This window comes from Anser brachyrhynchus (assembly GCF_964034855.1).
Source record: "Anser brachyrhynchus genome assembly, chromosome: 2".
In the NCBI taxonomy this organism is placed as follows: Eukaryota; Metazoa; Chordata; class Aves; order Anseriformes; family Anatidae; genus Anser; species Anser brachyrhynchus.
The window spans coordinates 134056320-134200498 of record NC_137695.1 but is presented as its reverse complement, the minus strand read 5'-3'; the positions used below and the strand labels follow the sequence as shown (position 1 = coordinate 134200498).

The 144179-nt window shown below is 36.3% G+C and overlaps 3 long non-coding RNA genes across 3 annotated transcripts in view; 1 reads left to right on the top strand and 2 right to left on the bottom strand.

Moving 5' to 3' along the window:
• Positions 1 to 63801: 63801 nt before the first annotated feature.
• Positions 63802 to 127805, top strand: LOC308190374. Its single transcript, XR_013947136.1, has 5 exons — positions 63802 to 64312; positions 73557 to 73658; positions 86339 to 86506; positions 124410 to 124486; positions 124583 to 127805. It is a non-coding gene; the product is annotated as an uncharacterized lncRNA (long non-coding RNA).
• A 133-nt stretch (positions 127806 to 127938) lies between these two features.
• LOC308190375 lies at positions 127939 to 136951 on the bottom strand. The gene is made up of 3 exons (XR_013947137.1): positions 134831 to 136951; positions 131636 to 131732; positions 127939 to 131147 (listed from the first exon to the last, which is right to left on the bottom strand). It is a non-coding gene; the product is annotated as an uncharacterized lncRNA (long non-coding RNA).
• A 4467-nt stretch (positions 136952 to 141418) lies between these two features.
• LOC308190370 overlaps positions 141419 to 144179 on the bottom strand; it is an 11224-nt gene continuing 8463 nt past the window's right edge. Inside the window, exon 5 of the long non-coding RNA XR_013947130.1 lies at positions 141419 to 143923. This is a non-coding gene — a long non-coding RNA (uncharacterized lncRNA). The remainder of the gene's footprint in view (positions 143924 to 144179) is intronic.

The following is a 144179-nucleotide window of genomic DNA, read 5'->3' as shown; positions in this document are numbered from 1 at the left end:
CAAATCAGCCAGTTTGACTAGAAAGCCAGGAAAATATGCTGAACAGCTGGTCTTTAAAGATTGCCCATAAAAACCACAGAATCAAGTGAATATTAAAGGTTTCTAAATATCATTTGCTTAACTCTGCTGAGCGTGTTTGCAAGGTTTTTCACAAAATGATATCGGTGAAAAACTGACCTGTTTGTATCAATGGTAGAAGTTTAAAGATTTCAGTAGCTAGAGTGTTAGCTAAGCATTAAAAATTATTCATATTCTTAATATATATATATAGTTCTACGATATTTTGTTGTTGTTGTTATCTTGCTATTTATTTTGCAGAATGAAATTATTTGCATTTTTTTGTTTGTTTGTTTGTTTTCTTTTCTATATTCCAGCATAAGTTATAGACAAAACCAGGATGTGAAGACCCAAATAAAACCAAGATGAAAAATAAGATTTAGAGTGGTTAAAAGAGGAACTTTCATGTCAATAACATAAATGAATATTTGAACACTACTTAACATATTTAATCTTTACCAAGGCTTCCTGGCCACCATCCTGTGAGATATCAACATTTTTACGTGCACTAGATTTTATTACATCTACGCAGTAGAGCTGATTTTATTCTCATTTTATGTCAGTGCAGTTTCACTGATTTCAGTAAGGATAGCAAGATAGACATAAGTGAAATGAGACCAGAAGTGAGTTTTGTGCTTCTTTTTCTAAAAGAAATTACTACTGTTCAACATAGTGTGTACTCCCTTGGGGAACTCCCTTATTTAGAATCTGGTTCCAGATTAAAATGAGGCAGACAATTATGGTCATTGGTGTAAAATGTTGATCATTATAATATTACAAACTAAACTTTGAAACATTTCTTTAAAAAATTGTTTGTGTGTGTGTGTGTGTGTGCGTGTGTGTGTCTTTGGGGTGGGGGGTATTTAAAGTAATCAGTTATGTCTAATTTCAAAGGATTTGGGTCATGTTTTCAGGGTTCTGCCTGTAAGCTTGAGACACATTTCTTACAACAGAGTTAAAGAACAACAGTATTGAAGTATCTGTGGGAATGTCATGAAGATTTGTGCCTCAGTTGTGTTCAACATGAAAATACATTCTTAAACTTGTAGCTTTTTCATAAACAGGAATTTCATAAAGTTTGTTTCAACATCTGAATTCTTGGATGGTCCCTGTACAGTGAATATAACACAAAGCCTCTGCTCAGGGAGAGCTAAATGATTTCATGGGAGACCAGGGAGAGGGAAGATCAAAGGATCTCCTGCTAGACACATTATTGCCTCCTCACCCACTGTTTCTCTTGTGCAATAGCAGTTATCTGAATTAGCAGGAGAAGACCAGACTACTATAACTCTGGAAAGCAGCTGCGGAGCCTTAAGGCTTGTTCACACATCCCTTTCTGACTGCAGCCATGCAGACAAAAAAAAAAAAAAAAAAAAAAAAACATTTTGTTCCAGCCTGCCTCCAGTTGCCTCTATTGCCTTTTTGCCAGCAGAGTTGCTTGTATGAATACTCCCTAATCACTTTCAGTCCCAAAAGAAATAGGCTAGTAAAGACCAACACTTTAAGCTTACCAACATCATTTGAATTGAAGCTTAGCAGGGAAGGTTTGGGTGAGTTGCTGACTTCCAGTGGTGGTAACCTATGTGTAAAGGGATAGTGGCAAAGAGCTGGTGGGGGAGTGAGAACAGAAACTTCAGCACACGGAGTAAAATGATGTGTCAACAGGCTTTGCTAAACAGGGATTTCTCTACTTCTTTGAAGTTTGCTTCACCACCAAGGCTCAGAGCTTGTCTCTATTTCTTCATTTATGTCTTGTGATTCACCATGGGTAAATAAATGCAGGGAGAAAGAAAAGTATTTTTTTTCACACGTTTTTAATTAAAGATTAGCCAAAACAAGTATTTAAGTATCTGGATCTGATGGAACTGTTCATCCTATGTATTGTTCATCCTATGGAAGTTTTCATCTGCTTTCACAGGAATGTTGTGTGGTTGTTTATTTATTTATTTATTTTGTGAAGACTTAATTTACTTCTTCCAAATCTTCTATAAGTATTCAGTGTTTAAATATCTAAGCAACATGAACTTAACTTTTGTGAGATTGCATATCGTAAAATTTTTCTGTTGATTTTATTGCAAAATATAATGGGAAGAATATATTTTGAAATGAAATAACAGGCATACAATAATCACAGTCCTTCAAAACCTGAAATAATCCACTTAGCACCACCAATTTATTAAAGTGGGATGGGTTTGAAAATAATTAGTATTCTTCAGACTCATCTGTGAATTCAGTTCCTTAATGCTTGTACCCTTTGATTGGAATTGAGTTCAGCAGTGAAGAAGCCTCGTCATTCATGAATAGCAGCTAGTACTATACTTTGCCCTTTCCCTCAAAAAGCCAATAATCTATCACATTTCTGTTTAGGAAGGTATAAAGGATTTATTCTGACTATTTTATGAGACAGTTGTCTCCGACTAATTTGTATAGACATTGGATTCTCTCACAGGACCAATGCACAGACAATCAATAATTAACTTTGTCAGGTGGCTAGCAGCCAGAACCAATTATGCTGCAATGCAGACATCTTCAGCCTCTTATAAAAAGGAAAGTTGCTATAATAATGGAAAGCTGAACAAAATAAATAGAAGAATTCTTTGCTAACATGATAAATAACCTATTCTCTATTCAACTGACTTTCACCTTCAGCAGTTTTTGTCTTGCTGATTGCAAATAATCAATACTCTGAAGTAAGATGAACAGGACTGAAATGCCTACAGTCTGTCTGATATGGTTTTCTGTAACACTGATTTTGTCATTAATTCCTTCCCTCCCCCCAGCTTTCCTTTAGCTTTCATTACCATCGCATGCATCAGCAGTGACACAGGCACTCTGATGTTAAGGTTAAAATTCCCCACAACTGGCAAAACAAAATTAATTGCTTTTGGCTACACAGGCTAACCCTACCCATGTCACTAATCACTCTGGTACAGACAAAACAACAAAGATCAACTGGGCTCATTATGAATTCTTTATTGCAATTAAAATAATTTCTGTACCAGAAGTATAATCTTGTCTGCCTGACTCATATGGCATGACTGTCATCTGAGCTGTCATGTGGGTTGCACCAAAGACTCAAGACATCAAAGCAGTGAGCTTCTACAGCTCAAGTAAATAGGACTTTAACTTATAATTACTGTAGTCTGGTGATTCTGGTACTGGCTGCGGAGTTCTTTGCTCAGGACATGAACATATGCACTCATTCTCACAGCCATATTTCCAGGGATTGGGTTAGATACATGTGAGATGGTATTAATATGTGGCTGGCTTAATCAGTTACACAACAAGGATGACACAGCTCGACCCAGAGCATCATATGAGCAGAGCTGTCTTCTGCTGCAGCAGGGCACTTTTTGTGTGTCTGAGTGTGTGTGTGTCTAGCAAAAATCCCACAAGCCACACCCATGCTACAGCTGCTACTTGTGTGTGTGTTTTCTCTCGAGATGAATCCATCCCTATCCTCTCAGAGCTGTCATGATCCAGCTCGTCTCAGACAACTATGGATGGACTGAGCTCATTTGCTTGTATTTTCTGTTCATTGATCTGTTCTTTGATATTTAAGTTTTAAATTATCACCGCGGTTGCAAATTATAAATGTTCAGACTTTTTCTTCCCACGGTATGATATTCATTGACAATGACTGATAGCTTTGCAGGAGCCACAAGTGGCCTTTTATATCCAACAGTGAAAAGTACTTTTAAAATGGAAACTTTAGAGATTTTTTGAATCATTGTCCAGTTTCATGGACACCCTGGATGATTGTCTAGTCTTTTACTTCAGCTTTTTTTTTTTCCCCCACTCTTTCTTTCCTGCTGTTACCTTCTGAATATCATCTATTCCAGTTTTCTGATGAGCATCAGCATCGTAATCTGTTTACTTCATTTCATTTGTCTATCAGAGTGGTTTATTTATGAGTGCAGGCTGTTCTAGATGTAGGGTGATTAATATTAATTTTGTCATCTGCTGCACTATGGCGTAGTCAAGTGATAACAATATTCATTTTAGCTTTTTGTTTTGGATATAAGTGTACATTACTTCATATATTATCACACACACATCTCCTTCCATATGTTAAAATTCAAACATAACCCATAATAATGAACAAAAAACAAACAAACAAAAAAAAAGAATAAATATCTGATAATGATGCAAATACCAAAAGCATTAGTGAGGAAAATTTATCAGGCTTCTAGAAAGCAAAAAAATAACAAAATTTTAAAAGTATAAATTTAGGCATACCAGGGAGTTTTATGCCTTCAGATAATAAGTAACAACAAGGCTCAATGGGACCTAATGGAAACGTAAAGAGAAATCACAGAAAGAGTACACAGAAAGAGAAAAGTTCAGTGTTGAACACAACAGCCAATACAGTATTAATCATGACTGTCCTTGTTTTCATATCAGTATGTACTTCTAACAAACATGAGAAGCTATGAGTAAATTAATTGAAATAATAACAACAACAACAACAACAACAACAACAATAATAATAATAATAATAATAATAATAATAATAATAATATATCCAGCACTTTAGTGTAGTTAAGATTCCATCTTTGGTGTAAATTTCACCTAAACCTTTCACCGGACTTCCTCACAGAATGACAAAGCCAATCACTGGCAATGGTATTGTATTGAGTACTGAGCAAAGCCAAAAATATACCACTTCTACTTTTATGAGCTGATGTACCTCTGCCCTAATGAGAAGGCAACTGATGTGGGTAAATATAGCACTACCCCACTTCAGGTGAGATTGTGATCCTGTGTATGTGCGCAAAGGTGAGGAAATGTTCCTCTGATCCCTGAGAAGCAGTCTTTCATGCACTATATTGCTCATAGCCTTTAAATCTTACAATACTAATGAAGCCAATAATAGGGTTAAAAGTAATGGAACAAAGAAAAAGCAGGCAAGCAGTTTAATCACATCCTGTATACGGATGAGTGTCTCATCTTGAGGTAAGTTTGTTTTCAGCATCCAGATGTGAGTTAAAGCTGTGAAAGACTTCAGGAACGACAAACATTCTCAGGCCAGGGATTCAAACACTGTTAACTGTGGTGCTGCATGCATCATCATAAATATGAAGAATTACTGCAAGATCAGGCACAATAAAACCTGTAAAGCTGCTCTCATTGAAGATCTTACCATATATTCCATGTTAAGAGTACAGTGTACAACAATACATTTTAATGATCAAATAAATTCCCAAACTACTTACATATTCTTGAGAGCTATTTACTGTATACTGGTACATGCTCATAATGTACTCTTGTAATAGGTCTGTTTTCAAATGAGGTTCTAATAGACACAGGCCTGTTTCATGTTATGCAAGACTGTTTTATCGTTGCGTGCTGAAAAATAATGCTCAATGAACAATACTTCCCTGAAAGAAGGTGAAACAGTATTCTGTAATTTGTTCTTTGGGAAAAATGCCAGAAAATTCTAAGGAATCTGAGGCCATGGAAGTAAACTACACACATTATACATTCAGAGTACCTCTATGAAATTTCTTTGATATTCACCTTACAACTTTCATTGTCAGAGTAAAAATTTAAGTCCTGCCTCACTCAAATTGTAATTCAATAAACAATGTTGTCTTGTGACATAGCACAATGACATGAAACCTTTGCAATACTATCGAAAGAAATTATAAGTCAACATCTTTTATGTTGCAGTAACATGCTTAGTAATGTGACAGATAGGAAAGTGAAAGGAATTTTACTGTGTAGTTCATAGCCAGCTTGATTTCAGCAGTACAGAACCAGACTTCTCATTTAAATTTTGTGTATGTATTTAAGATATGTAATTCATAGAGAGTAGATTAATCAGAGGTTCTTTTGTACCTAATGTTGAAGTAGTGGCCACAATGAAGTTTTGGCCACAGTGCCAAAAAGCAGAGATAAATTGTACATGGCACTCACTGAGTTAAGCATAATGGAAGAGAGTTAGTCTCCACTTTTATGGGTCAGAGTCACAATGGTATATTTCCAATTTGTAGGTATATTAGTTGAAAGAAAATTAGATTTCCTATTTCAGGCTAATGGTTTAGCTATATAATGTGCTCCACTTTAAGTAGCTCTGGTTCCAGTCCATCAATTCCTCCCATCTTATTAATATTTAAATTCAATAACTGTTTTAATACTATTGATTTGTGAACTTTCTATATTTTAAATTGACTCCCTTGTGAAGATTTAAATTACATCCTTTCCCTTCCCCATTCTCATTCCAGGCTAATACTTCCATGGGAACATATGAGAGAGGAAGTAGATCTATCTGATAAATCACCGAGATGTTTGTTGATGACATTCCTCTCAAGTACATGAATGAAATACAAAATAATTTCACATCATTATTTTTATACATTATTATCACTATAAAATATGTATGTTTGCAACTTCTTGATAGATGCAATTTGCTTCACCTGTTTAGGTATTTGAAAGGGAAGTTGGATAACAAAAAAAAGTCTGTGAAAAACCTGTCAATGGAATAGGGAGCCCAGTATTTCAAATACTTATCTTTAAGTCCTTCAACATTCTTAAAAGCTATATACTTCAAGAGAAATGTGATTACCCATACAGAATTCATGTTCCTTTAGGCTTATTTTGAGTTTTTAAATCTCTGAGATCTACTTACTCTTACTTCTTCAATTACATAAAATTAGATTTAGTAACAGGGAAGCCAAATCAGATTAAATAAATACCAATTAAGTTTTTATCTCACACTTAAGCTAAATCCTTCTGAAAATACAATATATATATGTGTGTATATATATATATTTCTGCTTTCTAAATACTTTACGTTTCACACAATAATTCCAGTAGTCCACGTCACATGATTAATATTTTTTTTTCCTGCAGAACAGGCATAATTTAACAACAAAAACAACAAAATGTTTTTACTTTGATTTTCATATACTGGTGGCCCAAGAAACAATTAATCAGATAGATTACAAATATGAAGTGGCTGCTCATGACAAATTTGTTTACATAGCTTGCAGAGAATGATATGCCATAGTTGTTTTTTTTTTCTTATTCCAAACAAAAGAATGACTTTTGTGTATACTATACAGAGAAAAAAAAAAAAAAAAGAATAAAAAAGGAAAAAAAAACAACAAAAAATCCGTACTTATTTAAAAAGATTATTAAAGTTGCAAAGTCAAGCGCACAAAAACTGGAAAATGCAATCTTGCTTTTTCCTCCTTGCACAGTCAACATATGCTACAGACCCTAATTCTATACTTACATTCTCTCTCTTTGTTGACTCATCTAATGCACCACTATGGCCTCATCTATAGCTGATAAGCAGAAGAAATCGTCATTCCAGTGCCTCCTGCCAGTGCATCGATACTACATTGAAGCACTCTAGATCTCAAACTGAAATTCTGCATCCACAGATTTTCATTAGAACTGTGAAAAGGCAGTCAAGCACAAAACCCTAACTGTTAACAACAATCAAATGAGTCTTCTCCTGCTAAGGATCTGTATGATGCACTTTGCTTCAGGGCCATACACAGGAAATTTTTGGGCTCATTTTTATGAAATATCTGCCTGTGTCTGTTTTTGAAGACAGTGAGAATGATAGCTCAAGTGGAGCATGGGAGAGTTCAGATGTCCTCTGGCTTGTGCAAGGAAATGACCTGAAAAGGACTGCAGGAGTCAGTCCGCTGAAACAATCCGGCTTGTGACTTTGATATGTAATAAAATCTAGGTCTCTGCGAGGGTAGGTGAAGTGTATGATATCCAGCAGCTATACAAACAGGGAAGATTTCTTGTTCCCACTGGCATTTTGTTAGGCCCTCCAGAAGGTCAAAGGTATCAAGCTGACCCGAGTCTGAAAGCCTGTTACATGTAAGTTTTCAAACTCTCTCAACTGCTGCTTGAAAGAGTCAAGTTACTTTTTTCTTCAGTGGCACAGTCACTTTCATCCTAATTGAGGCAGTGTGAGCGTTTGGTAAATTAAGAAGGCCTGTGCTGTTTAGACAGACTGCTCCAAGCACTTCAGTGAGACTGTGCTGAATTAGTTTTGGCTGGCTGTGGTTCTAAAAGAACATTCAGAGACAGAATCATTTTTTTAGCTCCAAGCTACAACGTATAATTTATGCTTTTAATTTCAAATTCTAAAATGTGGCAGGAGAGGTGGGGGCAAGCTGAAGCAAAGAGTATGTGTGTGTATTGGGGGGGGGGGGAGGGGGTAAGTACTTGTCAAAAAATCTAAATCAAGGATATTGATCTGGCATATATTGTGACTTTTTTACATTCTAAAGATGTAAATGTTTATAAAATGTCAGTTTTTCCTTCAGTTTAAGTGCAGGAGATAATTCAGTTCAGATTCAGCTTGTGTCTCATTTTGCTGCTGATGGATGAGTAAAAGGAGCATCTTTTTCAAAATACTACACATTCCAGATATTAAAATCACATAAATGACTTTCCATCCAAAGTCTTGTTTCCAGTAGTGACATAGGCCCAGGAATGAAATCCAGGCCTTACTGAAGTCAAATACAGAACTCCCAGTGGAAACTGTCTTGTTCCATGAGAAGTGGAAGAGATTCTAAAGGCAAGGCGCCTCACCTTTAGAGTCCTAGGGGTCAGAAAGCATTTCAGTTATATTTAACTCTTGCTGAAAGGAGGCAGATTCGGCCCTGTTTTCCAAACAAGCAAGGTGTATGATCTAAACTTTGGTTACATAGAAAGTTACTACAGTATAAATGGGAAGTAAGTAGATCTTATGCTATATTGTACCTTGCATCCAATGGATGGCTGCAAAAGGAAAGTTTCTGAAGAGAAGTCTTTTTGCATGGAATAAGTAGGTGAAGCCATCCACTCTGATAATCCTAAAATACAGATAAATAAACCTACAATACAGGATACCTCAGGATGCTTACATGCACTTATCATATTCCATGTATCTTCCACATTCCTTCTTGGGCAGTCTGAATCTCAAATAATTGTAAGAATAAAAAACTACTCATTAACTCCTAACCTTACACTTTTTATATATTAAAATCTAATTAGTCTTCCCCATAAAAGATTTAGAGTGCATAGGTTTTACAGCTGAGAGGGGACTGCAATGGAAAAAAAAAAAAAAAAAAAGAGTCTCAAAACATTACAGCAATGCTGGGATGAGCACAGGAATTTTTGGATTTCAGCATTAAATTGATCCATTAGACCATACTGCATCCTACCTTCTGTTCATGAATATTTCTTCTCCATCCTCTAGGAGGAATTAGAAACATAAATCTTCCATGCACTGATGAGAGAAAACTCGTTCTTTCATCTTAGTGTATACACATCTGGTACCTCCTATTCAAACAGATTGATTCTTACTTTAAAGACTCATTATATCCCATTATACAAGAAAGTGTTTTGAGCCTTGATTTATGTTTGTGTGTGCTAGAGCATATAACAAATACTATAAGGATATCGAATATTAACAGGAAACTTTCTGACATTTTTCCCTTTCAAAAAAAAGCATTTTCCAAATTTTTCTCATTACTTTTATTCTCTCTTAAAAATTCAGAATTAACCATTTCATGGTGAAGAGATATAATTTTATTATATGGGGTTAATATCCTCTTTGGCTAACAATATTAAGTATCTGATCTGATTGTTCCTACTGTCAATTCAACACCAGTTGTAGTTATTCTGTATCTCAACTATTTTTAATGCAGTAGTAAATAGTTACAAACTTCACAGAGTCAGATACATGGCACAATATTTTAACTTGAAAGTAATTTTCCCAAACTCTCAGATCTTTTTCTCTCAGTAGTTCTCATTCATACACACACACACACACACACATATATATTCTTTAAAATGTTTTTGAAAGCTGTCCTACATTCCTTGGCCTTTTTATTGGCCCATAGCTGGGCAAGAAATATAAAAACTGCTCCATAAGAAGTCTACTTCAAAGTATAAACTTCCCATCAACTTCTGTTGGCCTGAGATCAGACATTATGACCATGTTTTCAGGCTGAACACAGACAAGCAGAAGCCTGTGTTACCACTGCATTCCCCAATGTCAGTTGGGTGCCCAGACAAAATAACTTGCAAGATTGTCAGTGCTCAAGTTTGGTTCACTGGCCACAACCTAACAAGATGCTCAGACATGCTTTAATGCATTTAAAATGCTCCAGTGCCTACCTGTTTACTTAAAATTAACTATGTGCTTATATGCTCTCCTGGAATAAGGCTTATCTTTAGTAAGGCAGTGACTGTTTCTACCTTAGATATTTTTCCCTAGATTCTTCATTAAAGAGGGGGGTTGGGGGGGGGGGGGGGGGGGGGAGAGAGAAAGGAGGGGGGGAGCGGAAAACAACAAAGAGAGATTTAAATCACACAAATCACACACATTAAGCTCCTACTAATTTATCCGACTCTGCTTCTGAAGAAGCATCTCTCTGTTCCTCTGCAGAATATACATAGGAAGCCTTTATGGACTAGCCTATCAATGCTGATACCCTAAGTTTATATCTTTTGCCATAGTGTTCAATATCCTGTAAGATACCTGTTTTAGCAATCTAGCTGAAAAAACTGTATGGGTGTAGAGAGCAAAAAACAGCTTCATAAGCACTCTGAGCATTACATTTATGTGTGACTGTCTCCAGCTGTGGCTCTATTAGTTAATTTTCAGAGATCATGTGGCACTTGCCCGGTGTGTGTGTGGCCTTTATAATTCAAGCAGACTTCTGTTCCCTTTTTGCCTACACAGAGAAAAATGGTTAGTATTTTTTCCGAAGTGATGTGTTCTTAATATAGTTGTCATTACTTTAAATGCTTTCATAATAATTTTGCATTGTGTGGCAGGAAGCAGAAAGCAGGCCAGAAAAGAACACTGGATGAAAAGCAGATGAATGAAAGCTTCAGTGCTGCTTTTCAAAAGACAGAACAAAGCCTGTTTTTCTGAACAAGTTAAACCAGCATCTCAATTAATTTTACTATAAATTCTAGAAAAACAAAACAAAACACAAGATAACCACTGAAAAGAAAAATCTTCTTTATATTTTAATGTACCTGTGATGGCTAAGCCCATGTGTATGGGGAAGGAAATAGTGCTGTGCTACCAAGAACTGAGAATTCACGTCCGCAGAGTGGCACGTGCTGCTTGCACTGTTGGGCTGCTGGCATCCTGAAATGCCAGGGGCAAGGAAGCTGTTCCATGATGTATTTCCATCAGGAATAGAAGTTGTATTAAGGCAGTTTCTTCCTTATCCACTACTGCTTGTTTCCAACCTCTTTATCTATCTCTTGGTTGCACTGGTACAACTGTCTATGTTGGGTTGTGTCATGAGTCAAGAGTCATCTAACTTAGAAAGTGACATCCAAAAATACTTGGTTTAACTTAGGATATTTCAATGATCTGATTAACAACCCATCCTGCAGGTATGAAATGGGAGATGTGGAAATGCACAGCCTCTTGAATGGGAAGGAGGGCATCGGCAAGAACCTCTGAAGCCAGCTTCACTCCTGGGGAAAACATACTGAAAAGATACAGCCTTGGTGCAATGGACATTCACTGTCACTTAAATCTTCCCTGTTATGTACTGCAAGTATATGTCTACAGAAATAGCATCTTTACCAGGATTATCTAAAATATAATTAGATTATCAGTACATAACTAGCACTGTGGATTCATTTCCTTTAAAAAAATCCTTCCCCCCCAAAAAAAAATTAATTAAGAACTTAGCATATTTGAAGATGTACACGATCAAAAAAATCAAATTCCTATGTGTTTAGAGCAGCCAAAATTTTGAGGTTTCTTCCTAAAAGTGACAGTGGTAAGAAGACTGTTGTTAGGCAGCATAAACTACCGTTCTCACTTTCCTTTTCTTTTGTTTAGTGTCATGTTTTGCCTTGAAAACACAGAAACAATTCAGTTAATTAGATATTGGTATAATAACCATTTATTTTGATGTGTAATTTATGAAGCATTTAACAAAATTAAGTGTTGGATCCAATAAACAAAAACACATCTATGCCAATAATAATAATAATAATAATAATAATAATAAATATTGAAGTTTACTGTGTAAATATGAATGCTACAACAAAAAGCTGAAGAAACTCCTCAAGTATGTTTGCATTATGAAATGTATCAAATGGATAAGCTCGTAAAGGCAAGAGATAACCCAGAGATGGGAGATCTGCATATCTACATGTTCATCAGATATTTTATTTTTTCTTAAAATTCTATCATGCTTTTTTGTGTTTTCCTGAGGTACAAAATGAAAAATGCAATATCAGTCTTTAGCAGGATAATGGTAAACGAGAGAAGGTGGATTCAGGACTGAATTTTGACACAAATGTTATTGAATGAAAATGGGATTTAATTAGAAGGCACTACCCAAAAAATTGATTCTTAGAAGAAGAGTCAGAAGGCACAATTACATTGGAAGTATGCCCTCAACTTTGATAACTGAGGAAGGTGACCAGAGGAAGAACTGACTTATTCTGTAGGTATATCTTATTGCTGAATTTAATTTTTCTTTCTCGTAATTTTGATTTCAGTTTCATACTTAGTATTTATCATAAGGAAATAACGTGTACACCCATACTTGTAATTATTTTTTTCCTTAATTTAATCTGGTGAGAAAAGAAATTCCAAAATGAATTGACAGGTATTATATACCTTAATTCCCTAACAAACAGCAGTTTCATACGCATCAGTGTTCAAGCACCTTTTTCAGGCTTTGCCACCCAAAGGTGGTGTCATGACCCTTGGTTTCTTCCTCAATCAGCAAGAGTGAATAACGGGTATGTTGCTATCAGCTGGTCAGTAGGGAAGAAGCACCCTGACAAGTGCAAATGAGGGTTTCAAGGACAAACAAGAGGCACCAAGCCCCTTGTCTGGCTGCTGACAGTGCCCTGGGTAGTCTGCAGAATTTGGGCAGCACAGAGGGCATGGGCACTAATGGGGTCGCCATACAGTAACTGTCCGTTCTCACCCAGGGGGGTTTCCTGTAACCATATCATCTGCCCATCAGGCTTCTGTCAGAACCAAAGCTCATATTACTCTTTCTCAGAATGTTTGTAATCCTTTTGTTTTGTTTTTTTTTTTTTCTCTGTATAATTACTTAAAGTATAGTTGATTAGTCATGTAGTGACCTCTCCCTTAGAAAAATTCCTCAAACATGTAGGGGTATAGCATAGGATTGCAACGTATGCATGGGTGTTGAGCAAAGAGGACCAGATGGCTGATCCTAATTTGGATCCCCTCCTTGGACTCCATCCTAACTCAAACCCCTGTTCAAATTAACCATATTTCTTCTGTGGGAATTTTCTATCAGTCAGTTCAGAAACATTGCTTCTCTGTTTTCTTTTCAAAATGTGATTGTTGCTTGGCTGACAGAACACCTGAGCATACTTTCAGGCAAGAGGTATGTGTGTATACTTCTTACTGAATAGCTTTTTTTCAGCTGATTTCACCTCTTTCTGTTTATAAGCCATCTGTGAACAGATTATGAAAGTCTCGATGGCAGTTTTAACATTAAAGTACTGTAGCATTCCTTTTAGAGACCATTTCCATGGCTACTGATAATGCCACACTACTTTCTATCTTGTCAGAACCTGTCATGATCCATGCACCCAGCTCTCTAAACATCATGATGATTTGCAACCAATTTACTGAAAAGATCAAAATGTCTTCTAAAATAATCTCTGACACTGGAAAAATGCCATTTTCCTGAGAGGCAGCTTCATATTTATCAGGCTTTATAACACTCAGATATAATAGATTGTACATAAGGCTACAATAGCTCACAATCTTAAAATCAGGTGTGAGCATCCTAGAAAGGAGTAAGCGATTAAAGCCTCAATGAAATCTACATTGACAGAAACATGCTGGTGCTATAACCAGACTAACACACTTCATTCGAAAGAAAGGTGTGTAGTCTGCGGTGTTACACAGTTGCTGCTATTAGTTATTCCTGTGGTAATCTGGCATCAGTATATAATTACAGATTCAGCTATTAAAGGACCTATGCAATTTCCTGAGTAGTTGGTAGTATTTTTTTCTACTCAAGCCTACAAAAGACAACAATTATGTGTAATGGAATACATTTAATCTCTGACAACATCCGTAGGAGTTCAAGACAAAAAGGACTACTATAGTAAGAACATGTGAACAACTATATTGGTCTGGACCAACCATTCGTCTAGCTCAGTATCCTGTTTATGACAATGGTCAATAGCAAATGCTTGGACGAAGAACAAAAGTAAGAAAAAGGTCAAAGATGCAAGAGAAGGTTTTTTCCTCATATGCCCTTTTTGATTCCAGCAATCCAGAAAGAGGTCCTGTGCAGGAGGTTACAGCTCCTCTCTGCATGACATGCTAATCTGACATCCTGAGAAAGATCATTTTTTTGAAGCAGTGGTAAAAAAGCAGATATTATTACAGAAAAACAAACAAACAACAGGGGAAAAACAAACAAACAAACAAAACCACCTCAAGTCTGTTTTAAAGTTTCCAGCTCTGGAAAGCTGCCACTGGTTTTGTGATGCTAAATCACTAGTATTAGATGCTATCTACTAGCTGTTGTAGAAACCATATCCCTCAGCTGAATTAGTGTAGCTTCCATTTTCAGTCATTAAACTTTTGTATTACAGGCTGTGACACTGTGTTATTAAATATCAGATCCTTTTGCTAGTACATTTACATTGTGACTGAAATGCCACATTTTTTATTTAACAATTACTTGTTAAAGTGCAGCTCCTTGATTTTCTTATTATATGGCATTTATTTCTCTCTTTTAAATAATTTTGTGGTTGGACTCTCAGTATTGTAAACATCCTTGAAGTGAGGGCACCAGAACTGGACACAGTGTTCAAGAAGGCCTCAAGAAGCCAGTGTCTGCTCAGCACCTCTGTTCTCCAAGTGTTTTACATGTTTTAAAATCAGTGACTTCCACTTGGTCCTTTTAAATAAGTCTTGTCCTGAACTGAATGGTCCAATCAATTTGTATTACCTATCTGTGGTCTGCACAAGGCCATGCTTTCCAATACCTACATATTTTAACAGTATCAATTTTATTTATTCTACTTTGTCAGAGTTTAAAACACCGTGACAGGATATTTCTTAAAAATATTTAGTGCTGCAGTGCTTCAGTCCCTTTTGATGACCAAAGCCAACTGATAAAACCCCCAGATCCGTCTCCTATATTTGTCTCAAAAAAGACGGTATATCCCAGAGCAAGAATGGATTTATGGTCTGACTCATTCTGACCATAGTCATCTTCACGAACTGATCATTACTCAGATGATTCTCTGTACCTGCTTTCTACATTTTACCTTTGTTCTATGTAACAAAGATTCCCAATTCTCTTGAACTTCCTCTGCACTGCAAGACAATGTCTGATAGCTCTTCCAAAACTCTTAGATCAGACTATCAGCTTCTCGTAATTTTAAAGGTACTCAACACTTTTGGGTCTTTTTCAGATTTTTAAATTGTAATAAAAGTTGCATCATTACTATTTGCCAAAACCAAATAAACAAAAAACCACCACTCTATGTGGCCTTTTTCCCTGATAATATGTTAAATATTCACTCACCTTTACTTATTCTTTTGCTTTAATATTGTGTGTTCTACCTTTTTTCTACTGACTGGTCTAGTAACACTTATTCATGGCTCCTTCTTTTCTTTCAATTTTAAAATCATTTCATGTTTTCCTTGAGTTTGATGGACACATATCCTGTCCTTTTGCTTCCCTTCTCATTTTTTTTCCATTTATATTCAATTTTGTTTCATAACCACCCACATCAGCTTGCTTTCTTTTCCTCATTTCCCTTTAGAATTCAAAAACTTCATCAGCTGGGCAGGAGGCATGTTATAATTATTAATTATTTTTATCCTCTAAACAGGGTGACCACATGCAAACTGCCTGTTTGGAGTTGTTCTTGTCTATCATTAACATCCATTCTGTGTCAGAGAATAGTCAGGAAAAAAGCTGGTTGATGCAGGCCAAAACCACATCAGTGATTATTCTAGCCATTTAGTGGGTATGGACAACAGTGTTCCAATGCACAGAAAAGTTCCTCAGCATTGTTTAATTTACTAGTATAGACATAGTCAGACAGTACCATTTTTTAAGACAATATACCACCATCCTCCCTAAATACTTTGGAACAAGTGATTTCATGGCTCTAATCTTTCCAGAAAATGTCAATGATATCACATCAGTGAAAATTACTTAATAGTTAATTAATATCACAACATTCTCTGGCACAGGATTTCTATTTTTCACTTTCTGTGGTGATTTGATTCATTTTCTTCTCAATATTTGGATCTTATGATAAGAAATTTTATTATTTTTAACTTAACTTCCACTTTCTCCCCTTGGTGATAATTTAACACACCCTGAGCAGTTTTGCCAGGGAGACTGCTTTTCCTTTGACTGAGGTGGAGACCTCCCAGATTTCACAGCTGCTTCTTCTTGCTGAAACTGGTCTATTGCTCCAAAATCCTAAACTCTTAATTTTAGTTTTACCCAGCAGCTGACTTCCAGAATATTCATCTCATTTTCTGTTACTCAGAAGACTGGAGGGATCTTTTGATTGATTGTCCATTCCTTTTCTTCATTATGCTTCAGAATGCTTCAAAAAGTCAATAAACTCTTTTTGATGTCTCTCTTACCACCGAAGAACATTCTTTTTCCTCCCATTTATTTTAACACAGAAGTGTGTCTTTAGTCAGTTCAGGTGATCTCTATGAGCATGTCTCATGGACTGGACTGAGACGACATCTTAATTTGACCACTTGGCTTTGAATGATAGCCTTTGCAGTTTTTCTTTAGAAACTTCACTGATATTTAAATATTTTTCATCTTGATTCCAGAATTAGTGTTTCTTTAAGATGACTTTTTTTTTTTTTAATAAATTGTCTTTGCAATCTGAGCATGATGTTTGATATCTGTTTACAAACCAGGGTTTTGAGACTTCTATATGGATTATATTCTTAAATATATGTACTTCTGTGTTTTATGTGACTGTAAGGGATTAGGTATTATTTCAGGAAAGCTATATTTTTCCTCATATGAAGCAACAATAGTGGCTCAGTTTTTTAACAGTATTTAAAACTTTCTGGAGTTCATACATATTCCCTACAGATGGTCACCAACTTTCAGACTCTTTGGGGAAATATACCCTGTGACAAAGTTGCTACCTGATCCTTCCTGAAGCAAGGACACTTGTACACAAAGAAGAGCAAGAGAACACAGAAATCATTCTCAGTCTCTTGATATCACAAGAAAATCTACAAGTTTTTAGGGAATATATGAGCTAAAGAATTTTGGCATTGTGAGCCATGCAGCAATGGCATGGAAATTAGTTGCAGTCTAAAATATATTCAAGAAGCTGGATAAATACTCAGGTTATTATTTGTTGTTGAGTTTATTTCTACCCCCTGCTAGTAGTTCTTTAAACTGAAAACTGATGATGCAACAGAGGCAGGATTCCCAGGGACCGAGAGCCCCATAGACACAGCAGGTTTGAGCCTAGTTTCAGTACAAGCATAAAGCATACAACTTACAGTATAAGCATAAATAAGAAAAACTTGCATGAAATATCTTGCAGTCACTGCGGTTGTAATCCGTATCCAATCTAATCTGTCTAAAAGCTTTTCTGATTAGGGGGCATATTCATGTGAGAAGCCATAATTAAGAAGAGCAACAGGGGAACTATTACTGTCTGGCATATGAGATCCCTTGTGGATAGCAAAAGCATTAGCAAAACAATTTGGGGGCTTTTAGCTAAACACTCAGTGCTGTCACAGCAATGTTTTTCACCAGCAATCTATATACAATTCTATCAGCAGTAATATTAATGTCTAGTTTTTTCTTTTTCTTTTTTAAAAAATGTGTAGTAAGCAGTGCACAATTGTTTTACTTGTACTTAAACAGGACCGTTATTTGTAAACAGTGAATGCAGTATCTATATTATAATAATCTGACCACAATAACCAGGACCCTACAAAATATAGCGGTACCATCAAAAACAGAAGAATAGTAATGAGAAATGTCACAGCAAACGGGTGAAAAAAAATGAAAAAAAAACATATACAGGAAGAATTCGATTGAAGAGAGTACCAGATAAAAGGACAGGCCATCCACATATATCTGGCAACCACAACTCATCATTAAAAGTCAACTTTGATTTGAAAATGCCATTTGCAGTAATCTGAGAACCAGTTGTCAATTATGCTATTTATAGGGGAAAACTGTGGCAGCCTTACATTCACTGAGTAAGATGTCTCCTTCTCAGTTCAATGAGGTTAATGGCGAGGATTAAACTGAAGTTTAACATAAAGACAACAGTTCTGATACACTTGGCAACCCAGAATTCTGCAATATTTTTGCTTATCTTGTTTCTGACAAGGTACCCAAAAGAGCTTCTGCCCTTCCATATTCTGCCAAGGTCCTTTGTCTTGATTCAGTTATTCTTGGAAGAAGGAAGAAGGAGGGAGGAAGAGAGACAGAGAGACAGAGAGAGAGGCAGAAATAGCTTCCCTGATATGACCAGACACAGAACAATCAATTAAAGAAAGTTTCTTTTTCAATTTTAAAGGCTTTGATGTTCTTCTATGAGATTTTCCTATCTCCTACATTTATTACACAGAAAGCTCTCTAAATATCAGCATTTCCACAGGGAAGCACCAAAGTAATGTTCATCCATTTCTCCCGATCAGGAAATCTTGTGGTATTTTTCATCATCTGTCTCTAATATGTTCTTCAAACAAATAAGAGGAATCATCACTGTCCTCACCAAATATTGCAAGTCTTTCCTGATATCAATGAGCTTAAGATGACAAGAAGGAAGGAAGGAAGGAAGGAAGGAAGGAAGGAAGGAAGGAAGGAAGGAAGGAAGGAAGGAAGGAAGGAAGGAAGGAAGGAAGGAAGGAAGGAAGGAAGGAAGGAAGGAAGGAAGGAAGGAAAAAAAAGAAAGGAAGGAAGGAAGGAAGGAAGGAAGGAAGGAAGGAAGGAAGGAAGGAAGGAAGGAAGGAAGGAAGGAAAGAAAAGAAAGAAAGAAAGAAAGAAAGAAAGAAAGAAAGAAAGAAAGAAAGAAAGAAAGAAAGAGAAAGAAAGAAAGAAAGAAAGAAAGAAAGAAAGAAAGAAAGAAAGAAAGAAAGAAAGAAAGAAAGAAGGAAAGAAAAAGAAAGAAAGAAAGAAAGAAAGAAAGAAAGAAAGAAAGAAAGAAAGAAGAAAGAAAGAAAGAAAGAAAGAAAGAAAGAAGGAAGGAAGGAAGGAAGGAAGGAAGGAAGGAAGGAAGGAGGGAGGAGGAAAGAAAAGAAAGAAAGAAAGAAAGAAAGAAAGAAGAAAGAAAAGAAGAAAGGAAAGAAAGAAAGAAGAAAGGAAAGAAAGAAAGAAAGAAGAAAGAAAGAAAGAAAGAAAGAAAGAAGAAAGAAAGAAAGGAAAGAAGAAAGAAAGAAAGAAAGAAGAAAGAAAGAAGAAAGAAAGAAAGAAGAAAGAAGGAAAGAAGGAAGGAAGATGAAGGAAAGAAGAAGAAGAAGGAAGGAAGGAAGGAAGGAAGGAAGGAAAGAGGAAAGAGAAAGAAAGAAAGAAAGAAAGAAAGAAAGAAAGAAAGAAAGAAAGAAAGAAAGAAAGAAAGAAAGAAAGAAAGAAAGAAAGAAAGAAAGAAAGAAAAGAAAGAAGGAAAGAAAGAAGGAAAGAAGGAAAGAAGGAAGGGAAGATGGAAGGGAGGAAGGAAGGAAGGAAGGAAGGAAGGAAGGAAGGAAGGAAGGAAGGAAGGAAGAAAAGAAAGAAAGAAAAGACTAAGAGGTAAGCCAGTTAGGAAAACAAACAAACAAAAAGTTAATTCCCTCTGTAATATATGACTAAAATGTAAGAGAAAAGTATCTTACTGATAAATTGTGCATTAAGGAATCATATAATCATAGAATGGCTTGGGTTGGAAGGGACCTCAAAGATCATCTCGTTCCAAACCCCCTGCCATAGGCAGGCATGCCACCCACTAGATCAGGTTGCTCAGGGACTCATCTAACCTGGTCTTGAACACCTCCAAGAATGGGGCATCCACAACCTCTCTGGGCAACATGTGTCAGTGCCTCACCACCCTCTGAGTGAAGAATTTCCTCCTAACCTCTAATCTAAATCTCCCCTCTTTTAGTTTAAAACCATTCCCCCTCATCCTGTCAATATCTGATTTTTATTAGTCTCCTTCAAGTACTGAAGGGTTGCAATGAGGTCACCCCGGAGCCTTCTCTTCTGTAGGCTGAACAGCCCCAGCCTTAATATGAATAAACATACCATTCAGATTGCTGAAGTTGTTTCTCCCATGTTTTCTGTTGTCAAAGTGTATTGTTTCAAGCTAAAAAGTCATTGACACTTCAGTTAATAAGCCTCCTTGACATCTGATAGACTAATGTGGCAAGTTAATTTTTTAAAACCAGGGTTTATAGGTGAAAGAGACTGTGAAGCTGTGTTAGATCATGCAATAGTGAATCAGTAAAGACTGGAAAGGTGTATTCAAATATCTGGGGCCATTGGTACTCTATTTAGAGAGCAATGTCTAATCTATATCACCTAAATGATATAGTTATGTTGATCACAATATCATATTGCACGACTTCCTCATTGTTTGTCAGATAGCATTTTTAGACTTTTTGTAGACATGCTATTAAGAAGAAATCTAGAGATCTGATTAGGTTCACCTCATTTAGTTTTCTCTCAGTATTCAGAACATGGAGCTATTTACAGTAAAAGGGAATGATGTTTCCAGATCATGCACTTTGTTTGCAATTTCTCTGAGTATCATTTCCAAATGTCACATGTACAGGAGAAATAAAAATATACAAAGTTAGAGACTAGTATTTTTCTCTGCAGATCCTGTATTTAACTATCAACTTATATGGCTGGATCTCACTTGCCCTCAGAAAAGACATTTAATTGCTTAAGAAAAGTAGGACAAAAATAGTCTGGAAAAATTTTGAAAATTTTAATATTGTAATCTTTACAATAGAGAGAGGGAGGGAAGAAGTAGGAATGGTGGTAAACTGATAGGAAACCAACTATGCTTCTCTGTTACTCAACATTGGCTTTAATTAAAGCTGTTGGGTTGCAGTATTTCAATTTCTTTCCCTGGAAAAGGTACCTAAGAAACCTTCAAACAATTGAGAAACTCTGCCATGCTGATCAGCCTCAAGACATTTCCGGAGAGTACCTCTGTATTCATAAATAACCTTTCCAAGTTTTGTCAGGTACCAGGGAAGTCATGTGTTTCACTAAGAAGTCATCTGTTTCACTAGGCCATGTATTAAGCTTATTTACTGTCTTCATTCTACGTCTAAATCAGGCTCAATTCAGCTGAGCTTCCCAGCTGTAGACGAAGGTAAGTACTTTGACCATGTCCTGACTGCATATCGGCATAAGATTTGAGTAGAAATTATTCTTCTCTGTGCTTTGAATTTCAGCAGAACAACCTCAGCAATAAAAACAAGAAGGAGGGAGCACTAATGCCTCCAGTAACCTGGCACCCAAGGAGCCAGGGCTGTAAACTAGGTCTGCAGAGCTCAACAGCTCAGCAGTTTAGACAAAGCCAAGGAGGTGTAAATGGTATACACTTTTAAAGTCAGTTGAGCATAGAAAGAAAGTAAAAAGAAAGAGAAATGTAATTTTTACTTCTGTCTTTCACAGGTAATAATCAGAGGAAGCACTAAGATAATTTTGAAAAGTAGCTGAAAAAGAAAGCTGAGAGTATTTGTTGCAAAAATCTAAGCCAACAAGAAGTGCAAGTTTTAAGTCGAATATTCAGAAAAAAAATCAGCACGATTACCGATGAAATGAACAATTTGTTTTGTGAGTGACAATTTGGGAAATTTTTCTTAGTCAATTCATTCTTTGGAAAACATAGCTATTGTGAGGACTGGGCCTCAACAAAAACAGGGAGAAGAAAAAAAAAAAATAACACCTTACCCAAACAGCTAGTGAATGCTAAACAAACAAGCAAAAACTGCCATCCTTCCTCTGTAAAATTGGGAAACTTGAGCATGTGGAGGTGTGCAGAAGAAAAAACCAAACCAAACCAAAACAAAACAATACATTTTACTTATCTACTTTGTCATATAAGTGGCATTATACATTTTAGATTTCAGGAGTACAGTGATTTCTAAAATAATGCTATTTAATGAAGGTACAAAAGTGAACTATTTTTTTTGTACTTCCAGTGCAAGACAAACAGTTTAGAAGGTTTATTCTGCTTCATAATGATGAATTAAACACTCCAAGGGAGGATTTTAAAAGCTTAAATTTAATGCTTTAAAAAGCTGCATTCCCACAAGGTAGATACCATGTTTCTGTGTGCTGATTTGAAGTCAGGTGGGAGATCCTACCTAGCTCAGTCCCATCTCAGTTGGGAATTGGAGGTCAGCTAGAAAGCAGCTCTGTTCTGAAACTTGTTGGTTATTTTATAGGCTTTTCAGGTTTCTGGCTCATGTTTCTTTTATGCTCTATGCCCAAAGTTTCCTGTTAGAGCTGTGAATTGCAACAGTCAAACTTGACCTGTCCTTTCCTCCTTTCTCTTTTCCTGCCTCTTCCTCTAAAACTGCCTCATCTCCACCTCATTTCATAGTAATCACGTTTACCTGACATCTCAGCATTTCACAATCAGCCAGATCTTTGGAAAATCAACCTGGGAATTTTACTCAAATTTTACTTCAGGGGTATTGAAACAGGCAGATGCCAACATTCTGCACAAAGTCAGAAGACAGCAAAAAATCAAATCAGCAACATCAAATTTATTGCTCACTAGTCAGAATATTTTTTGTTAACACAGGCAATGGAAGGGAATCTGCAACTGAATTGTCCTCATACTTTTTGATGATACAACAAATCAATGGAGAAGATAACTAACCAGACTTTTATCTCTTCTACCATGAAGCGCAGCTAAAGCTGAGTGTGACTGGAACAGTACCTGTGAGAAGGCCTGTTAGTGGTGTATTTTATTTCAGTTTCTGCATGGCTTTGCTCACAAAATCTTCAAGGTTTGGGCAGGGCAGGTGTACGTAGAGCAATAGCTAGAGTAGACACTGCTGTGAGTGATGGTAATTTTGAACAGAAATTTTCCATCACCCCTGTTGGCAGCAGCACATCACAGAAAAGGCAAGAGCATTTTCACAACTGGAATTCTGTCACAGCACTGGTGAGCCTGGCTCACCAACCAATTTGCAAGGAACAGGCATGAACTCAAAGCTTTTGGAAGCAACATTAAAATGTCCTTTCTTCTCTGATAATCAAACCCTTCCTCCTTGTTCCCTCGTCCCGCACAAACCAACCATGAAAATATTTGCCCTAAGCTAGAACATTTGCCCTTAACTTTGGCACTTTAAGAACATTCATATATTCAAGTAAGAAGTCCAAACTCAATTTGTTTTATTAGAATTAAAATTAAATCTCACATTTCTTCGTCTTGCTATTGTGTTAAAGATTTTACTATGAAGGAAGGTAAGAAGGCTACACAACACAGTACACTGAAACCAATTTTTTTCCTCATGAGTGAAAAATAAAACAACTCGCTTTTTTTCCCTGGGGGGGAAAAAGAAAAAAGAAAAAAGTGAGCAGCAGGCCCACTGAAAAAATTGATTATTCAGTTTCTAGAGTTAAAGCACACAGAACAAAACAATAATAGCTTGTATGTGAGAAAACCTTCAGATTTACTGGAATTTAAAACAAAACAAACAAAGAACTAGTATCAAAATAAATTTCACTGTCAAACTTTTCAACTCAGGTTACTTATGCTAAGTTCCTAAAGGCCTGTTTAGGCAATTAAATTTACATGGCATGATTTCCAGTAGCTGTTGAGCATTCATAAATGTTAGTGAATTTAGGGAAAGCTGTAAGTGATGACTGCCTTTCAGAGTATCAACTAGGATATAGGATTTAGTAACTCCAACTCAGTATACCTGGTCTGAATAAACACAGCTTCATCTCAATTGTAGCCATTGGCAGTCACGCAGAACTCAGTCTTAGAGCCAGGATAGATAGTGCTCAGGGAAAATAAACATGCCAGAACCTGGACCTTGAAAGGTCAGGCTGATGTTTCAGTCCAAGGAGAAGATGTTGTTATAAACCATATACAGAGGTTTCTTTTTGCAAGCCTAACTCCTCCTTCTGCCAAGGCAGCTCCATACATGATCCAAAATAAAATATTTCCTTCTGCTTTCCACTTAATATGACATTTTAGCTAAAACCAAAAGTAGGACTTACAACTGGAGCTGCAGTTTTGTGGAAACACTTGCCCATAAATCACTGCAGAGAATTTCATTGTGGGGAAACAGATGAACTAAACATTTCTGTGCAGCTGTTTAGTTTAATTTGCCAGGTTTCAGGTATTATATCACTGCTTAAATTTTACTTCCAATACATTTCTGCTATCTCAAGTCTCAGCTATTTTTTCATGGTATTGCATTTTTACAGGAATTTTCAGAAAGTGTACTTGAACCTTGAATGATCTGAATCATCTTACTAGCTGTTAACAAGTGTAAATAAGGAATAATAAATCCTTAGTGCTGAAAAGTTGAGATACTTTTGGACTGCCATGTATTTAGATGGCCATGTGAGCATCAGTTTACAGATTCCCATTCAGATGCCCCATGTAGAGGTACATGGAAGTATAGAACTCGAGTCTGAAAGACCTCTTCAGGAGATTTTACACAGAGAAATGGCATATTGGTCTAGTGACAACCTCAGTACTTCCCTCATCTGATTAAAAATTCTCATTACGAAAAAAAAATAAGAGAATCACTTCTTGTTACAATTCATCAGGCTATTTGAATAAACTCTTTTACCACATTTCAAAGAAAACATTAAAAGATAAAGGAGATCTTTACTAAATGAAATCCACTTAAAGTCTGTCCAAATATGCCTTCCAAGGAAGCAAGAAGAGGAAGAGTACTTCCAATGAGTCACATTAATCACAGACACAAGGAAGGTTTTGGCTACCAGCATAAAAGAAAGAGAGATATAAAAGGAAAAGTGAAAAATGTATTTCAGAAGCAAATATACTATTTCAGAATGAGGGGTTATTTCAAAATGATGCTGGTGTTTACCTTGGAAGTTGTAGTAGGCCTCAGCTTACTGGGATGTGAGCAACTATAAAAGAACAGAGATGAAATCAATGTCACCAATGCATACATGAGGCAGAATAACAACTGGCTCTAAGTAATCTTGATCAAGACAAAAATCATCTGTAAGGAGAAATCTGAAGTAAATAACTAACAATCTGTTACAGGGAGGCTTGAGATGGAGTTCTGCTCTAGAGGGTTATCTACCAGGGTATACTGCACACTTGAATTTGTAACGTAAGCCACAAATTTACATTTCATAGGAAAGCCCCAATCCCATGAATTCTTTCAGGACCATGGTGAAGTCTTTATTGGATTAATACTTTTTCACTAGTTCACAGCAGGTACCATCATGGCTGCCACTGTGCTGCAGCCTCTTAGTATCCTCTTTGATTTTGCTTCACCTGGCATTTACAGGGAGAAGTAGAAAAAACTCCAGGCAGGTTGAGATCCACCTCAAGTGCCTGACATACCAGGGGCCTTCCAGTGACAGCCTCAAGCACAGCTCTTCTCAATATTAAATGTCCCAAGGGCTTACGGCATGCATCCATGGTTAGGATCAAATTATGTTGGCCATGAATTAACAGAGAGCAGCAATTTCTGAATACAGTGTAACCTTCAAGGTTATATCAGGATCTGTCACTGATTCTGGATCAGCTGAAAAAACAAGGCTGGGCCTGTACTATGAAATACTCAGTCCTTCTCTCTCACACACACACTTCATTCTTCTCAGCTTGCATTTGTTCCTCCATAATTGCTCAGTAGCAAACAACTTTTTTCTCAAGGGAAAAAAGGGAAGGAAAACTGAAGCTGCCTATAGTGGTCAACATAACATAAACCAGAAGGCTCTCTCACACTTCTAACACCCTTACCAATCTTGTCACTCCTCCCCTGACTGGGAAATGTAAACACAGGCTTGTTCTGGCCTGGCTCCTTCCCTCAAAGGTCAGACAACTAAAAGCAGAGTCTTCAGCTTTCTGCTTTTGATTCTGTGAGAAAAGCTCTCAAGAAACCAGGATCAGCTCCTCCAGAAGATCACTAAGAAACAAAAGCAAATATTATATGTCATTTTAGGATGCTGATTCCATGCTGCCATGTGGAGGAGTCCCAGCTATTATTCACAGCCTGAAAGGATCTGACAGCTTGAGAGTAGCTGGTAATGTGTCAATGAACCTATGCATGCTCCCACTGCTGGGTGCTGATCCTAGCTTGGATTTGACAAGTGTGGCAAAAATAAACTTCAGCTGCATGGATGTGCCAGCTGTTTTTCTATTTCCTTTTCGATAGATATTCTTAAGTTGAGAGGCCTCCTTTTTTATCATGTCATCCCAGTGAGTAATGAGGATGACTGATCCTGATATATCACTAGGAAAAGAAAAAAAGAAAAAAAAAAAAAGATAAATGCCTTTGTATAAGCTCAGCTTGTTGAGATGTTCTGCACTTTCATCTCAGACAAACATATGGTGATAGCTGCCTGTGCATCCATCATCTTTGGACTAATTCACTATGTGTTGCTGACAAGGAAGAGACTCCTCTTCCCAAGGGAGGTACCAGTGTAAGCTGTTGTGCGTTGGCTACCTCTTCAGTTATTCAAGGCTTCCAACATTACTTTACTCCTGTGTTCCCCAGTCTTCACTGATCCTCTTCTTAACTTTTTAAACACAGGTTAATCTCAGTACCATCTGATGGATTAAAATCATTGGATTTATTTATTTTTCGTTGACTCTGCTCTTCTTTAAACTCTAATAAGACATCACTTCTGTTTTTCCTTTCTTTGTGAATATCATTGCCTTCTCAGCCTTGTGTAGCAGGCTTTTAGACATATTCTTCCACTTAGCATAAAAATATTTCAACATTTAGCAACTGATAGAGAGAGATAAGGCTGTGAGGCACTAATTATGTAAAAAAGATGATGGTTTCATCTCAAATCCATTTACTTTCGAGTTGAGAAATCACATAAGAATAGGCCCCTCACATGATTATTTTTTTTTAAATGTCTGATAATCAAAAAAGGTATTAACACAATCAGATACTGTTAAAAGAGTTGGAAACCTAAATCCATATTTAGATTTTCTTTTTTTTTTTTTTTTTCAGTTTTGATTCTTGTGCAGAAAAGTCATTACTGTCTCTGGTACTGTTGGAAAATCTTGCAGTGATATTGCTGCACATAAAATGACTTTTTAGGAATTCAGTTATCTTATAATCGATGTCGGTATAAAGATTCAGACCAGCTGTAAAACTGAAAGTGAAATCCTAGTGGAGCTATTGCAGGTATTTTTAAAGAAATATAACGTAATTCAAAACATGTGTCAGTATGTTTTAAAGTAGGGAAATCCTTTGAAGATAGGCCACAAGTTATCATATAAAAATGCTTACTGTATTTTTAATATTCATGAATGAATCCCTTAAAACATGGTATTCTTCTTGATTTAGAAAGATATTATACTATGGAACTAAAAAAATATATATATATATATAAGACACCATTTTAAAATTTGTCCTGTGCAGTTAGATGTTGTAGCCTATGATTATAAATTTTTATTTTTGCTGATTAAACATTTTATTTTAAAGCATAATTCACAATGGAAGGGGTCATTCAAAAATTGCTGCTTCTCTCTGGATCTTGTCACGTATAATTAAGTCTTAGCCTAGGATATATACAAAATGCAAGAAGGTGTTTGAGATAGACATTGAAGTCATAGACTAGTGGCAATATGTTAAACTGCACTGGACAGTTTAAGTTCATTTTCCTTGCATTTTATCAAAAAGTTTATTTTACAAGATTTGCCTAGAGAATAAAGCACAAAAACAAATAAATAAATAAAATTCAGAGTGAATATTCAAACAGAATATACTTGGACATAACAGAGTATATGCTATAAATTATTTTAGGAGCTTATAACAGAAGTTGGTTGGTTGGTTGGTTGGTTTTTGCTTTGGGACTACTTCAGGTGATTATGACCCTCCATTCTGCCCTTGTGAGGCCTCGCTTGGAGTACTGCATCCAGGTCTGGAGCCCCCAGCACAAGAAGGATGTGGAGCTGTTAGAACACACCCAGAGGAGGGCTACAAAGTTGATCAGAGGACTGAAGCACCTCTCCTATGAAGAAAGTCTGAGAGGGTTGGAGTTCAGCCTAGAGAAGAGGAGGTTCTGGATGACCTTATCAATCAATTAAGCTTTTCAGTACTTAAAGGGGGTTATAAAATAGTTGCGGAGCAACTTTTTGCTCAGTCAGGAAAAGGGGGAATGGTTTTAAACTAAAAGAGGGGAGATTTAGATTAGAGGTTAGGAGGAAATTCTTCACTCAGAGGGTGGTGAGGCACCGGAACAGGCTGCCCAGAGAAGTTGTGGATGTCCCGTCCCCGGAGGTTTTCAAGATCAGGTTGGACGAGGCCCTGGGCAACCTGATCCAGTGAGAGGTGCCCCTGCACATGGCAGGGGGGTTGGAACTAGATGATCTTCAAGGTCGCTTCCAACCCAAGCCATTCTATGATTCTATGTCTCTATACTTCAGGATGAAAACACTTCCAAATATTTTCAGAAGTGATGGGAATTAAAAAGAAAGAAAAGAAAAAAAAAAGAAAGAAAAAAAGAGCTCATCTCAACATTCTGTGATCTTTAAATTTTCAAAACAAGAGACATGCTATATCTTCATTTTAATGTAAAGAAGGTTTTTTTTATTATTAAATAATATATTTTATTGTTGTGGACATTAATCTATTTAGATATATGGCCTGTCTCATTATAAGTTACATGCCCAGATTATGATATCACTTTTTCTAAAAAAATCTTGGTATCCTTTGATCACCAGGTTACAACATTACCAGTTTACATGTAGGATTTAAAAACACTCAGTATCCATCTGCATCTGCAGGTACCAGAACACAAGAAGAGATGGGGTCCTTTTCTATTATATGGCTTCATGCGGATTGAGAAACAAGCTTTTTGACATGATGGAAAACAATATTATCATTAGCTCAGTCAGCAATCCTTCTATGAAGAAAAAATGAGTTCAGTCCAATGCTATTTGTATAATGAAATCCCTTTATAGAAGTAGACAAAGTTTTCAGTAATCTTCAGCTGTAGTCAATAAAGCAGGATAGCAGTAAGATATTGCTGCAAATTAATGCTCTTGAGTAAATCCAGTCTCCCAATTGCTGTTTCTTTGCTTAGAATGTATCATCCCTTATGATGTCTGGGATGTATTCATTTATGAGAAATTAAAATGAGTTAGTGTCATTCAAAGAGCAGTTTACCCAAGAAAACCTTAGTCCATGTTTTCTGCACATGTGCAGAAAAGTTTATCAGGAGTAAATCAGGTATTGTTGCCCCATTAGGAACATGTTAACTGTGATATACATCATTTCTGAAGGCACACTACTGGGGCTAATTCTTATGGGATATGCTTCATTTTTGGCAGATGATCACAGTGGGAAGAATTGCCTTCAGATGTCAAGATTATTAAAAATACAGTTATACCAAAAGGAACATCAGAAAACAAGGTTCATGACAGGAAAATGAAAACTATCAAATAAATAAAGCAACACATAAATGAAAGCAAAAAGATTAATTTAGAAGAACCAAAATGGCTGGTGGAAAAAAGTTTTTTCTTTAACCTCTTTATCATTGAAAATATTAGCTGCCAGCCAAGTTGATGAAGTGAGTTATGCAGAAGACAGATAGCAGTTCTGTGTCTTCAATGAATACTGACTGCAGTGAGGCAGACTTCATTAGCAGCTCTGCTGACCTTTCCTCATTTGATGTAAATAGGGATTTATAGTATCAGAATAATGTAGTTGAATTGCCACGAGGCATACGCCAGCTCAGTGTGTTTGTCTTGTAGCAGTGTCTTTTATTTCTGAATCCCAGAAAGAGTTTATACAGGAGAAAGAAAAAACAATAATCAGGACAACTGAATTTATAAACTTAGTGATGCAGTAAATAGTAGAAATGAGCAGGAGAAGAAAAGTAGTTTTAAAAGACAAGAATGTTTCACTTAGATGTGAAGTAAAAACAACCTGCTTTCTTATATGTTTTTGGTAAGCCTAATGACCTGGAAAAACAGTCTAAGTACACCGTATGAAAAGGGTGGTTTATGTTTCCCAAATATAATGCTGTTTTAGAGATCCCCCAATTACTTTCCTAAGGCATCTCTATATGAGATGCAATAAATCACTATAAATCCTCCTAAAAATAAATGGAAAATTTCCTATGATAATCTCCCATAATATGGTATTCACCTAAGTCTTTTATTTTAGCTAGAAAAAGGAAGATGAGAAATTTGATTACTCACTATCTACTATGAATATATCAGTGCACAGGTAAGCATAAGCAAACACCAAAGGCTGTTGTTACCATGGCCACTTACCTTGAATGGCCTTGGCTGCTGAAGACCGGTCTCTTAAATGGACTTGGGCTACATTCATGCAAGGGAATTAAACTATACCTCTTTAGGTATTTGAATTCAACATTCAGATACAGAAGCCATTAACAAAATCTGTCTTGCAAAGGATGAACAACAACTGAACAGTTTCCATGCTAGATACTGATATTTAGAAATGTGTACAGTTGCCCAAGTCTGGACATTGCTGAGCTGGTAATGTTTATGCGGTGCTTATGTCCCAGTGGGAATCATTTTGGTTCATCCCCTTTGAATGACTTGCAGAGAAACCCACATCCCTGCTACTCAGGTGTGCACTAATTAAAGTATTGATTTTTGTTTGTTTTGTTTGCTTGTTTTTCTGCAGTAAAACAATGTTTGAAGGAAAGAGGAGGGGAAGGGATGAATGTGCATTTGATGATGAATGTTAAGACTAGCTGCCTTAAAGCAATCTTTGACTGAAGTCTGTTAAAAGCCTTCACAGTGCATTAGCTCATTGTAACAGTTAACATTCAAGAGCAAAGCATAAGAGAAGAGTAAGGCTTTTAAATATATCCATATATATATGAATTTGTAATTTCTCCTTATCTTTTGAATGTGGTTAGTGATATTGAAGTATATAAATGCATGTATTTACATTTTGATTTCAAATTGTTTGGTTACTGCTGTAAAGCTGGGTTTTTAGGATTGTCCTGCAAGAAAACTAGGAATCAACCAACCGAGAATGTTAAAGACCACAGTCTACATGACCAGTACCTTCACATTTGATTTGCAGGTGAACATCTGGTGTGTAAGCCTGGCGTAGCACATACACAGAATGAATTTTATTGGTTCATCTTATTGAAGATGTGGATCACAGAAACAGCTTCAGTCTTCAGAAAAAAAAAAAAAAGAAAAGAAAAAAAAACTTTTTTTTCACGTGCTAACATGTTTTTGCTCCTAAAAGGGGATTTTTCTCAGTTTGTCCATTTAGAGCTCCAGGACAGTGAAAAGTGAAATCCAGCTGGCAATCTGTCACCAGTGGTGTTCGCCAGGGGTCGGTGTTGGGGCCCATCCTCTTTAATAACTTTTTTGATGATTTGGATGAGGGAATTGAGTGCACCCTCAGTAAGGCTGCAGATGACAGCAAGTTGGGGGGTAGTGTCAATCTGCCAGAGGGTAGGAAGGCCCTGCAGAGGGACCTGGACAGGATGTGTCAATGGGCAGAGGCCAGTGGGATGAGGTTCAACATGGCTAAGTGCCAGGTCCTGCACTTTGGCTGCCAGAACTCCATGCAATACTACAGGCTTGGGGCAGAGTGGCTTGAGAGCTGTTCAGGGGAAAAGGATCTGGGGGTGTTAATCGATGCTCGCCTGAACGTACACTGGCAGTGTGCCCAGGTGGCCACGAAGGCCAATGGCATCCTGGCTTGTATCAAGAATAGTGCAGTCAGCAGGACCAGGGAGGTGATCGTCCCCCTGTACTCTGCTCTGGTGAGGCCACACCTCGAGTACTGTGTTCAGCTTTGGGCCCCTCACTACAAGAAGGACATTGAGGCCCTGGAACATGTCCAGAGAAGGGCTACAGAGCTGATGAAGGGCCTGGAATACAAGTCCTTTGAGGAGCGACTGAGGGATCTGGGGTTGTTTATTCTGGGAAGAGGAGGCTCAGGGGATACCTTATTGCTCTCTACAACTGTCTGAAATGAAGGTGTATTTGTTCTAATGCCTCTCGAGAAAAAAAGTTTTTTTGTTTGTTTGTTTTGTTTTGTTTTGTTTTGTTCTGTTTTGCTTTAAGGGAGACAAATATGAAAAGGAGAAATGTGAGGAACTAGTTAAAGAGAAAATTGCAATGTACGGTACTGAAAATGGATTTATCAGATGCATAGTGGTTAACCAGTACAGTTGCTGGGATATATATTAGTGATTTGTATTAATGGCTTTGACATAAATGTTAAACTGCATTTCTGCAATTTGCTGATGTCATTAAGTTGAAGGCCTCATGCAGATAAAGGATTAGAATATTGCACATTGAGAGAAAAACATCCTGAGAACTCAAGTTCACAGAAATGAAAAGAAAATGAAGAACTGATCACAAGAAGGTAAATTTATTTTGTTATTTGTGGGAAATTTATCTGTTGAAATCAAATAAGACAGCATGCTTTATTAGCTCATCATATAATGAGCATACCTCATCTGTGTGATTTTAGGATGTAACAATATTTGAAGAGTTGATAGTCCATCTTATAAGAACAAAATTAATTGGATTCCACAGTCTTGCTAGACAAAAGCTGAAAAAGAAAATGATTGTTGCTTATTATGTACAACAGAGGCATAAACTCAAAGGTAGTTAGTACTTTAAAACAAGGTCGAATATTGACACAGAAAGAAAGTACTCTATCCTGAAAATAAATATATTAAGGAATGAAATTAGAAAATGATAAATAATCACCAGGGCAGTAATGTTTTACAATATCAAGTGTAACTATTTTAAAGATGTAAACAGCTAAGTGCAGTGCAGTGCAGTAGATGCCTGTAATAACAGACACCTCTATCAACGACAGAGTATAGATCATAGAATCATAGAATGCTTTGGGTTGGAAGGGACTTGAAATACCATCTAATCCCAACCCCCCTGCAATGGGCAGGGACACCTCCCACCAGACCAGGTTTCTCAAAGCCCCATCCAACCTGTCCTTAAACACTTCCAGGGATGGGGCATCCACAGTTTGTTTGGGCAACCTGTGCCAGTGCCTCACAGAATGATACAGGAGTTCTCTTTTAGTCCAGCAGTTGTGGGGGTGCATTCCTATTTTCAGCATGTCTGAACTAATTTGTAAAGCTATTTAGAAATATAAGGTATTCATATCTTTGCACTGAATCAGACTTCCCAAACCCATGCCAAAATAGAAACCACATCTTGGAGCATAAAAATATTTAATTTACCTTTATTTAATTTTTCAGCATGCATTACCATGTATACATTATCATTTTTGTACAGTAATTCTGAAAAATTCTTTCAGCTATGTATCATAAATCAAGCAAATTACTATGAATGCAGTAACATAGAAATTATTTATTTGGTTATCATAGGATGAGAACAATAATTTAATTAAAAAAAATAGTAGAATAATATTTCTTGGAGAAGAGGACAAAAGAGACTGTGTTCTAAAATTTGGCATAGTACCATATATTTTTGCAGTCCTAGATAATGTAGAGTGTTGTCAATCTGTCTAGCTATAAACAGATAATTGTAGCCCTGTAGCTTTCATGTTAACTCCACAAAGTCAGGGTCAACAGAATTCACACATATGGTATTTATAAAGTAAATTTATTTCACTGCATGTGATCATATGATTTTACTTTTGCTTAGACTTCCTGTAATTCATGTACTCTTCCTTTTCAATTACTGAAGATAATTTAATAATTATATATTTTAAACAAAGAACAGCTATTGCTCAAAAGCCAAAGAATTGCTTTGGCAGACTTAAAATAAGGTAAAACAGCTGAAGAAATTCAGCTGATAATCTTACTATGGGAAGCTATACCGTTTTCTGAACTTCATTTTGTGCCACCTGAAGGACCAAAAGGTGCATTAAAACTTAGAATCACAAAATGGCTTGGGCTGAAAGGGACCTTAAAGATCATCTAGTTCCAACCCCCACTGCCATGGGCAGGAACACCTTCCACTAGATCAGGTTGCCTAAAGCTCCACCCAACCTTGCCTTGAACATATCCTCAGCTTCTCTGTGCAATCTGTTCCAATGCCTCACCACCCTCTGAGCAAAGTATTTCTTCTGAACGTCTAATCTAAATCTCCCCTCTTTTAGTTTAAAGCCATTCCCCCTTGTCCTATCATTATCTGTCTGAGTAAGAAGTCTCTCTTTTGTATAAGTGCCCTTAAAGCACTAAAAGAGATCTCCTTGAAGCCTTCTCTTCTCCAGGCTGAACAGCCCCAGCTTTCTCAGGAGAGGATTTTCAGAGGAGAGGTGCTCCAGCCATCTGATCATCCTCGTGGTCCTCCTCAGGACCTGTTGTAACAGATCCACATCTCCATGCCGCGGTCCCAGGCCTGGACGTGGTACTCCAAGTGAGGCCTTAAGAGAGCAGAGAACAGGCAGACAATCACCTCCCTCGACCTGCTGCCCAATCTGTTGGCCAACTGCATCCTGGGCTGTTGATGCAGCCCAGGATGCAGTTGGCCTTCTGGGCTGCAAGTGCGCACTGATGACTTATGTCAAGCCTTTCATCCACCAGAACCCCCCAAGTCCTTTTCCTCAGAGCTGCTCTCAATGAGTTCTTCTCTGTCTGTACTCATGTCTGGAATTGCCCCGACCCAGGTGCAGCACCTTGCACTTGGACTTGTTGAACCTCATTAGGTTCATATGGGCCCCCTTCTCAAGCTTGTCCAAAGTCCCTTTGGATAGAATCCCTTCCTTCTGTTGTATCAACTGCACCATTCAGTTTGGTGTCATCTGCAAACTTGCTGAGGGTGCACTTGAACCCACTGTCTATGTTACTGATAAAGATATGAAATAGTACCAGTCCCAAAACAGACCCTTGAGGACACCACTCGTCACCAACCTCCACCTGGACATAGAGACATTGACCACAACTCTCTGGCTGTGGCCATCCATACAGGTCCTTATGCACAGAACACTCCACCCTTCAACTCCATATTTCTCCAATTTAGAGACAAGGATGTCATGCAGGACCATGTCAAAGATCTTACAGAAGTCCTGATAGATAATATGGGTCAGTCTTCCCTTGTCAACTGATGTAGTCACTCCATCATAGAAGGCCACCAGATTGGTCAGGAACGATTAGTCCTTGGTGAAGCCATGCTGTCTGCCTCAGATCAAATTGTGTTGAAAGTGAGTAAAGCTTAATTCTAGCAAGTTCAAAATATATGTGCTCAACAACTGTGGATCCATTGAGTATTACCCTTTCTACCTCATACATTAACAAAGGACTGTTCAATTGACTTTTTCAGAATATCTCCTGGTTGTTTTTTTTTGTTTGTTTGTTTTTTGACTTAGTATAAGCATGCAGAAGAATACACTGAAACCCAGATTTTCAGGTGTGTGTAGACTGATCTGAAAACTTAATTAGAAGCAGAAGAGGCCCATTTGTTGGCTATTCAATTATAAAGCAAGCAGGTACCACCACGTCACATCAGACCAGAATAATATTTTATAGGATATGAGAAAAATTAATAATTGGGGAAAAAAAAGAGCCTATTAATATTTCACAATGACACGGGAATGTTGCCAAAAGTATGGATCACAAATCATACTTCCATCTTTCTATACCATACTTCTGTTAGCAGAATGTTTGAGACATGGAAAATGAATGTAAAAAGCTCCATATGAGAATGGTATCTTCAAAAAAATTCCCTTGCACTGTCATATCCAGGAAATTTGCATTCATAGACAACATGTTGTGAATCAGCAATCTCCTACTGTAACTGAATGCTGTTCCTTTTGCTACTGGAAAGTTTCTGTTCTTGGTTTGTTCTTGTTTTTGCAAATGCAATCCTTAAGGAAGGTCATACCTTCAAGAATGGAAATGTCAAAGCAGGTCATGTGTAAGACGGCCTTGGCAATGCTTAGAAGGTTTTTGGCCCCACAAATCCATATATAATCATACAAAGGCAATGTACCTTCTTAGAACTTACCTCAAATCAGCAGTTTGTTCCTGGTCCTGCATGTAACTACCAGTGATGTCTAACTTCACGCAGAAAGTGTTCTCAGAATTCCTGAAGGCAGTCACATTTGAAGTAATTCTGGAAAATTCCCAAAACACATAAAAGATATAGCCATGAGGTTAATCTTTACTATAACAAACAAAACATTCTTTTTCTTTCTGGTGAGTCAGAAGCTCATGATTGTTCTTGTTGCTTATCTTTTTGTCAAGAGCAAAGAAAACCATCTTTCTTGACTATTTCATCATTCCCAACTTTTGTGTCAGATGTTTTTACCTATTTTTATTCATTGTTGTTCCATTGCCATTTAAACACTTTGTATATGATTCAACTTCAAATTCCATTATAATTTATGCAATATAAAGTTTCTCTGTTAACTTTAGAGAAATGGTTCCCAGTTAGTTCTTTGCATCATTTTCATATCTGTTTTACTTAATTTTTGTCCAGATCTTTACATACAGCAAGTAAACATGCCCACAGTCTTTTCTAGTGGATGATCATCTCTGGATGAATTTTCCATGATACATTTTTGTTGAAGCATGTGTCATAAAAACTTCCTTTACTTATTTGTTCAGTAAACTGTTATATTAATTATTTTAAATTTCCTTCAAAGGGAGATAGGTATTCCACCTCACACCCAATGATCTGTGAATGAACATAATCCATGATTTCTTGGATCACCATGAATTCAAGAATCTGTCTCCAGAAAAGGTTCAGAAACTGTATTTGATTTCAGTGGAAGAGAATTTGGTGTACTAACAGAAGACTTTCTACATCTAATAGTATGTATGTAATGATGGGAGCTATACTCAATAATGACTACAGAAAGAAAGAGTCTTTATACGAAAGAAAATAGACAAAAGATATTGGTGCTTGTCAGAATGGAAAATCTCCCTATCTCCCTCCCTCTCTCTCTCTCTCTCTCTCTCTCTCTCAAAACTTAAGTCTCAGAAGATGAATATACTGTTTCTTATTTGGAGAACTATATGGATGCCCTCTGATAAAATATTTGTTGTATTAATAAAGGCATATTCTTAAGTAATGATTGAAGTGTAATCAGCTTCCACATAAAATACACAGCAAAATATCAGTAACTTTGTAGAGCCTGCTAAGTTAGAAATAAAAAGTGGGAAGAAAATGAAAAGGCAGATGGTGTGGTTGTCACTTAAAAAAAAAGAAATTAAAAAAAAAAAAAAAAAAAATCTGCAATACTGCTCCTAGTAAAAGCATCCAATTTAAAAACAAAAATCCTACCAGAGCCAGTAGACAGTAAACTAAGGCAAAGAATTGTAGGAGTTACGGCACTTGGCATCTCAAAAATAAGTGTCCTACATATGGCAGAGTCTGCAGATCTGCAACACAGACAGACATACTGCAAAATTTTGCAAAGTAAATAAAGTGCGTACACTCACAGAGATTTAAATTGAAGTTGCAAATACAGCAACAAAGGAGTCACCTATGGAAACTAAGTCCAGATCAATACTGAAGTTTAAAAAAAAATAAAATCAGAACAACAACAACAACAACAATTCTCCTACATGTAAACTTCAGATAGAAATCCAATGCTATATCAGAAGAATTCTGGCATAAAAAACAGGCCTAAACCCAGGAAGGGAGGGAAGAATAACTGGAACAACAAACAACAAGAATCCAGGAATTTGACTACCAACATTCAGCTTAATTTATCTTTAGAATAGATGGCCTAAGGATGGTGAAAATCTAATTATTTGGAACTGGACAAAGTGCTAGACAGTATAATATAGAGAAAAATGATTGTGCTGACATAAGAGAGAAATGGATGATCTAATACAAATTTCCATCTTAATTTTCCATTTCTAACCCCTGTGATTTTATGCTTCCCGGATAGTGGAAACTATTTGTCCTTTGTAGTTCTCCTAGCTGGAGTGAAAACTCTGTAAAACTCTGTTATTTCTATTAGAAGAGAACAAGAAATAATTTCCATTTTTTCTATATCTATCTGTAGTCGCATTCGCTGTGGTTATTATTTTACAGGGACAGGACACAGCCACTGTCTGGAAGACAAAGGCGGCTGAGAACAGGCTGACTTCTACTTTTTCCTTTGCATACAAGGAAGACTGGTGTAAAAAGACACCCAAAACCCATCTGTGGCACATGGGGAAGATGTGAAAGTCAGGAGATAAGACCAGAGTTATACTGGAGCTTGGGGGTTAGAGAGGGAAAAAGTTGAGACAAAGCTAATATGTCTAACTCTGTAGACATTTTAAAAGGTTCTGCCAACCTGTAAGGCCTATTATGGGTTCCTCTGTAATTATGGCTTACCATCAAATTATGGCAAGGACAAAAGCAGGAAAAGACCTAATTTCTTAATCAGTGCTCCTTGCAGCCTCTTGGGACAGCACATTTTCTACAGACTTCTGATCCTCACCTTCTTTTCTTGGAGGAATTTTTTTTTTTTTTAAATCTCCTATGTTTACGTTACTGACAAGAAGTGAATTTTATTATGTAGATATCTTATGTCGAGGACAACAGTGTCCAAACTCTGAGCCAAGATCATAGGAAGTTTTTATTATCGAGGAAATTATAATCTTAACTTCATTATGTAAATGAAAAACAGTTATTTATATGAAAACTGTCTAAGCCATAGTATTATTATTTACAAAATACTAAGCAGAAGCTGGAAATCAGAGTATTTTTTCCCCTGAATCTCACGATAAAATTGAGAATTTCCTGTGAGGATTAGAAGGTGTATATGTTACCTATCATCTGCATGATAGACTTGATAACTCTTTTTATGTTATATGGTATTCCCTACCCCAGTGCTAATCAAGAGTGGTACAGGAGCATTGCTATTGTTTAGTAATACCATTTAAAGTACAAGGAAGCATCAGTAATAAATGCTCTCACTAACTTATTTATTTTTAATCTTCACTGCAAGAAGGAGAAATTAGGAAGGAGATTTTAGGAGATTTTATTCCTTCTTCACAGGTGTTTAAAAATATACTTAGTGGAAATTTCTGTAGTCTATTATGAACACAAGTCTTAAAAAAAAAAAAAAAAAAAAAGATATTTTTAGCCCATCATATGCTTTTATGCAGCCCGAAGTACACAATTAATTCAGTTAGAAAATTCATGAGAATGTATGCATTTGTTCTTATTCTAATTATTGAAATGTGATTTGCTGTTCTTCATTGACTCTGCTTTTATTTGCTTTCATACACCAGTGGTCAAACTTGGACACTTAAAGACAGAATATTTTTTCTTAATAATCTCTTTCTCTCAGCATCCTTCATTTTCTCTCATTTCACAATGTGTCTGGATTGTCTGCCATGTATTTGCCTCACAGATAAATGGTCTTTATCCTTTCACATTAAACCATTCCCCTCAAGCATGTTCAGCAGCACAACTGATGCTCTAAACAGCTAATATTTCTATGCAGTTTATCTTTGTTTATTCTACAAAGGTCTAGCAGTCTACAGAGCTGTTATCAAATCTCCTCAGAGATTAGACATATTCTAAAGGACTGAATTAAAACCTTCCAAAACTACAGAGAGCTCTTACAAGAAAACAAAACTGATGTCAACTGTGTGTGGAGTGGAAGAAACTAAACACACTAGCTATGTCAGGGTCAGTGGGGAGAAATGTACAGGTGGAAAAAGCTGACAACACATGGGCTTGAGTGATACTGAAATGCAATGTGGGGTGACAGTGACTACCTGCCCAGAAGCGCTATCACAATATACAGACTCAGTGCATTACCCACCATGTGGCATCCTGTATGACTGTATAACAACTGCTTATTCATTCCACATTAAAGCAATCGGTAAACAACATATAGAAAGATGTCTTGGAAATAGCACTTTAATCATTCTTGGTTTTCCTGGTCCCATGAGTCTTGCATTATTGTCTGCAGTGACATAGCTGTAGTCAGAAGGAAATGATAAACGCCTCTGCAGAACTGATAAGATGAGAGGTGAAAATATATGGACTCAAACCCTTTCAGGTATAGAAAAGAATTGAACCTGAGTTTCTCACCTTGTGAGTGATTGCTTTTATACGAACAGGACCACTGATATTACAGTTTTCTTCTGTAATCTTAAATAAGAATAACAATAAAAGTATAAGATATGTCATAGCTGTCGTGTGTGTATTCAGAGTATCTATTGCACTGAGTGCCTTTAGGCTTCACCTAATTATGAGATCCAAATTAGATTCTAATGGCACGCAAGTAGTTAGCATATACGTGGATGAAAGCAAAAACCTGGACATCCAGAAAACTTTAAATTAAGATACCTGCATGTAGGCTCCTTGAATTCTGACAGCAGCTGAGCAGAGAATTTCATATTTGTAATTTGTTTTTAGGCCTCTCACTACTGCCTGTCATCATCCTTCATTGGTCCCAGCCCTAATTCCCTAGTTGCAGGGTTTCAGCAGGGGCCTTTTCTGGAATAACATTAAAAAAAAAAAAAAAAAAAGGAAAAAAGAAAAAAGAAAACAACAACAACAACAACAAACAGCAATGCCATGTGCCAGACTGAGAAATAACATGACAATTTTCAATACATTGAGTTCACTGAAGAAAAAAAATAAGAAAGGAAATGGAAAAGTATATATGTATGTGATATAAGTAGAGGTATAAATAGGATATATATAAAATATATGTGTAGCCTAGAGGGTACAATTCTGTTCTATCTCACTTATCTTTACATACTTAAAATTGTATGACTAAATCTGAACTCATCCTGGTTTCCTTCATAGTCAATGGAGAACAATGAATACATCCAGAAGGCCCATCTTGGCTCATCTTAGATAAGTATTAGGATAAGATGAATTACCCCCTACAAGTACCTTTGTCTTGCCTCGTAAGTGTGTTACTTGCTCAGACTTAAATGATTCAACATTAAACATCTCAATTTGGGCAGAATAATTCAACCCTACATGTCAACCTGCTGAATGGAAAGGAGTAAAATCCTCCCAAAAGACATTTACTAATCCATAGAAAACTCCTACATGGTCTCAGTCCAGTTCAGAAAAAAAAAATATATATATATATATATTCTTAGCTAGCAGAACTTATTTTCAAATAGTTCACACATCTGTAGTTTCAGTTACATGCATATTGTTCTTTGTGGGTTGCAATTTTGTTTTACTGCCAACAGTAACAGAAAAGCTATTTCAGCTTTGTCAGTGTGGAACAGCAATGTCATCTGAAATTCAGTGACCTATTAAATACAGATATTTGCACAGAGTGTGTATGTGTGCATTGTCTGTCCATCCTCTGCCCACCCCTTCCCCCCCCCCCCAGCTTAAACACATACTTTTTCTCCCCTGAAAAAACTTTCCTGAATCTGAAGCTTATTTGAAACATTAAATGCAGCAGTATTTTCTGCTGTGTTTCACTTTTAACTATGTCTTGTATCACTAACAAATGTTCTGATTTTCTAATTCATAGTCTTTTCTTGGATGTTTGGTAAATTCCACTGCAGAAATGTCTGGGATCCTCACTGTATCCAGAAAATGGCAACAAAAGAAGAAATGGAGAACATTAATGGTTATTGTTTCCAAGGAAACAAAGCATCAGAGAATATAAGAAAGCCAAGAGGGATGTAATTTCTTTTCCCTGAGAAAACAAGGGAATAGAGAGAATGGAGAAGCTAATGAATAAATGACTTAGGTAAATGACCAGCCACTTTTTGTTAAATAAATAATGTTGTCTTGTTTTCAACCACTGCCTTACCTTCATTTTTTTCTTTTTCTTCCATAGCACTTCATATTGTGAAAGGAGAAATGCCATTTGTAAGGCATGCTTATGATGTCATACTAATCAATAAATGTTTTTGTTCAAGATATTATCAGTGGATACATTCTTCAATTTTTGAAATTAAATCCTTACTGAATATATATCATCTTATAATTAACTGGGGAAAAAAAAAAAAAAAAAAAAGTCTATTACAACTTTCAAACATCCCTGTTTCAAATATCAGTTTTCAATCTAGATAAACAAACTCATATCTTAAGATTCATGGAGACTTTGATGTTTTATTATCAAATAATATATACATAAATAGCAACATTGCACACAAGTTCAGAGCTTAATAATTTCAGCATTCAAGTTTCTGAGTTTTGGATGAAGAGTCAGATATAACATTAGAGATCCCGGTTGGCTTGAGAAACTCAGTTAAGACAACAGTTAACTCATAGTCCTGAAGAAGGGATTAAAATGAACAGAAAACTCAAGTGCCAGCGGGAGAAATGGGAAAATGGCCAGACTTAAGGAAGTAACTCAAGTCGAAGATACATAAGAAACTCCTGAGTGAAGAAGAGGAGTTACAGTGGGCCACACTCAGTTTTAATGTTTTGTTTGCAAATGGTTTGACTAAAGACAAGATTGGAGAGACAGACTGAGCAACAGAATAGGTTTGAACTTTACAACTATATTTGAATTTTTGTCAGAATGGCAAACAACTGGCAAACAAATTTATTTATTTATTTTTTTCCTCCAGCTATCCTAAGGTTGGCTAAACAGCAGTTTACAAAGTTTTTCTGTTACTGAACAAATAGAAAGTAACTGGACTGCATTATTTGGTGGAAGTTTAAGTCAGAAACATGCTAACTTGGCATGGGCCCAGCACAGATTACTGCACACACTCAGCTTGGGAGTAGAGACCATCCCTAAAGAGATTTGTTTATTGCATTCATTTGTCACATGGCAAAAGGAATTAGTGTGTGGTAGAGTGCTGCTGGCAAATTCTGAACTGCAGGGAAGATGGCAGAATAAATGTTTCAAGGCTTTATGATGATACTGGAATGACAGATGGGAGCTCTTGGAGCTTTTTTATTTGAGAAAAGAATTGAGGAACAGAAAATGGTGATGGAGACTCTGAGATTTTGAGCTTTTTGAAGTGCCACTTCAAAAAGTGAAGAATATGGCCATGGTGAGTCAAAAAAACTATGACTGAGTCCAAGACGCCCCCTCACTAAGCTGTTTAAAGGTGCTCTTTGGAAGTAAGTACCCCTGTGGAAGTAAGTACCCCAACTGGCCACATCTCCTTAATTTCCATTCCTGTATGCAACAGATATTCTGAATATCAGCTGTAGAAGGCAGCTCCTCCTGTTCCATCCCTACATAGAAAGAATATATGCTAACTACCCAGCTAACTGCCCAATTATACAGTGCATACAATAAGGTTACTAGATAAGAAGTTAACATTTATTCATGAAGATTGTGTAATAAAATCTGTGAACTGCTTTCCTTTATTTGCCTGAATAATAGAATTGCAGGAGCTATTTCACTTTGCCAGTCCTGAAATCATGGAAATAGTAAGGTATTTTTCCAAAAACCTCTGGGTTTTACACTGTCAAAAACTGTAACCACTTCAATTGCAAATACCAGGTTAATTTTATAACTTAGGTCATCATTCTCCAGTCACATTTTAAAAGAAAATCTTTAAGTTAATAACAGCAGGAAAAAAGAGGGTATCTACACCTTGGAACAATGTAGAATAACATATATATTTTTTTTTCAGACTCTACTAGAAGACTCTTTTAAGTCTAGAAAATAGAACTGGCATATGGTCTTATATATTAAAAGAAAAATGTGTATATAATGAATATTTTTGTAATGTAACATAGCTAAAAACACACCATGACAAAGCAGAAAAATGTGAAGTAAACATTTTATGTGTTCCTCTGTGTATGAATTTAACAATGTCTCTTAAATATTTTTCTTAGCTTTGATTTCAGTGGATAAAGTTATCTTAACTCAATATAAGACTTGCTTTGAGAAAGTATGTTTAGTTTATGGAAAATCATTTGGAAACCATTATCAAAGGGTTGAATACTGAATGGTTGAAACCCAATGAAAAGATGAATGCAGATTATTTCATGGAAAATATTGGATATTGAGAGATTGAATACAGTGAGTATGCATGGTCCAGAAGTTTTATATTAGGAAATGGTCTAATGTTCTACCTTGAAATGGGAGCTTTTTCAATTTCTCAGAATATGTGGGATTTATTATGTCTATACCATAAGTGCAAAGGTGGAGATAATACTTCCCTTACATAAGTAAACTGATGTATGCTATGAAGACTTGGAAAGAAGATTATTATGTTAATAGTGACTCAAATTAAAATTGAATTACACTTTTTGCAAAGATTTCTGTGAGTTTTTTTCCATATAACAAAGACATATTGGAATTTATTAAAGCTGAGAATGAACATCATTTAAATAATACACTAAAAGGCTAAGGACATTAGAACAGACATTTTATTAAAATGTAATATTATTTAAATTATATATATATACACACACATATATATATATAATATATATATTTAAAGCAAAGGGTGTTTTGCTAAAATGTCCTATGAATTGTTTTTCTTCCCCTCCAATTTTTTTTTGTCCTCATACAAATACTCTTTTTCCACCCAAATTATATTTATTTCAGTGGTGCTTTGGTATTCTCTCTCATAATATCAAAAGATTGTCTCAGCTACCAGGTAAGTTAGAACCTGTTATCTGACTAAAATATCCACCTCATCTTTTTCTCATCATCACTCAGTCTGCTCAGGGATACTTGTTTTTATTACAAATAGAAGTCTGTGGGGATCGTGTTTTAAAAAATATCAGTACATACTCAAAATAGTTACGAGTTATTTAAGGGTGATACTAGAGGAAATACTTAAGTATTTGTTTGTTTTATATTTGAACAAGAACACAAAATCTGACTCAGTATGCTTTAGAGACGTAATGATACACCTTGATATTACTCCTGAAACGGAGCATTTTATTTAGTTCTCTAGTTATAAGAAATTATCTTTTTGTGCCATTCTTAATTTCTAGTATGCCTTGCTAGACTGGAAACTGTGCAGATTCACTTTCCTAGAGGGCTTGTTAACATTCAAAGATGCAAGAGCTGGATTTATAAAGACAGTGGTGGATGCTCACTATTAGAGGAGCAACCCCAGCTTGCATTTTAGAGTGCATGTGAGAGCACAGTAAGTGCTGTGAGTGTTGTTGGGTCTTCTGTGGAAACATATATGTGCTGTGCAGTATTTGTCTTTTTAACCTTTCTTTTTCATTGTAAGCATTTATTGTTGTATGGGGAAATGTGAGAGAAAAGGAGCACTGATGGAGCAGAAGGCAATGCTGGTTCTTGCTGCCAGTGGGAATTCATTCTGCAGTTTTGATCTGGCATAGCTGAACTGGATGGATTTTGTAAAACCACTGGACCAGAGAGTGTAGTCTTACACAAATAAAATCTTATTTAGTGTTAACTTGCTTAAATTTACACAACCAATGAAATGCTTTTGGGAACAGAAGGGATTTCTTAATTTCAATTAAGTTTAAAATCTGTACTTAAATGTCATAACAACAAGTAAATTAACAACTTTTAATGGGCATATATAGATGTAGTGTTTTAATTTTTAAACTAGTTGCTAAAAGAAAGCAAATAGTAAATAGTTTGGGGTTGTTGGGCTTTTTGTTTGTCTGTTTGCTTGTTTATTTGTTTTGTTTTTTTGTTTTTAGAAAATCATACATTGATATGCAGGATATTCCTAATTCAGTAGCTCAGTGGAACTGTTCTGAATCTTCTCCTTTTAGAGAATGCAATGCTAACAAATGCTTAAGAATAAAACATGGTGAAATAAACAATGTATTATGTTGTCCCTATCACACATGTCCCTATTCACAGAACTATATAAATTGAATTAACTTCAGATTAAGTATTTGTGAAACCCAGAAAAACATTTGATACCTTTTGATAATTGGACTTCATCTTCACTTTCAAAGGTTTCCTGGCCAGCCTTAGCAAATAAATTTCATGAGGTACTTCTAGAAAGTGGGATTCAGTTTTCTGGAGAATTTAAATAAAAACTAGTGTTTCACTTTTAATACCTTGATTTACTCAATATTGATGAGAAGACTGAATTTAAAATTATCTGGTGGTGAATTTCTAGAAAAACTTTTTCCAGAAAAGTTCTGTGCCATACATAAATGAACATTAGCTGAAAGCCAATGGAGCTCATTCAAGCAGGACTGAAATTTACTGGAGCCACAAAACTTTACTGGAGTTTCTGATACAAAATATTTCCATCTCTGTGAATACTACAGTAAGTTTCCAAACTATATGCAGACCTTGAAGCAATTCCACGTGCAATAACATATTCAAATGCTCTATGGTAAACAGGTGGAAAGAAATGCATTATATACATTGTCTATTTTTATAAATAGTAAAAATTTTCTGACTTGTAAAATGATTCAAATTCATTTTAGAATCTTCTATTAAAGTATTACTATGATTATTTTCTATGACAAGATACCATAAATACACATTGTAATCCTCACAATCACTTACATGACAAATGTTTTATTTAGATGGTTCAAACATGGAAACACTATTTTCACTAATAATTCTTCTTTACAAAAATTTGAGATTGATCAAAATGATGACTTGAAAATACTATATTTATTATAGTTATATATTTTGCTCACTCCTATTTGGGATGCTCATTTTGATCTCTCTATATTTTTTTTCCCCAATACTGTCATAGACACTTGTTGATTGTTAAGAAAGTGTTGTTTCAGACTGTCATTGAACGGTGAACACAGGTAAAAATATAATAATTAGGAACTGTGAAAATCCTCTCTCTTTCCAAGGTTAGGGCCTCTCACTGACTTCAGCATGACTAGAAATGCATCGTGATTTGGTAAGCTTAACCTATCAACGTAAGACTATCTTATGCTTCTCTGAATTTACCCTATGTTCCTTGCAATTCATATTATACCATCTTTCTCCGTTTTAACATCTTTACTGAATAGTAAATATTATGTTAAGATATTATAAGCAATGAATCTACTCTGTTAATGACAGGCATAGATGTCTTATTAGCCTTCTTTTTCAAATGAAAACAAATTTTTTGTCTACTTGTCGGCCAATTTATATTGCCATTTGATGCAATATTGACATTTGTTTGATTGTCACAGTATCTAATTAACTGCTGTTCTGTGATAACTGCTTACATTTTTTATTTTTTTTATGCAGTACATTTGTCACTGTTTTTCAGACCTCTGATGCGATGACTGCTATGCTTGAAGTAACTAGAGCAGAAATTTAGTAGAAGTTCAATACAGAGCTGTGCAATTTAAAGCCAGATTGCACTGTAAGCTAAAAGAGTGTAAGTTCTCTTTGTTTGCAACTCAGTCTGCCTGCTTTGAAGTGGAATCCTATCAAGAAAAACCCTCGAGGCCTTGTCAACAGAGATCAACTGTGGCCTGGGAGCTTATTTAAAGGTCATTATTTTGGAAGGATTTTTCAACAGAATTCACACTGCCTTTTTGAGATCTATATAAATAAAAAATACTATTACATGTTTTAAAATAAATCAATATTAAAATCTTGTGTTTTTTGGTGTTGTTTTGTTTTCTTTTTGTTTGTTTGTTTGTTTAATTTGAGTTGTTAGTTATGTGGCTATACACAAATTGGGATGAAGAGGATTTTGGATACAACTGTTCAGGATGCCATAAACCACAATGGGGAGAACACGTCATGTCTGCAGGACAGCCGGAACTTACTGACCAACTGACTGCAGGTTTTGAAAAAAAAGATACCAAAATCTGCTCCACTCAACACACACCTTCAAAAAAATAAAAACAAAAATAAAAGAAATCTGGCAATTCTGCAGCATTGGCGGGAATATGAAGTTAAAAATGGTAAAAATAAGGCAGTGTAACATAATAATAATATGGCAACATAGGGTTGTTGCCCATTTTTGGGACTGGGCAATGAGTATGTGTACTGTTGAAACAGAAATTAGTGGCATTTGACATTTTTCTCCATAGCTTTTGTTCCTTGGTTTAAACAGGCTTATTTATTTTTTTAACTTTGACAAAAGGTGGAACAAAACCCAACCAAACAGTCTACAGAAAATTCTACAGTGTATGGTATTCACCAGGGGACCCAGGAACACAGATAGTGAAGACCTTTTCGGTCACCTTTTCCTCAGCATCTATATGTTCCCCAGGTATTTTATTTGAGAAAACTTGCACCCTAGAATTTTAAAGAGATCCCCATTCTCAAAATTTACTAGTCACTCCAAACAGTAGATTTTATTCAAATGTTCTGCAACATAATCAAATTCTTCTGACAACTACTGCTATAACCATGGACTACATTGTCAGCTTCTTTGGCATTCTCCATCCAGAAAATATGGAGTAATTAATTGAAACAATATTTTTAATAACCATCTGTTAAAAGCCATCTGTTACTAACCCTTTGGTATCCTCTGGGCAAGGATTTCCATGGTTAACTCTCTTCAGGAAGAGTTCTTATGTGAGAAATAAGTTCTTATAAGTTCTTATGTGAGAAATGCACAAGATGGTTTTACTGCCCTCTCATAAAATACACTTTTGGAATGCTGCAATAACATTAAGGAATAATAGTTTCTGCAAAGTAATCGTTGTTCATGAATCAGTCTCAACTATATTGCTTTCTCTAAAATAAGTTTTCAAAGGTCAAGTCTTGAAGTCTTATTGTAACACATTATATTAATATGATACAATATGAGTTTGGAAGGCAAACATTGAATCAAAATGGATGAAACTACTAAGAATATTTTAGACTCTTAAAATAAGCTTGTTTCAATGGTAGTTTCCATAACATCCTTCCAAACTGTCTCTTTTATTATGTAAGGTACCACAAATGATTTTCAAATATGCAACGTTTCAATTTAAAATTTATGTTTATATATTTACTGTCAATGTGATCTGTGTACACATCTGAATTTAAGAACAGTGCAATACATATATTTGTGCTTCAGTTATACAAAGGTCTCTTGAGATATGGTACTGATTTGCCACTAGAGATTAAACTTTTTCTGGATGATATGCCTATTTCAAAACAGTCCAAATATTAACAAATCAATTATTACTAAAAAATTCTCAGAGGGATATAGGTAAATTAAGCAAATGCAATCATAAAGAAACCTGTGGGAAAATCTGTTCTACCTTGAAAACAAAAGATTGAATAGTGTTACACTCAGTTTAAAATAAGTGAAGTACAAATTTCTTACTTGTTTGCCAACCATTACGCAACTTTGATATTTTTAAAGCAAATAAACTGCCTTATTTTATATAATCCAACTTTCATTTCAAGACTGATAATTCTTCTAGGACACAGTGGGATCATCATCTTAGAATAATCAATTTTTGGAAGGGAAATGTACTGAAAATAATATAACTCCTTTTTTTTTTTTTAATACGGAAATGAAAATACTTGATGACTAGTCACAGCAGTTTGAAATGTTAGCATAAAGGCTGCCCCAATGAAAAGGGACATGGAATTTCTAAGTTATCAAGTAAAATAAGTGTATTTTCATGAACCATTTAAATAAGTATTGCAGTGAAAATCACTGCTTGTGGCTAATTGGATATAAATGGAAACTTGGTAGAAAGCTGGATGCATTGTTTTGAAGATGTTAACATTTTTAATACTACTGAAAAAATATAATTATGCTAATGCAGTAAACTCTAAAACAGCTTTGAATGTTTTCTTTGTCATGCATTCAAATGTGAGTTATTTTCCTCAAATCCTATTTCACGAGGAGAATGTAAAAATAACACGGTCTTGTTTGTAAACAGATCATTGTTCCACTTAAAATTCAATGTCTGAGGCTTTGAAATACTTTTCATAGTCAACTAGTCTTTATCATTTTATTTTGTTTATTTATTTACTACAGTGATTATTACAGATTTGTCTTTAGGTGAAGTCCATGGCTGAACAGCCTGCCCTTTAAAACCTGCTTTTGTCTTCTCCAGGAAAGAAAAAAATAGAGGAATTGGCAGTGCCAGGTGATTTCTCAGAGTATTTATTCCACAACTTTAAACAGTTCGTAATGTGAGCACAGTGTAGAAGGCAAGAATTGCTTGGCAAAATAAGTAACAACATATCCATTCCTGAGCTTCAAGATTTGGACTAGTAAATAGGCATCTGGGTGAAGCTTGAAATGTTCATATGGGTTTTTAAACTTTATGCTGTTTAGGGTAATTCTGGTTTTCTCTTTTCCTAAGCCAGGCACGTCTCTGGGAGGTGTTATGAGGAGGATTTCATCTCTGAAGTCTTCCCAGATTTGTAATGTATTGTCTCCTTGACCAGATTTTAGTCTAAAATAAATAAATAAACAAACAAAAAAACAACCAACCAAACAAACAAACAAACAAAACAAAAAAAAAACAAACGAAGATTATTGCTGATTCTCACTACCTTTGGGTAGGTAGAGCAAGGAAGCATGTCTAGCAGGTTTTGATTCTCTGAGCTAAGGAAAGACAAACTTTCCCGTTGTCCCCCTTTCCCTTTCTGCTTATTTCCTGTTCTGAAATCAGTTGCTAACCAAAACCAATAATAGTGCAAATGTTGTCTCCCTTCTCCTGGAGACAACAATTTTCAGCTTGGGGATAAAATAAATAAATAAATAAATAATAAGGTAAGAAAAATCATAGGAAACAAGGTTTTTTATGCTAACCAGAAAGCAAAAAGCTTACATACTTTAAAAATATTATATATACATAATGGCATACATGTATAATACACATAATATATAAACTTTCCACATATATATATTTTTTATATAATTGTTCACAGGCTCCAGAGAAACATAGTTTTTCTCGGAAGATAAGAACAGTAAGGTTTTTCCTGAGTTAGGAGTACCATCCTAGTTCTGAGCGGCCTACTTTGCTGATCCTGTCTTACACTGATAAACAATATATTAGAATCATAGAATCATATTATTGTGGTGGTGCCTGAAAATTAATGTTGTGTTAATGTGTTTTGTTTATTTGTTTGTTTGTTTGTTTTAAGTATGCTTATGTGGACTTGAGTCCTTTTTGTAAATGGAAAAGTCTAAATAAAAAGAACTATTAAAATATCTGTGATTGAATGGCTTGGATCTAATCAATTGATAGAGCATTTTGCCTTCCTCTAGAGAAGCTCCAGAGAAAGGCAATAAAACATGACAAAAGATATCAAATGCTCCAACATATAGCAGAGTAGCATCCTGGGAGTGTACATTAATAAGAGATTACATAGTGCATCTAGAAGTGATATGTTAAGGTATGACCGACAAGAAATACATGTGATGTAAACTGGTTTATTCCCATAGATACTGAACAATTTGAACAAGTTTAACTGCTTTCTTTAGATAGATATATTACATGATCTATCTATAATCATCACATGATTTGAAGTCAACTGCAACCAAAATTTTCTATTTTTATATTAATAATGTTAATAAAAGCATGTTTTTTCCTGGCAATTTATTCAAGTGAACATTTATTAGAGTGGGTATAAAATGCAATAGAAAGACAAGTAGAACTGACTGGATAATTGGTAAAAGAAAACTGTTACCTTTTTATCCATGGTGCTGTAGAAAATAAAAATAAAAACCCTCAAAGGACTAAATAAAGTGGAAGTTCATAGGCTACGCAAGTTAAGCAAAGCCCATAATAATCTTATATTCATTTTATGTGGAGTTTTATCCTTCTTTAATTTGTCAGACCCTGCTTGGGTTGCAAACACTTTATAGTGCTTTTGCCTCAGTGCCTTTTCTTGGTGTAGATTTTAAAGGTCAGAAGAATTTTACCTAGTAGGTTCAGCATGAAAACACCTATTACTAGTCTAATGGCATCTATTTCCAAAACCAAATCAAATAAAGTTTTTGGAGCATTTTAAAATATGTCAGAAGAGTTGAAACATGTATGCTTCACATAGGTAGTGACTTTTCCCCTGTTATATAAAAAGAATTACAAGTCCAATTAAGTCATCTTTATCTACAATTAGATAAGGATTCAAGTGTTATTGGAGTAAAATGAATATCAAGAACATTTATTTTTATGCAGTCAAAGCTCTCAAGGTCTCCTTAGCTATTAGAACTACCGTTTACTCTGTACAATATACGTGAGCTAGTTGTGGTTGTGTCCCATCTTGATTTGCCTTTTGACTTCACATAAATTTATTTCCTTCTCATATGTTACCTTCTGTGAGATGTATGTTACTTACATGTGGGTGTGAAACTCTCTGGAAATGATGCATATTAAGATATGAAATCAATGAAATCACTTTTATTGTCACAGCATATGGTCTCCTGCTGCTAATTAAATAGCAAGATATCAGAAATAAAAGTTGAGGCAAAGCCTAGGTGTTGATTCTGTGACAAGACCTAATTACAATTATTTCACGTTGGATTGTGTGATCAACATTGGTGGGATTTTCAGATTTAACGTATGGTCCTACAAGGAAATATCAGTCCTGGCAGCATTGCTGCCTTTCTTTTCTCTGGTTGGCTTTGGGAACAGATTAATGAGATGCTTTGAGATACCAGAAAGCAACTTTATCATCAGAGATGTTTTGGCAGCTGAAAAGCTAACAATAAGATAATGGAATATTAATGAGGTTTCTAATATGCAACAGTGGATTAACTTGCTAATGGGAAAAGTGGGGTTGGAAAATCTTTGTTTTATAACCCAGTGAGAGAAATATAGATGGACAAATAAAAGAGAAACTGCAGGGTAATACAGCATATACTGTGTTTTCAATATACAGTACATGTAAACTAGTTACTAATAAATTGTTAACGAGACATGCACTCAGATCTAAATTTTTAACTATTTAAAGACTGAGCTTGCAAGCTGTGTAATTCCTATAGATCTGAAAAAAAAAGTTAAGAAGGCAAGACCTTTTACATTTTTACTGAGTTTTTAATCAATTACGACAACGAATAATTTATTTCACAAATAATTGTTTTGAAGTTTTTCCAAATTACAGACACTAATGCTCTGAAATACAACATTATTACTTCTCCTTGTGTCCTCTGTTTGCATATCCTTCTTCCTGGCTTTGACATCCTTTTTAACAAAACAGACACATTTTTATAGAGAGATAACTATAAGACTGAGGAATGTTCTTATATGAGGCATAAATGGAATCTAAATACCAAGTTTGCAGCCTAATTCTATTATAGCAGTCAGCATACATACATATGACACTGACATATACCTGCTGAGCAGCCATATTTACTTAGACAGAAATCCCAGAGATGGGAGTGCACATTTCAAGAAGGCTGCTGCAGAATTTATGATAACCAACACAGGATGGATGAGTACAGCTGTACTTTTTGACTGTTGTCTCTGATTAGCTATTCACATTTTTTGTATTCCCATTGCCTAGGACCTGATTGCGGTACAGTTTCATATAGATTGAGTAATTTTTAGGCATACCTTGGTAGTCATAAATCACTACAGACTTGCAATTTTCCATGCAAATAGAAGATGTTTGCAGTTTAATTGGTGAAATTCAATGACTTTCAAGCAAACAATGCACAGGATTGCTACGATTATACAAAGAATGACAAAGAAAAGAAGCAACAAAGGGTCAATTCCAAGTATAATCCTAGAATTCAATCAAAGACAAACATTCCGAGATAAAACCCTTTGTGATAATTTTAGGGACAACTATTCTGAGTGCATTTTGTGGACTATTGAAAAAGCATCCTACAGAAGATGACAAACAATGAAACAGTGCAAAGAAAGGAGGTACTGGTTACATTCTGCTAGAATGTAGGTAAAAATTAATGTTTTTGAACTGTAGCTTTGAATTTCACCTTCTTTTTATTGGTCTTGCCATCTTGCCACTTTTCTAATCAGATTGTCATCTTCCATGAAAGGAAAGAGCTAAAATGGATGAGTTGTTAGCTGTGACAATATTTTCTTGGTTACTGGCCTATCTATCACTTTAGCATCAAAAAAAAAAAAAAAAAAAGAAAAAAGAAAAAGGGACCATAGGACAGTAAAGTTTTGGAAGTGCTAATATGATGGAATTAAAGGTTCTGGTTGCCAATTTTGAGTTCTTCATATAATCTTAGATTCATAGAATCATTAAGGTTGGAAAAGACCTTCGAGACCATCTAGTCCAACCATCCCCCTATCACCAGTATCTCCCACTAAACCATGTCCCTGAGCACCACGTCCAACCTTTCCTTAAACACCCCCAGTGACGGTGACTCCACCACCTCCCCGGGCAACCCATTTCAATGTCTGACTACTCTTTCTGAGAAGAAATGTCTCCCAATTTCTAATCTAAACCTCCCCTCGCGCAACTTGACGCCATCCCCTCTAGTCCTATCACTAGCTACTTGCGAGAAGAGGCTCATCTCCAGCTCTCCAGACCTTCCTTGCAGGTAGCTGTAGAGAGCAATAAGGTCTCCCCTGAGCCTCCTCTTCCCAGAATAAACACTCCCAGTTCCCTCAGCTGCTCCTCATAGGACTTGTGTTCCAGGCCCTTCATCAGCTCTGTAGCCCTTCTCTGGACATGTTCCAGGGCCTCAATGTCCTTCTTGTAGTGAGGGGCCCAAAGCTGAACACAGTACTCGAGGTGTGGCCTCACCAGCCTTGAGTACCAGGGGATGATCACCTCCCTGGTCCTGCTGGCCACACTATTCTTGATACAAGCCAGGATGCCATTGGCCTTCGTGGCCACCTGGGCACACTGCCAGTGTACGTTCAGGCGAGCATCGATTAACACCCCCAGATCCTTTCCCTCTGAACAGCTCTCAAGCCACTCTGCCCCAAGCCTGTAGTATTGCATGGAGTTCTGGCAGCCAAAGTGCAGGACCTGGCACTTAGCCATGTTGAACCTCATCCCACTGGCCTCTGCCCATTGACACATCCTGTCCAGGTCCCTCTGCAGGGCCTTCCTACCCTCCAGCAGATTGACACTACCCCCCAACTTGCTGTCATCGGCAACACTGCGTCATATGGCCTTGGACTACCTTTAGCAAAAATGTTTGTATTATTTGCTTTTTAATTATGTTATTGTTTTCATTTCACTGACTTTTATATGCAACTGAGACTACTCCTCATACACAATAAATAATTTTTCTTTTTTTAAGTAGCTGTGCATAGTACACATACTGCACAGTATGTCCCCAAATTCTTAGAATCAGCATTTACTCTTTAATTTCTTATATTCAAACCTATTCTAAAAAGTTTATATCTCACAATGTAAAACACATAAAATCTGTTTGATTTATGTTGCTGACCTTCTGACTGGAAGAAAGGAAGTTCTACCTGTAACCTATAAACAAGGCTTATAAAAGATGATTGTGTATTTTACTGAGGATGAAGCATCAGAATCCCCAAAGGCTTATTAGGTTTTTGTCACACTCATATGACATTACTCATAAAACAACTGTACAGATGGCTTTTGGGTGACATTTGGAGGTTAGGACGGTATGAAAAATAAAAGAAAGATATTTTTTCCTCATGAAACCACACATCTTGTGATTAACTAGTCTGTAGGCAGGCATCCGTGCACCTAATTATTGTTCATACTTCCTATTTAAGTCATCCTTTTTGTCCTGATGATTTTCCTCTTGGCAAATTCAGTTCAGCCTGATTAGTTTCAGAACCTGTGCTCTGAAGGTTTTAAAAAATATCTGTTAGAGAAAGAAAATAAATAAATAAATAAACTCTATCCATTTTCTCTGCCAAAAATTCAGAAAATGTCCACATACATCTTTACTGCATAATAATGCCTTCCATATACTTTGAACTGCTGAAAAAAGAAGCACTGAAGTGTGAGTGGAACATCGTGAAGACACATTATCAGTAAAAGGAACATACTGATCGGTGTCACAGGACTTCTTGTCTTGTGAGTGAATGAAGTATACTGTGATTCATCTTCAGTGTTCCCATAGGGCTGTAAGAAGTGTTTAAACAAATTGCTCAATATCTGCTTTTGAATTAAGAGAAGTGAAAAGTCAGTAAAGGATGTATTTCATTCTAACTTCCCACAGCTTTCCAGCATATTCTAAGGCATATGTCACAGCAGGTATGCAGTTGGTTCAAGCTACATTTCCTCAACAGTGGTGAGAAACCTGACACTGAACCATCAGACAAGGCCCTATACTCTGCAGAGTCCCAGAAGAGTCCGGAAGAAACAGTAGTAGAAGGAAGGAGTTCTTAGGCATCTAAACCAGACTGCAAGTCAAAACTGAACGAAAACATTAACTTGTGTCATCATTTATCTTCTTTTAGTGAACAAGAATAAAGATAAAGAACTCCAGCTAGAGATTACAGTGAGATCGATGGACAGACAGTAGTATACACATTTCAGGCACAGACGTGTGTCATAACTATTTAATTTTGTGTACTTAACAAGTGTGCCAGATGCCCAGTTCATACAGCTAAGGTATTCTCACTGGGAGGAAGAAAAATAATTTCTGAATATCTTAGGTCCTGTCAAAATTGCCTGTCACAACACTGCCTTTTCTACTCCTTTCTGCCCATCAAGGATTCGCTTTGTGGTTTCTATTTACTGTTACTTCTCTCTTTAACTTTTTTTTTTTTTTTAAAGTTAAATAGCTTTGTAGTCTTGGACACTCTTGTTGCACTCTCAGTGTTCCTTGTTGCTGGCCTGACCTTTCCTCAGTAGCTTTGGCTACCAGCTATTTCTCCTTGGGCATCAGCATGTCCATGACATCTCCCCTCAATTAGGTTCCATATGTATAAGGGAAACTTAATTCTATATACTTAAGTCTATATGGAATTAAATTAATGTAACTCTCCTAATTTCAGTATAACTATTCAGTATAACTATTTCACTGAAAGTCAAAGGGCAATCAGATGAAAACTTTCAAAAATAGTTTCTCTGTTTTGTTTTCTTCTTCTGTACATAAACCCTACCTTTTCCTGTGATTTAAGCACATAAGGAATGATAAAGAGACCATTGATATCTAATACTTACTTGGAGTGCACACCCAAATCTTGTCACCTTTCAAAAAATCAGAGTTTCTTTCTTTACTAAACTTCCAAAAGGACATTTGTCTTTTTAATTATTTTAATCATTTCAATTACTGTCACTTCCTTATGGCTGACTGTCTTGATCAACATCATCTCCAAAAGATCTTAGAACACAGGAGTGAGAGATATTGAAATTATATTTTTGGAAGATCCAAATTATATACACCCCATCCTAAAGCTCCTATTTCCCCAACATACAGATTCAACCTATTAATTTGCCTTTACTTTTCAAGTCCTTTTCAAGTCCTTCATATATGCTTAGTCTACTGTCTTATCCCTTTCCTGCTTTTTTAACAGCTCATGCTTCTGAATCCCTTTTGTTCACAGATTAAACCTATTTGCCTACTTATTCCGATGTAATGTGATATTTTTCTTTATGTTTCCAAAGCAAAAAATAAAATGTGTGCATACACATTAATATTCCAGTAGTGAAAATGAAGTGGTAATTCATTTTTAATACATCCCATGGACTTTTGTTTTCAAAATTAATAGGACCCCCTGCCCACAGAAATGCTGGTTCAAAATCTCTTTAAGTCATTTCAGCATGTTTGTTTGTTATAAAGCAATAATTCATTCAGGTAAATTACACTCCAGCTTTTGCTTGTCATGAATATTAAAAGAGTGAAGCAGCACCACACTGCAGAAAACAGTCCCCATACTGATCTCGCATTGGAGTAAATCAAAGGAATGACTCCAGTGTAAAACTAGAATGAATACCAGCCCACTAAAACTAAAGCCTTGTTTTGAATTTAATTTGTATTTAGCTTGAGCTGATGCATTTAGTTTAAAAACAGCTTTATTTTATTAGTAGTATTATTTTTTAATGCTATAACATAAGAAATTTGCCAGTTCAGGGATCCAATTTGCAAACAGACAGTGCTTAGATCAATATTTTAAATATAAATATATTGAGAGATTCACAAATTATGGGCTCAGATATCATAAAGTGAACTAGTAGGGAGATACTAGGTTACTTTCATCCACTATTGGAGCAAGTATTAAAAAACTCAGCTAAACCATTTACTTTGAATACTAATCTGCTTAATGTCTGACTTGATCAAGGTACACAAGGTATTATTTATAGATCTATCACACCCAGCTGCCAGCTTCCTGTGAAAACAGCCTATATGTTTTAGGGTGATTTTTAATTTATTATTATTTTTTTTTATAACTGAGGCTGGTGAGCTGCATACCTTTTTTTAGCTTTAGCTACTGAGTAGAATGAAAGAAGGCTTTGCATTTACCTTATGCAATTTTTGATTTTGCAAAAGTGTTACAGTGACTACCACTTCTGCATGAACACCTGAATGCATTATATTTAGTATGTTTGCACATTCTAGAAAACATTGAAAAATATATGAATTCCCAGATGACTGATTTCAAACTAATAGCACATGAGCCACATTCTTTTTACCTGGGACTGAGTTTATGCTACGTGTTCATAATGGGAACAGTATATAGATTCTATAGACTGTAATATGAACAATTGAGGGTTTATTATTGTTATTATTATTAGTAATAGTAGTAGTAGTAGTAGTAGTAGTAGTAGTAGTAGTAGTAGTAGTAGTAGTAAAATAATCTCCGAATTGATGCTTTCATCTGAACCTCTTCTGTTATAGCGAAAAAATACTCTTAATTTAGACAGAATTTCCTGCAAATTTTTCCTTAGTAAGCTATAAAGGCAACACTGGACAAATATGAGAGAGGAGAACAGTGCAGTCACTGGACTAATCAGTCCACTGCAAGAATTATATTCCAGAAAAGAGTGTGACTCAGTTATGATCCAAAGGCTGAATTATCATAGCTGGAGAGTCCTGAGTTCATAAAAATAATCCCAGCATTTCAGGCTGTGCAAAGAGATAGTTTCAGGACTTGGCTCCACAGGAGCTTAATTCATGCTAAGTCAAGATTGCTGTATATCAGTTCTCTCCCTCATGCTGGTAATGGTACTCACATGGTTCAGTGAACAGATCTCTCCCCAAACTAATATGTATGTATATATATATATATATACATATATCTGTATGTATTTTTTTGCTGTTAGTTTCCAGTTGAATCAACTTTCTGAATCAGCTTCATTGAACAAACTCTGCTGCTCTCCCCCAAACTCATTAACTGCACCCTCTACAATAAAAGATTTTGATTTCTTTAAAACAACATAGCCTTCAAGCTGGCAACAGATGCAGTTCACAGACTTCTTGTAATTCTCATCCTCATCTTTCTTCCCTCACCTAATGGTAGAGTCAGTGGCTGAGTCATAAAGTACAATTTCATGGGGCTGAGACAGGCAATTTCTGGCCATTTCATGTTCAGAATCTTCTCAGGTTGGTTTATTTCAGAGCATGACTCTTCCTCCTATCTTAGAATTAATAGTTTCTTACTCCATGATTTGACTGACTCAAATAAATGCTGTGAGCTGGTATATATCATGTGCCACTGCATGTTTTTAGTACGCATTGGAAGTTTACATCAGCAGGGGCATATATTTGACAAGTACTAAGAAAGATATCCAAATTCAGGCTTGCAACTTGATGCCGTATAACCGAAGCTTCATAATGCTCTGGACTGCCATATATACTAAAAGGCTTTAGGGATTATTACAATATATCATAATAATAATATCCTTATATAATCCTTATATAATCCTCCATAATAATATCCTTATGTCATAACATACAATATCAAAAATCCCAATGCAGCATTTTCAGGATATACTAATGGCCCATCAAAGTGCATCACGGTTTTATTATCTCTTGTCCTGTCTGTTATGGAAGAGTCTCAGTACTGACTCAAAAAAATGCTACTGGGAAGTACTTTGAAAGATTTTAGGGAAACCAATTGCTTTTGCTAGTTAATTATTAAAAGAAAATAATTTTGGAGTAAAGGCTATCACAGCAGTTAATGCAGCTTGCACAGGAAAGCACTGTGTATAGTCTAGGATTTTATAGAATACCCTATCTAATCCCCTTTACATTGTAATAGTCAGAAGCCACACTTCTTCCACTCATTTTTTTAAAAAGATCAGACATATTGTACTTTTAGCTTTTGGAACAGGATATCTATGGGATTCTCAATCCTCTAATGTTGAGACGAATATAATGTTGAGAAGAATAAATAATGTTGAGAAGAATAAAATACATTAATAAGGAAACAGAGAGGGAACAAAACCATATGGCCTGCAAATAAGACACAACTCAAGGAGAAATCCAGTAAGAGCTTGAAGTCTTTGCACTGGATGTTGCATATAAGATTGTTCATCCCAGAGCAGACTAAAATGCAGGTAGCTTGTGAACTTTCATTGCATGCAGCTACAATAATTACTTATTAAAAACACCACCAAAACCAAAACTTTATTGTAGCTTAATCTTTTTATTATATTGTATTACATGAATGAGATATGAATGACATATTAGAATTCTTTAGTTTTGCAGTTTTTCCTCACGGCTTTGGTGTACTCAGGTTCTTATGCTAATACAAGAAAATTATTTATTAAGTGACTGAATGACATCAGACCCAGAAATGTCTAAAAATAAAAATACACCAAACAACAACAACAACAAAACTCACCACCCTTAAATTTAAGGGCTAATATATCATTGAAGTGTGATTAGAGAACTCAAAAACAGGTGAGTAGTACGGGAAAAATAAAAGATTTGTCATTGCCATAGCAGAGCCTTTTTGTTTGTTTGTTTGTTCATTTGTTTTGTTTTGTTTTTGTTCAGGGGACAAATATGAAGCTTTGTCTCAATCTGGATTATAGAGAAGAGTGGCTTTAAAGCAATCCAATAAAATTAATAGTAATATTAATAAAAAATAAATTAGGTAATAATATATGGTCACTACCTAAAATTGTCAAAGTATTACTTTGTCATATATTCATCAAGTCTCTCATACTATGATCAATAACCCTGTATATCCATACTGGGCAAATTGATTCAAACTGTAATAAAAAGTAATAATATTAGTAAAAACGTGGACAAATATGATAAAGAAGAATCATTACTGTACATACTTCAGAAGAAAAAAATAGTCCCCACAAAGCTATGAATGTTATTTAGAGGAATTAATGAGCATGTGACTAAGTATGTTCTGGTTAACACAATATACTTGGATTTTAAAAAATGCTGATAGTCAACTGGCCATGGATTTTTCTTGATTAAGATCAGTTTTAGTGTCTGACTATCAAAACACAGAACAGTAGACCCATTCATTTTGGAAGCACAAAACTACAGGAAATCATCAAAGGAAAACATTCATGCTCTATATAGTATCTTTATTATCACTTGCTCCAATGATGAGTGCCATCGAAATGCAGGTATAGCATTATACATCCAAACTCTAAATTTTGAATGTATATATATTTTTAGAGAACAGTCTAACAGCATAATTTTGTGAAGGGACGGTTATTTTTAGTGAAGAAATTCCATCCATTGCATCATGTATCTTTTCTTTCTGAAGTACTTGAAATCATGAGCACAGTATTTCATTTCAATTGCTTTTATCTAATTCAAATAGCAAGATAGATGCATAATCACTTATTTATGTATTACTGAATGCTTGTATACTTTCAATGTCATTTCACATGTTAGGCAGCAGCAGATCTGGTCAGGTTCAGAGTATCTGGTAGAATTGATAAACATACAATTGTACAAAATAGGATGCTCTTGGCTTACTCATGTTGTTTTCAGTTTTACATTCATTCTGGCTATTTAAAATCTTTCATATGCTTTTCAGTTACATACCAGTGCTAGACATTAGAATATAATAATAACTATACTATAGAATACATTTTTTTCTGTCTTCTAAGCACAGAATTCCTCAAGGAAACCATATTGGCCCATCAGTTAAACAATGCAATATTCTGTCCTGACATGCCCTCAGTTTAAGTTCTGGGTACCTAGAATAAATAAATGCACATATATGATATTAAAATGTAGTTTGCTATGTATATTTCAAAAGGCATTATTGAAATGACATGAAAACAGGAAATGTTTTAAAAGTCTCTGATTTCTGCCTCTCTTTCTGACAATGTAGTAACATTTCAGATAAGTTATAGAGTTTATTGGGAGGAAAAAGATGAATAGTTCTTCCAGACAGTTCAAAGTAGAAGTAGTTTGGAACATGGAGTTGTAGGCATACCTACCCTCTCATGCAATTATTGCATTCTTATTATTGCATTCTTTGAAAGCTTTTGTATCTTTCAGCATATTTCAGCTCATTTGACAGTTGCTGTTCAAAAAACTTAGCCAGAAATGAAGTAGCAGAAAGTGTTTCAAAGCAGATTTGAGGTTCACTGGATCAATTGTTTGGTCAAAAAGCACTTATTGACTGTGCCTGCAGAGACAGTCCAAGACAACTGAGTTTAGATGCACTAGTATAAAACTGTCACTCATTTCATCTGATGAGCAATGTGATGTACCTGAAACTTATTGGCAATATATATAAATGGAACACTATATAACACAATCACTGCTTTTTTGTGTCTAACTATAACCATAAATTTCTGCATTAATTGTGTATTTAATCTTTATCCCAAAATGCCATTTATTTCTGGGATCAGACAGTTTCAGTGCTCTCATTCAGTGAGAGAAATGAAGATGCAGCCTTAATAATTGACTAAGAGTTTACATATTTTATCATCATTAAGAAACACTTGCTACAGCAAGGAACCCTAATGGTTCTAACAAGCTCTCATGGGGAGGAGCATCAAAGCCAGTTTAAACAAGGCAGATCACACACACAAACACACACACACACACAAAAGAGAGAGATTGACAGACAAAGAGACTGGCGGGGAGGTGGGGGGGAGGAGGGGGTGGCTCATGGCTGGCTAGCAGAATACAACTAGTTTTATTTCAGGTAAGAAGGAAACCTAGCTAAAACTGTGTGTACACCTGGTGGGCCTATGGGGCCTATACCAACCATTTCCTATGTCATGTGAAAGACATATAGTCACAGTCAAGATACTGCTGGGTTAAAGGCAAAAACTTTTTCAGAGACAAGATATGTTATCTCAGGGTTGGTATCACACTGATACGGCCCCATGGATATGTCTCAGGAAAATCATCAGGGGCAGAACAAGCTCACATTTGCCATCTATACACAACTAAGAAATGTCCCACATTTGCTTGTAGTGAAATACAGTTTATATGCAGTTAAATATGCACATATGGTAAGTTTTAAAAATCCTTCCCACATCCCCCACCACAAATTGGAATGCCTCATTCAAACTGCTAAATGAAAGTACTGATGGCCAATCTCTTGGGTCCCTGAAGCAAAGCACAGGTGCACAGAAAGCCATGGACCTGTACATGGTTCGTATACATAGAGAAGCATGCTTGGGTCTGCTCTGGGAACTGAGGAATGACAGGATTTTCCCCTGAGGTGTGTAGTGGTGAGATGGCTCTCCTTGAGACTGCTGTCTCAGAGACTGTTAAGGATACAGTGGTGCAGCTGTCACAGAGCTGGAGCTGGAGCAATGGCTTTCTGGGCAGGAGGCATCCTTTGGAACACAGCTCCTGCAATTTATTTTTGTCAGCCAAATTACGCTAGAGTTTTGAGCTGCTGGAGTCCATCCCAGGCTGTGTAAATATGAATGAAAGGTATGAGCAGTGAAGCCACAAAAGATTTTAAAATAATGTGATACAGTATTGCAGTTTGTTGTGCCCTGCTGTTTCAAGGGAGGAATCCCAATAAGTCAAGCTAAACAGCTCTCCGTGTATGCACAAAGCTAAATTTTAAGACAGGGATCCATAAAAGCCAGCTTGTTAATGGATGAGATGCTTAAACCAGTTAGTACAAAATACCAGAGAAAAACATGATGCTTAATTCTCCTCACTAAAAGAGAAACAGCTTACCGTGAGCTGGAAGGGGATGCTTGCCTCTGCTTATGGTTGTCTGTGAAAAACCTCCTGGATTTCAGAGAAGGTATTATGACAGCTAAGACCTGCTTCTCTGGGAATTTCTACTGGCCTGCTAGGTCTTAGGAAGATGCTGAGGATTTAAACACTCAGCTCTTACTTCACAGTGAGTACTCTGATATCTGATATTAGGATAGTTTCACACAGTGTTCTCCTACTTACCATCATTAAACTATTTCCCTTCACAGAAAACAGTAAATATTCATTAAGCCAGAATGAAGAATTGTAAGAAGAGACATGTATCTAGAAGGGTGAAGCCCATGCTCCAGTCCTCAATTCAGTGTACTCACTGAAGTATTTCAACATTTCATGCCAAGTGAAATAGACTCTAGTAGAAATGGAAGAAGAAACCCTATAAATGCCCTGTACTCCTCCAGAAGGTAAGTGAAAATTTAAGTTCTTTTAGGCTGTTAAAAACTAAAACTGGACTTCATGTGCACAAGCTGACTGCTTTAACCAAGAAGTATTTGCTTAGATGTGGTGATTTGTTTTACTTATCCTTCCAGCATTTTGTGTCAGACCTTGGAATCTATATGGAATTTTAAAAGTACCTTAAGGGGGAACAGAAAATTGGAAACCAGAACCAGTGAAAGTTTGAACAAGAAAGCCAGTTAAATTTAATCTGCAGTGGTACTATTCTCATGATGATGTGGAACGTTTCAGCATAACTAGCGCATTGTTTCAGAAACAATTAGTATGAAAAGTACTTCTGTTTTAACTCTGAGTACCAAGTATAAACCAAAAAGGGGCTTTCTTCTTTTTCTTTTTTTTTTTTTTCCCTAGAATTATCACTTGGAAAAAAAAAAAAAAAGAGAGAGAGAGAAAAAAGACAAGAAGACAAGATTATGGTCAAAGATTATCACACACAAAACTTTGTACACACAAAGGTTAGCTGGATGTTTTTTGTTTATAAAGCCCAGATGTTTGGTATTTTAAATAATTGAGAGGTTGTTCTAAAGACAACAAAGGCAACCTAGGTTAGTAGCATTTCCAGTTGCAGGAAATTGTAAAATAAGACACTGAACAAATACTTTGTATGTATAATGTCAGAACACATTAAGGGAATGAATGCTTGTATCTACTGGAATGCCTTATGTAACTAAAAGGTCATTTCCACATGGTTAAAAATATCCTAGACTCTGTCTTGTGCTTCTGTTTGCTATACTTGCTTATTAATATTGCGTAGTGTAAAAGCATTATTGTTTTTCTTATATAACCATGGGAGAGCTCTACCTATCAGCGCTGACTCAATAGAGTGGATTATCTAAGGCTTAAACTTTTTGTCTGGCATCTATTCTCCACAATAATTCACACCCCTAAATATTTTTGCTTCATCAGCTGTTTGCATGTAGAAACATCCATGTGGACTTAAGTATATTCCATGTATGTCTCCCGTTACTAATTTTGTCACAGAAAATATTCAACTTAGAGGGCTGTCTTGAAACTTTCAGAAAGAGCTACAAGCAAGAATTATAAGTAACCAGTAAAATATACGACAGCAAAAGATTAATGTCTTAGATTAGGTAATGTTTAAAAGTTTTAGCTATGCAAGTAAACCAGTAATAACAACCTAGGAATGATAGCGTTTACACAGGCAAAGTTAGTCCAATAACACAAATAAGCTTTTTTTATTTTCATTTTTATTTTTTTTTATATCTATAATATAGCACAAAGATCACCATTATTCTCTGTGCACGAAGCAAACACTAACCGACTCTCATCAGCACTTCTTCTCAAAGGAAACATAAGATATTGCTATCGAATTTTAGCCTGGAGACACTCAAAGCACAATTCTGCCCCCAGCTCTCCTTTGCTCCCCAGACAGGAAAGCAATTTGCTGCGGATAAAACCTAACAGCTCTGCTCCTTTCTCTGAGGATCCTGCTGGTAAAAGTCTCAGATCAGATCTCAGTGAGTTGGTAGGGGGATAGTTATTCCTCCTCATGAGTTAGGCTCCTAAACTTTGCCATCCAATTTAAGAAGTAGTGAGGGGATAAAAGCTCTTCCAGAGAACAATTCAAAACTTAAATGAAAACTCTGAGTTACTACTCTTCTAACCCAAAACCTCTTTGTGTTCGTGACATAGGAAGGTGAAGGCAAGTATGTGCTCAAAGCCAGTAGGTGTGACTGCTTTGTTTTATTAAAGAGAAGCCTAACCCCATGAAAGAAAGGAGTCATAATCCCACCAAGTTCTCCAGCAGATGAGTAAAACAAGGCAGGGTCTTAGTGTTAAGGGACCATTCTCCCTTCATGGAGTGCATACTTACTTGAAGACCTTAACCCCATGAGCACTATGATGTTTAGTGCACATTTATTAAGCCACTAGCCTTATTGAACTCATTGAGGCTACTTAACACACTTAAAATTCAGCATGTGTGCTGCTAGGATTACTGACTAATAACATATTTAAGGCAGAGCTGCCCTAGAGAGAGACTTGTGTTCTGAGGAAATACAAGTGTCATGTGAAGCTGAAAAGCACTTGAGGCAGAGCACTGTTTTTGTGTTGCAGTGCAGTTTGAACATTTTCTTGTTGACATTAAGTAAGACCAAACCATGGAGTGTTTACAGAACTGACAATGGGGCAAGATTTATTTTTTTTTTCCAGCTTGAGAGATGAAAGAACAAAACTAAAACTTACTGTCAAGGCCTGGAAGGCCCTGCTAACCCGGCCTGTCTCTGCCAAACCCTGGGACTCCCCCACTCCCCCATCCTGCCCGGGCCCAGGACCCCATGCCAGCCTCAGGGTGATCAGACCCTAACCAGTGAGGCTACAGATGTGCCGGTCTCCAGCTCCCCACAGCTCTGCCCACCTGAGGGGCCTAGCCTGGCTTCAGCCTGTCCCTGACCCCAGGGAGGTGCCTGACACCAAGAGATGGGGCTGTGCCTGTGCCCCAAGCTGCCCAGCTCCTGGCTGGGGTAGTGGGACAGGATGGGATGCCAGACCCTGACCTGATGCCCCCATGGGGAGCCCCCAGTGCTCTTGGTCCCCAGGGAGCAATGGGCCCACATGTTGTCCAGACACCACCACTAGGTTGAGGAGCTATTTTCAGTTCCCATAGGTCTCTGTGAGAATCAAGAAATTTCCGCAGATGACAGCCTTTAACTCATCCCTACAAGCAAGCACTTTTACAAAAGGGTAGAAGTCCAGGACTCTAACACAGTCCAGGACTGAGGAATTTATTGCAGAGGATCACATTTCAACAGTGGCACCATCTATCTCAGGAAGGTTTCATTCTGCTAAATTTGATCAAGATATAGGTCCATATATTAAACCCAAATAAGGAAATCCATCTGCTCTCCTGCATATTACCAGGCAGCACCCTGGAGTGCCAAGACATTCCCAGAGCCCCAAAGCTCCAGTCTTCCCCCCTCCCACCCACCCTACAGCTGCTGTAGGTTGAGCCATGGCCCTTATCTGAGGTTTCCAGATGGCCCCTTTAGGTGTCAGTCTGGCCCTGTGAAGAGTAATTGGAAGAGCTGGAGGAATATAGCAGAATAATTACAGCAAGATATGAAGGAGCAAGATTTTAATAATTCATGAGATATACTTAAATTGCAAGATTTTAATTATATCTTTATCAGTTCTTTATTTAAACTTCCCATGTAGGGAGGAGAGCAGGAAAGTAAGCTAACATTTCCTACTGTGGTGCACGGTGGGCAAAATCTGGGAACACATAATTTCTGCATTGATTGTCAAAATGACTTTGAGTTCCTGATTAATACTTCACAAATACAGGTGTATGTTTACTCAAACAGTTAAAACACAGATTTCTGAGATTTAGAAAGCATATATCTTGTTATCGAAGTAAAGATTACTTTTCTTTTTTTTTTTTATCTAAAGTTGTAAATATAATGGAGAAAGGAACAAAGTACTAAAAGTTATTCTTCTAAACAGATTAATAAGTTTTGTATAAATTCTTCAATCATTAGTTCCATACTAGTGTTCTCTGTGAAATTAAACATTTCTATCTATTTTGAGGCAAGGTTCTTATACATCAGTACTATTAATAAATGCTGGATTTTACAGTCAGTATTCAACTCCTGCAGTGACTTGTAACATCAACCCAGACTGCTCACCTCACAGACGATATGCTGAATCTGTCTCCCACCCTGTATTTACATTTTCCAAACAATACAAACCATTCTAATCATATACAACTTATGAAAATTAATTATGAATTATTATAACACTTTTTAATGAAGAATTGCATTTACGTAAAAATTTGCCCCACTGTTCAGTGGTCCAACATCACATTTTATTCCAAATCACCTCTATTAAGATTGCCTTAAGTGTATTGATATGATCATATTATTTATATAACTCAAAGTCTTAAACTAAGATGCTAAAGAAAGCAACATGTTATAGGTAGGACTAAGACCTTGTAACAGTAAGGATTGTGAGGCTTTGGGACAGATTTCCTGGGGAGCTGCTGAGCTTCACTGGAGTCCTTTTCTAAGATGTTATTCAAAGTTATGTCAAGAAAGGCATATGTATTCTTGCTCCTGCCTCAAGACAGGAGATTGGACCAGAAAATATCCTGATGTCCCTTCCAGCCATATTTTCTTCTGTGATTCTATGTTATTGTGCTTGTGACTGATAATTTATTGTTTGAAATTTCTTCGTTCCAGTTTTGCCAGCTTATTCAGATTTGAGACCAGGGGATGCAATTTTCCCCTCCAACCCAGTCCAACTTGCTCAAGGCTGGTTCAATAATTTGATTTATGTATATGTATATATATATATATATATATATATATAATATTTCCCTGCCAACAGTCTTAGCAGAAACAGATTTCTTGCAGGGGACACACAAATCTGAGGGAATTACGTTTATTAAGTAATTTCTAGATGCCTATTTAATCAGCCCTTCCTGGTCCTTTCACCTGTATCTTATTTTGCCCATCCCCTCTTCTGAGTTCTAGCAAACACATAACTAGTCATCTCCAGGGATAACATTAGTCTTCTATATACATTTACCTTTTTATATAGGTAAAACTTATTTCACTGCTTCTGAGACTAGCATGTGGTCTTGGTTCCTCTGTGCTTATTGCTAACAGCTCTAGATCCTTACTGAATCCCTTAGTGATAGCATGACTTGGACAGTGTGGAAACACAATCTAAGGATTATTTTTTTATGAAGAGTTAACGGGTAAATTTAAAGTAGATGAATACAAAAAGAAGGGGAATAATGCATTTCAAACATGGAACAAATTAACCAACTGTCACCAGACACAAAAAGACCACAAACTGAGCTAGGCAAAGCTGGAATATAACATCCTTGATGGGAACCTAACACGTTTCTCACTTGGCAAGATCAAGCCTATGAAACATTCAAGGCCTACCTGTTTTGTTTTTTTTTCCTAGTTGTCACAGCACTTGGAGCCAGCATTCAGTCCCTCTAGTTAGGAGATAAAATAGACAGCACTAACTTAAGCAGCAAAATCTTTCCACGTACATTGTCCTGCTTTGTTCCCCATAATTCCCTTAATATTCTCTAATTATAGAGGGTCTGGCTAGTCTTTATAGAGGTGTTTTGACTGAATTGCATTTGCTGTTGTCTTTTACCTTTTTTTTTTTTTTTTCTGATATTTGTGCTCATGATCTAGTGTTGAAAGGCTGTCCAAACAGCACTTCCAGTCTCCATTTTTAGAGGTAAAGTGGAGCTGCAAATAAATCCAGCATTACTTAGAACTTTCATCTGGTTAAAAGTGTGTTCATGAATAAAGGCCTAAGTTTATTTTACAGGTTTATTCACTTGAACAAAATAGTCATGGCAGATCATTTTTCTCAAAACCAGTATTTACTGAGCCAGATGCAGCTGGATGGCTAGACATGTTAAGGAGCTAAGAGGTTGATGAGCAGTGACTTATGAAAAAAATAAATAAATAAATAAAAACAGCAACATTCACACACATGCAAACATGAAAAAGAAATTCCAACAAAGAGTGTGTCCGCTTTTTAGGGACTGTTTTTTTTTTTTTTTTTTTTTTTGATTTCTGAACAGAGGTTGCTCTGCTCTTAAATGTACTCAGATTGAGAACAGAATGGTTCAGGACTCCCGAATATTGTTGTGTCATGTGGCAGAGTCATAGCTGTGTTGACTGCTCCTTATCCCCATGTAGCTAGAGGCTGTGCCTATCCCTGCATTTAAGATGGGGTGGCATTTTTCCCAGGCTTTATACTTGCTGACAGCCTAACTGGCTATTGTTCCTGACTCTTTAAAAAATAAAAAATAAAAGAGGTTTTGGGTTGCTCCCCTGCCTTTTTGTCCTCTTGCAAATGTCTGTTCCCTGTTTCTGTCAGCTAAGCAGTCCAGCTGTAAGCTTTTGCAATAGTAATCACTACCCACACATTACCCAAAGAACAACATCCCTGTTCCCACCCCTTCCCTGAAATAACAGGCTAAGGAAAAACATTGCAGACAACCAGGCATTTTTTTTATTTTATTTTTTCGAGAACAGGCTTTCTTGTGAGGTTTCCGTCATTATGTGGTTTTGGCTGGCTCAGTGAGACCATGCAAACAGAAATGCCTCTCTTGCGATTTTAAGGCCAATGCAAGAGACAGCTAGAATAAAAGAAGAAAACAAAAAAGTGTAACTTTTTTTTTTTCCCAAGACTCAAATACATGTTTAAAAAGTTAAACTATGTCTCAGCTTTATTAGAATCACTTTGAATTCATTGAATCATAAACTATAGACAGGACAATTAAAAGAAGGTGATAGGGGATTGCTAATACATAGTTCAAAATATTTATAATTATTTGTGTCAAATACTTTATTCCAGTTGAGGATATTTATTGTGTTACATACTCACATATTGTACATATATTATTATCATTTATTATTATTATTATCATTTGTGGTTTACCTTTAAAAAAACAGCAAGACTTGCCTAATCAATCCAGAGTTAAACCTTCATCTTAGTCTCTTGCAGATCTGTGCCCCAGCCTCTCTCCTAATGGGCGATATCATAGAATCATAGAATGACCTGGGTTGGAAGGGACCTCAAGGATCACCTAATTCCAACCCCACTGCCATAGGCAAGGATGCCACCCACTAGACCAGGTTGCTCAGGGCCTCTTCTAACCTGAACACCTCCAGGGACAGGGCATCCACAACCTCTCTGGGTAACCTGTGCCAGTGCTTCACCACTCTCTGAGTGAAGAATTTCCTTCTAACCTCTAATCTAAATCTCCCCTCTTTTACTTTAAATCCATTCCCCTTTGTCCTATCATCATCTACCCGAGTAAAGAGTCCTTCTTCATCCTTTTTATTATTGAAAGGCTGCGATAAGGTCACCCTGGAGCCTTCTCTTCTGTAGGCTGAACAGCCCCAGCTCTCTCAGCCTGTCTTCGTATGAGAGGTGCTACAGCCCCTTGATCATTTTTGTGGCCCTCCACTGACCCACTCTAAGAGCTCTGAACAGAGGTCGCTCTGCTCTTAAATGTGCTCAGATTGAGAACAGAATGGTTCAGGTCTCCTGAATATTGTTGTGCTACATGGCAGAGTCATAGCTGTGCTGACTGCTCCTTATCCCCATGTAGCTAGAGGCTATGCTCATTCTTCACTGTGTGCAGTTCTGGGCACCACAGTACAAAAAGGACATTAAACTCTTGGAGAGTGTCCAGAGGAGGGCGACGAAGATGGTGAAGGGCCTAGAGGGGAAGACATATGAGGAGCGGCTGAGGGCACTGGGCCTGTTCAGCCTGGAGAAGAGGAGGCTGAGGGGGGACCTCATCGCAGTCTACAACTTCCTCGCGAGGGGGAGTGGAGAGGCAGGTGACCTATTCTCCGTTATCACCAGTGACGGGACCCATGGGAACGGTGTTAAGCTGAGGCAGGGGAAGTTTAGGCTAGACACTGGGAAGAGGTTCTTTGCCAAAAGGGTGGCTGCACACTGGAACAGGCTCCCCAGTGAAGTAGTCACTGCACCAAGCCTGTCTGAATTTAAGAAGTGATTGGACTGTGCACTTACTCACATGGTCTTAAATTTTGGGTAGACCTGTGTGGTGCGGTGCCAGGAGTTGGACTTGATGATCCTTATGGGTCCCTTCCAACTCGGGATATTCTCTGATTCTATGATTCTTGTGCTGGGGGCCCCAGACCTGCACGCAGCACTCCTGGTGGGACCTCACCAGGGCTGAGTCAAGGGGGACAACCACCTCCCTCAACCTGCTGGTCTCTTGTCTTTTAAGTGCACACTGCCAACTCATGTTGATATCTGGTAACCCTGATCAAGGACCTCTATTTGAAGTCGTCCCATCCCCATCCCGTCCCGTTTCCCCCCCCACACACACTCCCCCCAGCACAGAGACAGACCTGAATATCTTTTGTTTTTTTTTGTTTTTTTTTTTGGTAGCGTACTAAGTACTTACTAAGTATACTAAGTAGTGTACACAGTACTTAGTGTTGCCTTTGCACATCCTGAAAGTGGACATATACCTACCAGTATATGCTGTCTGCTCATGGCAAATACCAGAAGCTGAAAGGTGCCTTTTAATGACTTACAGGCAGATCATACCCTTTATGAAGTGAATTAATTCTGATGCTGACTTTGGTATCCAGGTAATTTGCCAAGATAACAAGACCTTTAGATCTCCAGGACTTTTCTGATTAAGGTACAATGTTAGAGTTGGCTGCTGAGGTATGTGACATAGGAAACTTACTTTACCTGTTATACTGAAGTGGCATGACAGTGATGAGGACCAACATCATGTTCTAATTTACCATCATTCAAGAACATTATAATTGCTATGACCTTGCACTGGGACCCAGTGTTCTCAGTATTTTTGGTAGTATGTAAGTAAGAGACAGGAAAAATTCTTCCCACTCAAACCTTACAAATAATTTGGTGTTTTACAGTATTTAGAGAGCACTAAACAATAAAACCCACAGAAAACACGACCTTATCTTCCACAGGAAACTATTTTCGATTTTGAGTAATTACTTGGAAAACAAGTTCTTGCATACATGTTCCGGTGAAAATTTTCCACAATAGTAAGCAGGTAAGTGAATATATAATGGCTGTGTTCTAATTATTACTGATTAAAGAATTAAAAAGTATGTTTTTTGAAAGTGACTTCTAAACTCAGTTGTCAAGAAAATACTACATTAGTTGAAATGATAAAAAACAGCTTTTAATTAATGTTCTCCACTGTTTACTTTGTTCAGTAACAGATTTTTAGAGACGTAATTAAACCTACTTTAATTAAGAAAACTTTTGCATCTTAATATACACTGTATGGATAACTGCTTGTATTGTATTTAAAGAGCAAGACTTATATATACATTAAAAAAAAAAAAAGAATTAGTGCTCTGACTACAACATTTACAGTAGCCAAATCGTAAAAAGTATTACTTTTAAATGAAAAATTACTCCCAGAGTATATGAAAAAAATGAGTTCGTATGAGGTCAAGTACTATGCTGTTTCAATCAAAACAGAATTAAATGTTAGTTTATAACCAAAACAGTTGTCTTTTTTCAGCATTCAGGCTAGTGCTGCCAATTCTCATAATTTTAACTCCAATCTTTTAAGAACCATTATATTTTTAAGGTCATGACTACTGTAATCATTTGATGAAACTTACTTCTGTGTATTACTTCTTGCATTTCTGGTTCACACAGACCTGGAGAAAACTGTGAAAGAGTAATACAAGCATGGCAAGGACTGAAGTCAGGAGGCAAAGGAAGAAAACCTGAGTAGATCTACCTTAAAGGCTGTTACAGGTTAGTTTGTAATTTCCACAATGATGCTATATGTCTACAAATGATATAATTTCATTTTTTTCAGTAACATGGGAGTTTAACTTTGCTGATTATGTTCAAATGTTGTTAAAAAATTCAAAACCTTTCTGAGAAAATATATTTAAATAATAGGAGAAGAGCATTTGGAAATATAATAATAATCAAGTAAGTCTCTTACTAATGTAATAATGTAATATATTTAATATATTCTCACTTTCCACTTTACTCTTACTTTATAGAACATGCACTATTTCCAGTTAAGTGGTTCAGTCTTGGCCAAAATACTGTAGATGGCACTGCAGAGCATATGATTTTTTTTTTCCTAATTTAAGTCATTCCTTTATTGTTCCTTTATTGTTCTTATTACTGCCCAGTAGGTATAGGCATAAATAGAAAATGCTTCCTGCAATTTCAGGATCTTTTCAAGGATCATTTCAGAATGTAGCTATTTAGTTCAAATCATGTGACATGTAGTACAAAGCACAACTGATTAAAAGGTTCATATAGTCAAAAATCTCTTTTATCTCAACTGTGGATCGCCGTGCCTCTCACAGCTGTACAACCATACCTAGTCATCCTTTGCATACTTCTTATTATTAATTAGCATTAATGCTTGTTATAACAAAGATATTTTTTACAGAATTATGCCAGCTTTTGGACTTCAGAACAAAAGGGATTGCTATGAGCCTGTCTATGTCCAGATTAAAGGGTAAAAGACTCAGTTTACACAGTCATCTCTCAATAACATCCCAAGCAATTACACTGTGAGCTGGATACTTTCTAAACATACTGGGTTCTGAATGTACAATACACAGAAAACTGCAACCCAGGACTAGCTATGAATGTTTTTAATTCTTTCAAGTGTTAGATGTGCATAGTGTACCAGGTTTACCTGAAAAGCTCAGTGGATGTCCAAGGAGAGAGACATCAAGTCAACAAACCCAGGGCCAGGAACAGGATTTCATCAGTGGTGGTTTAAACTAATCTACTTTTACTTTACACTGAAGTGGCCAAGGACCACATATATATACTCCTTGTAGACAAGGCAGCAACTTGTCCCTTAAAAATCTCTATATTGCTGGGCATCTTACCAATCACAGCTGTGAAATAATTGCGTAGACACAGGCTCCTTTCCTGAACTCATTTGCCTTTCTCCCAACAAGCTTCAAGTGCTAACAACATAGACAGAGGAATCGCGAGTCTCGGGCCTGAGATGACATACTAATATATCCATTTTATAATGGAATAGACAAAACAGAGAGGCAGTATTTTAGACCCTTTGAAGACTACTGCAAAGTAATGAATGAGGTGTTGTATTTTCTACAGGATACTGCACTGAATCCACTTCTGAAAAATACTGTCTAATAGAGATTATGTTATAAGCATAGTGTTAATGGTTTAAAACCCAGATACAGAGTGCTTCACTGTCTTGAAAGTCAGCCTTACATTGATTAAATAAGCATAATTTACTTATCTTATCAAAGAGAAATTACAAGGTATACTTGATCACATTTTGTAAGTATTCACAAGGGAAGAAGATTTTTGATGGTAGGTTTTTTAATCTGAAAGACAAAAGGATAATGAACTCCAACAGCAAGTGAAGGAAAAACTACACAAATTAAAACCAGTCAGCAAATGATAACTATAGAAGGAAACATGGCTAGGATAACTAACCACTGAAATATATCTCTGGGGAGGAGGGATGGGGAGTTGATACTCTATAACCTTAAATCTTTGAGATTAGATTTTTTTTTTAAGAGATATGTTGTCACCCAACCACAAAGTTCCAAATTTGATGCACAAATTTCCAAATAAAATACCATATCTTGTGTTATGAAGAAAAGCTAGATAATAATAAAGGTTCTCTGCTGTCATTAAAAAAAAAATCTTTGAATTTTCTAGTGCTGATAATAAACCTGTACTTCTATCATTATTAAAAATATATATATATATTTTCCTCTTCCTTGAATAAAACATTTCACAGGTTTTTCTGGAAAGAAGATTCCAGATATAGCCAATGAGGGAGGAAAAAAAAAAAACTCAAATATATATTTTTAAGAAATCAGGCAGTTCAAGACATTTTTGCACAACTGTTTTATGCAAAGCCAAGAGCTAAGAGGAGAAAATCTAACTCCAAAATGTTAAGCTCCTCCTGCCTCCTATGATGTCCTGTTTAGTTCATTTTTTGTATTCAGCTGTAGTAAGGCATTGTTCCTTATAGTCCTAGGCATTAGTCCTTATAGAAAGACTATTCAAGATTTTGGACAGGTAAAGATTTCTAGCCAACATGGTGCATCATGCTTACTTCTATATCATGAAATAATGGTGGCCAATCAGCCTGCATTTTGAAGAAAATATAAAGCAGTTTGGGGACATTAAGACATTCCTATTTTTATACAGATGGCATGACCAGAGCATCCTCATTATATCAGACTTTCCTGCAATTATGGTACCCTTACCTCAGTACTGTTGTCTAGAGAACCAGTATTTTGTGATTAAGTCCAAGAATGAAAGGAGTGACTAAGTTTTATATCATTTTCATATTCTTCCCTGCACCAGATGCAAAATCACAGGCTATTCTGTCCCCAAGAAGTTTTAATTCCATAAGTCAGCTGATTTCTGGTCTCATACGTCTATTTGAGTTTGTGTATTTAAAAAAGATGTTACCAAATAATTTTTGAACAGCTGGGAAAACATGAGAAAATTACTCTCCTGGAGCATAGTCCAAAACAATATTAAATGCTGCACTATATTTTACAACTTTTTAGCGTATTCCTTATTTAATTCCTCTTAATCAAATCCTAAAGGTCTTTTCCACAAAGACCCAGGGAAATAAATACCCATTTCCAAACTGGGAGATAAATAGTCATAGAAGTTATTCATCTTCAGTGAGCCTGCTAAAGTACTTATTCAAAGGAAATGGGAAGCAACTGGACATACACCATTTGATGAGCAGTGCAGAACTGGGATAGTTCTACGGAATTATCTTTCTCTGTCAATTTAATCTCAAAAAGAACACAGTCATGTGAAGAGTACTATGATGGTAGCAGCATCTGTGCCACATGTTTCGACAGTATGATTAGGGAGAGACAAAAGAAAGATCAATTTTTAATTTCAATTAATTTTCAAATTTTAATTCAGGACTATTTTCTATTTTACTGTGTCAGGCCATGAAAAATACAATGTGGATACAATTTTATTTTTTTCTAAAGTGGCATCTGTTTATTACTTTTTGTAATTTTTGTAATACTACAAGTTAGCTACGCCAAACTACATGCAAAATGCAAAATGCCTTTTGCAGCTTATGCGTACTTAAATTTGGGGAAGATAAACTACTTTTTTGTTATACAAACAGTTTGTTGATATTTACCAAGTATTTTTTTCATTACAAAGATGTTGTGAAAGAAGTTGTACTTTGACCCTCTGTACAAATAGCGTTTACTGTCAAGACCCTGCTAAGGTGATAGGCCAAGTGTTATCAACTCTTGCAGGGCAAAGCCTTAGGAAACACAGATATTGAACACATGAATAGATAATGCCATTTATCTAGTAGCAGATCACTGGAAAATAACATTTCAGACCACTGCTATATGAGTTAGGCTCTCCTCCCTCCTCTCTGTTCTGTGTATCAATTTGCATTGACTGACCTTCTTTTACTGTTTTACTGGACATCCAAGGGGCAAAGTTCCCAGGTCCTGCTATGGTCCTGCTATACAGGCAAAGAAAACCTCTTATTTTAATTTTTTACTTCAGTCTCCAATTCATATGTTGAAAATGAAGGAAAGGAACACAGAAAGTCATGGGATAAAAGGGTAAGGATGAAAAAAAAATAAAAAAGCAGAATTCATTAAAATAGGATTTAGTTTTTGGTAAAATACTGGTAAAGGAAGTAACTTGAAGCAGCAGAAGAAAGGAAGCTAGCAGATGAGAGAAGGAGGTGAAGAAAGAATCAAGATGATTGTAACAGAAACATTTTGAAGGGGAATCATTTGTGTGATGTTAAGAGCAGAAAAAGTAAGCTACAATGGATGAGGTGTGAAATGACAGAGGACCTGAAGGTCCTTGGATTCTGGAAGACTCTGAAAGTTTATGTAGCTGGAAATGGTAAATGTAGAAAAAATCTGCATGTACAGGTCAATAAGGAAAATGAGGATTAAGTCAAATATCTCCAGACTGCATGCCTTTGGTGATATAATCCAAGGTGACAGAGACAAGGAGAAAGAGAGATCAGAAATTTAGGTTTAGCCCTGTTGATCCTAAACCAAATTGAAAATATTCCTTCCATAACTTTAGCAAGTTACATACTGGCACATGACTAGAAATAAATGGAAAATCCAAGGTACCTAACATATGAGTTAGCACAGAATCCCTCAGAGAAGGCTTTTCTGGCTCTTTGCTGACCCCTTCAATCAGAAATGATATGAATAATGCCAGTGTTTTACCCATCACAACACTACTTTGTCTAGATATGTGAAAATAGTTTTATTTTGTCTGGAGTACAAAATACTATTTTTAAATGCAAAAGCAACAGGCAGCATGTGGCAGACATTATAGAAAACAATGGTGTAGAACATTTCCCAAAATAAAACCACATGTAATAGCTGTGTGTGAGTTAAGTCAGAATTACAGTTTTACATAAATGGAATTATTTTCCTCCTTTTTCCCATTGTTTTGTATTGCAGCACTTTGCAAAACATTGCAATGAATTTTTACAGAGTAATTTTGGCATTACAATTACTCTAACCTTTATTAAATGTTACAAAAGAAATGTCAAAAAAGATGTCATGATCAGTTCATTTAAATATTGGTTTAGTTAGGAAATTGCACAGAATCAAAGGGCAGGCAATAGGATAAAGAGGCGAAGAGACAAAAGACCCTGAAAGATTGATGTGGGCATATTTAAATAATAATAATAATAAAAGAATAACACGATCCCCTAAAAGACCTCCAACAGATTTATACATAATTCCACACAATCAGTTATAAAATAGAGGTATTTCAATTCTCTTTGATCGTTCATCTAAGAAACTAGGTACTGTGTCAAGGCAAAATAGCCTTTCCTTCTCTACTAATAGTCTTATACATCCATCTCACCACAGAAATGAGGTGTGCTTTTTTTTTTTTTTTTAACAAAGCAGAAATATTGCAAAGACAGAGGGGTTCCTTTTATCTAAGTAGGTGACACAAAGAGTTCCAGGAAATTATGAATGGCTGCATTTGTTCATACATGGAAAGACACTATGTGTTTTGTAGGTGACTTTGTTTAAAGTAAAAGGGGAGAAAACAAATAAAAATATAGCTGTAATTCATTCAACCTGTAATTAGTTGAACTTCCTCTCTCTGTAAATACCTCCACCTCCCATTACCTCACGGCAAGACCACTTCTCACTGATTGGCAGAAAGATTCCTTGCACTTAGAAGGGTGGTGGTTTATTTTCAAAGACAAGCAAAGCAGACAGGCACCAAACATCTCCATGTAGTTACATGCTCTACACAAGCACACCCATCTAATGAAAGGAAGTCATTTCCACTACTTACATGGAAAACAACAGTGCTGGAAAAGTATAAGCAGTAGGCATAGATACAATAGAAACAATAGTGTAGTAACACAGAGTGGATTTCAGCCCAAAGCAGTTCAGCACAGTTACCAAAAGCTCAGCCAAAGAACACAATAGTCCTGGAACTCATGTGATGGGATTGCTGCCTACAGACCACAAGTATTTTGGTTCAATCTCTAGTTGTCGTCATGCACAGAGTGCTCCAACAGAGTTCAAGGAATCATTTATGAACTGAAAGTTAAGCATATGTTCATCTGCCTTCACAGAGCGGACCAGAGTGTTTGGTGCTTCTCATGCTTGAGCCCAGCATGAAATCAGGCACTGAACAGATGCCTGCACTGCGTGCCTTCATTCCCACCCATTTATTGAATGAAAGAAAGAACGTTCCTCAAAGCAGACACCAGAATGCCTCTACTAAGTAACCAAAACACCCTGGGAAAGTCCTTACTAAACGTGTTTTCTAAAATACCAGCACTATGGCAAATGGTTACCTGTTCAGTTTATGCAAGTTATTCTGTCACTAAAGTCTAAAGATATTTACTTGGGAATCCATTTGCTCAGTTTCACTAACCCTGCTTAGAAGATCTCCGTGCAAAACACCTTTAAAGCTGCAAAGGTAACCAAGAACATTTTGAAAAAGGAGCACTGTGAAAAGCAGCTTATAGTACAGAAAAACAATTATTTTGTTTATTTTTGCCTCTTGCAGTTTAACAGATATTTGTACATTATTTGAATTTTCATCCATGAACTCATCCTCTCTCTCTTTATAAAGTCTTGTGTTGGTGTCACAGTCTCATACATGCGACAGTTCTTTTGAGGCTGATGATTGCTGTCTCATTACAAAATTTTCTCCATTCAAAACAAATGATTAGCAGTCTGTTACAAAAGTGTTTCAAGTGATTTAGCATAGCTTTTTCAAAACAAGGCAGCTGAAATACCAGGTAATGATTTGAAACCTACATCATACTTCCACAGTGTGTCTTTGACTGGCATTTTTAGCTTCACTAAAAGGAACCAAAATAGCCATGTTATGCAAAGCCTGTCTCTTCAGCTGGTAAGGTAGCATTAATTGAATTCTCTGTATTTTTGGAGTAGCAAAGAACAAGGATACAATGGAGGAAACATAGCAGAGAAACAGTGGGTCATTCTCAGTGATATTGGATACATACATATGATACAACTGTTACACATTTTTTCTTCCCCATTACACACTCTTTATGTGCTATAATTTGACCTATGGAAGGGCCTAGAAAATGTCTGTTCATGGCTTTGCTTTTAACTTGTGGTGTGACTTCTGGCTGATTTTCTTCTGTTCCCATTTCTATGTTAAGCCTGTTTTGATTTTGGTCTTTATTAAGAATCTAAACCTAAATCTAAACAGGAGCTGTTACTCATTACGGGTTCAGGCTTTCTCATGACAGTAGAAACATCTTGCTGTTGCTGTCTCCACAATCAGAAAAATAATCCTTTAAATAATTCTGTAATGCTATTCATTAGGGTGGTTTAAGTGCTTATTGCATTGTTTCATGTATTTTCTACAACAATAGTAACATAAAAGCTCAACATTTGAAGTTTAGTCACTTATTAGTTAAATATAAACATGACTGAGCCCTAGTAAGCCAGAGGGACAGGCCACCAGTACCTTTCTTTCAGTATCAGACTTTAACAGTGAATACAGCTTCATTTCTTGTGACTTTCAGGGCTGGAAGTATGAACCAGGACCCTAAAACAGAGAAACATAGTCCTGCAGCTAATAAGCTTTCTTAATTGTAGGTGAAAGATAGTACGTGAAGAATTGCTTTTGGTCAGGCAAGTGGATAGCAGAGCTACCTTCTCTGGCTGCACCATGTACAGATGTTCCATTGCAACATGATTGGAGCAGGGCAGTTTCCTGGATTTATTTTGTGGAAAAAAAATAATAATAAAAAAAATGCCTTGACACTGACAGGTGAGAGGCTTCTGAAAGTCCTCATATTAAAAATGGTTTGGATTGAAGACAGCCTACCTTTGCTTCATACGTCTGCTTGCAGTTTGTTATATACATATTTTATGTTGTCTTTGTAAGCCTGACTATTCTGTTTGCTGCTCTCTGTACATCAGGGGAACTCCCTGACAGCAACAGAGCACACGTGCATCCAGGAGATAGTTCTGAAATACAGTTTGGGAGACAAAGAAAAAAGTCTGCAGGGACCAGCAGCCTGGCCTCTGCGATGATGGAAAGGCAGACAAACCTACAGAGTTAGAAGAGATTACTTGGTTTGCAGAAGGGTGCTGGACTGGACTGCTAGCCTGAAGGAAGTTGGCATTCCAAATGTTCAAAGGAGATTTAAGTTTCATGGTCTGAAGACCTCAACTTTCTCTTATTCAGAAGGGATTTTTTGCTAGTGAAGCCCAGAAATGCTGACTGCAAAACCTTTTAATCTTCTCATATTAAGGAAAAAGCTATGGACAGATTCACCTCAAGGTTCTGACTTTCACTGAAATAAACTATAACTGTAGAAAATGTTGATGATTGTAGGTCTTTGGTTCTTGTGCTTGCTTCTAGGAAGAAATCAAAGGAATGTTTATTTAGAGTTGAGTATAATTCATATGACACAGCAGTTCATCTGTTCGTTTCTTTCCTTTTTTTTTTCCATTTGGATTGGTACACTGTTTCTTAACATCTCTTGGTTTCTTGAAGACAGCATGCATATGACCATTGCCTACCTCTTCAGTAGATTAGATCAAAGTTTTAAAGTTATATACAGTATTTAAATCAAATCTTGACCCACATAATCTCTTTGCTTTCTCTTCTGAATAAATAAAATCAATATTATTATTATAAACAAAATATTACTACTGTTGCAGTGAAATTATTCTACCATGCACAAATGCAGTCTCTATTTCTATTTCTTTCAATACTTTGGTTTCTACAGAAAAAGGCCTGACAAAATCATTGTACAGTATATACTGTACTAATAAAAAACACTATTTTTTTTTTAATTCACATGATGAAAACTTGACATTAGCAGGTTTTTTTATTATTTTTTATTTTTTTTTAACACTGACCTTTCCAAGGATATTCTTAGTTTCTTTTAAACTAAGTGAACCATAATACTATGATTTTGCAAAGCCTATATACTTCACAAAATTCTGCTGCATCTTGTCTTCAGTGGTAAGTATATAATGAAGACATATTTCTAAATAACAGTTGTTTGTTGACAGGCAGCTAAATACTTTCAGTATAGTATTTTATTAAGGTGTTTTGCTGAATGTTTTTAACTATACAGAATATTTAAAGACATTTAAACAGTATATCTTGTAAAGTTTTGAGGTATTTTCCTGGCCTGTCCAAAACATCACATCATCTCCAGCCTTCAAACATTGACCAGCAACATTTCTGAGTGGGGGCTAATAGACACAGTTAAGTCTCAAGCCATTGTTATTATGGAATTAGTATTCTGCTTTACAAAAAGGATATTTAAATCCAGGAACAAATTTCTGACCTAATATGAATTTCCTTCATTGATCTGAATACTCTGGTCAAATATTGACATCAATGCAGAGAGAAGAGGACAGTCAATGAGAAATGCAAAGTTTCTCAATTGAACTTTCTGCATCTGTTTAAAAAGGTCAGTGCAGTAAGCTTGCGGGTAATCAGCGACAAGCAGTTCAGTTGTGATGTCAATACTGTACCACAGATCTGTTGGAGGAGCTCTGCTCTTTTGGTAGGCAGACCAAATCCTCAGCTACAGCAGACTGAGATATTAGCAGTAAATCCTTCTGGAGACCAGCTGCATGCCCGCACCATTCCAGATCGCCTGAAATTTTTTTGTCTCTAACACAGACGTAAAAATGACTAAAGATCCCCATTCCTTAACTCTTCAAGCTATTTCACAGATGATTTTTAAGTGTTTTCATGCATGTTTAGGGTCAGAAAAATGACTATTGAGGTAGGAGAGAATATCTTTTGTCCAGAAGAAATTTGAATTTTCCCTAAGAATTGAGATCTCAAAGGCAGTAAGGTATTATCATTGCAACAGATAAGCTTAATTGAAAAATACATTATAAATAAGTAAATAAATAAATTTGACATGAAGATATGCTAAGATTCCAAGCAAGAGATGCCTGTAACTGATCACTGAGCAGATGAATTTCCTATTTATGGGGTGTATGTATAGACCTTCCCATTATTACAAACTCCATAATTTATATTTTTCCAATAAATGTTAGCAAAGAAAGAGTATAAGCAGCTTTACATTTTAAACAGTGTTTTTTGTACACTAGAGAAGAATGATTTAGCAATAAAGAAATATATTACTTTTTCTTCAGGTGAGTCACAGTCATATATTAAGACATGCCACTTGGACTGAAAAAGCTTATTTAAATACTTCAGTTCTGCTAGAAACAGAATTCTCAAGGGAAATGTTTTTCTTCTGATAAGGGCTACACACTTGTTATGCTGATGTGTTAATAAATCTAGGTCTGGCATACTCTAAAATTTTTAATTATATTTTTGATCAGAATATGTCACAGAATTTTGAGCTGAACACCTCTATTATTCTGGGTTTAATATGTGTCCTGCTAATATGATAAATTAAGTATCTGTGGAAGCAAAAAGTCTGGTGTTTTAACTCTAAGTAAGTAGTCCAACTCAAAATTCAAGTTTCTGGCCAACAATAGACATGAAAGTTTAAAATCAGTGAATGAAAGAATAGATTATAGGATGTGATGAATTATCTGAGAAGATTTTTTTCAGAATAGTTTCGTATAACAGAGGGAACTGTGTGAACCTGACCTCAAGCTGTCTCAATTTTCTGTGAAAGTGCTGGCAACCCACAATGCACTGTTCATCTGCCCCACAGGCTTTCCACCAGATGGTGATGCAAAGGGCACTAGTTTTCCTAATCCACATTGCAGCATGCATTTTGTCAGTACAGCTTGTCACTAGATGGCTGAAAGCATCCCATGAAGCTATCTGAGCATACATGTGCTCAGAAAGAAAACAAGAATGTGGCAGCTGGGTGCTAATACAAATGCTAGAACTAGTGATTTCAGAATAAATGTGGACTTGAAGTTACAGTGCAAATGTATTTTCCATTGCCAAATGGAGAAACAAAAACTGATTGTAAATACTCACACGATTTCTGCAACAACTAAGCAGAAATAAAGATGATATTTCCATGCAACTGAGAAAGGGTATGCTTACAAAACAGTCAATATGAAAATATAGTAAATTAGAATTACAGCACAGTCACACCCGGATAAACTTGGGTTAGCAGAGCAGACTCTTACCAAACTCTCTTTCTGAAGTTAGGGAAGATTTTATTTTTGTGTATTAACACTGAGTCAGCTTTCCCCACATGCTTTCTTCCTCTGTAAAATGCACTGAAGGGAAAACATAGTCATAAGCTAGAAAGTCTTCCACATCAAGTCTATGAGAAATTGAGAGAAAATTTGTGACCGTAACTAATTTTCCAAAGTCTTAATGTCCTCTTCTAATATCCATGTCATATTGCAAACCCAGTTAAGTCTAACTTATTGAGCATGAGACTCATATGACTGATGCTCACATCTTATGGGACTACAGTTCCCCTCTGAAACCTGACATAACTCTGTCTCTTGTGCAAGAAGATGGTAATATTGGAGTGACAGCAAAATGCTAAGCACTTCCCTCCATTATAGCATCAAAAAAAAAAAAAAAAAACAGAGTAAGCTTACAGGAGATCTAATTAGAAGCAGAGAAAGCAAAAAGTGGAGTTTGCATGATCCAGTCTTGGGTCCCAGAGGGTCCATGTAAGAGTTTTGTCTGTCACCCACTATTCACTCCTCTAGCTGCCCCTCACCTTCTCTCTTTCCATCCAGTGTGAAAAGTACTGCAACAGAAGAGATACCCTTTCACCATATGGCAATGTAAATAGTGGGGTTTATGTCTGTATATTTTTTAAATTCTTCTTTGCTAAAGGAATATATACCTATATGAATGCATACATACAGATAATTTTGCAATTCTTCAACAGTTTTGCTTTTCAGGATAACATTTACTTAGAGAAGTGGAGGAAATAAGGACCATAAATCTCTCTTCCACAATCTAGAGTCTTTGCCATCCTCTTCTGCAGTAACTCTTGCTCAGTATTCAGCAGTTCAAGTCAGTTGAGACATCAGCTCCACAGTGAGAATGCTATTAATGACTTGCTTAACAAACACAAAAAAAGGCAGTCTCCCTGCAGACATCTAGTAGCCGTTGGCTTAAAAAGGACATTATATATGTCTATATTCTTTGTTAGTTTGTATATATAAAGTGTGTAAATTTCATCCAAAATTTAGTAAGTAATTCATACTTACCAATCTTCAAGAAAACCAAATTTAACATCTATGTGAAATGTCCCTTGTGAACAACAGGAGGGCAGTAGGAACAATTTAGAAATTTAATTTAGTGGGGATTTCTGCTATAAGAAGGTGAGGGAAGAGGTAAGGGATGGAGAGAGGCAGAAAAGAGTCTTACAGGAGGTGGTTCAGGACACCTTAAAACACTCTTGCTGACTTTTGTTCCTCAGATGGAGGCAAAGTAACCTCACAAGGAAAAAGTATGCTCTTTAGGGGACACTTCTGAAAGCTTATTGGGAAAAAAAAAAAAAAAAAAGGCAATAAAGCAATAAAAAGGCAAAGGCCTTAAAACTGATACGGATTTACCTCTTACAAAGGTACTTATAGTCAGATACATGTTTAGGACAGAAGTGTTTATAGATGATGTATGTATTCCCTCCATGGCTGTACAGATTTTTGTATGTGGTTGGAAAATCCAATAGTATAAATGATGGTGAGCTGGAAAGTTTGTATTGCTTTTTTAATTACACCAATTAATAATTCAACAGAATGAGTTTCATCCTAAAAGGACAGCTGCCCTAAATTACAACTCACTGATGTCTCTGACACAGCCCAGCATTTGCTGTCAAGTTAAAAAACAATAAAAACTGCCAACAAACCAACCCTGAACTATCAGAGATATTGTGCCCACACCTGTGGAGGGTACTATATCCAGGCTGGAGCTATTCCTGTTACCCAGCAACTCATCAATCTCTTTCTCCCTGACAAAACATTTAACCTGTGTTTTTTTCACAATAGGTTCTAAAACAGGCAATTAGACAACAGGATGTTTTCCTCAGATTGATGCATTATGTACTAAGACACAACTGACCTTCAAGGTATGAGAAATACCAGAAAACAGCTCTTGAAATACTGAAATGAACTCGGATACTAGAAAGGATGCCTTCAACCCCCTATCTTGCCCCTGTAAGTAGTAGATGACTGTGTTCCTTCCTTCCCACACACTGTGAACTGAAAGTAGTATTTAACATTATAACTAAAGTTAAACTGGACTTCAGGGCAATATAAGATTTATTTTGGCTGCTGACAGTCTTTAAGTTGAGAACTGGACTTCTGGTTTTCCATTGAAAGGTTTTTAGATTGCACGCATAATGAAAGATATTAAGTAGAATGAATCATTTGTTTTTTCATCATTATTGATATTTTAAATTGTGGACACAGAAATACCAGTATGGGTAAGGAATAGCAACTGGAAGAACACATGGTTAGACATATGCACTTCTGTTATCCTCTTAACAACAGAGTGTCAGGTTTGGGGAATATGATTTTAAGTTATGTTCCAGGCAATCTGTGTGACCTAGCATTAAATGGTATACAAAGCTGCTGGCTTTTAGACTCCAGCCACTCACTAACTCTTCCTCTTGAGAGTGGTGGACAGATGGCAGTTTCCCTCCCAACTCTCTTCTTGAGGGACACAAGGGTAGAAGCTAGGCTTTCTTTCTAGCTTTGTCACTCCAAGTCTCCATCTGACTGTGCGATGTTCGAGGTTCAAGACCACCTGATGAAACTGAACAGGAACAATTCTATGGGGCATGACGACATGCATCTCAGGGTCCTGAGCGAATGGGCTGATGTAGTTGCCAAGCCTCACTCCATCATATTTGAAAAGTCCTGACAGTCAGGTGAAGTCCCTGGTGACTAGAAAAATGGAACAGTCACTCACATTTTTAATAAAGGTAGAAAGGAAGATGTGGGGAACTACAGACTGGTGAGCCTCACCTCTGTGCCTTGGAAGATCATGGTATAGATCCTCCTGGAAGCAATTTCAAGGCACATATAATAAAAATAAATAATCCAAGACAGCCAGCATGGGTTCACCAAACGCAAATCATGTCTGACCAGTCTGGTGGCCTTCTATGATGGAGTGACTGTATCAGCTGACAAAGGAAGACTGACCTATGTCATCTACCTGGACTTCTGCAAGGCCTTTGACATGGTCCCACATGGCATCCTGGTCTGCACATTGGAGTTGTATGGATTTGATGGGTGGATCATTGAGTGGATAAAGAGTTGGCTTGAAGGTCACAATCAGAAAGTAGTGGTCAATGGCTCTATGTCCAGGTGGAGGATGGTGATGAGTGGTGTCCCTCAGGAGTCTGTCTTGGGACTGGTACTTTTTAATATTGTTATCAGTGACGTAAACAGTGGGATCAAGTGCACCCTCAGCAAGTTTGCAGATGACACCAAGCTGAGTGGTGCAGTTAATACAACAGAAGGAAGGGATGCCATTCAAAGGGACCTGGACAAGCTTGAGAAGGGGCCCACATTAACCTAATGAAGTTCAACAAGTCCAAGTGCAAGGTGCTGCACCTGGGTCGGGGCAATCCCAGACATGAGTACAGACTGGGAGAAGAACTCATTGACAGCAACCATGCATAGAAGGACTTGGGAGTTCTGGCGGATGAAAAGCTTGGGCTGCATCAAAAGAGTGGCCAGCAGGTCAAGGGAGGTGATTGTCCCCCTCTGCTCTGCCCTTGTGAGGCCCCACTTCGAGTGCTGCATCCAGGTCTGAAGCCCACAGCACAAGAACGATGTGAAGCTGTTAGAGGGGGTCCAGAGGATGGCCAGAGAGATGATCAGAGGGCTGGAGCACCTCTCCTATGACATAAGGCTGAGAGAGCTGGGGCTGTTCAACATGTAGAAGAGAAGACCAGGTTAGGTGAGGCCCTGGGTAACCTGATCTAGTGGGTGGCATTCCTGCTTATAGCAGGGAAGTTGGAACTAGATGATCTTTGAGGTCTCTTCCAACCTGAGCCATTCTATGATATGGTATTCTATGATAAGAAAAAGTCCTGCCTATGGCAGAGGCGTTGCAAATAGATGATATTTAAGGTCCCTTCCAACCTAAACCATTCCATGACTTTATGAAAAGTGCTTTTATTTTCACACTAGGAACAGTGTGAAACAGTTAACAACAGAGTTAAAACTTCATCTGGCTGTTAACATGACTTTTGTGAAGAGGGATTGTCATTATGATGTTTTAGAGTGCTTCAGGGGTGCAGAATGTGATCAAGATGTTATGAATTGGTGTTTCTAGTTGAAAACCAGTAAGAGTCATACACATTGTACAAATGATTCTGATGCCATCTAGTAAGTGGCATAAGAATAAATTGGATGAGCACAGAACTATCTTTTTTGAGCCAAAAATAATAATTTTGTGCCAAGTTGAGTTTTTATGAATAATTTCCATTAGATATGATGGAATTAATTTGTACATAAGGCCTGACTTTTGAAGTAGTTATTTCCAGTTGTATTTATTACTTTGTAGCTGCATTTAATTACAGGCTGATTTTGGAGAATTCAAAAGTCTAATGACCTGATTTTCTGAAGAAAGCTGACTGTCAAGGCAAGATACAAAATGAAGGTGAAACTTACGGGCTGGAATTTCAATCCAGAGTACTTAAAATCTTCTCCTAGGAACAACTACCAAATGTTCTACACCTAGACTGAAAATCTATTGTGGGCCCAAGCTCACATATAAACAACAGAAGTACTGTTTATACAGGAGGTTTTGGTGTATACAGTATCCAGCAGGTTTTGGTGTCTATCCTTACCCCACCACTTTCCCCCACAAAAGCTTGTTTTAAAGCTGGCACAAGCACTTTTAGTGTCATAACACTCATATTTAGCAATTACTCTGTGGAAAAGCCATTCAAATGATGGTCTAGTTTCTTTCAGACCAACAGTTGGCACAGCTGCAGTGGTGGTTCTTACTCAAGAATGCTCTCTTTCATTAAGCAGACATCACACAATTGTGAGAATATTGTCCCTTTAAATGCTTCCTCACATAAAATGTTGGATTCATGACACTAGGAGGAATCCTGGTGTTGGTCCAATTTTACTTCTCAAGACTTCCCACCTGTACTCTCCTTGAAGCTGTGTCATTACAGTATCACATATGTTCTTCCTTCAAAGTTGGTTGATTTAGAGGCCAACAGAGCAGGCACCATGCTAGTTAGTATCCCAATCCTTTCAATATAAAAAGCTTCAAACTACTCATAGCAGGAGGTCATACAAAAATCCAAGCCCATTTCTGGATAACAAGAATGAAAAAAAAAAAAAAACTAACAAAAAAAATGTAAGACCCCTTATAATCCTGATTCTCTGCAAAGTGACTGTATAATTTCGGGGGGCCTAAGAGTCATGAGATCATTATGTAGATCTTCATTCTTCACTCAGTCATGAAAAGTTAGCATGAAACAACTCTGCGAGTTGAAAACCAGGACTTTCACTGAGGCTGTTTTCTTTGACTGTTGTAGAGGCCAAAATTAGATCTCTTCCTTCTCTTCTCCTCTGAGATTTGCTTTAATTTCCCAGTTCAGAGAGGCTTTGGATCCAAAGATCTCCATCCCCTTGGATCTCCATCCCTTTCGAGAAGTCAAAGGCAGGAAGTTATCAGTGCTCTGCACTGTCAGGTGCACATAGGCTCATTTTGTACTTTAAGGATCATGGTGCATTGACCTTGGCCAGTAGAAAAGTGTCCACAAAGCCACTTGTTCACTCCCCCTGCACCCAGGATGGGGGTTGAAAAAAAAAAAAAAAAAAAAGCAAGAAAACTTGTGGGTAAAGATAAGACAGTTTAATGACAGTTTAATAGGTGAGTAACTTGGTCTAGTGGATGGTGTCCCTGCCCATGGCAGGGAGGGTTGGAATGAGATGACCTTTAAGGTCCCTTTGAACCCAGACCATTACATGATTTTGTGAGGTGAAGGAAAACAAGGGAAGGAAATAGCTCCCTCCCACAGGTAGACTGCTGCCCAGCTAGTCTCTGAACAACAGCCACCTTGGATGCTAACCTTCTTCTTCTTCCCCTACCTGTTTTATTGCTGAGCATGAGATTATATGGCTGGGGTATCCCTTTGGTCAGCTTGGGTCAGCTGTCCTTGCGGTGTCTCTTTCCAGCATCTTACCAACCCCTAGCCTGATCACTACAGGGGCGGAATGGGAAAAAGAAAGAGCCCTCATGCTGTGCAAGCACTATTCAAATGCAAAACAATGGTGTGTTATCTGTTTTTTAGAGACAAATACAAAACACAGTACCATATGGTGGCTATGAAGAAAGTTAACTCCATCCCAGCCAAAACCAGTACAAGAATACAGATTCACATTATGTTCACATCATCTAATCTATTTGACCACAGCAGAGGACCATATCTTACGCTCCTCTCCTTCCCTTTCCTAGGCCTAATGACATTTATTCCCAAATGTTTCTTTTCAACAGATCTGCTGTCTGTATATACCTGATCAGTGTGTATGTATTTGCATGTGTGTAAATATATGTTTAGTGGGTTCTTTTCCTTCAGATAGTTTAGGTGATCTGAATGCATGATAGAGGAAAGAGTAAGATTATCTCATTCATTAACAACTCACAGCTGTACTGGATAGAGTATAATGTGAAACTGCGCGCTATGTTGCTCTTCTTGAGTTGGCTGTCACAATATATGACTGAAAAGAGATGGGGTCTGGTTAGGAAGGCTGTGGGGAGAAAGAAAATACGCTGAGGAATAATCCTCAGGGAACCAGAACTAGAAGGCAGTTAAAACCTTAAAGATAATCATGAGTGATGAAAACTATTTTATGCTTAGGAAGTCACCGACAAGGCAATGATTTGCAGGTTCTAAAGAATCTGTCTTTTGTGATGTGCAGAACTGTGCTTCACTTGAAAGGGCACCAAACCTGTTTTCTTTACTATTGTTTTTAATAAAAGAATGGCTTGGTTAATTGAAGCACTTTGTAAGGTATTCAGAAAATTATTATCCCTGCTGCTTTTAATAATGTATTAAAATTGTTCTCAGAGTAACTAAATGTTTGGAAAAAATATACAGATTACCTTTTTTTTTTTTTTTTTTCTCCTACGGTGGGGGAATGGAGGGGGGAGGAGTAAAAAAAGAGTGAGAAATCTAAATAGGTCATAGTGCAAGAGGTAGAAGAAGTAGGAAGAAAAATAAGATTGTCAAGTAGAAATAATTAACAGCTGCATGCTGGTCTACAGAAAAAAAAAACAGAGTGGGCAAAATGGTTAATCTAGGAGGCCTGCTAGGAGAATAAAGAGAACAGTGCAATGAGATGACTGCTGGCTTTCACTGCAGTCCCAAGCTTCTTATGGAACAATTTAACTTAAATAGCAGCTATGTGATGTATGTTCTGTTCATATTTGCCTTCTTTTGCTGATTGACTCAATTCATGTCTTCATTTCACCAAACCAGGGCTAATTTCTCCATAAAACAATACCTCCTGCACTATTCTGTCCTTTAAAGTGTGTCAAAGAAAATGAGAAAATAATTGTATGAAATTTAATGTTTAGCTTTGGCTAAACTCAGAGCAAAATCTGTTCTGTGTTACAACCTTCTTAATTCAATAAACTCCATTAAGAGGCATGGAAACTTGATTCTGCTTCCACTGCTAACACTGAAGTATGTTGGGATTAAGTCTATGGCAACTGGTGATAATACACTTGTTTATAACTTGAACATTACTGCTCAGCTGCAAAGAGCCTTCACATTTCACCATTTTATACTGAACATGCCAGAAGGGACCAGGAGCTACCTCAGCTTTTGGTGCATCCCAGTGGAGATTTTAAATAGACGATAATTCCCAAGCACAGCAAACCCTCCCCCATTTTGGTTTCTGACTGCAAATTGGGAATACCTTTGTATTCACAACAGTACTGTCACCACAAAACAGGCCATCTGATGGAAGCAATAATGAATTCTGAAATTCATTTGTTGCAGGTATTTGCGTGTCATCAAACCATTTAAGTTTTTTTTTTTGTGTGTGTGTGTGTCAGTCACTGTAAGTTAATTTTTACTAGAACTGGTACTGTGACATTTAGGTTTTGTAGTCTTTCTTAAATTCTTAAAGCAGGTCTTGGTGTTGTTTTGTTTGTTTGTTTTAACCGATTTATTTTTGTATTCACCTATTTTCATCTCTAGGGCATGCTATCTCACTTTGTTCAGTTTTTATTATGAAATAAATGTTCCCTTTATAATGTCTTCAGTCCTCACATAATGCACAGAGAGGCTTTGTAGGACTGATTGTTCAGATGAGGGTAAGAGTTGTATTGGTTTGAGGTGGAGTTTTCATCATAGAGGTATCAGGTCATTTTTAAACTGAGCACTGGCAAAACTTGCCCAAACACAACATGCAGTGAGTTTTCTGTAGAATATTGCATTGTATTTCATAAAACTAAAACTTTCATAAATAAAGCAAAAGTTTGGGGGATAGTTCTGGGGAAAAGCAAAAACATTCTGGTGATGTAAACACTAATGAGACTTGAGTTTTATGTACAAGAGGGAAATGACAGTAGGATACTACTACCATTATGTCTGAATGACTGTATTGTGGCAACCACAATTTACGGAATAATGTAAGTATTTATGCAAATGTCAGTGACTGAGCTAACTACTGCATAAACAAAATGAAGTTTCCTTTACTTCTATCATCAAAGCTGCCTAAGCCACATCCACATATTTATTTTTAATTACATGAATGTTAATATTCTCAGTGTTGACCACTGTGGATTGTCGTGATTGCTGGGTTTATTCATAATTAAAATCAACATTATCATTGGTAAACAAACTGATCAGATTTTTTTCCTTTAAAACAAATAATACTTCTTACCAAATTAAAATAATTAGAAAGTAGCTTTTGTTTGGATTTAGACTACACAGTACTCATAAATTTCAGAGTTCATAAAAAGATGCCCTTTAAATACCGGTAACACTTAACCTCAGATAAAAATTTACTTGATATAATTAGAGATCCCTATTTACAAAACTTCATAAAGTTACTCTATAAAATATTCCAGAACTGTAGTAAGATGATATAATTCCCTAATAATGAAACATACTTTTTAGTACCTTGATACTCTACTATTCTCTTTGCCCTTCTCTTTTTATATATTCAAAGTTGACTTTCTCCTGAATGAATACAAAATAATCCTGATTACTCAATCCTTTTTTCAATTATTTAGTCATTTACGATCTAATTTCAGTTACTACATTATTTTATAATCCCTTCACGACTGTGTGATTTAATTTATACACTGCTACACAAAATATATTTCCACAAACCATGGACAATAAAATTTTATCAAATAATGAAATGTGTTAAGAAACAATTCTCTACAAATAATTCAGTTAATTACCTAGAGAGCCCACAACCATAAACAGCAATGTTTTCCTCCAAGAGTTTAAGACTTTAGTTTACCTTTTTCTCCTACATATTTTTAAAATGCTATTGATGGTAAAGAATTTTTTTTAAATACCTCAACTGTATTTCTAAACCAAGTTGAATGCAGACAGAATTTAAAAGTCCAGTACACATATTAAATGAGCTCATTAGTTTAGGATTAGGCCAACCATTCATCTTGTTAACTCTCCCCTTGTATGGGGGGTTTTGGTGATGTAATTATTTCAGGCCTTGAGTGAAATTCAGTGTAAAAAGAATGAAATCTATGACCAAAAGATCATCATTAATAATAATAATATAGTAGATATCCTTGATACAGAATGAAAAAGGAGCTACCAGCAGAACCACTAAATCTCCAGTCAAAGTAATCCTTGCTCCATATGTTGGGAGGACAAGGACAGCCAGGATGGTAAAGTGGTGAACCTGAAGTTCACATCAATTGACAGTCATTTCACTGGATCTGACAGCTAGTGTTGCTTTCAGGTGGCTCCACAGGAAGGGATGGAGAAGTAAGGCCTCTCTGGAGCTCAAAACCTGTCTTTTAGAAAGAAAGAAAGAAAGAGAGAGAGAGAGAGAAAGAAAAAGAAAGAAAGAAAGAAAGAAAGAAAAGAAAGAAAGAAAGAAAGAAAGAAAGAAAGAAAGAAAGAAAGAAAAAGAAAGAAAGAAAGAAAGAAAGAAAAAGAAAGAAAGAAAGAAAAAGAAAAAGAAAGAAAAAGAAAGAAAGAAAAAGAAAGAAAGAAAAAGAAAGAAAGAAAGAAAGAGAAAGAAAGAAAGAGAAAGAAAGAAAGAAAGAGAGAAAGAAAGAAAGAGAGAAAGAAAGAAAGAGAGAAAGAGAGAGAGAAAGAAAGAAAGAAAGAAAGAGAGAAAGAAAGAAAGAAAGAAAGAAAAATTGTGCTTCTATTCATAGTGTTAACCACAGTGGGCAGTAGCTTGAGATGAAGAAAATGTGTGGGTGGGAAGCAGAAATATAAGGAGAGGGGTTTCAGCACAGATGAGATCTGCCAAGAGTCCTAGAAATTACCTTTTTAGCTCCACTGCAGGGAAAATTAGAGCTTATGCTTGAAATTTTGGATTTGTGAACTTATCAAAGGCAACAAGGGAAGTCAGAGTAAAATAGGAATCAAGAATCAGGAAACTGCAGGCTTCGAGTCCATTCTCTTGCTCTAAATGTCAGCTTCTTGCAGTGTATGTCTGTGTGTGGAAGCAATTTCTATTGGTTATTCTGCTGAGATTTTACCCTTGAGAGGAATGGCTGAACAGTTCAGAAAAGACAACAGAACCTTGGCAAGCAGCTCAATAATTGTGTCCTGTCTGAGTCACTGAAGGTTTGATAAGAACTCACTGAACACTAAGGATGGCTTTGTGCCAGGCTATAAATACACTTTAGAAACATTTAAAACCATTCAGAATCAACTACTAAGTTTTACAAGGATGGATAGCAGAACAGCCCTTACAATAACATTATTTTCTCCTTGTCATAAAGTGCATAAGACAGAATATTCATATTCTTGCCTCTCAAAGCATTATAATGGTACACTCCAAATGTGGTTGAAATTACTTTTCCCACATACGTTGCTACCTAAACTAAAATGCCTATGATTAATCACTACTACCTTTCTTCTGGCATTAATTAAAAGCATGATGAGAGGAAAGAGCAGAGATAGGAATATTAATTTCAAGTAAAAAAAAAAATATCAATTTCAGGTAGAGATGCTGTTAAGGAGAAAAGCAGAAGAGTTTTTGGATCCATTAAGTATTTGACATGTTAATCACCAAAATTCTACATTTAACTGCCAGATACAATTAAAGTGCTATCAGCAGTCACTTTGAGCAATTTCTACAGCAAAAGAAGATGAAGTGTCAGCAGCTAGAAAGGATGTAAGTTACCATGTCAATCACTGGAAAGGATGAAACAGTTCATAAGATGAGGAATGTAATTTAGATGGATTCTAGATAGAACACTGAAATAAATAATGATGTTGATTTATAACTTTTAAACCAAAACAAAAATAATTTTCCATATGCAAATGTGGTAGAAGTACTAAGTACTACTCAAAAAATCTGCACATTATTTTGAAAACTATCTAACATACTCGTGCCTTTGTGACATAATATTGATATTAAACTTTAGGTATTAAGGTAAAAAAGGTATTAAGATTTTTTGTAAGCTTATGCTGATCTCCACTATCTCCTTTTTGTGTGTTTTTGTTGTTGCCATTGTTTTTCTTTCCTATATTCATACCTGAAGTCTTTTATATCTTGTCTCCTTAGCCTGTCTCCACCATGTGGTAACCCAGTTTCCACTCCTGTTACTTTAAATGAAAAGCCCAACTTTGTTTCTTGGGTCAGAATCAGGCAGATTGTATTTAGATATATCCAGACATTAAAACTAAGATGATCTACATTTTCCTAGAAAGCCTCTCAGCTCAACACGTCTTTCCAAGAAATATCTGAACTGCTACAAAACTTGTTCTATTTTACTTACCCTAACTGTGTCAGTTTGGAGCCCAAAATAAACATAACCCAATCATAAACCATCCTATGACATCTACTCATACTGCACTCCTAATAATCAACTTGCAAATCTCTAGAGCAAAATGCGGAAAAAAATTTCAAATCATGTTACATTTCCCTAGCCAGAGAAATCCCTGCTGGCTCCACATCTGAAAAAAATCAAACAGGCATATTGTTTCTTCCAAAGTCAATGTTAATATACGAATGCAGAAGATGAGCCAAGGGTTTTTTTGTGTTGTTTTTTTGTTTATTTCCCCCCCCCCCTTTTTTTTAATATATTTCTAAATGAGAACAGTATACAAAGAATTCACTGTTTCTGGTGAACCTAAGAGATCTGCAATCATAGATGTGGAAGACAAATTTAGAGAGATCCAAAATCATAGATGTGGAAGACAAATCAAGAGATATATGCATTCCATAGGAAAACTGAATTTCAAGAGACACGTGAAATGTGGGGAGGCAGCTGCCAGCATTTAAATTTCTCAGCTTGAAATTTAGAAATACAGGGTTGATCTCTGGGCAATTTAGTATTACAAATGTTAATAGCTGACATTTTTCATTCTCATTTATATGATATCAAGGAAAGGGTATCTCTGCTGTCAACACTGTCAATAAAAATATTCCTTCTGAAGAATTATATAAATAGGTAAGTACCATTAGCTGCTAAATCTGGCATTCCAGTGCAAATATAATAGTAATTGCACTCTAGAGGGGAGAAAGGTTACCTTTGCTTTCTTCTCTTATCAGAACATAGCAAACATTTTCAGAGGGTGTAACCTACTGCTATTAAGGTTGAGCAACATCAGCTGGCCTTTTTCTTGTCTCCAATCTGAGCTTAATCTCTCCAGCCCAAACTGATATCATATAAAACTAAAAGATAGCATCAGCAATACCTAAACATGATTTTACTCTTTCTAGTTAACTCTCAGTGGAACTGTCTTCACCACATTTAGTAGTTTGCCTATAAGAAACACTTTATTACCATTAACTGAAAACAGTAATGCTCTGTTAACCCCTTATGGTGTTTACAAGTGACAAAATAGTGAGTCTAACAATGGATCACATAGAAGAACAATAGCTGATATCCTGGTAAATGCCACACAAATATAATAAAGAAATTACAAGCCTGTGTCACGCAAATGAACCTTTAGTGTACAAAGACGGTCTTCCTTTCTCACAGTCAGTTGGGAGAGAAAAATTACCTGAGAGATGCTTTAATATGACAAACTTCCTTTTCTGTATTTAATATGTCTGTGCTAAGAGACTTCTTTCCTGCTTTCTGTTGGTTCTTAAACTGTAACTTCAAAGGTCATTCTTTTCTACATTTTTTTTTCTTTTTCTTTTTTTTTTTTTTAAGCAGGGATTGACTGGAATGCAGGTACTTGTGTAAGATTACAGCATGAACATTTATTTATTTATTTATTTTCTGCTGCTCAGATATGCCTTATATTTTTCCTGTACATTTCAAGATAGAATCTGCATACTTTCCCTGTATTTTCTGTCTGTAACTGAAACAACATGAAGGTTTACTTAGTGGTTGTGTAAGAAACTGTCTAACAAATGATTTCCAGGGCTTTTCTGCTGGGTCAGAAGTTTGCAAACAATCTTTCAAATTCTTAACATTAAAATGTTTTATTTCCCCAGTGGTCTGCGGATAATAAAAGGAAGAACATCTGTACTTAATCTTTTTTTCCCTTAGGAAAATCCTTCAGAATATATGTGGGAAAAAAAACACAAAACTCTGCTAGTGACCAGTTATTCCAGATATCCCTTACTCCTGAATGTTTTCAGTAGAAATCTGATTATTATACTCAATCAGAGAAGTTAAAGTCATTTTGGGCATTCATAGAATGCATAGTAAATATGACAGTACAACAAATTATGCTGCTGTAGTGCTCCTACAACACTACAATTCTATGCTGTTAAGAATCAAAACTAAATTATATATATCATTTTCTATTCTGATAAGCATATATTGGACTAAAGCTATACTGAATATACTGGTCTGCTTCTCAAGTATAAGGGAAACTGCATTTCAGAATACTTGATCTTTGGGCCAGTTCTTGGTAATCAACAGAGATCTCTAACCCTTAATCCATCTCAGTTAAATTAATTATCAGGTTCCTGAACAATACAAAAAAAAACTGAGCTTAAATTGCTTAAATAAAGAATCGATTAATTAGCCTATATATATATATGTACGGCATCAGTTAAACCAGACATTCACCAATGCAGTTGTGTTCATTTCCGAAGACGTAATCCCCTCCCCTACTACAATGCAATCAGGACGCAAGCAGGTGCTTAAAAACGCAAGAGATATTTCCGAGAATCACTGTGTAGCTGTCCTGCCATGAGGTGCCAGAAGGAACAATGCTAGCCACTTTCTATAGGTGCTGGGAGCAAAGCTGGGGGCTGCCTGCCTACTATAACAGCTCCTACAACCTGATCAACAGATACCACAAAGCTTACTGAGACCTCCATGCCTGGATAAAATATGGTATTGATTTACAAGTTCCAAAACATCTGCTAAAGACAAAAGCAAAGTCATCTAATTCCATGTTTCCTAAGAGCAGGTGTCCAGGAAAATAAACTATTGTTACTGGATGTCCTTGAGGAAAAATAAATAAATAAATAAATGGTAAACTAGAAGAGGTAGGTTCTTGAGGATCTTGAAGATACAGGAGACCTCAAATATATGTGGTTGATGAGATAAAAAGGATCTAATTCAGATTGTGTTAGTTTACTGATCAGACAAATGGCAGTCCTGTAGCCAAAAGAAACAAAATTTATACTTCTAGTGTGTTCCTAGAAGTCCAGAGACAGAAACAGTGCCCATTTTTTTTTCAACTCAGAAAGCTAAGGGCACATACAGATTGAATGTCAGAAGGTACTTCATCACAGCAAGTCACAATGGAGAAAGATTTAAAAATCCTATTGTCCTGCCGTGAAAGTGTGCAAGAAATATAATCTACATACTTTAACAAGAGACCAAGAAAAAAAAAAAATGCTCCAAAATCAAGATGGAACTTCCGTGATTTAGATTCCTACAAACATATTACCAAATATCTCCTGTTTTCACTGTAATTAGGTAATCAAGCACAAGAGCTACTTTTCACATTCAGTGCAGAATATATAAGCTGTTCACAGAGAAACATGAAAGTAGGCATATTTGGTCAAGGCTGATTTAGGGAAATTAATTTGTTTCCTTGTTATAGTGCATTATACCTTTGCTCCATTGGTGCAAAGAAAAAAACACATGGCAAAACAGCTTATATTAAAAAGCTGAAGCAAACTGCAGTGACCTATATTCAAGATAATATTTCCAATTTTTGCAGAATACATTAATTCAAGTTTTATCTCTTCGGTCATAATAGATTTTCCTGAATGAGACCTGTACTACCAAATACAGTATGAACAGGACTGGACATTCAGTGTTGGGACTCTGTCCTGGTTCCAGTTAGGACAGAGTTAATTTTTCCTCATAGTAGCTGGTAGGGTGCTATGTTTTGGATTAGGATGAGAAGGGCGCTGATAACATGCTGATGTTTTAATTGTTGCAGAGCAGCGTTTACACCAGGCCAAGGACTTTTCGGCTTCTCGCTCTGTCCTGCCAGCGAGCAGGCTGGGGGTGCAGCAGGAGCTGGGAGGGGACAGACCCAGGACAGCTGACCCGAACTGGCCAAAGGGGTATTCCATACCATCTGATGTCATGCTAAACAATATATAGGGGTGGCTGGCCGGGGTGGGAGGGCCGGCTGCTCGGGGCTAGGCTGGGCATCGGTCAGTGGGTGGTGAGCAATTGCATTGTGCATCACTTGTTTTCTTACACATTATTATTATTAATACTATTATCATTATCACTATTATTATTATTATTGTTATTATTATATTCCTGTCTTAATAAACTGTCTTTATCTCAACTCACAGGCTTCACTTTCCAGTTTCTCTCCCCCATCCCAGAGAGGGAGGGGGGAGGGTGAGCAAACGGCTGTGTGGTGCTTAGTTGCCAGCCAGGTTAAACCACAACAGACTCCTAAAGAGATTAGCGTACAGTCATAGATCTAAGCTAGAATAAATTGGAATATGGTCTTCCATCTCCCATTGCCATTTAACAATCAGTTCTTTTTTTTTTTCACTAGAGGTAAGTGAACTCCATTTACTTCTGCCTTCTCTGTCATTCTTTTCTAGTAATTTCACCTCCAATGAATTAAATGTTTAAGCATGTTCTATGCTCCCCAGAGCAATTATTTTAGCCTTTCACATACCCAGATTTAGAATGGTACAGAACAAGCACAGCTTTCTGTCAGGTTACTTCTGATGTGGTATGTGATCATTTATGGATGCACAGCACGCTTGCTTTCTTGACAAACTGAGCCTGAATAATTAAACTGAATGTATCACTTTACCCTCACATTGTAATAACATATTGGTTATCAGATATTAAGCATACTGGTCATATGTATTTTGACCAAAAGCTTTTTTTTTTTTAATAGCTGAAATCAGAGTTGCACAGATTAAGGAGGCACTTATTAAGGAGGAGACATAACTAAATGATGCTTTTAAATAGCATTAATGAAGCATAGTTTCTCTACATCAATGGTATTGTTGAAAGTGTAGTTTTGAAGTCTAGCAAACCATGTCCGTAAGATTCATCAGGTCTACCAGTTTATTACAGAAGCCTGAAAGGACCTGTAAATGATACTGTATGAACAACATAACATCCAAGGCCTGCAGTGCCTAATCTGCATGGGTCTTGTCACCTACATTAATATTCAGCCTTGTGCACAGGGAGACTTGGGCATTGGTGATGTTTTCAAAGACAAGGTGATGTCTAGTCACATATCCAAGAGTAAAATAAGACGATAATGAAAGAATACAAAGGTAGGTAAGTACAAAGCCTGTCTTGGCATCTGGCCAGTCATTTTACAGATTCAGATGTCCACAGTTATAATCCCCGGCTTCTTGTCGTTACTTCCTATAGGTCTGTGGGTTTTCAGATTTCAGATTTATTCTTGTGTTGTTGTGATAAAGAAAGCCGAGATCTCTGTAACTAGTTACTCTCAAACCCAGGTTGATTGACCTAAATATTTTAAAATACTATTTTTGTTGTTGTTGTTTTGTTTTGTTTTGTTTTTAACACAGCTAATTTTCATTAGCTAGCAGCAAAGATAGAAACACACACATGCGCATCTGGCAGATTGGTTGTGTCAAGCAGCTGGGGGAAACAAGCAGGTAAAAATCTGTTTCTTGAGATCAGTTATTTGCAGATACACTGAAGAATATACAGCTGTGCCTGTTCCACAGTGGTATTGTCAAGTATGAGCTATTATAGCAGCTCATCTCTCATTTAAGGTGGGTGTGATATTCTACAGACCAGGAATGGGTATCTACATCCAAGTTTGTTGTTCAGAGTCCCTGTGTAGTAACTGGAGCAGTGATCCTTGTGCAGCACAGTTCTCCATCATCTTACTGCAGATATCTTAACATAGTTCAGAGTAATCTCATTCTAAAAGTTCTTGTCTCTTTCTATTCCTACAGAGTCCTGGAGTAATTAGCACAGATGCAGAAATCTACACTGGAGATATCTAAAGATAGGGACATCTATTTTAATAATTAAATCCATTGAAGACCACACTCAGACCCTATTCAATTTACTACTATATATGTAGCCTAGGAGTCTTCTTCTTTCCAGACAAACACCCTAAACCCTGAACTGTAGTTTTCAGATTTCTCTCACTTCCCTTTGAATGAAACCTGTTTTGTATTCTATTATGTCATGCAAACTGTCTTCAGGAAGAGATAGCAAACGTTCTTATAAAGAACACCTTTTGCTTGATGGCTAAGATACTTTCTGAAGACATGGATTGAAATTTCCTTTGACTGTAGTGGCTCTGTAAATCAAGAGCTGGAGTATTTGCCCAGGAAGTGTGCTATCAGACAGTTACCAGTATGCTTTACAAAGAAACACAAAAGGAACACAAAAAGAATTTCTCTGAAGCTCTGAATCTCACTTTCACCATGGCACTTAACTGCAAAAGCACCTCAGGTTCAGAATGTCACTTTTTTCTTTCCCAGTTCTATCAGTGTATTCACATTTCCCAGTGCCCAGCATGCTAATACTCATTAATTCCTCCATATGAGATTAAGAGAAGCTCCACATAGTGAAGCCCACACAGCATAATTTGAGGACATTGCAATACTGAGCATCACCATATCCAAGATTCTTTTTGAACTTCCTTTCAAGGCCTAAAATGACATTTATATATTTCTCTCTGGAGGATAAGAGACCAAGAAGCAAAGCAAATGCCATCTGCTGTGTCCAAGTGTATTTACATTGAATTCTCCTGGACAATGAGGATGAATCTATCATTTGAATCCTAGGTTCACTGATTTTTCACAAACATATGTGAAATATCATACTTGTTTGAACCACATTTGAACCACAAACATACTTGTTTGTACCACATTTCAGAAATATTAGATGCTCAATATGTTATCAGACATCTAACTATTTTTGAAACCAGCTGCCAAATTCTAAAAGTGAAAGGACATAGAGAGATACTCTTGGATATCCTACTAACTGTTCATTTAGGTGTCTGCATTTATCTATAAACTGGTTATTACCTCCCCTAAAATCGCTTCTGAAGTTTGGATTCAGGTGTTTTGAGAATTTCATCCACGATATTGCTGTATCCTGTGTTATATGGTTTGATCTTTATACAATGTTCAAAAGGCATAGGTACTATAACACTAGCATTAGAAAATTTCCATAGATCAGATATAGATCAGAATAGAATCATAGATCAGAATTATTCTAACTCTGTAATGACCATATTCTAACACTATCAGTCACATGAAAGTATCTTAAATTTTAAATAGCCACGTTGAACAAACTACAATATTCATGGTGTTCATTCCTATTCGGCTCAACAGTGATGACACGTAGACTTCTCTATCTAAAAAAAAAAAAAAAGATGAAGAAACTAGGTCATGTACTCATGCAAAGCACTACTTTAATGTTACTTCAAAAGTAGTTGTAGCATCAGTGGATACTAATATACGATACTAATATAGGTACCTCTTCCAAAATAAGATAATGTACAAGTCCACCAACCTGAAAAAAGACATGCACTTTTAGAAAATTGCGCATTTGCTGCTGCTGTGCAATTTTGAACATGAAAAGCTACTGTGAACAGTTACTATTGCAGTAAAAAATCTGTACTCTAAGTTTTAAGTAGAGTTTTAATTGACACCTGGTATTAAAAACACGCAAAAGCATGAAAATAAATATGACTGGAAAACAACTTCAAAAATCAGTTTTCGCTTTGGGTTTGTGACTGCCAAATGCAGTATGAATGATTAGGATACTTTTTTCAGTTTCTTCCCAGCTGTGCAACACTCTTAGACTTCCAAATTAGACCCTTTTTGGCAAATCAATAACCAATCACATTTGGAAAACAGTAGTACTCATCAAAAGAGGCCAGGTTGTGGGAAAGTAATTACAATTAATGTGGAAGAGAACAAGAAACCAAATCATTGAAAGAAAGACTCATTAATGAATCCATTTTCCACAGCTTCACAGATGAGGGGAAAAACAACTTGGCTCAATATCAATTATAATAACAATTTGTATCATGACACAGACAGGAACTCAATTCTTCTAACTTGAAGCTAGCACAGGGTTTGACATTATTCTTTAAAAATAAGGATAAACAGTTCAGGCCTCTAGTCCCTGGAAACACTAAAACATTTGGCTTCATTTGGCTTCATTGCTGTATCTAGAGTCTGGAAAGATCCCTTTTGAATCACTGTCAAATGGGAACAATAAATAGTGTTTTTTTTTGCGTTAGGATTTTTTTTTTTGACTAGCGTTCAAGACTATAAAATATGGTTTCAACACCTAGGAAAGTTACCAAAATAACACTTAACTATTTACTGTAATTTTCATAAATCACTGGAAGCATATCTTAATGGGATGCATTTTGTTGATTACCTACAGAAGGTAAGTTTTGAATCAGGAGCTGAGGTGGTTTTAGTCTCTAATGTCTAATTCTACATATATGATATATATGATACCATCCAGAAAAAGAAAATCAATTTTTCATGTATGTTCTCACCAGGGACCATACAGTGCATCCTCCTATTGTTCTCCAACAAAGTGGCATTCAGTATGACTGTGAAAGTCTTGTCCATGTAAACTTGTCTGGAGGTTCAGGATGTAAATATAGAGCAATGAAAAGAAAAACAGATTGATCTAACCTCATTATTCTCATGAGATGTCCTCCAGCTATATTTTGAACATGAAAAATCATGCTAAAAGTACATGCTATGTATCTTCAGAAGAGACACTGATTGACAAATAAATTAAATAAAGCTTTCCAGCAGTTTAGATTTATGTTTCTTCTCTTGGAAAAACAAAATTTGCAAGGAAACAGTGTTTATGCAAAGTAATTACAGAGCAATGTATGGGACTTCCATATTCCCTTCTCCATGATATCTGTATAGCAAACTTCTATAAGACATTTTACTAATGTATGGCAGGAAACAGAAACACCTAAAAAGCTAGTCAGATTCCATTGCTCAGACATTTTTATCTACGTTTAATAATCATAATATATCAAGTACTATGTTAAAATATTTATTTATTGCTAATTTTTTTAAGTTGTGATTTAAAATACAGCTGATTAGCTTTTTAACAATTTTTTGGAGTGAAGAAACAGAACCAAAAATACAAACTCCATGATTTCATAAGTTGTTCAGTGGACTTAAAAAGAACTAGAAGATGTTTTCACATCTTTATGAGCCAACATATGTTGTCATTTCCAGCTGTAATTGTTTAATGTGAAAAACAATAGCTTTCAGTTAATGGAGACGTATACAAGATGGCAAAATTATTTCCACTCATCACCTCTGTAATACATGTGTAGGAGTGGGAATGGTCATGAGCAACTTATCTTTCTTTTTTAAACTTATTTGATATAGAAGGTAACTACTGATTGAGTTTTCAGTTCATAGAGGACCTGGATGCTCTTGGGGAAAAAAAAAAAAAAAAAAAAAGCTTTTACAAAAAACAGAGTACCCAAATCCTGGCATTTCATCCCACTACTCTGAACTGTGCATAGAAAATACAAAAGTCAGTTTGAGTGACAAAACACTTGTAAATCAAATTTTTCAGATGGAAAAATGCAAGACGTGAAACTCGTAGGCCTTAAAAAGTTGTTTCCCTTTCAAATGCTCAGAAGAATCCTCTCAAAAGTCCTTCCCTGGTAGACTGAAGGGTAATTCTCTAAAACTGAATTTCTCTCTTACAATAGTTTCCCGTCCTCTTGCTTACCCTAATATAGATATTACATTATCATGACTTTCCCTATTCCTACATTGACTTATTTAGATCAGTGGTGATATCTGTAAGCACTGGTCTGAGACAGGCAAATATAATGTCCTCTGGTGTATTATATAGTTAAACTGTACCTACTTAATCTGTGATTCCCCTGAGTTATTGAAGTTGCCCCAGACTGCAGTGTGTCATTCCAGCCACAGCTTTTTCTGTACCCTTTTCCCGTATATAATTACTGTAGCAAGCTGAGACTGGGACTGGCAAAGAAGTATCATGCCTAGACCACCATTTAAAATATTTCACCCCCCTGGCTTCAGTGTCCTCATGACTTATTTTTACTTCCAATGTACTGAAATAGCAAGGTTTGCTTTTCTCTAAATATATAGGTTAATCTTCCGCCAGAAATATCTGCACCCTTCTGCTTTTTTTTTTTTTTTTGGTGGTCGTAGCGTTTTTTGTTTTTATACATATTTTTATCAGCATCTTATAAGTGGAGTAGAAAAACAGCAATAGTCAAGTGAATTCACCCAACTGCAGACTTTATCTCTAAGCCTGTCAATCAATAATCTCTCATGAGCTCTGAATTCCATGCACACAAAATTTTCTGCTGACATAAAGCCTATGTCACAGTCTTTAGCAACTGGATAGCTATAGCTGTTAGTAACTTGTTGGCATTGTATAACTTCTAGTGTTAAATAATATACTTTTCAAAATGTAACTGGTGTTACATTTGTAAAGTCCAGGCTACACTCTTCCTTGTAGTATGCACTGTATTTTACAAGAAGCATTGTGCAACACACACACAAAAACAAACAAACAAAAAACAACAACAACAACAAAACACTATTAATAGCTTAAAAAAATACTGATGTCAAAAGTTCCTAACTCTGAGAGGATTTTTGGATGTCAAACAGCTATGGATTAATCTGTTTGTCCTCAGTAAACACTACTGTTCTTAAAAGGTATTGCTAGTATTAACATGCACCACTAAAAAAACTTATGTGGATGCCAGTACTTTTAACTTTGGTATCTTTCACATGTTTGGAATTTCAGAGAAGTAACTTTGTATTAAGAATGGTTGAATGGAAAAGTTCTGAAATCTCATAAGACGTGTTATGTAGACTGCAAATCACCTATTTTGTATTACACTTTGTATAAACACTAGTATATGCTGTTTTGCGGGCCATTCTCGGACTGTACCTTTTGTCTCAGTTGAGATAAAAAAAACTTTTAAAGCTATTTTTAAACAACAGAGGATCTTCAAACAGACAGGTGGAATCTGCTTAATTGGGGCACATTTGCTAAAACTGCTCAATTAACTGACCCAAATAATGAAGCATTACTTTCCTTTCCTTTGTTTTTTTTTTTTTTTTTGTTTGTTTGGTTGGTTGGTTGGTTTTTGTTTTTGTTTTGTTTTGTTTTGTTTGTTTGTTTTTAAGAAAACATTAACTTAAACTTTTGCTGACATTTGTTATTTGTACAATAGTGCAAATTAAAATTCAACAACTTACTTTGATATAAAGAGCAGCAAATTAATGCATAGGAAGGAAGGAATTATCAGATTAATGGCATGAAACAAGAAAAAATAAAGTTGTTGGAGATTTTCAAGATTCTCTTCCGCTGGGTACCTCAGACTGTCACACCTACTGTCCTGTTAACTAGAACTATGTCACACAAGACACAGTGAACACCATAAAAGCAGTTGCCAAAATTGTTAAAGGAGTTACAGATCGATCATGACTTGGTATATGTAAGTACATTGTCACCTCAGCCATAAAAAATTAATTTGTTTAACTGAAACAATTTAAAAAGAACAATTATGCTCTTAACTCAAAATCAGGCATCATTGTGAAACAGTGTAAAGTGGATATTCAAATTAAGCCTGTTTCACTTTGTTTGAATCTATTGTATTTCCAATAGTTCCTGTTTCATTTCATCATCACATTTTGTGCTGAAAATGGATTGGATATGTTAACCACTACTTGGTGGCATAAACATATCCCCAATGCTCATTTTGTTGATGAATTTAGTAAGCTCCTACTGTAGAAGCAGTACAATTTGCACATGGTTTTGCTTGATGCAAAACAGCTTTATTTGTTTATTTATTTAGTTGCTTGGTTTAAGTATCAAAACAATAGTTTCCCCATCTTTAATTTTCTTCTGTAAACAGGCTTCATAAAATTCTACTCTCCATTATCTCTAAATACCTCTTTCAAACCAGAAAAAAGAATTACCTTTCTTGATTTCTCCGTTGCTTTTGACACGCTATGCTAGGTCTTTCTTCTGTAAATCATTGTTCCTCTTCTAAAATTCATTCCTTCTTCCATTTCTTCTTACTCTCTTATCATTCTTCATTTAGAGGACTACTTTGTCCATCCTCATCCAGATGTTTGGCTCTTGGTACTCCTCTTCTTTCCCCCAGCAAATCTGTCACACATGCAGGTTTACTGCCAAACTTAAATTCAGGTATCATTTTATATGCTGAAAATCCACAAATCTACTTTCCTACTTCAAGCCTATCTGTTCTGTCCAAATTAAATAAACCTTAATCCATCCTTTCAACACTTTTTTAGTTACTTTTGGCCATCGCTACAAGGACAACATGAAGAAAACTTGCTAAATCTTTTCCACTAAACCATTTGTATTGTGTGTTTTCTTGATCTCTGTGAACACCTCCTCTCCCACCCCACCTTCTTCCAGCTTTCTTCTCAATTAGGACTCAGGGGTTATCTCTCTGTATGCTCAAATCCAGGTTATTCTAAATAGTGTAAACTGTTTAACTCTCAATAACAACCCTAAGATTATACTTGCTTAGCCATTTCTCAGACAAAACTTGTCCATGTTGTTGTTGACTCGTGACTTGCTAACTACAGTAACTTTATTTCTTGACCTCAACATCCATATATTAGCAGAATATTCTAAAAATATTCTAAACTACCTATTTGTGCAATCATACCACTTCAATCACATGGAAAGTCTGTTTTTCAGTGCTAGCTAAAAGCACACTGTTCTATTTATTGAGTTGCCACCTCACAGTCCAATATAGGAGAGCATCATGGACTGAATCATTTTTATTCCAACATTAGACATGTCATTTTCTCTTGGGATAGTGGAAGGCAATCCTCAAAAGTATTTGGGAAGACAGTGTACTCTCTGTCTTTAAAGACACCTTAAAATTCTTCTTTTCTGTGATGCCTATGAACAACTTTATTACAATTACACCAGAAACATTCACAGAAGTCACTACAAATCCCACTGACCAATACTATCCTATTTTTCCCCATGTTCTTTCCCATCTGTCTGCTTTTGTCTGTTCCTTGTGTTGTATTTAGTTTGTAAGGTTCTTGGGTCAGTGACCATATTTTGCTCTAACTCTCTGTAACAAGTAGCTACCTCTAGTAATAAAATCCTGGAAGATTCAAAGGAAATGTAAAGATAAAATTTTTCTTTATCTGCCTCATCAGTGCTTTTGGTGCAGTGAGTTCTGAGAGCTATGAACTAGAACTGGGTCCATTAGATTCAATTTATAGGTGAACTTAAAGCAAGTATTAGGGAAATAACTTATACTGTGATGCAGTGATTCAGAGGACTATATTTTTTAAGAATTTACTCTGGCTTTTTAAGCAAACCTCTTCTCATAACATTTACATGCCATAAAAATATGAAATTGAGTATTTTTGTTGTGACTGGTTTGTGACAGCTCTGAGAATTTATTGTAAGTTCTTGTGCTGTCACAAAGCATAGCTGCAAGCAATCCCCACATACATACATTAGTAGGCGGATGAATTGACACAATAGCTCTTACTCACTTTCTGCTTCACTTCTCATTATTTTTCCCAGACAAATGCAAAAATATTGATTGCTACAGTCGTTTTTAGAATATTATACTACTCTGTGTTCTTAGTTAATGTGTTAGTATGCAATGAGCCATTCAGGAAAAAGAATACTCTCATCATAACCTTGTTCAAGTCTAATTTCCTCTTGAACAGTTTGAGGAAAATCCTGAGCTGATACTATTGTAATTGCACTGAGCTCAGGCTATGTCCTTTCATTTTAAAAAAATGGAATCTGCAGATTCACTTACCTGTATGATATTGCTGAGTATTGTCTTAGCTGTTTGAAGAAGCATTTGAGCTACTTGATACAACCTAAGGGGAAAAAAAAAAAAAAAAAAAAAGGCATGGTCTAATAATTTCCATGAGTGGTATATCTTAATGCTTATTTTAACTATTCTGAAGTCTGAATGCTGAAATGTACTGTGTCTCATTGAATTGCTGTCCTATAAACAATGGTTTTGATTTGGTTAATCTTTGCACTAAGATAGCATTTACTTTTAAAATAACTTTAAGTATAATGGAGGCTAAACAGTGTCCATGGAACACAGTTTAATGCAATGATGGCATGTTAAGGTTATGTCTTATGGTGCAGCCTAAAAGACTCTTCTTCAGTTTGGGAAATAGCAACTATTTGCTGTTAGCCTATTACAGCAACAAATTATGGTCCTACATAACTTGCTGACACTAATTCTTCATCACACCCTACCTAGTTCCCTCAGGAGCCAGGGTGTAACAGTGTTGGAATGTGTGCAGTGCCAACCTCATCACCTTCACCAACGTTGAAGGAGGTTTTGGTTTTCCCTTTTAAAAGGGATATATCTACCCCTAAATCTGTTTGGAAATCCCATAAAAACAGCCTATTTTTCAACTCTTTGAAATACTTCCCATAAAACTGTTAATACAAGTTCTGACATATGCACATATGCAGGCAAATACAAGGTAAGAGATAAATTGAAAAAGCTGGGAAAAGTCTCTATTAATGTAGAGTTTCTACTATTTTAAAACAGTGTGACTTAAAATGGAATCTTGCCCAAGATTTTTTCCTTGCTACACTTCACTCTAAATCAAATTTATAGCTGTACGTGCATTAAGTAGATAGCAAACAGCAAAGCAACTGTAGAGAACTGTCAGGTTTCTCAGGGTTTGATCCTGCAAACATGAACAGGCACACAGATCTTTATGAGAGTTTGTTTTCCAAAGGAGGTTGATAATATTACATGAACTTACTGTTCATTTACCATGTAATATTATACGTGGTAATACAACTCATGTCTGCAAGATTAGATCTTTCATTTTGTAACTTCTAAAGTCACATCACAATAAAACTAAAAACACTGAAATCAACTGTTTTGCCCTATAATACAGGAGAGAATAAGCTAAGAATAAAGATAGCCAAAGACAGAGTGAAATATAGGGTATAGGTCTGTAGAGCGGAGTGATATGTTTCTGGCTTTCAATCGTACTGGCAGAGGTCATCCTCTTGGTGATAGAGAGATTCGTTGTTCCTGACACGGAGATTTACAAATGTTTATGTACAGGATGTTCTATGACTCTATTGCATAACTATAGGTTAGCAGTAGTCATGGTTTTCGTCAAAGCTATGTAGGTTATTAGATAATCATTACTCTCCTCTAGCGACAAGAATGCACTGTCCAGTTTGAAATGCTGACAGGTAGGCGTGTGATGGATGGAGCAGAGGTCAAGCAGGCTTTTAATATAAATGGTGAGATAAAGCCAGCACATTCTCAATCTCTTCCTTTATGATGCTGACCCAGAGACCCCAGCGTGGCTGGATTGTCGTCTAGGACACACATCATGAACCACTTCATTTCTCAGAGGAAAAGACTTCAAGAACATGTTTATCTCAAGGTAGATCAGGCCAAAGGGCTTTCACCCTTTCTTTCTGCAAGTACCATCTTTTCTCTGTAACCCACTGCCTCATCTTACATGTGCCAGCCTAAGATCAAAAGGGCTGACTATCTGTTCTGAGGCTGTAATGCTGCTCTAACCCAGTCATTAGGAAGCACTTGAGAGTGCACAGGAGACTGGCAATTTTGTGATAAATTCTGTACCAGAAGAAGCAGTCTAAATGCTGAGCTCTGGTTGACCTCAGAGTCTTCATTTTTGTACCTACTATATCATTTTCTTATCTGTGCTTCCACTTGTACTGATGTCCAAGTGTGCTTCTTCCTTTTACTTGTGACAAGGTGGTTTGTTTTCCTCAATAAACAATGACTGACAAGTAAGAACCCCATTGCCATTTCCCATCACTAACAGACTGAACAGCATTTAATGGATCAAAATTCTACCTGACAGGCTAAAGTAAATGTCATTAAAACAAATAAACAAAACTTTTTTTTTTTAACATTTACTAAGCTGTGTCAAATAAAACTTATTCTAAGTAACAATAACAGCCTTAGTAACATTTACTGATTCCAGAAGTAAAACATCTTGCACTACTGACAGAAATTTAACAATATGGATAGACCTTCAGCAAAATATAAGAACTACTTCAGATTTCAAAACTTTTCTCAACAGAATTAACTCCATTTAACTAGCTATAAGTAATTAAATAGTACAACACAAAGAAGGAATAAATAAAACTTAATTCAGAAATTATAAACTTACTTTCCCTTCTACAAAATGGCAGAAAAAACAAACGTCCAAAATCATGTAACACAAAATTACTCAATTCATAGATTAAATATTAAGAGTAGAAAAGAACCTAAGCAAGGAAGAATAATAACTGTCATGTTTATAAAGTACGTACCAACACTCTGCTGAAAAATACTAAATGATATTTAGAAGTCCTTAAAAAAGCAGTATTCCTATTTTTCAAATGGCAAAACAATTACTAACTGTAATTATTATTAGCATTTCAAAAAAAGAACAAATCTTGATGTGGTCAAAAATAACTTTTTATTGAGTACATATTTATCTGTTAAAAACAAACAAAAACATTCTAACAGATCCTACTTATCAATACTATTTTTAATGAAACTGCAGAAAGATGAAAGTATCTACTTCTAGTCATAAGAAGTCAACAAATTCCAACGTTTCAAATTGTGCAAGACCAAGAGATTCAGATAATCAAGAAAAGTAAGCCACTGAAATATCATAACCAGGAAAAAGGAAGAATGAAACTTGAAAACTAAAGATTATTCTATTAAGGTGATGCCAGCTGCTTTTATTTAACCTGAAAATTATGGCAGGAATTATCTCAGTCCAAAAAATGTGGCATTAGTAGTTTACAGGTCTGGGGATATAATCAACTTACTTACAGAGGGGAATAAGATAGCAACAACAGAAAATATTTGCAACAAACACCACATATTGCACTACCTTATATGGAAGAAAAGAAAAAGTAGTGGCAATAATGGAGCAATTTATCACTGACAAGCAAAGGAAAAAAAATATAAAATACATCACAGTTTAATAATCTTCCATATTGTTTTGAATAGTTCTCAAAAATCTGTTTCTGCATGTGAAAAAGCCCTTTGGTTTCAAAGACACAAATACTGCTACCCCAAGCTTTTGAAAGTATGGTCTTACATGCTTGTTTTTACATTTTCTGCAGTTCCTTTGTACTTATATCCTACAGTCTTACTTGGTAGCTGTCATACTGCTTTTCAGAATATTATTCATTCATATTTCCTGTCCGTATTTTGCACACTGCATGTGCAAAATGGACTTGCACTGATAAATACCATGATCAAAAGGAACTCATCCTGCACTCTTAGGCCCCTCTTGTTCACTAATGTATTGTGAGGGGCTTATTAAAATAACACAAACTCTGGCTATTTCTAAACACCTTTAAAAAAGCAACTGGAAAAAAAAAATAATAATAATAATAATAAAAAAATCTTTTTCCTCCAGTGAATTTCTTCTTAGAAAGCTTTTTCTTTTACAAATATCCACTGAAAGGACATCATCTTCTGTTACAAACAGCCACTCTACCATTTCAAAACTGGTTGCACTGCAGCTCTGAAAAGCTATGAAGGAAACTCATATTATTGGGAAAGAAAGTTGCTTGCCTTTGTCAGCAGTGTCACACCCAAAGATCCACAAGGTGTAGCATAAGAGAGCTGTTGGAAGTAACAGAACTGAAATGAAAGGGTCTCTTTGCAGATGAAACACTTTCTGAGATTAGTGTCTGCATGTACGTGCAGCAGAAAACATGCAAAAGAAGAAAATACATCTTTAGATTTAGTTCTTATCTCAGTGTTAGAAAAAATGAGATACAGTCAAACAATTGACTTTGTTTTATATTCACTGACAAACCAGTTATCTTCATATAAAAAGTCACAAGGTGAAGTGTTGTGTTCTGAAATCAATGACAGAACTCACAATGGGTTCAGAAGGCCCAGGACTTCATCAGCCTTGTAGGCACGCATAAGCACAGGGTGGCTGTGACTTTTACTTCTGAATTTCCCCCCCTTTTGGAAACTTTGCATCCATTGTATACTAAGCTTTGACCAATGTACATACCACTGTCAATAATAGTTGTGTAATACCTATTTGAAATCATGTCTATTGTGAAGACTACAATTAATTTTTGAACTGATTATTGCTTTTTCCATTCAATTCCGTTTCTATTTATAATTCCAGCTCTTTTAAGCAATATGAATATTTCAGTGTGTAGAAGAGGAAAGCCTTTTGTCCTTTGTGGCAGACATTCCAATTTGTTATCCAAGATAACTTGAAATTCTGTTCTCATACGTTGCAAATATGGAAAAGATTCTCTGAGTACAACCATTCCCAATGCCATTCTATTGGATTTTTACTTAATAGATGTCATGTATTACAATATATTGCACAAAGCTTTAAAATAAATTACAAAAAAAAAAAAAAAAAAGAAATTTGAAATGCATGGAAGTTACACAACAGTACTTTTTTCTCAATGTTTAACTCAGCACTCATCTTTGCATTGTTTCTTATGTTTCAAGACCAGTAAGTGGACAACATGTGAAAACATAGAGCAACATATACAATGTTGAGAACATATGCAACATATGAAAAAAGAAAATGAAATAAGAAAAATAATAGAGTTTTTACATAAAGTTACAGATTATCAAATATCTTTAGTGGGCATACTGATAACCTTGTCTCTAAATGCTTTTAGGACACTTCCTATTAACTCTTGGTAAGCATCTATCAGTCACAGTCTATTGCAGCTAATTCCTGTTATTGATCTTCCCTGTTGCATTTTTAATCTTCTGCAAAGCATTAAATTGCTTTTATCTGTACTTGTACAAGATCCCTTTCAACGATTTTATTTACCTCAATTGCAATAGCATGTCTGATATCAATGTAAAATGTGCAGTACTCAAAGGAAGCATTGTCAATATAGAGAATATTTCAGTATGACTGAGCCTAATCCCATTTCCAATGATTTCAGTAGGAGAAGCCTTTGTTTTATTTCTCACTGTTGGCTACATTCAATCAACTATAATAACATATATGCTGTTATTAGCTGTCTAGAGTCTGGACTTTTTCTATTTTTTTATCATTTTTAGGAAGAGAACATGGATTTTGCAATATCATCTTAGACATATAAAGGGTTCAAAAGAGAAATTCATGCAGTTATCAAGACAAGAACTCTTTTTAGTGTCTCAGCTTTAAAGGTGACACAGGTAATAGTTTATGTTAGCAAGAAGAAAAAAGTCATTTCCATTCATGAAGTATCCTGAATAGCCATGAGTATGACCAGTGGGAGATGAAAAGCTTCAGCACAACACATGTGCTTATCAGAATCTTACAAAATAAGCTTTCTGAATCTAGTTTAGTATTTTAACTATTCTTATTACTGTACCTTAGTATGCAACTCCATTGTTTAAGAAGCATGTCATCACTCAAAGAAAAAGAGTACCTATATTTATACTACTTACACTATTTTCATTCCTAGGTGAAAATATACCTAGGAGTATTTTCTGTGTGCTATATATTCATACAGAATGCATTTTTCATTCTTACAGAAGAAAATGAAGTTTAGTTTTAATAAGAAGGTAACTAGAACAAATATTTCAGTTTTTCAGTAGTTTCTTTTATTGTGCTTTAATCATTTCTTTGAAATAATGTGTGTATTCAAAATTGACCTTGAATAGCTATGTCTACTTTTAAAGAATAATTCCTACTTCTAGAAACCTTTATTCAAACACTGGATTATCAAACTTTAAATTGTTTTAATTTGTGTTGAGAAGGCTCAGCCCTATTTCCTACCTAGAACACCTAAAGACTGAATGTGTATCTCTTTGATATTTTCTAGCATATTTGGTGGAACTAGAAAATTCCCATTACATCTGATACTTATCTAGGATTACTCTATTTTTATTTTTATTTTTCATAAATTTAGTTTACCAGACTCAGACTCGGAGAATTCCTGAAATATATAGCTGTTTTCTTTATACTATTATAGTTGTGCATGTCTACTCTTAATAGTTGTCCCCTGTGTTATCTCATGTATTGCAGCATCCCCTCAGTTGGTCTATTATTCTAATTATCCTTAGTGCCTGAGGAAAGAAAAGAGCAAAGAAAAATGTTTTCTGGATCACCAGGAAGGTCTAGCTGCACTTTTCAATGCACTAACACAAGCACACTCAGCTGCACCCTGCCACAGACTCTATCAGCTAAAGTATATGCCATGATTTTAGGTTATAAGGTGCATGAATGCAGGAAAGAAGGAAAGATAACCTCATAAGGAAATTGTATCTTTGAAAAAAAGTGCTTTGCTGGGCTGGTGGGTATAGGATACTGTGGAAGACGTTTTAAGGAAGATACAATGATTTCAAACAGAATCTGGGCTGAGTACAACCACAGGTCTTGATAATAGAGGCATGCATGTTAGCATGAATAACCACTATATTACCCATACCATGACAGTCTCACTAGTTCACTGAGCACAGCAAACAGATGCAGTAAATAAACGCAGCAGTTTGCATGGCAGGGCCCAAGAGGGCACCTTTGTTTCCAATCCTAGTAGCGTACGCTTCCTCAGATGTGGTCATGACACAGTGCAGACCATATTCTCCAGCAGCTGCTGGAGTCACTGCATCAGCTACATTGGAGGTCTCAACCCAGAGAGACCCTCTGACAGCAGATACATCTCTTCAGGTCTCAGGCTGCAGGGAGTGTGTGGGTCCTCTCTGGGAGACCTGTACTGACAGCCAGCTCTCCTGCAGAAGGTCTGCTGTTGTCCATGAGCTTTGTCATCAGGTGAGGGAGTTACAAGAGGAAGTCAGCAGGTTGTGAAGCATCTGAGAAGATGAGCAAGAGCCAGACAGGCTGTCCATGGAGACCATACAGCTCCAGGAGTCCCAAAGCCAGACAGCAGTGGAGTTGTCAGAGGGTTCTGTGTGACATGACGCAGTATGTCATAACACTACAAAAGAGGGCAGGAAGTTGGTCACTTCTCATAGGAGGAGAAAGTCTCTTACTCCTCCTGAAGCCTTGCTATTGAGGAACAGTTTCAGTGCCCTCCAGGTGGAGGAGGAGCTGGGCAAGGCTTCAAGGGAGGCAACTGGGCTGAGAGACCCTGTGCCTAACAGGAACACCCAGAAGAATCTGCAGGTGATTTTGTGAATGACTCCCTGCTGCAGGGTATGGAGGCACCTATTTGCTGACCTGACCTCTCGTCTAGAAAGGTTTACTGCCTGCCAGAGGCTCAGATACGAGATTTTTCTAGGAAAATGAGGGCCCGCTGCTGAATGGGGTGGGTGACCTGGTGCTGAAGAATACAGAGAGGGCAGATTTACTGAATGCCACCTTTGCTTCAGTCTGCACTGCTGAGACCAGCCCTCAGGAATCTCAGACCCTTGAGACAAGAGGGAAAGTCTGGAGAAAGGAATTTCCCTTGGTCAAGGAGGATCATGTTAGAGCTCATTTAGACAAACCTGACACCCACAAATCCATGGGTCCTGATGGGCTGCACCCATGAGTGCTGAGGGAGCTGGTAGATATTATTGCTAGGACACTCACCATCATCTTTGAAAGGTCATAGAGAACAGGAGAGGTGTCTGAGGACTGGAAGAAAGCCAATGTCACTCCAGTACTCAAAAAGAGAAAGAAGAAGGACCCAGGAACCTACAAGACAGTCAGCCTCACCTTCATTCCTGGAAAGGTGATGGAACACCTCATCCTGGAGGTCATCTCCATGCATGTGGAAGATAAGCTGCTCAGGAGTAGTCAGCGTGGATTCACCAAGGGGAAATCATGCTTAACAAAATTTGATAGCCTTCTATGGTGGGGCAACTGGCTGGGTAGATGAGGGGAGAGCAATGGGTGTTGTCTACCTTGACTTCAGCCAGGCTTTTGACACTGTCTCCCATAACATCCTCACAGGCAAGTTCAGGAGGTGTGGGATAGATGAGTGGACAGTGTGGTGGATTGAGAATTGGCTGGATGATAGAGCTCAGGGGGTTGTACTCAGTGACACAGAGTCTATTGGAGGCTTTTAGCTAGCAGTGTTCCCCAGGGGTAAGTTCAGTCTTGTTTCACTTCTTCGTCAGTGACCTGTATGATGAAATAGAGTGCACCCTTAGCAAGTTTGCTGATGACACAAAGCTTGGAGGAGTGGCTGACACCCCAGAGGGCTGTGCTGCCATTCAGAGAGATCTGGACAGGCTGGAGAGTTGGGTTGAGAGGAACCTCATGAAGTTCAACAAAGGCAAGTGCAGGGTCTTTCGCATAGGGATGAATAACCCCATGCACCAGTGCAGGCTGAGGGCTGACCTACTGAAAAGCAGCTCTGCAGAGAAGGACCTGAGAGTCCTGGTGGAAAACAAGTTAACCATGAGCCAGCTCTGTGCCCTTGTGGCCAAGACAGCCAACGCTATCCTGGGGTGCATTCAAAAGAGTGTTGCCAGCAGGTCGAGGGAGGTGATCCTCCCCCTCTACTCAGCCCTGGTGAGGCCACACTTGGAGTATTATGTCCAGTTCTGGGCTCCCCAGTACAAGAGGGACATGAAACTACTGGAGTGAGTCTAGCAGAGGGCTATGAAGATGACTAAGGGACTGGAGCATCTGTAATACAAAGAGAGGCTGAGAGCTAGGCCTGTTTAGCTTGGAGAAAAGACTAAGAAGGCATCTTATCAAAGTATATAAATATCTGAAGGAAGGGTGTCGAGAGAATGGAGCCGGTCTCTTTTCAGTTGATCCCAGCAACAGAATGAGAGGCAACGGGCACAAACTGGAACACAGAAAGTTCCAGCTGAATGTGAGAAAATGCTTCTTTATGGTTCGGGTGAGAGAGTGCTGGAACAGGCTGCCCAGAGAGGTTGTGGAGCCTCCTTCTCTGGAGATATTCAAAACCCGCCTGGATGCCGTCCTCCGCAATGTGCTCTAAGTGATCCTGCTGGCAGGGGGTTGAACTAGATGATATCCAGAGTCCCTTCCAACCTCAGTTATTTTGTGATTCTGTGTGATCCTGTGATTCCTATGCACATTTATACAAGCGTACCACTCTCAGTGAACCTTGCTGACCACTGGATGAACTTAAGTCATTACCTGCACCAAAAAAGCCTTTTCATGGTTCTCAGCCAGTACATGTGGATGACACTGTCTACCTTGTCTTATCCTGAGATTACACAGTTTATCTGCATGTAACAGTCCCTTACCTAACAGCATAAATGATGAATAGATTTGTTTACCTCTACGGAAACCCGATAAATCTGTAAGGACCACAATGCCTCATGACAGATGGGATTTGCACAGTGTGCCATGATCAACATGAAGGGGCTTGTGTGATATTAAAACAGGCAGAGTTCCCATGACCAGCAGGGACATAAGATTGCTAAGATCTTTCTGATGCTTCCATTAACATCAGCAGGGACATAAGATTGATATTACCTTTACCGCTATCACATTTTCTACTATACCTATGCTTTGAACAACAGTTAATTAACCTTGAGTGTCCATGCCTTTCTTCTTGAAATCCAAATTTATAAATATATAAATAGACCATATAAATTAACCTCAACATTGGTAGGACCTCCCTGTGGAAAAGGTCAGTATTAAATCACCCATTTTCTCTTAGTGAAACTAAAACCTTCTCCCCTTTAGACCTGATGCTTATTCTTTTCTGTGTAGACAAGCTGCCATATAATAATTCTGTGACTTTGCTATACAGCATAATGAGCATTACTAAGTAAAAAAAAAAAAAAAAAAAAAAAAAATCCATAAAGGAATAAAAGTCTGTATTTCCAGGCACTGCTAAAAAGACTTTAGATGACATCCTTTGTGATGTTCATAGAATAAATCAGATTGATCATTAGTTAATTGCCAAGAAGGCCTCAAGCAAGAATAGTATCAAAAAGACACCATAACCATGATAAGCTTCTATACGTAAATTAATAGGAAATAGAAATACATTTGAACAAGCTGTAGATTATCCATGGATTTTTGCTGTTTTATTTTTCCTAAAGCTGTAGAGAGTTTTGTGGCAGTTTCTGACTTTTAATCACAATGTTTTATTTCTAGTTTGTTTTTGATTACGTAGGAATTGATTACAACTCTAGCATACAGAGTAGAATGAAAATATCATTTCCATCACAGGAGAATTTGTGATGCCTATGCACTTGATCTCAAATTTTCACTTCTGTTCAAACTGCAAGACTTCAGGGTTTGGAAACTTGTGCCAACTAAAAATGTAGTTTTGTTTCATAAATCACTCTGCCCATTTCAGGAATCATTATAAATTATCTCAAATAAAATGGGGAGAGAATGTAGAGATTTGGATCACTGATCTTTTAAACACTTTAGCTGAGTATAGCTTTTTTCTTGGATCAATGACATTAAAGGCTGAACACAGTGGGCGACATGGAAAATGAAAATGAAATCCAAAACCTTACCTAGGAAACCAAATCAGATGAGTTAAAGTTTTTTTCTATATCAGGGGCTTAAATATATGGCTAAGTTATGAAATACTATTGGATCTGCAGTGCAGTTGCTGGCCATGGGTCTAAAAAGATCACTACAGATGTGATAAGTTAGAACCCCAGTTATCACTGGAGGATGATTTAGTTTGAGTCACTTTCCATTTTCCCATGACTGCAGTATGGGCAAATACAGTTACCACAGATCAGGAGGCATGTGGAATAAGTATCCCCAGGGCAACAGGTTCATTCCTAAGTGCCCAAAGAAGTCCTTACATAAAAAGGGCAAATCTGTTCTAACTGCATACACAGAGCAAAACCTTACAACTTCAGTGGTTAAAATAGGGGTTAGTGTTTTGTTCCCTAGCTAAACCTACTGAGCCATGCATCTTGGAGGGAATGAGCGGGATTTTAATGTTTAATAAATGTGAATCCATTACCACCTGTTCAATCCTATTATCTTCAAGTGGCATGTTAAGGCCTCTCTATGTGAGAATTTACTCTGGAACAGCCATATTTAAGCTGCTTTTCCTGATTAACTCCATGTGTAAAATTCTTGGTTTCTGGAATAAGAGATATAATTGGAAAAAGACATTTTCTGGAATCAGAGAATTGGCAGATGGATTTAATCAAGAGGAGTTAAGCCAGTTTAAATTTCCAGCCCACCTTATTCCAAATAAGTTTTCGTGCATATGGAATGATGAACCCTTAAGTCACGGTTGGAAGGCAAAGGATTTATAATGAATTTGGGTGAAAAACATGTTTCCTCTCTCATGAGAACAGTCAAGATTAACAGAATATTTCTGTCATACTATTTACTATAAACATTTTAATCTCACAAACCAGGGTCTGGCCAATTTGAACACTTTATTCTACAGAGTTGCATAGTTCATTTTGTATTAAAGAAAAAAAAAACTCTTTATTTTCATTATGTCTGTTAATATTTTTCTCTATTGGATTATTCCTTTTACCCATAAAAATAAAAAATAAAAAAATGAACATTTTCAACCAGAAAATATCAAAATATATTGCCGACACAGGAAATATGTTAAATGGCATACTCTGTAAAGGGAAATAAAAACAGCAGAGCAAAAGAATTCTTTAAGAAAAAGAAAGTATCCTTATATCAAAGAAAAGGGAATTATAAAACTGCCATTAATTCATTACTTATATTTGAGTCCACCTTCAAAATAAGTAACTAGAAGGATGCTGGTGAAAAGACACTTTTTTTTTTTTTCTCCAGTAATTTCCATAGTCATTTCCTTTGTTTAAAGCATAACAAACCCCTGATGACTCAGAGTACTAACATTTTTAATGGTTTTATGGAATTAGAAGTATATAAAATAGGCATAAATCATGAGAGGATTAGATCCCATATCTCTGATATTGATAGAACAGGGAAATTACAGGAAAACATCAACCAAAGTCATTGAAAAACTCTTGGGAGGAGCCTGACAAGTGTAACAAGTGCTATGATGAAAACAGAAATTTACGGAAATTATGTAGTATATGTAACTTCATCTCTGCCTAAACAAGTGAAAACTCTGGACACCTGCTAATGCCTAGAAACTGAACCAAACCTTAGAAGAGCACAGTGCCGATTTCCTCTTTCTTATATAAAATAACAGCCATTTGTACAATTGTCGATTACATTGAATACAATTCTACATTAAATGGAATTTTAGAATACATTTTCAGGTATTATATGCATGCTCAATTCCATGTATAAAAACAGGTCAAATTCTAACATTTTGCACAGAGAAAGTTAACCATAGTCTACTAAAGGCAATTGCTAAATATTTCCTTCAAAAACACATTATCTCCTATCTGTCTGCTCCTCAAAACTCTAAGGGACCTGGGGGATTTCCTGCGCTTATCCAGCTTATCCAGGAATCTTAGCAAAGATGAAGAATCTTAGGAAAGTTTCTTATTTTTCCAGGCATTGCAGGACGGGTACATAATTTTCAGTTACAAGTAAAACTCACCTATTTGTCATTGGATAAATCAGCTATATTTAACCAGAATATCTGGCTGAATATGAAAGAGCACTCCAGCTGAATATGCGAGGGCACTTCTTTACTGTGAGGGTGACAGAGCACTGGAACAGGTTGCCCAGAGAGGTTGTGGAGTCTTCTTGGGAGATATTCAAAACCTGCCTGGATGCCATCCTGCGCAATGTGCTCTAGGTGATTCTTCTCAGCAGTGGTATTGATCTTCAGAGGTCCATTCCGACTTCGGCCATTCTGTGATTCTGTGATTCTGTGAGAATTTGTTTTCCCAAAGAGCTCCTGAGAATCTCAGAAAGGAAAGCCTTTCTTTGTGGAAATGTGCACAATAATGTCTTAATTTAAGTACCTCTTTTGAAGATAGAATTCAAATAGCCTGAAATTTAGCGCAGAAAAAAATGTTTGTTTGTTTTCACTCCATCTCTGCATTTCATATTGTTATACAGAGTACCTGCACAGCTAGGGAGCAATAGAATCTCACAATGTTACAACATTATGCAGTCAATATCATTATACTGCTTAATAATGCTGGCATCTGTCATGGCAATAGAAAAGAAAGCTCTGTATTTCTGTGCAATAGAACCATTATAGTACCCATTGGTTTCAGGGGATAACTATTCAGGACTTACACTGTTAAGGAACACTGCTTTGTTTTCTTTGTAACATAGATCACTTCAGCTTCAAAGACTAAAACTCACATTGGGTTTTATGTAGGTGTACTAGCCCACAAAATTTCACACTTATCTCTGAGATGGGGCTCCAGCTCTTGCTGTTCCTAGATTGGCGTTGGTTCCATAGGGAGCAGCAGAGATCCTCATTGACCAAAAACTATCACATTTCCCTCAGCAAATATTCCACCAACACAGAATGTAACTCACCAACCTTTATGCAGGTGCAGAAATATCAGTCTTACATAAAACTTTGCCTGTTGTACACTGTGTCCATTGAGCAATTTTAAATGTTGCATAAACATACACCCAATGGTATTAACTCTACAGTATAACCTTTGAAATAAATGAACAGGAAAGTAGTGGAAGAAAAAAATATCCAAAATTATGCTGCATATCTTTTCAAACAATTAAACTGCCATTGTAGAATGCAGCATACTAATTAAAGGTTTTGTGAAAGCCTAATTTTTCTCTTCCAAGGTTATACAAGGAAACAGTGAAAAACAATGTTGATCCAGGGCTTCCAAAAAAAACAATAAAAATAAGGCCAGTTATTAGTAAGGAGCCTGAGGCCATTACCAGCAGTTGGGTGCTATGCAGGTACTTTTCAATATTGTGCAATAGCACAAGTAAAAAGCATTATTTTTTCTTACATGTATGTGATTGCAGTGGTCTGATTATTCTTCTGAGAACAGAGGCAGAAAAGAGTGTTGGCTTTTTTTGTTGATTTTTTGTTTTCCGTGGCATGAAAAGGTTATTTTATTTTATTCTATACTAGAGAAAAACAGATTACCTTATATTTAATAATTACTCATTCAGATTATTTTAAAGGAAATAATGATTTCATATGTAGGTCCCACCATTTTACACACAAAGCCAATACAAAAATACAATGGGTCATTAGTCTCTGAAGGGTAAATACAGATTATTTTTGACAAGTTAGTAATTGTGTGCAATATAAGGCAACACCAAGCTGTTAATTTAATTTTACACAATTGTGAAAAGGTGAGATATCTTTTAAAAAAATGTATCAATATTAGAACATTTCCTTATAACCTACTGTTATTACCTTGCTTATTTTTAATCATATCTCCCAAAAGTAGTAACTATGTGTTGAAATAAAACTGTACAGTTTACAAGTATTCTCAGTGTGTAAATTATCATGAGGTGAGGATTTATCTTTTTTTTTACATCACAAGGGCTATTGTTAATAAATAGGCAACTTGAACTTGTAATGTACCTGTTACTCAGTGTCCTGTAAAGTACACATAAAAGCAGGCTGTTCCCTAGCTATTTTTTCAAAATATCTTTTTTAGGAAAATAAAGTCATATTTAAAGTTTAGTCCATCACATTATATCTATGAATAAAACTAAGTTTTGTGTTTAACAGGTTGTTGGTGATCCCCGACTATCATGATCCCAGATTATCATAATGACTGAAATGGAACACTCTCAAGAGCAAATAGTGTAAGTAGTGCATATAAATCCATAGATGCACACAACACTCGACAAATGCAACTGTATCAATGAGAATCCTGAAGAGCACTTTATCTGTTTTTCCAGCTATTAAGAAGCATTTGCCCAATTCAACATGCTAGATATTTCTATGAAAACCAAGAAGCTGGACAAAGAAATAACTTGTCTGTAGCTGAGTAAGAAGCACTGATTTTTTTTTTCATTTCGGCAAACAACCCAAAATGAAAATATCACCCCTCACACTCAATTGTAGGAAGTCAACCACATTTATTTATAAATCTTTTGCCAAACAGAAACAAACCTTCACTTCACTGTCACTTCCCCTCATGATTAAACAAATCTAAACAAAGTGAAAAAGCCCATATTTCTCTATCTACAACAGTATGTTTCATATCTGGTTTTCTGAGAAATTTAGAAAAAAAAATATAAATAAAATAAAACCATATTCACAAAGCTGACAGAACTTATTTTGAGAGAGAGAACTTATTTTACACTTTTTTTTTTTTAATCAATTGCTTAAGAGTAATAGTACATAAATTCCTTTATTTTCCTCAGAGTGTTTGAACCCCAGTTCTCACTTCCCAAGAGGCCCAACAGATTAAAATACATTGGGAAAAACAACAGAGAAAGTGTCCTTAATCTCTCTTGTGTAGTCTGTTCTATCTTGTATAAATAATTTAATATTCATTATGATTAGGAATGCAGGCAGGGCACCTCATCTTTCCAAAGAGCATTAGATGAGACTCATTCCCACTTTCTTATTCCATATTGCAGTGACTATTAAAGTACTTTATCTGAAAGGCAGAAGATTCAGAAGGGGAGGAATAGGAAAGTCTCTGGTTATAATATCTTATATAAGAAAATGATTGATTTAGGAGTTAAGAAAACATTGTTCAAGTCTTTATACTGACAGAAAAATAATTATAGCATATGTCACCTACAGGCCCCATAGAATTCTCTACCCTACACAAATCCATTCTTTATCTGAAGATAATGATTTCATAAATTAGAGGTTAAAACCAATTCATTTTAAAGAATACATTTATTTTAGGAAGTAACACAGGATCTATGACAAGTGGAAATGGGATGAAATCCAAAGTAAGTTATCCAAGAGTCATTGAATCAGATTAGCTTGATATCTGTAGCCTACAATATAACATGTGGGGAAATAACAATACACCTAATGTATCAGCCATGTGGTAAAAAAAAATCTGATAAAGTACTTAAGGGAATTAACAAGTGGGAGAGCATGAGAGCTGGTGCAAAAATTGTGTGGTGGATAGTGGCTGAAAAACAACTGGCAACTGACAGATCTGAGAAGAATAATCAAGCTGGAATCAATTACGAATAGAGTTAGTCAAGGATCAGTCATGGATCTTGTTTAATATTTTCGTTATGTTACATTTCACGTAGATAAAAACATAAAGGTTACCTGAAAAAAATTGTTAGTAACACAACATGAAGAAGACCAGAGTATGATACATAAGGAACTGAAGCAATATGGCCGTGGAGAGCTCTAATGCAAGCTGATAAATTTGAGGAAACAAAAGTACTGCTCTAAGCTGTGAGCTCATCAGTTGGAAGAGAAAGAGTGATGTGGCTGGGTTAATTGTTGCCAATAATGTGACATGTCCATCAAATAGCAAATGTAATTCTCAGAAGTATGAGATGAGGTCCCCAGAGTACTGCAATCCATATGCAATAAGACAAAAAGATCTTATTTTGTTTAATTTAGTAAAATGAACTGAGATGTGATAAGATTGTTCTACATAAATACGAGTGTTTGGAAAAAAAAAAAACTATTTAAACAACAATTTGTTGTTTGTTTGTTAGGTCAAAATGTTGACCTAATAAAAATATTTCTATATGTGCCATAAATACATTTGGGTTGGAAATTAGAAGTTGTAATCTTCAGAGCCAGAAGATTCTGTAACAGCTTTCCAATAGGAATAACAAGGGCAGTAAACCAAGCTAGTTTTAAGATGAAGCATGTTTCAGAAATAAAAATGTTGTATATAAACGTCTGTTTCAACTAATGCTTGCCAAAACACAGACAAGTATCCAATAAAACTTTGCCTAGTACTCTTGCCAAATTGCCTTGTGAATTCCAGGAGAGCAGAGATTACTAGGGTCTATGACTCTGAGATGACTCCTCCATGACAACTACTTTGGAACTGCAGATTTTAGAAGCTTTAAGAGCTTCAGTTTTTGAGGATTTTCTGCTTTTCAAAATTCAAAAGCAACCTGGTAGTTCAGGAATTTCAATGTTGCATTTCAGATTTCCTTTTGTGGTGAGGTTTACACCGAGCTTTGGAAAAATTCTGGGTGACAGAAAAAAAAAAAAAAAGAAAAAAGAAAAAAAAAAAGAATTTTCTAACTATCGTTCAGGCTGAGAATCAAAATTCATTTTAATAACTGCAACTTAAGGGGGAGGAGAGAGAGAAAATCTAAAAGTTAGGTTTTAGGGAGCAATTTCAATTTGGCAACTAAGGAAAATCCTTACAGAGAGCAAGTAAAATATTTGGCCAAATTTTCTGTGCAACACAGAAATTACATCAGTTGATAAGCCTACAAGAACTTTCAGGTAGTAAAAGACACAGACACCAAGCGAACCTTCACAATCTTTTCAGCAAAATCCATTACAGAACTAGCCATGCTCCCACAAGATGTCAGAAATACAGTTCTTACAGAAGAATCAGGTCCAAACACTTTGACAGTCTACAGCTCCTCTCAAAGAAAACCAATAGAATTTAGTTATACTGGAATTAGGTCTTCATTGACATAAGCACTGATGAGATTCAGATTTTTAACTATCTGAGAAAGCCTAGTTTTCCAGAGAACAGCGCAAGGTGTCTTTGTCAATCATAAAGTCAACATCCATACAAGCTTAAATCAACAACCGACACTGTACCATTCAGACACAGTCCCTAGATGTGTTGGTGCAAAGTTGCCTCAGGAACAGCTTTAAGAGAGGGAAAGAAAGTACTTCTAAAATGTACATCCAGCTTAAGAGTATTCACTCAGAACAGCATGCCTTGTCCTTTGAAATATTGTGTTGGATGCAGATGAGTGTTTCTAACATATTTCCAAACCCTATGGGATATGTACATCAACATGAAAAGAACATCAAAATTAATTTTTCCTGCTCCAACCATGAGGAAAGCTTCCTTCTTTTGACTGTCAGTGGAAATGTCTTTTCTAGATACATCTTTGGCTCCTCATATTGTCATTTTAGAAGTAATTTCTAACCGCTTAATTACCATAGGTGCACTATGGTCTTCTTTTTTGAAGAATATGGCACCAAATTACTCTGTCTGAAATTAAAAGCTAATGAAAAGTTCAAAGATAGTCTGTAGAGCCATAGCATACTATAGTCTTTATTTTCATAACATAGAAAGACATGGTTATACTTGTTCATATTGAGAGAATTTATGATTTTCCAATAACAGATATTTACTCAAATACATTCATTAGATTAGAAAAAAATATGATCAATTTTAAATGACTAATTAAATGAGGGCAAAGTACTTGCATGATTCATATGCAAACCATCAATATACTCTTTCATTACAGACTGGTTTCTAAGTGACGTTTATAATAACACATTAAATGTGAAAGTGAATGTAAAAAACAAGTTGAATCAAGGGGATCATAGTAATTTAAATTTATTGATAAACATTTTCTTCCTTAAATCTAAAGGTGAACTGTTGGTACAACCTGATGATTTTTTTGTGATCAATGAATTTCAGTACTTTATGTAAACATGTTTTAACTCTCATTATACCCAAGTAGGAGTGTTCATGTAGTCTGCTGCCACATTTCAGCTGTGTGGTAGCTTTTTATTAAGTTGTGCCAAAACCATCACCGGCAATTTTTTGTCATCTCCTTACTGTTAAAAATATTTTTTTTCAGAGGGAAAATGTAATGACAAAAACCAAGTATATTTCTTTCTGCTGTTGCATGTATATATATATATATATATACAAACTTATAAAAAAATACCAAAAAAAAGTAATAATCACCCATTGCAAATGTCACTTAAAAATGATCACATACTTTGCTATGAATTTTATTTTTAATTCAAACCAGAGAAATGAACAGTGACTGAAAAAAGTCAGGTAAAAATAATATTCACCATAGTAAAATTACATGACTATGTTACACACAGAGTTTCTAATAAAATCTAAAGCAGATTAGCAATGTTCGAAAGCAAGATTTGATCATAACACCTAAATTCTAAATGAAGTGGTGTGTAGACCCTGATAGCTCCTGATAACATGTAAAGTATCATACTTTACAAAAAGATACAGGTTACAAATAGGAAACAGGATAAGGAACAGAGATGGTAAGACTTAATGTAAGATCAGCAGTCATAATATACCCACCTATCAAAATCGTAACACTGTTAATGGAAAAAATGTCCTTACACGAGAGAGTCTGATCAGTATTTTCGTGTGTAGTGGGGCTGACCTTGGCCAGCTGGCAGACACCCACCCAGCCCCTCTCTCACTTTCCCTCTTCAGCAGGACCAGGGAAGAAAATAAGATGGAAGAGCTCATGGATAAATACAGGGAGATTGCTTGCCAGTTTCCATCATGGGCAGAACAGACTCAACTTCGTTCCTGATTCCACTACCTCCTCTGCCCCCCATTCTGATTAGCACAGGGGGCAGGGTAATGGGGGGCGGTGGGCAGCCTGTAACAGTTCCTCGCTGCCCCTCCTTCCTTCTCACACTTTTCCCATTTCAGCTTAGTGCCTTCTCCACAGGCTGCAGTCCCACAAGATAAATTTCTCTCCTCCAGTACCTGGAGCACCTCTTCCCCTCCTTCTCAAACCTTCGTGTTCCTAAGACTACTTCTCTCACTTTTTCCCTCACTCCTCACTGCCTGAGCAGCATTTTCTTCCATTTCTTATGTTTTTCCAGAGGCACCACCACCTTGGTTGCCTTGCTCAGATGTGCCCCATGGTGGGGCCATTGAAGCTGTCTGGAACCATCTAGTACCAGCTGGAACTGGCCATGTTCGGCATGGCGGAGGCCTGGCCTCTCCTCTGAGAGGCTGCCCTGCAGCCCCCACTGCCAGCACCTAAGTGCTGATGCCCATCTGCAGTGTAACAGCGAAGTGCTGAGGTGTCCATTTAAAAGTACCAGTGGAAATAATCATAAAACCCAGAGAAAGAAATTGAAAGAAACTGTATTTATATGATGTTGTGATAAAATGGTAAATAAGGTCCAAAGATTATTCCCTTTTCAGGATCTATTTTTTTAAGTGTGCAATCTATGACAGTATCCTTATAGAAAATGGTGAGCCTAGTAGGCTCACCACTTGGGAGTTATAAATTTGAAACCTGAACAGGTCAAAAATCATCATTGAGCCTATTCGGTGGGTGAATCTACCGGATGGCAAAGACGACTTTAATATATGTTTAGAAAAAGCACCATCATGTGTGAAATGTTCATTTTTTATAAAACAGCCTGATGTGTATTTTTCTTGCATCAGTTAACCTAATTAGTATAGAGAAACAACTGTATGATAGAAAGAGCTATCAATGCAATGGTAAAGAACAGATAATTATCTCAAAATGGCAGTGGCATTCAAATATTCTTCTCTTATTGTGAATCAACACCTATAAAAATTTATTAGATGATTTGTCATCTTTTCATAAAGAAGCTTGATCATTTTTGTCTGAGGATGAGAATATGATGTCAAGGGTATGAATAACTTCATGAATCATAAAATAAATTAAGGTTGTTATTTACGCTGAACAGAAACAGTATTATAAAAGACTAATCTTGTGTATTTTCTGTGACTGCAATTAACCATGTTCCAAGGGTTGTTACACGCTATTTATACTATATTAATATCAGAAGTAGATGAAAGCCTTAATGGAGTGGGGAATATCAGGGGACTGCACAAATTAACCCATTTCACATGAGGTGATGCTTTTACCTTGTCAGCCAATGAGGGGCAGAGGAGAGAAAGTTCTCCTTCCACCCTAAACTCCATCCTCCAGTAAATATTCATCTGAAAACATTCAAAATGTTACACAGGCTTTGAGCTAACCTGAAACACAGTGACTGGGGAATGCCATGTAACAGGGAAAAAGTCCACATAAAATTAGTTGACATGGGAAAAGCTTGCAAGATGAAGTCCTAACCATCTGTTGAATTGCTGGCCTATTTCTCATCCACTGCTGCGCTGAGACCTCATTCCAGGGCTCCAAACAAATTTAGATTTTTTCATTCCTACATTGCAGTTAGAGAAAATATTGCAGTCTAAAACTCAGAAAAACATGACACCAGGATTGTGTATATCTGACAGGAAGACTATAAAAATATTATGTGACATGCAAAGGGAGACTTATCAAGTTTTTTTCATAACCTTGAAAGGAGGAAGAACTAGGCTAAATGTTGTGATTAAAGTCAGCTATGTGGACTGAAAAACAGTCACATCTTTAAGCTTCTCCCATCTGTATGAATGGGCATGCCAAGAACAAAAGCTTTACTGCATACTCAGCATGTTATCAGCATTGAGAATCCGCATTTTGACAGCTGCTGTGGTGACAATTTCTTCTTCCTTATTTTTCAAACCCAGTTGAGAAACAAAGGTCCTTTGTTTAGCTTAACACAATAGCTATGAAAAAGTCATGCACTCTAGAAGAAAAGAATAACATATATATTCATATACACTCACACATACATACATACTATATATTCTGGGGGCTTAAGACAATTTACTTTAGATAATTGTACATACCAAAATGTTAGTGTTTTATGAGAAAATGGGTCATGAATTTCTGGTTTTGTGCCTGAGAAAATTCAAATGGTATTTATTTCCAAATTTCAATTCTAAGTCCAAGTAATCTATTTTCATATTATTTTTCTTGAAAATTTAATTTGATGTCTTCAAAACAGGGCACCAACCATGCATTAAATGTTGATAGCTTTGCTTTTATTTCAGATTTTTATATATTTTCCCATTTGACATTAAGCATTATTTTTCTTGATGATAAATTCTATGAACGTTATTGAAGTAATAGAGCTAATGACTTTGAGAAAGTATTGTGTAATTTGGCCATCTGAAAACTGTAGGATATTGCTACAGTCCTTTTGGGGGAATAAACAAATCTAATTTCACTTACAGTGGCCAGCAATATCTAGATGCACCAGTTTGAACGTGGTTTCTGATGTAATGAACTCAGAAGACAGAAGGCAACTTACTAAAAATGTATCTTCTCCCTAAATTAATACAAGAGATTAATGCGGTACAATTTAAAAAAAAAAATAAATTACATTTTTTTCAAACATACAGAAGTTCTGTGTCCCCACCTCCATTCCCTGATAATTTCCTCCATGCTCTTATCCATGCATAATTTGTAGAAACGGAACAGAAAATTAAGAGAAGTTTAAAAGAAAAATGGTGCCTGTGATTGCACAGAAGACAGAGTGGCAGCTTAGAAAGTTTCTGTGCCAGTACCTCCAAGCACAGTACCATTCCTATTCTGCAACTAGTGTTTTCAAATCTGACCTAGGCACCACCTAGAGCATCATAAAATTTACAGTTTACATTTAAATTATGGAGCAGAAGTAGCCTATACACCTAGCTTGAAGACAAATTTACCAACTGTTGACATCATTTAGCAAGTAGTGCATCCTAAAATATGGCTCTGGGTAATCCATACCAATTGACCCAATAAGAAGGGAAAAAGGGGGAAAGTTCATGTATGGCCTATACTTCAGAATGTCCTCACGTATGTATCTATCCAGAACAGGCAAGAAGCCCAGAACTCTGAGTGCACTGACTCAAGGGCCCAATACCTCTGGAGCTCATATCTTTTGTTTGTAACAAGGCCACAGAGCTCACAATAAAGAAGCAAGAATCCCTTGAGACCATCCTAGAAAGTGAAAGACTTTAAGAACAGTCTTAGGACTGTTTTAGTTAATTGTTTGCATTTTTTTTTCAAAATATTTTATAAAAGGATTTTATTTCCCTAACATTTTTGTTTGTTTGTTTCTGGTTTTGGATTTTGTTTTGATCAGTTTTATTCCTTATTACTTCGTTCCAAAACAGAACCATTTTTTCATGGATATGTTGACATTAGATTTGCTGCAATGGCCCCTAAAATCATACCATCACTCTTCAGAAGCACCTTGTTCCTCCCACCCACCCTTATCACTCATGCTTGGGTGTTTCCAGATGAGCTGACACATTGGAAGAATTCAGCAGTCACAGACTGCCTCCAGCTCAGCTGAGCTCTTAAATTACCCTCTGGGTTTGTGTGGCAGATCTGATGTCCACGGGGAGATCTTCTAAGCTGGCCCAGCCACTGTGAAGTAAACAACATTCAGCTTCTCCACACGGCTCACCCTCCCACCTCCATGCGGCATCCAGCTACAGAACCATTACACTCTTTTTGGAGAAATGTCTTTCTTTTCTGCTATGTAGGTGGAATTCCTTCTGTTACCGTTGTCACTGCTGTCTTTTCTGGCCTTATTTGTTTTATGAGAAGTACAGTGGGTGCCAAAACAGCATTCTGGCTATTCATATGGACCATATTTCTCTTGTAAATAGATACCCTTAAGAAATACCAGGTATAGAATTTCAAACATTGGAAACAAAAAAAAAACAGCAAATCTTGCATATGAGAGGATAACTCACCTTAACATATCAAGCCCACAACTTCTGTTTTATCTATTACATATATCTTATAAAACTATAGAGTGCTGATATAAAGTTCTCATTTAGGATGAAATTCATCAGACCTCTGAATAAATTACTCCACTATTTAATTGCCCTAGGCATTAAAAATCTGAGATTTGTTTTGTTTCCATGTTTTAGTTTAACTTTCAGTCTTGAAATGTAGTCTTCTCTAAGTGATTTTTTTTTTTTTCCAACAGGGTAAGGAATTATGTTCAATCAGAAATCTCTTCTTCATGCAGGTATTTAACTGATCAGATGACCTGATATTTGGATCAACCCAGTAGTTCAAAATTCCTTACTCATAATATAATGTAATTTCTGGATTACAACTTTTTTTTTTTTCTTTTCTTTTTGGCAGGGGTAGATGTAGGGAGAATCCTTATTAGCTACTGACAACATTTTGAATATGTTGATTACCGAAATGGAAACAATGGGACTTATCAATGACTACTACAACTATAATTTATTTTAGCTATATCTATGACTATTCTTATTTCCATGCATTCAAAGACCACACTAGGCCACCTGCTAATCATGCTGAAATTAAATTTATTATCCGTGGTTCTCAAATCCTTTCCACAGTGGTTACTAACAAGAATATATTCTTCCATTTCATGTCCACAAAGCTTTACAGCTTTTTTTACATGTCCTTTACAGCATACACATTGCCTTCCACTTGGGAGTTATAAAACTTATCTCAATGCACAGTCCAGCCGGCACATACTATTGATTTATCCCTTGCATTGCTTCAATATGTCATGTCTTTTTTTTTTTTTTTTTTAACTATTTTTTGGATATACAGTAAATACAAGGGTAAACTCACCAGGAAAGTTCTAAGAAGAACAGTGAAAAAAACAACATCAAATAACAAAAATAAAACAAAAATAAGCAAATGAAACAAACAAACAAAAACAAGTAAAGCACTGATTCAAAATGTTATTGAACTTAAATTTTTTCCCAGTGGTAGCTCTGCAAGTATTTGACTTCTCTGTAAGTATTACAGAATCCAGAGCTAATAAATCCTATGAATGCACTTATTTCAGCTGGTTTTGCTAGCTCTGCAACAAGAAAGGCAATATGAAAAAAAAAAAAAAAGTAAGAAGTTCTCTTATATCAAAAAGAAGACCTATAATGCATTGTGAAAATACATTTTATATATACACTGAAGTTATATTATCAATTCTCTATTAACCCCCATTCAGCTATACTATCAACTGTTGGCATCTACAGGATATCTATGGGGAGCCATTAGGATGTCATTAATTTAGGGTCAGTATCTTAACTTTACCAATAATTATAGTATAGACTTGCTACTGCAGTAAACCTGTGATAATAATACACATACATAATAATTGACATGTTAAATTACAATGTATTTAGGTATAAGCCATTTCTTAACAAAGCAAACTGATACTCCTAAAGAAATAGTAACACTTTCTTTCCATTTTGAGTATTTTTCTCTTGAAGGTTAAGACCATTTTATTAACATAAAACACTTGAATTCCAAAGTATTCTAACTTCTTTCTTTGCTTCACACCACAACTGCTAACATCCACAATGACAAAAGAAAAGTGCTAATGCTGTTCTAATCTCACAGAAAACTTATTTTCTTAAAGTGGCATTGTGGTAGTTTTACCTTGGGCAGCTAAACTCCACCACAACTGTTCTCTCACTCCCTCTCCTCAGAAGAAGACGGGAAGAAGAAAGTATGCTGGAAAAAAAAAAAAAAAAAGCTCAAAAAAGCTCATGGGTTGAGATAAGGATAATTTAATTAAAGGAAAAAGGAAGAGGGGAAAAAAATAGCAAAGTCTGTGTGGAAGCACAGAGTAAAGAAAATCTCTACTTCCCATCAACGAGCGATGTTCGGCCACATTCCAGGAAGTAGGGCCTCAATATGGGTAACGTTTGGAAGGACAGACGTCTTCATAATAAGAACCCCACCCCCCTCCCTCCCCCTTCCCACCTTTTATTGCTCAGTGTGACATCATATGGCATGGAATATCCCTTTGGCTGGTTTAGGTCAGCTGCCCTGCTGATGTCCCCTCCCCACCTCTTGCCCAACCACAGCCTGCTGGCTCTGGGGGGGTGGGAGTTAGAGGGTGTCTTGATGCACTGCCAGTAATGTGCAGCAATAGACACAACACTGGTGTGATACCAGTGCTGTTGTAGCTGCAAGTACAGAGCACAGCACTGTATGGACCATTGTAGGGAAAGTTAATTCCATTCCAGACAGACCCAGTACAAGTTAATTGAAGTTAATTTAAAACCTGTGACAGAAAAAGACCTAGTCCAATCAACTCCCTTTTTATAAATATTGCTTATAAATATTTGCTTACTGATAGCATTCTGGCTTTGTCCATCCCACTTCTATGCCATTGGAGAAATAATTATTTCATAATTCTGCTGGACAGACATCCTTGCAACTCTATTTGTTTACTTATTTTACTATTCAAACAATATTACCAGTACTACATTGGCTATTAGGCCAGTACTAATGAAACAGGTTGAAGAGCCATACAATGCCTAGAAATACATTATGTTATTCCAGTCTCTCTAAATCAAAACCTGAAGTCATGAAACTGGGCAATGCTCCAGTGGAGTTACACCACCCCACACCAACAGTATCCTAAATTTCATGAAATAAGCGTATTTCCCCATAGCTGAAAAAAAGAAAACTAATAAAATTAGGCATAGGAGAGCAAAATGAATAGCTAGTATAGTTTTCCTATTCAGTGAGTTAAGCAGTTCTTAAGCAAGTTCAAATAGCCAGATGACCCAGGGCTAGCATGCTTTCTGGAGAGCCAAAATGGCTTCCCCTTTTGTCTCTCTCAAAATAAAGAAATAAGAATAAAGAAGAAACTGTGGTCTAAATCACTTTGGAAAAGTAGAAAAAAAAGTAGCAATTGTTTAAGCATTTCACAGAATGAATTTTTGAAAAACATTTAGCTTCTAATTCTGCTCCTCTAAAATCAGGGAGAGTTTATCATTGCCATTAATGGGAGAAAAGACGAGACAGTCCTTAACAAGCCTGACTCACCTATAGTCTCCTTTAAGGATCTGAAAGACATCCTTGCAACTGATACTGAGAGAAACAACTGATGCTGAACTAAAAGTGTTGATACCAATAAAAAGGAATCATTTTGAGAATCATGTAATCAGTAGAGAAAACCTTCCTAAGCATCAGGGGAACCATCAAGAGACTACATGAAGCTGGGAGAGATATAAAACTTATGAATAGAGACAGAAAAAGAAATATAAACTGTAAGGGGAAAAAAATAGAAAAGAATGAAGCATGTGATGCATTTGTGAAATGATGCAATGCACAAATTAAAGCAAAAGTTTGAAATGATGAACACCTAAAGAAAATCCATTAAACTTACATCTCATAAGCCATGAATGAAAAAGCTAACAAACTCACCGAAATGTGGTAGAAAACAACATTTGATAGATCAATTATAGAATTCATTAGTTTAGAGGAAGACAATGGTTTGGTTTTGAGCTCTTGCTGAGGAAACATCTAACCAAATAAAAAAGCTAGAATTTCTAAACAAGGAAAATAAGATTCATCTCAAATACTGTAAGATTGTGATAGGGTAGCTAGTGTACATTCACTGTTAAAGCTCCACCTCTAGTCCATGTCTAGAGGTGAGCACTGCAAGGAGGTGATTCATTCACACCATCCATAACTAGATAAATAAGATGAATTTCAATGCTTGTTCTTGGAGGAAGCCCTTCACTCTGTTCCCTTGTGACTATAAAGATGGTCTAGAGAACTATGTCAGTATCAAAAATGAAAGAGTTGAATATCAGTAAAGATTTCTAAAACAAGTAAGTACCTAGTTTTCCTAAGTTATCCTACCTTTTTATTGTATTCACTTATGCCTTTTATTTTATAGGTGACCAAAAATGCAAATATTATCATTTGTAGCCTTTCATGGTTAATACAAATGTCACCATTTGCTAGGTTATTAATTCATATTATAATCAAGGACCTTTCGTTGACTTTTAAAGGATTTGGTTTTAATCACAGACTACGCATATTTAGCATTAAAGTTAACATTAAATCTGTAGTCTATAGCTACCTTTACTTCATCTATTGTAACGCCAGCCTCAGCTCATAAAGGACTTTGTTTATGTAATATGAAAATGGTGCAAAGGGTCTTCTGCCTTCCTGTATCACACTTCTTTCCATGGTGCTGATTTTCATTCAACCTAGCATGTAGCTCTAGAGCTTTGAAAAGAATGAACAGCATGAAGAAATGTGACCAAGAGGTTCACTATTCTTAAATGTACTAAATAAATACAATAAACAAGAGAATATGGGAACAGCAGTACTACCGTGTATTTCTTATATACCCTATATATTTTAACAGAACCCCAGCACACCTTTGAAAAGATCTCACTTCTAAATGCATGGCATGTACAGAATGTACAATGGGGTCATGCAACAAATTGTTTTATTGGAGTCTCTCTTAGGACACATTGAGCAACAACATCCTTTCAAATTTATGCAGATAAAAATCTTGAAATTACAGCTTCATGAGTTGTGTATATGTATCTATGCACATAGATGTATATGCACAGCCACAAACATCATAAAAATCTTTATTATCTCCAAAACCTTTACATAAATCTTCAACTACTATATAAGCCAGTTTTATTTTGCCCATGTGGCTATGACTAAGCTTGACTCATGCCAATGGCAAATGTTTCCATAACAACAAACATGCTATGAAGTGTGGAAGTGATAAACTATTTAAAAAAAAAAAGAGAAGAAAAATTTACCCAGTAAAGTAACTTGAAAAATAAAAAACAATCTGAAATAGGTTATGGTTATTATAGGTTATTAGAATAGAATATGAAATGCTTGTTTACTTTATATAATTTACTGTACAATAGTTGTCTGACTTGGAAAATATTGTCCACCTAGCAGAGACAAAGATGATCAAAGAGCTGGAGCACCTCTCCATTGAAAACAGGTTGAGCGAGTTGGGGTTGTTCAGCCTGGAGAGGAGCAGGCTCCAGGGAGACCTTATAGCAGCCTTTCAGTACCTAAAGGGGGCCTACAGGGAAGCTGGGGAGGGACTTTTTGTCAGGAAGTATAGTGACAAGGAGTAACAGCTTCAAAATAAAAAAGGGTAGATTTAGATTAAATATAAGAAGGAATTTCTTCACTGTGAGCATGGTAGGCACTGGCACAGGCTGCCCACAGAAGCTGTGGATGCCCCATCCCTGGAGGTGTTTAAGGCCAGGCTGGATGGGGCTTTGAGCAACATAGTCAAGTGAGAGGTGTCTCTGCCAAAGGCAGGGGGGTTGGAACTAGATGATCTTTAAGGTCACTTCCAACCCAAACCACTCCATGATTCTATGATTCTGAGGAGACTTTGTTGTCTCTCTACCTGAAGGAGAAGAAAAGTTAGTTATGGGACAATGTCTTCATTTCAGAAAAGGAGGCATCGTGGACATTGCATATTTCTCATATTCAGATATTTAAGTGAAAATACTTCTGGAAAAGTAAAGACTGCCTGACATTTCTTCCACTAACCCTTTCTTAGTCTTTCTCCATCTCATGTCCAAATATCAAGAGCTGATACCTGTTCAAGGATTTTTTTGTGGAAATGAGAAGGGGGAGTCAAAACAATTCAGAATGAATTAAAATTATTGAACAAAACACTTTCTTCATTATACTTATAACTGTCACTTTTTGCATACAGACTTAGCACAGAAGTAGATGGTGCTAGGAAGCTGAAATCTGGTAGAGACATGCTGCTTTGCCTTTCAGCATGCTAGTGAAGAAGCTTTGATTTAGCCAAAAAGAACTTTTTAGTAGCAAGTGGCATATGCAAAATAGATTTTAAAACAGAATTCTTTATAGTAACTATTTCTCCTGGATATCAAAGTGAAGAATTGGCCAAATAAATGTCAGATATGTCAGGAGCTAACATGTTTGAAGTGTCAAACTGATTGTTGTACAACACCACACACAGAAAGGGGCTTTGTTAAATCTCCTACACTCTATTTCAAAATTTTTCCTGTCTCCTGATGTGTAAATTACAGACGATGGCATTGGTTAATATTTTAAAATCTTAATGTAGTAGAAGAATGAGCTATTGTAAAAATGAACTTTTCTCATGCTAAGGATGTTTACATGCAGAAAACTGCAGTAAAACATCCTCATGTGAAGATATTAACAGCTTTCTAAAATACTTACAGTGGATCTGTTTATAGATAAAATAATAACTCACCCAGGTTTCAATTAGCAGAAATAATTTTCAGAAACATAAACCATTTTCAGAACCGTTCTATATTACACAAAGCAAGTATGTCCCCAAAATATTTAATCTCATGATCTACAGTTATGAATTCCTTTAGTTTGTACAGTAAGCAATACATAAATTTTCCTGAGAAATTTTAGAGGGAATGGGAAGGTGATTGCAATAACAAAATGTAATTTTTAATTTAATGACAAAATGGTTGAGTTTGAAAGGGACCTCTGGAGGTCATCTTGTCCAACACATCTGCCGAAGTAGGGTCACTTAGAGCAAGGCACCCAGGACCATGTCCAGAGAGCTCCTGAATATCTCCAAGGATGGAGACTACACAATCCCTCCAGAAAACCTGTGCCAGTGCTTGGTGACCCTCACAGAAAAATATATATATACATATATATATATTTATTAATTTATATATATATATAAACCTTGCTTCTATTTTGAAAGGTGAGAATGCTCACTTCTTTATTTCTAAGTGTTTGCTTTGGAAAGGATAAAGGATTGGTTGCCTTCGAAAAGAAATCAACAGCAATCCCTAGTTACAGAAAATGAATCAACTGATAACACTTTAAAATAGCATTTTAACAATAACTTTCTACATTTCTTTGGGATTTATTTTGGTGGTGTAATGGACTTGATTATTTTTAATACATACAGGATGAATATGAATATGATATTAAAATTAAATATGATTATAATATTTTGATTGATATATTTGATATGATTTTAATATAAATATTAAAATTAATATAATTAAATATTAAATATGATATTTAATGAATACAGGATTTCCATTATAGTTCAGCTTGAATTTAATGCGTCATTATTTTGCCTCCACCAATAATGATATACTAAATCAAATTAAAATACTCAGCATATCATTGATATTAGAACACAGGGGAAGTCCCTGCAAAGAAGCTATAAAGAAACCAAAATTTCCTGGTTTGTTCTGTCTGTATTCCACCCTTCTTACAGGCATTCCCAGACAGTGGCTCACATTTGCTCAAAAACTGTTCTTCTTATCCTGTACAATACACTGCCTAGTTGTGCATGAATGCTGTGCTAAGCCATTTCAGGGATGGTGACCACTAAAACTCTTATATTAGATGGAGACCACTGAAAAACATCAGATGGTCTTTTATCGCCCATGTCTCATGATGAAAAAAAATGCAAAGCAGACATACCCTACTGTTGTTTTTTTGTTTGTTTTTAATTACATTGCAAATAGTGTTTGTTTGTTTGTTTTAAGCCTTTATCATTTGTGTAATGCAGTCTTCATAAAAGGACAGTATGCTGTCAGATTTCTAATGATATTTGTATAATTTGGAAACATATCACTATTCACAGTATCACTTTAAAAGAAAGCCCATGGTGAAATTCCTGTGCATTTCATGGGAATTTTATCCACATCCTTAATGAATTACTGTATGGTGGATTCTAACAGATTTAGTTTATATCTAATCTGATTACCTGCCCACATTCTGTAACACAGAATACATGTTCAGAATAACACCTGGCAAGTATTATGTCAACTCCTATTATTGAAAGGTCTTGATAATGTAATTTGTGATCTAGTCCACTCTGAAATTATACTTTCAAATGTGGTTTCATTTATGTATGCAAATATACACAAGCAGCTCTTAGCATAAAATAGAAAAAAAAAATCATGCTCTGTGTTATATGTATGATACCATAAATGTTAGTTTTGAAACAAGTTGTTTTCAATTACTAACAAATTCATCTTTCTAGTACCTATGTGATAGGACAGTTTTGTCCCTGCGGACATATAAAATGAGTCTCCATGGACTCATTTATAACATGGACTGTAGTGTATTTAATTTAAGCTGACACCAAGTATTATCATAGATGCTAATCATGCATCTTAGAATTGTGACATAACATGGAGCCCCAACGTGCTAGGTTCTTTGCTTAGAGAAATACATGGGCTTCTGTCTGAAAGGGCTGTGAGCTAAAGTAATTCAAACACAGAAAGGCAGAAGGGGGGAAAAAAAATAAATTATCTAATACATTATCGGATAGCTGGCTACAGTGTTTTAATTCACATTTTTAATAGGGGTGAAGCGTACTTAGAGTTAGTTGAAGCTGGAATGAAAGGGAAGGAAAAGGTAATGAAGGAAATGTTAGAGCAATGAAAAAGGATAAAAGGGCAAACGTGGAAAAGAAATTCTGAATGACATTGAAGACTGAAGTAAACAGTCAAATCAGAGTAGATGAAAGTCTAGCCAAATTATGCAGGGCTTTGAATGAATAAAAGTCCAAGCTTTGTTTGCTTCTGCAGTTGATATTTATGTTTCTTACTGATCTTCTCAGCTGCCTCTCAAAGACGGTGATAACACGCTATTTTGCTATCTTAGGGCCTGAACAATTTTCCAGCTTCATCTTTATTTATCAGTTTTTCTTCAAACAATGATTAGATGTCTGTGCTTTCATTTACTTTAAAGATGCCATGAATTCAATACAGTAAGGTACAAAAATATTAAAGGAAGATGCCTATGCTACTTTGGACTACATGGTACATTTTCATTAAAAGTAATGGCCTTTCACAGATGAATAATTTGGAATTTACCCGGTAAGCATTACAGGAAATGTTATCTTAATTACACATAACTTCTGAAAACATCTACTGGCTGTTTTCCTCATGTAGCACACTTAGGACCTGATTCAGCTCATGCATGGCATGAGTAGCTCATGCATGGAGTGTAGAAGGTCTTGGATTCTGGTACTAGTACTTTGGAGGATGACTGTATTCATTGCAGGACAGACTAACTCTTCCTCTAAAATCAGCCTCTCAGTTGAGAAAGATTAAAAGCATACTCTCTCTCCCCAAAACAGTGTGTTATTTTTCTTGGGAGAGGTTTTAAAAGAGTATTTCCTTTAAATTTCCTAACTGGTAATTTACTGGTAATATTAAAAGTATAACCCTTTCTTATCAAAGTGCACAACTGCTTCAAGCCTCCCCAAGCCCCTCCTATTCAATTGTTGGTTTTAAATAGTCTGTTAATATTTTCCAGCTTATTCAGAAAATAATCTTATCCTCTGTCAGAAATTCTATAAAATAATTACTAAAGAATGTATACAGAGGCGAGAAAGAGCAGACATTTCCTCAGAATGAAATACGGTTCTGAAAGTTTTCAAAGTATTTATGTAAACTGTGTTATGCTGGGATATTTTTTTTCAAATTCCTATGAATTGCCATATACCAGTGAGATTCTAAAATACTGCTTCAACAACACCCTCAGTGTATCTTCCAGATAAACACTCAAATCTCTTCAGCTCTGTATTCCCAAAGGTGCTAATGGAAGGGAACAGTGTGAATGGAAAATTTGCTACAGGGAGGCTGACTGAGTGCCACTGGGGATACAGGAGGAAGTCTGGGAGAGAAAAGCTGTATCTGTCTATTATTTCTTTGTATAGGCCATTGAAACAAATTGAAACACTAATAAATAGGTACAGTGAAGAGCTACCCAATAGGTAAGTATTTTGAAGCTAAATATATGTTGTGTTTTGTTGTTTTGTTTTGTTTTTTAATGTGACTTTTCATGTGACTTATGAGGGCACTGTAGCCTTGTGGAATGTATTTTAGTTTGATTCATGACAAAATGAATCAGGGAATGGGGTTATTTTGTTAAATCAGTCTGTGTTTCTACTGCATTTTGTGTTTTTATAAACTGAAAAAGATATTACTATGTTGATTGCAAATAATGTTTTCCAGACTTATATGTATGATTTGGGGATTTGACCTAGTCAATTTCAGTACAGAATATACAGAATAAGCTTAGGCTTTCTAGTGTTTTTCAGTTCCTCATTTTCGTATACTACCCCCAGAAATATCATCTTTTCCAGTATATTCAACCTCTATTCTCATTAATGTTCTCTTTGGTCTTAAATGAGAACTAGAGCATATGTTTGAAATGACACAGCCAAAAACTTACAAGGAAAAGTAAAATTTATTTGAGTTTTGAACATGTGAAAATTGAAAAATTCAATTAACAAAATTCCAAGAACACACTTAAAATTAGATGTCCATACTGACAAATTTAGAGACTTAAAAAAGGCTATCCTGTTATGAATCAAAACGAAAAGAAAAAGAATGGAAAAGAACAAAACCAAAACAAAACAGGTGGAATCATTGCAAATATTTCATTTCCCTAGCTGTGATTGTTACATGAGCTTATTTTAAAAATGTATCATAACTAGCAATAACTCAAATGTACCATTTTGACATGAGAATCTTAGAATTTTCATTGAAATAGAAATTCTGAAAAAATGTAACCTAACCAGACCAGTTTGAAAAATCTTCTCTGCTGTTAGTTTGTGATCTCGCTGTGGAGGTCAATGTGTCCATGAGCTTCCTCTGACTCTCTCCACCCATTTGTGAGGAGGGCACCCACAACACCATGTGCCAGACACCTATGAAGAGCAGCAGCTGCTGGTGCCTGTCAAAGGTGGGGAAGAGGTGCCTGGTCACATGGATTCTCTTCCTGTGAAGCAGCTTAGGCTAAAATGAGGAAGGGGCAATTTATACTGGTACAGAGTGAAGGAAAGATTATCACACACTTAGGAACTGTCTCAGCTACCCAGTGCCATTGAGCAGCTGAGAGGCAGCAAGATCCCTCTTAGCAGTAAGTGCTTGATTTAAAGCAAAGGCAAGCATGTTGTCTCAAACTACCTGCAGTGATGGTTTGAACTAAT